This window comes from Phoenix dactylifera, chromosome 15, assembly GCF_051530095.1.
Source record: "Phoenix dactylifera cultivar Ajwa chromosome 15, Ajwa_hap1_PhDact_Kaust_v1.1, whole genome shotgun sequence".
Lineage (NCBI taxonomy): Eukaryota > Viridiplantae > Streptophyta > Magnoliopsida > Arecales > Arecaceae > Phoenix > Phoenix dactylifera.
In genome coordinates this window covers 6,948,845-7,093,023 of record NC_143204.1, presented here as the reverse complement: position 1 = coordinate 7,093,023, position 144,179 = coordinate 6,948,845, and the positions used below count along the sequence as shown (strand labels likewise).

Below are 144,179 nucleotides of genomic sequence, written 5' to 3'. Positions count from 1 at the left end.
CTACTGGGTAGCCACTACATGCTGCTAGGTGTCACTGGTGGATGGTGGGACTCATAGGGATTATCTTGATGATCAATAAACCCTAATGAGTTGAGTTGGAATCGTTCCAACCCATTGAAAGGAGTTTTCAATGATATTGTGATAGAGATCATAATATATCTCACTACCAGTCAGAGTAGAACCTATGGGGTCACACACACTAGAAGTATTGACGGATCCGATGGTTGAAATCGTGATTAGGAATCACAAGTAATCAATTTGATTGATAAGAAGTTGAAGAAGGAAAGGGAATTAATTAATTGGACTTGAAACAAGAATCCTACTTCGGGTAGGATTCCTAGAGTCCTAATTGGATTAGGACTAGGAATCCTAGTTGGAGTAGGACAGGGATTCCTACTTGGAATAGGATTCCTACAATCCTAATAAGATTAGGAATTTTGAATTAAAATTGGATTCCTACTTGGAGTAGGATTCCTAGAAATCCTAATTGGATTAGGACTTCGGATTCAAACAGAGTCCTAATTGGATTAGGACTAAAATTAAATACATCCTAATTGGATTAGTATTCCTTAAGTCTAAATTAATTATTAATCCAATGAATCAACCTGACTCCTAATTGGATTAGGATTGAAGAGTTCAATTGAGTCATGGTTCATTCAAGTCCTAGTTGGATTAGGACTAGCATAGATTGAACCCAATTTGGCCAATCCTAATTAGATTAGGATTAAACCATGAGAGAGGCACCTAATCCTCTTTGGAAGAGGATTAGGTTAACCAAGTAAGAGGGGCATGAGCCCCTCTCATCTTGGATGGTGCGGATTGAAGAAGAAGGGGGCCGGCGCCCCCCCCCCCCTCTTTGGAAAGTCATCTAGGGCTCCTACTTTGGAGGAGCCCTTGATGGCTATAAGAGAGGCACTAGGGCCGGCGCCCTAGATGTATCTTGAACTCCTCTTCAAGCCGTGGCCTCCCCTCTCAACTCCTCTTGGTTCAGCCGCCATCAGCAAGGAAAAAAAGAAGAGGAGGCGTCTCCCTCCTCTTGGTCTTCTTCCTTGGCTTCAGCGCGTGTGAAGAGAAGAAGGCTGCGAAGGGATTTGATCTTCTTCTTCTTCTTCAAGATCCTTCTTCTTCCTCCTCTCTAGTGCAATCAAGAGTTGATTGAAAGAGAGGACATCAGCCATCAAAGCTATCTTTGCAAGGGAGCTAGCACCCCGGTGAGATAGAGAGCTTGGATCGGATCCTGCTTCGTGTGGATACCCGTAGAGGCCGGACGTTTGAACGGCTTCAAGCGAACCCTCTTCCAAAACCACGAATTCAGATTTGCGGTGATCATCTACCCACGCAAGGTGAAGATTTGATCTTTCTAATAGTTTTAAAAGTTTTAATTCTTACCTAATTACGAAAGGTCTCGAAACAACGTTCATGCGATGAACGTCGAACCCGTGCATGCCGATTCCGCTGCCATCTGAAAAATTTTTGAAATATCAGCGGCATGGGCGGGTTCCCAACAGTGGTATCAGAGCCTGGTTTCGTAGATTAAGGTAAGAATTAAATATCTAAAGGCTTATTAGATCTGAAAATTGAATGATCATGCATGCTGAAAAATTCTGCATGCAGATTTTTCAGGGGTGCTGATTTTTTACATGCTGATTTTTATGTGATAAAAAGATGATTCTAATTGCATTGTTAATGGGATTACAAAGTTTAGAATCATGATTAGCATGATCAGCGACCTATGTCATGATATAATCAGTTAGTTTTCAGATCTGAAAATTATAATTGTTGCATACGGTGATGATCATAGGATTCAAACCCTTTTGGTATCAAATGTAATGACCTGCGATGTGATCTGCGATGTCATGTAATTTTTCAGATGCTTGCATGCATCTTATTTGATATTTTGAGAGGCCTGCGTGCCTCCTAAAAGGAGATGTAATTTATTTTTATTTTTATTTTACATCTGGTTGTATTTCTGTGATGTGATGTACATCAACGATCAAGCTGAATCAAAGGCATGAGATGAAAGGTGATCTAAGCGGTTGATGGCGATGGGATCAAGAGTTGATCAAGGATCGAATCAAGGAGGCTTGGAACCAATTCAAGAGTTGAAGACCACTTGATCGATTGATGTGCATGTGCTTGTAATACGACCTAATTAGAATCCATGATCATCACCTAGTTAAAGTTTAGCTTTAATTTGATGCTGCGATTATAACTGCCTGTGATGTGCCGTTTGCATGTGATGTAAATGCGAGTCGGGTAGATAGGTTTACATGTGATGTAGCAAACCCAATTGAGACCTAAATCAAAACCTCCTCAATCAAGTCGAGAGTGAACCGACATGAGCAAGTCATATTAGATTAATTGATCTAATTGGTGTCTAGGAAAGCATGAAAGGTGGTTACTTAATTAGGACCTTACTCTCTGAGTAAGGGGAGCCTCCCACCTGCTTACCTGGCCAATTGTTCGATTACCTCTTATGAAGGGCTCAAGTTGCAAACACTAAGACCTGATTAACCAATATTAAGTCAATAGGTCTTCCACTGTAGTAGAGCTGCTAAGGCCTTTCTGATGTTGATTTGTCTCGGCTGGACACAGTGGTCAAGTTGCATCGAGGGGCTGGACCTCTCTATAGACATGAGATGTTGTAGGGTAAAGGTGGGGTTGGGCACCAATAACTGTTAGGTGAGGACCCAATGACGACTTTATTCCTACGGTTATACGGTGGGTCTGACTTAACTAAGAAATGGGACCAATAACTGTTAGGTGAGGTCTTCATGGCTTAGAGACCAAGTTACACTGCAACATGCTTGAGAAGCATTGTACAAGAGTTGTACACTCATCCATCTATGTGTCACCAATAACTGTTAGGTGAGGTGGCATGTAAATCGGTGGGACCGCAGTACCCACTAAAAATCCTAGTCGTGTGGGATTTCCGTTTTCCTACCAGGGGAGTGTGAGGAATTCGAGAAAATAGTGGGAGTTACATTTGTTCTAAAAGACCTTAGAACAGATTAGGATCAAGTACAAAAGTCTAACTAGAATCTCTACTCTCTGCAGATACAATGTCAGCTTCAAACCCTTTGACCCGTATTCTTGAGACCAACCGACTGACCGGAACCAATTACAAAGACTGGCTTAGAAATCTCAAAATAGTTTTAGACCGTGAGAAAATAGGCTACATACTCGATTCAGATATCCCCACACTACCAACACGTCCTACTGATGTTCAGCGTGAGATGCATAAAAAGTGGTTGGATGATGACATTAGAGTAAAATGCTATATGATGGCATCCATGTCTAATGAACTCCAATGCCAGCATGAAAATATAAAGACTGCTAGGGACATACTGGCACACCTGCAAGAGTTGTATGGTGAGCAGAGTCGCACAGCTCGTTTTGAAGTGTCCAAGAGGCTTTTCAAAACGAAGATGCGCGAGGGGCAGTCTGTCTATGATCACGGTCTGACCATGATCAAGGACCTAGAGGAGCTTGAGAAGCTCGGTATGGACATGCACAAGGAATTACAAGTGAATTTGATCCTACAGTCACTTCCTGATTCATTTGGTCAGTTTATAGTAAACTACCACATGTATAAGATTGAATGCACTAAGACTGAACTAATCAACATGTTGGTAACTGCTGAGGGAGCCTTGAAAGGTTCAAGGGGCAATGTTCTTGCTGCTGAGTTGACTTCTGGTTCCAAGAGAAAGTCTACTTGGAAGAAAAAGAAGCCTGCTAAGAAGCAAAAGAAAGACAAGAAGCCAAAGAAGGAAGTTCAAAAGAAAAGTGCTAACGACAAAGGAAAATGTTTCCACTGCAATGTCGAAGGCCACTGGAAGAGAAACTGTCCTTCATACCTCGAGAGCCTGAAGAACAAGAAAGGTGACACACCTTCAGAAGGTATAGTCTTGCTCATAATTGAAACTAATCTAACGGTTTCTTCTACTTCTAGTTGGGTTATAGATTCTGGTTCTAGTGCTCATCTGTGCACTACCATGCAGGGTCTAAAGGAAAGTAGAAGGCTGGCGGAAGGTGCGGTAACCCTTAGGGTTGGCAACGGGGCAAAAGTTGCTGCTGTGGCTGTGGGCACCTACCATCTGCGACTACCGTCTGGATTTAGTTTAATACTTAGAGACTGCTATTATGTACCTGTTGCTAGCAGAAATTTGATTTCTGTTTCATGTCTAGCACAGGAAGGTCATGTTTTTACATTTGACAAAGACTGCTGTTCTATTTATTTAAGAAATAAAATAGTCGCACGTGGTTTCATGATCGACAGTCTCTATCATTTACATATGGATGTATCTGTGAATGTTACCGAGCAAGATATGAGTGCCAAAGGATCCAAAAGATCCAGAGATGAGATAAACCAAAGATATTTGTGGCACCTCAGACTTGGCCATATTGGAGAGGATAGGATGAACAAAATGGATAAAGATGGGCTTCTCGGCTCATTGACTTCCGAGTCATATCCAGTTTACGAGTCCTGTCTTCAAGGAAAAATGGCTAGACTGCCCTTTGTAGGACATGGGGAGAGGACCACTGAAATACTTACCCTAATACATACAGATGTATGTGGCCCATTCGATGTGCTAGCCAGGGGACGTTATTCTTACTTCATTACCTTTACCAATGATTATTCACGATATGGATATGTGTATCTTATGAGACACAAGTCTGAATCCTTTGAAAAGTTCAAAGAGTTCAAGAATGAAGTAGAAAAACAAATTGGAAAACCTCTTAAGGCTCTTCGATCAGATCGAGGAGGAGAATACCTTAGTGGGGAATTCCGGAACTATCTCAAAGAAAACGGCATAGTCTCACAATGGACACCTCCGGGTACACCTCAACTCAACGGGGTGTCAGAAAGGAGGAATCGGACCCTGTTGGACATGGTCAGGTCCATGATGAGCTTCACTGATTTACCTATGTTCCTTTGGGGAGATGCCTTACTCACAGCGATTTATTTATTGAATAGAGTTCCCTCTAAATCCGTTCCTACCACACCGTATGAAATATGGCATGGTAAGAAACCAAGTCTGGGTCATCTCAAGATTTGGGGATGTCCGGCCCATGTCAAGAGACTACAGGCGGACAAGTTAGAGGCTAGGACCATAAATGCTCGTTTTATAGGATATCCTAAAGAGCCATTAGGATACAATTTTTTCGTCTCAGAGGATCACAATGTGTTTGTGAGCCGTCATGCCATCTTCTTGGAAAATCAGTTTATCCTTGATAGAGGCAGTGGGAGAAAAATTGAGCTTGAAGAGAAAGTCTCTGAAAAGCAACGAGTCATGGATCCTATTGAACCCATTCATACAGAGCCAGTACACGATGTCTCTCGACCACCTCGTAGATCTAGTAGGGGCTCCCATCCTCCCGATAGATACTTAGGTATACTAGAAGAGGATACCGAGGAAATGTTCCTGGTGGGAGATAGGGATCACATACAGGATTCCAAAACCTACAACGAGGCGATATCTGATGTCGATTCCGAGAAATGGCTGGAAGCTATGAAGTCAGAGTTAGACTCCATGCGTTCCAACCAAGTCTGGACCTTAGTAGATCCACCAGAAGGTATTGTACCTATTGGATGCAAATGGATCTACAAAAGGAAGATAGGTTCGGATGGAGAGGTAGAGACCTATAAGGCAAGGCTTGTGGCGAAAGGGTATAGTCAGCGCGAAGGCATTGACTATCAGGAGACCTTTTCACCTGTAGCCATGCTAAAATCCATCCGAACATTGCTTGCCATTGCAGCATTTCATGATTATGAAATCTGGCAGATGGATGTGAAAACTGCTTTCCTGAATGGACATCTTGATGAAGATATCTATATGGAACAGCCTTTGGGTTTCACTTCCAGTGATGGAGATCACAAGGTCTGCAAGCTGCAAAGGTCCATCTATGGACTAAAGCAAGCCTCTCGGAGTTGGAACACTCGTTTCGATGATGCAATCAAAACATTTGATTTCATCAAAAACGAAGAGGAACCATGTGTTTACAAAAAGGTTAGTGGAAGTGCTGTAGTTTTTCTCGTACTGTACGTAGATGACATTCTCCTGATTGGGAATGATATTCCCATGCTAACCTCGGTCAAGGTCTGGTTGTCAAAAAGAATTCTCCATGAAAGACCTTGGGGAAGCATCCTATATTTTGGAAATAAAGGTCTATAGAGATAGATCTAAAAGAATGCTTGGCCTTTCACAGAAGATGTACATAGAGGAGGTGCTGAAGAGATTCAACACATGAGCAAGATTCCCTATGCATCGGCAATGGGAAGCCTCATGTATGCCATGCTGTGTACACAACCTGATATAGCTCTTGCTGTGAGTGTCACAAGCAGATATCAGTCGGATCCAGGCAAAAAAGCACTGGATAGCTGTGAAAGAACAGTCTTAAGTACTTGAGAAGAACTAAGAACATGTTCTTGGTCTTTGGGAGAAGATCAGAGTTGAAGGTAGAAGGATGCACACATATTGATGATAGAAAGTCTACATCAGAATATGTGCAATTGTGGTTCAGTAAATTGGAAGAGTTCCAAACAACCGATCATTATAGATTCTACCTTAGAAGCTGAATGTTAAGCCGTATCTAAGGGTGCAGTGGAAACCTTCTGATTAAAAGTTAATTGCAGAGTTAGGTGTAATATCATTAGATGCCATAACACTTTACTGCGATCACATTGGCACCATAGCACAAGCTATGGAGCCATGGTCTCATCAGAAATCCAAGCACATAGAGCGGCGCTTCCATTTCATACGCGACTATGATGTAGAGGTGCAGAGAGTAGACTCCGCGGATAACGTGGCAGACCCATTCACTAAGCAGCTGAGTCAGCAAAAGACTGAAGCCCACCTTGAGAAGATGGGCCTAAGATATATGACAAATTGGCTTTAGTGCAAGTTGGAGATTGTTAGATGTATGCCCTAGAAGCCAATTTGGCTGACACATTGTTGATTCTAGGGACATAATTTTGTACTTGACTATTTATTATTGAATAAATAAAAGGCATCTTTTCATTCATATTGTTTATGTGTCTATGAATCGTCCAAGAAATTAATAAGATGATGATACATATTCTCAAGAGTTGAGAATTTGAGCCATGTATCATTGGTGATTAATTTCTAAATGCTCCTGATCAATGGATCATCACGAGGACGGTGATCGATCCGATCAGTGCACAGATCACTTTCCTTCTGGATGGACGAGACTTGAGTCCACAGTGTAGGGACACTGAAGTGATAGTGCAGGTGCTTGTTAGAGAACAAGGGTACTGAGCGTGACCAAGACAAGAAGTCACTTGGATGTCTATCCACTCGTCAGTGACTTGCTTGATGTTGCAGTAGTGTGACTGGTCCTTTGACCTGCGGTGCTTCGGCTACTCACAGTGAGGTTATTGTAGTTTGACTGCACACATACATGGTCTCTAGCCATATGGGTCCATGCAGTGTAGATTGGCTGCAGTAGGTTCACTGTAGGAGTAGGGTATGCACCTATAAGGAATCTATCGACCTTGATAGAAAAGGAGTGATCCTATGTGATTTGTTAGACTGAGTTCTAAGACCTTGGCCAGGGCAGTAATATAAAGTGAAAAAGAGTTTTCCACTATCGAACTCAAGTCGAACAAATCTTGACATATGACAGACGATGGGGTTTGACGAGTTGTCCATGACCTCCGTCCTGTAGGGATCCACGATAGTAGGACTGTATCACATGTTAACTGCACCTAGAGGTTCATCTTTCTATTCTACTGGGTAGCCACTACATGCTGCTAGGTGTCACTGGTGGATGGTGGGACTCATAGGGATTATCTTGATGATCAATAAACCCTAATGAGTTGAGTTGGAATCGTTCCAACCCATTGAAAGGAGTTTTCAATGATATTGTGATAGAGATCATAATATATCTCACTACCAGTCAGAGTAGAACCTATGGGGTCACACACACTAGAAGTATTGACCGATCCGATGGTTGAAATCGTGATTAGGAATCACAAGTAATCAATTTGATTGATAAGAAGTTGAAGAAGGAAAGGGAATTAATTAATTGGACTTGAAACAAGAATCCTACTTCGGGTAGGATTCCTAGAGTCCTAATTGGATTAGGACTAGGAATCCTAGTTGGAGTAGGACAGGGATTCCTACTTGGAATAGGATTCCTACAATCCTAATAAGATTAGGAATTTTGAATTAAAATTGGATTCCTACTTGGAGTAGGATTCCTAGAAATCCTAATTGGATTAGGACTTCGGATTCAAACAGAGTCCTAATTGGATTAGGACTAAAATTAAATACATCCTAATTGGATTAGGATTCCTTAAGTCTAAATTAATTATTAATCCAATGAATCAACCTGACTCCTAATTGGATTAGGATTGAAGAGTTCAATTGAGTCATGGTTCATTCAAGTCCTAGTTGGATTAGGACTAGCATAGATTGAACCCAATTTGGCCAATCCTAATTAGATTAGGATTAAACCATGAGAGAGGCACCTAATCCTCTTTGGAAGAGGATTAGGTTAACCAAGTAAGAGGGGCATGAGCCCCTCTCATCTTGGATGGTGCGGATTGAAGAAGAAAGGGGCCGGCGCCCCCCCCCTCTTTGGAAAGTCATCTAGGGCTCCTACTTTGGAGGAGCCCTTGATGGCTATAAGAGAGGCACTAGGGCCGGCGCCCTAGATGTATCTTGAACTCCTCTTCAAGCCGTGGCCTCCCCTCTCAACTCCTCTTGGTTCAGCCGCCATCAGCAAGGAAAAAAAGAAGAGGAGGCGTCTCCCTCCTCTTGGTCTTCTTCCTTGGCTTCAGCGCGTGTGAAGAGAAGAAGGCTGCGAAGGGATTTGATCTTCTTCTTCTTCTTCAAGATCCTTCTTCTTCCTCCTCTCTAGTGCAATCAAGAGTTGATTGAAAGAGAGGACATCAGCCATCAAAGCTATCTTTGCAAGGGAGCTAGCACCCCGGTGAGATAGAGAGCTTGGATCGGATCCTGTTTCGTGTGGATACCCGTAGAGGCCGGACGTTTGAACGGCTTCAAGCGAACCCTCTTCCAAAACCACGAATTCAGATTTGCGGTGATCATCTACCCACGCAAGGTGAAGATTTGATCTTCCTAATAGTTTTAAAAGTTTTAATTCTTACCTAATTACGAAAGGTCTCGAAACAACGTTCATGCGATTAACGTCGAACCCGTGCATGCCGATTCCGCTGCCATCTGAAAAATTTTTGAAATATCAGCGGCATGGGCGGGTTCCCAACAGGAGTCGACTCGGCTAAATTGGGGGTCGACTCTGGAACACTTGGAGTCGACTTGTTCACAGGATCTCCAGAACTGAATCTTTGTCTTTCAGACTATTTTCCTCTGGGAGTCGACTCAGACAAACTGGGAGTCGACTCGGCTGATGTAGGAGACGACTCGAAGTCTTCGCGAGTCGGCTTGCTGACAGGGTCTCAAAAACTAATGTTCTATCTTTTTGTCAGCTTTTCCATGGAGTCGACTCGGGACCATCTGGAGTCGACTCGCCAAGCATTGGAGTCGACTCACAATCTTTTGGAGTTGACTAGCTAACAGGGTCTAAAATTTAACGTTCTGTCCTTCTGTCTATTCTCAGTCGGAGTCAACTCGAAGAGTCCTGGAGTCGACTCGAGCTTGTGCCAAAAACTTCAAGTGTTAGGAGTGTTGCCCAAGGTGACAAGCCAAGAGGAGGGGGGGTGAATTGGTTTCTCTTAATTTTAACTATCTTACTTATGTTAATTGATGAGTTAGTAGAATTAAACAAATCACAATACAAACAACAAGAAGTATAGTGGTTCGGTGCTCTCCTAAGCACCTACGTCCACTCCCCGAGCGACCCCTTGGGAATTCACTATAATCCCGCGGATTACAGTTGGATTGTTTTCCGGGCTCACAATCCAAAAACCTTTACACTTTGGTTTTCCGGGTTTACCAAAAACCTATGTTGGTTTTACGGGCTTACCAACGAACCTATGTTGGTTTTCTGAGCTCACCAACGAACCTTTACAATTGGTTTTACGGGTTCACCAATCAACCTACACCGTTGGTTTTGCGGGCTTACCAACTAACCTTTACAAGAAGTTTAATAAACGAAGTAAGAAGATTTAAGCTCCTAGATGAGCAAATATAACAATATAATCTACAAAGAAGAGTTTAGAGAATAGTTATCGCTTGATGTGACTTCTCTCTTCTTTGTCAAGGATGCTTCACTCTTCAAGGGTGGATGGAGCTCTTAATGACTCTTGGAATCTGCTCAACCACTTTCTTTTGACTCTTGAATGAAGCACTTGAATGAAGAAGATTAGGGCACTTTGTCTTTCTTGTGTACTCTTTGATATTTTGCAAAAAGATGTTCTCTCTGATGAATAGTGCCCCTTTAAATAGTTTTCTTCATCCATTGGACAAGCCCCAATGGTTAGAATTCAAAAACTAGCCGTTACTCACTGTTGGAAGGACAAAAAGTACTTCTGCAGAACTAGTCGTTATGCTTCTGCCCGTGCTTGGGTCGACTCAACTTTCACTTGGGTCGACTCAACTTTTCCTTGGGTCGACCCTCTCAGAACCACAGAAACTTATAATTCAGCCTTCCTTCACTTGGGTCGACTCAACATTTCTTTGGGTCGACTCAAGGTTCAGTTGGGTCGACTCAACTTTCACTTAGGTCGACCCTCTCAGGATTTCCAGAGAACCTATTCTATCAATGTATTCTGTCACTGCCTTTGGGTCGACCCTCTCAGTGTTTGGGTCGACTCAAGCTTGGGTCGACTCAACTTCCTCTTGGGTCGACCCTCTCAGTGTTTCCAGAGAACTGTTTTCTTGAGGCTTGAGAAGCTTGAGGTTTGAGTCGACTCATGCTTTCCTTGGGTCGACCCAACTACTATTCATCCGTGCCATTTTTGCAGAAGTGTGCCAGATGCTTTCTTGATGTGCCGGGGTCGACCCAATCAACCTTGGGGTCGACTCAATCCACACTTTGCTGCAACTCAAGGTTAGATTCATCCATATAAACAATAAAATGCATCTTTATCTTATTATACGAATATACTGAGAGTAACAGACTTATAAATGAAGTATCGAATTAACTTGTAACATACTTTTGATTATTGTATTAATCATCAAAATACCACTATCATCCTCAATCTCCCCCTTTTTGATGATTACAAAATATAGAGTATGAGCCTATTGATACTTATCTTAAAATTAGTTTTAAAAAGGGCTCAAGTTGCTGAATTTCAGCTTTTCAAATTTGAGAGTAAAGTCTCCCCCTATTTCATCCAAATGTTTTCAATTTGACTTTTTGAATTGCTCCCCCTTTCATTTATATTTCATTAAAGATGAAACTTCAAAAATTTGAGATAAAGCATGAGTTTCAGATTATGTATCGAGGTGTGAAAGGTATGTGCCAAATTCTGAAATTCTATGTGCCAAATTCTGAAATTCAATAGAAATTTTAGATTTGATCATTTTCATTGTTACAAATTGCTCCCTCTTAAATGTATATGCTTTTCTATTATAATTTTCAACTTGTTTGACAACTTATTTCTCTTTCTTACACAACTTATTTGTCTTTCCTTACTTCTCCCCCTTTTTGTTATCATCAAATAGGTGCATGGGAATATGCACAATAATTAACAAACATTTAAACTTCATTGATCAAAATAGGAACATTTTAGTACAATTAATGCCAAAAACAAAAACAAATACAATGTTCCTCAATCAAAGTTCAAAGTACATGATCAACACAAAATACATATGAGAACTAGATACATATCCTAGGCTCTAATCATAATGCTAATATCAGCGTAGGGAGTATCTAATGGCTGTGATCTAGTCCTCATCCTTCTAGTATAAGTGGCGAGGGGAGGTCGAGCCTGATGAGACTGAGTCTGGCGTGGAGCACGGTGAGCTGGATAACTCTGTGCCGAAATCTCTGACTCAGCTGCCTGTGGCACAGATGGTCCATGAGTCTCTCTCTCGCCGTAGAGCTCCTATCTGCTCTCTCAGATCACTGATCTCAGCCGACATGATATCTAGTCTGCTCGTCAGCCCATCAGTGATAGTCCTCGCCTGAGCTGACATAAGCTCAGTCATCCTACTCCAGAACTCATCTGTGTCTCCCGCAGGAACAGATGACGATGGTCCAGCCTCTGAAGGTGCAGTAGGATGATCCGTATGCTCCTCATCCTCAGGGATAGGGTCTCCAAAATCTGGTGCATCACCCTCTGGTGCATCACCCTGAATCCCTGCTCCAGTACGTACCCACTGCCCGTTCACCTTCTCATAACCCATGCGAATAAGGGATCGTGCAGTGTACGTGTCAGTATGGAGTAGATGCCTGGAGATCTCTCCCTCTACTGATATGTCATGCTGTCGAAAGATCAAGGTGAGTATCATACCATAAGGCAGGGATACTCTGGAGTTGCAGATCACCTTCCTCATCTGCCTCAGTATCATGGCCGGGAGATTCAGGGGAATACTCTGAATAATATGCTCCATCACAACTAGATCTCGCTCCGAAATGAGATCAAATCTCCCGCTCTTCGGAAATAGAATCCTATCAATGATGTTGTGCAACAACCTCATCTCTGCAGAAAGAGAGCTCGCTATAACCTGCTCCGAGAAGTCGAAGTCTTCATTCTCAAGAATTAACTGCAGGGCTCTCAACTTGTTTTCTGGCTTTTCTGGAGTTGCTCCTTCGCAGGGGAGATGAAGCAACTCACTCAAACTCTCTTCGAAAACTCGAACCCTAACTCCTCGAACTTCCAATATGAGCCCTCCCATCCCAGTTTTGAGGAAGGCATAGAACTCCCGGACTAGTCCCAGGTATATCACCACATCTAGGGAGCAGAGATACTCCCATCCTTGCCTTCGGATCCATCCCCCCAAATGGAACCCTTCTTGATCCAAGAACTCGAAATGGATCCTTCTCCCCGTTGTAACCGGTCTCCCTGTAAACTTTGCAAGTTGTACTGAAGGGGAGGGAGGAGGAGGTGGCTCTACACGTGTCTCACCTTGTGGAGACACTGTAGATGGCTCCGTAGCTTCTCTTTCCGCACGTTGGATCCGTGAGACCCTTCCGGATCGCTTGGCTACGGCTCTTTTGGGTCCCATTTCTCCAAGATTGTGAAGTAATCTACTGTTTGGAGATGATTGGAGGAGATTGGAGAGTGGGGAATAGGGTTTTCGGAAGAGGACAAAGTGTAAACAGTGCCCTAGATAGCTCACGGGTCTCCCTTTTAACAGTGGGGTCCCGACGTTGGGTCGACCCTATTTTGGGTTGGGTCGACCCAAGTTCAGAAATTTTTCCTTTCTCTTCCTTTTTGCTTCTAAAAATTTTTCTCGCTTCCAATCCTTACAAATTCTTTCTGGGACAATGATACATGAGTAATGAATCTATAGATGACAAGTTTGACTCATGTTTCATGGGTTTTTAGAAATGGGAGGAATGTATCATGAGACTGCTTGCTCCCTTTTATATCTCTTCAATAAAAAGGATCACATATGCCTAATTCCCTCCTTAGCGTGCAGAATCTATCTTCACTCAAGGGTTTTGTGAATATGTCAGCTAATTATTTTTCAGTGCATATATGCTCAATACATATGTTTCCATTTTGCACATGATCCCTAATAAAATGATATCTTATTTCTATGTGTTTGGCTTTAAAATGCTGAACCGGATTTTTAGTGAGGTTGATGGCACTAGTATTATCACACTTAATAGGAATGTTATCTAGCTTAACTCCATAGTCCTCTAGTTGTTGCTTAAGCCATAGTACTTGAGCACAACAACTGCCAGCAGCTATATATTCAGCTTCAGCTATTGACAGTGCCACTGAATTCTGCTTTTTGCTAAACCATGATACTAAGTTGTTTCCTAAGAATTGACATATTCCACTAGTGCTCTTTCTATCTAATTTGCATCCAGCAAAATCAGCATCTGAGTATGCAAGCAAATCTAGACAGGAGTCTCTTGAGTACCATAATCCTATGTTCGTAGTTCCTCTTAAATATCTAAGAATTCTTTTAACAGCACTTAAATGTGACTCCTTAGGATCTGATTGGTATCTAGCACATATTCCTACACTAAACACGATGTCTGGTCTACTAACAGTAAGGTAGAGCAAGGATCCAATTAGTCCTCTATAAAGCTTAATATCAATACTCTTTCCTTTCTCATCTTTGTCAAGCTTACTAGTAGGATTCATTGGAGTGCCTACTCCCTTATGATTTTTATTCCCAAACTTTTTTAGTATTTCCTTTGTATACTTAGTTTGATTAATGAAGATACCTTCTTTAGTTTGTTTGATTTGTAATCCTAGAAAGAAACTTAGTTCTCCCATCAAACTCATTTCGAATTTTCCGTGCATTAAATCAGCAAATTCTTTGCAAAGAGTATCATTTGTGGCACCAAAGATTATGTCATCTACATATATTTGTACCACTAATAGATTTTCATCCTTTCTTTTGAGAAACAGTGTTTTATCTACATTTCCTCTACTAAAGTCATTATTTAGTAGAAATTTGCTTAATCGATCATACCAAGCCCTAGGTGCTTGCTTCAATCCATATAAAGCCTTATGTAGTCTAAACACATGATTTGGCAATTCATGATTCTCAAAACCAGGAGGTTGCTCCACATATACTTCTTCCTCTATAAAACCATTTAAGAATGCACTTTTTACATCCATTTGATACAATTTGAAATCCATGAAACATGCAAAAGCTAGAAGTAATCTAATAGCCTCTAATCTAGCTACAGGAGCAAATATTTCATCAAAATCTATTCCTTCTTCTTGATTGTATCCCTTAGCTACAAGTCTAGCTTTATTTCTTATAACTGACCCATTTTCATCTAATTTATTTCTAAAGATCCATTTTGTTCCAATTATAGAGTTATGCTTTGGTCTTTCAGTTAATGTCCATACATTACTTCTTTTGAATTGATTTAATTCTTCTTACATAGCATTTATCCAATTGGTATCTTTTTCAGCTTCTTCATAAGTCTTAGGTTCTAACTGTGAAACAAAAGCAAGATAATCATTTAAATTTTTAAGAGAGGATCGAGTTCTTACCCCTTGAGATGGATCACCAATGATTAAGTCTTTAGGGTGTCCATATGCATACCTCCATTCCTTTGGCAAGTTTTGAGATTGTGGTGGCACGCAATCATCTCCCTTATCTTGAATTGGCACGTCATCAATATTCAACTTTTCAAAGTTAATAATTCCTGTATCATCATCAAGAATATTTTCTTTCCTAGCAGACTCACTATCAGACTCATCAAATATGATATTAACTGACTCTTCGACTACAAGAGTTCTTTTATTGAATACTCTGTATGCCCTGCTAGATGTGGAGTATCCTAAGAAGATACCTTCATCTGACTTGGCATCAAATTTACTTAGATCCTCCTTGCCATTGTTTAAAATGAAACATCTACATCCAAATACTCTAAGATATTTAGCGGTTGGTTTCTTATTCTTCCAAAGTTCATAAGGAGTTTTCTTGGTTATTGGTCGTATTAAAACTCAATTTAGAATATGGCAAGCAGTGCTTATAGCTTCAGCCCAAAAGTACTTTGGAAGATTTGACTCGCACAACATCGTGCGTGCCATTTCTGCCAATGTCCTGTTTTTCCTTTCAACAACCCCATTTTGTTGAGGCGTTCTAGGTGCTGAAAATTGATGTGAGATACCATTTTTATTACAAAATTCTTCAAAGTGTTGATTTTCAAATTCAGTACCATGATCACTTCGAATTGCTACTAAGGTGAGCTTCTTTTTATTTATGATATTATTATAAAGTTTCAAGAATTCTGAAAATGCTTCATTCTTATGTGCCAAAAATGAAACCCATGTATATCTTGAAAGATCATCTACAATAACTAGTCCATACTTTTTTCCTCCTAGACTCGCAGTTCTAGTGGGTCCAAATAGATCCATATGTATGAGTTCAAAAGGCCTAGTTGTTGATACTATATTCTTTGATTTGAAGGATGATTTAGTTTGTTTTCCTAATGAGCATGGTCCATAGATTTTGTCCTTTTCAAAAATCAATTTTGGCACATCTTTTATTAATTCCTTCTTGACTAGTTTTGATATTAATTCCATACTAGCATATCCTAGTCTACGATGCCAAAGCCAACTTGTTTCATTTTTCTTTTCTTCATTAGTAATTAAGCATAATCCATTTTTCTTGCCTAAATCATGAAGATCTACCATATAAATATTTCTTTGCCTTTGTCCTACAAGTACAATGCTATTATCTTTAGGATTTGTGATTATGCATACTGATGCTTCAAATGTGACTCTAAACCCTTTATCACAAAATTGACTTATGCTAAGTAGGTTATGTTTCAAACCCTTAACTAATAAGACATTTTCTATGAAAGTAGATGGAGTAATGAAAATTTTATCCTTTCCAATGATATACCCTTTTCCATTGTCTCCATAGGTTACTACTCCACCCTTCTTAGATTCCAAGGTGACAAATTGATCTACGTCACCGGTCATGTGTCTTGAACAGCCGCTATCTAGATACCATCGTTTTTCCACTTTATTAGCTGCAAGACACCCCTGCAATAAAGATCAAGAAAGAGCTTTAGGTACCCAAACTATGTTGGGTCCTTTAGGGTTAGTACTTGATGTTCCTTTTGGAACCCAAACTTTCTTGAATTTAAGCTTATGATTATTACTCAATTTGTTTTGACTGGACTTTCTATAGTTACATTCATATGCTTTATGTCCTAATTTATTGCAGCAATGACAAGTAATATTTTCATTTTTAGCTTTTACAAAAATGTTCTTTAAGTATTTTTGTTTCCTGTTTGTTTTATATCCTAATCCAGCCTTATCATATACAGCTTTTTGACTATCAAGAATCATATTTAATTTGGTAGAACTAAGTGTAAACTTATCTACTAAGGATTTATATTTTTCAGCATCTTCTTTTAACTTGACATTTTCAGCAATTAGATTCTTGGTTTCATTTGTGAGTTTCCTACTTAATGTTTCATAGTTATGAGATAGTTTTAACTTATCTTTGATAAGAGATTGATTTTCTTCTTTTAGAACTTTATTTTTATTGATTAGTTTTTTATGTTCTTCCATGAGTTCTAAAAATGCATCATGTAATTCATCAACAGTAAAATCACATTCAAGTTCAGAATCTACCTAATCGTCATTGGCCATATGACATATTTGAGCCGTCTCTTGATGATCTTCCTCTTCCGAACTTGACTCCTCACTTTCACTCCATTCAGCCATGAAGTTCTTCTTTTTCAGTTTTCTTGCCATCCACTTTAATTCCGGGCAATCTATCTTATAATGTCCGGGCTTGTTACACTCATAACAAATAGGTGATTCTTTTTCCTTTTCTTTGTCCTTACCCTTTTCTTTGCTTGAGCTACCTTTGAAGAAGGGTTTCTTTTTATGAAATCTATTCTTACCTCTCATAAATTTTCTAAATTTTCTTCCAAGCATAGCCATTCCTTCTTCATCAAATTCATCATCATCATCTGAATCTTCCGACTCAGTTTATTGTTTTGGAGTGGTTGACTTTAGGGCAATGGTCTTTCTTCTCTTGACCTCGTCTTCTGAATTTTGCCTCATGGTCAACTCATGGGTCATGAGTGATCCTAGAAGTTCCTTTAATTGTAGTGTATTAAGGTCCTTAGCTTCCTGAATTGCAGTTACCTTGGCCTCCCAAACTCTTGGTAGAGACCTGAGAATTTTTCGCACCAATTCAGAGTTAGTATAAGACTTTCCTAAACTTTTTAGCCCATTTATAATTTCAGTAAAACGAGTAAATATATCAGTTATGGACTCAGTGGATTTCATTTTAAACAATTCATACTTATGTACTAATATGTTTATTTTTGACTCCTTAACTTGATTAGTTCCTTCATGTGTGACCTCAAGTTTGTCCCAAATTTCTTTTGCAGAGATGCATGTAGATATTCTATTGAATTCACTTACATCTAATGAACAGTAAAGTACATTAATTGCTTTTGCATTTAATTGTACTAATCTTCTATCACTTTCATTCCAATCCATTTTTGGTTTGGGTATGATAGTGCCCTCTATACTAATTGTGGGTGTGTGAGGTCCTCTAGTAATAATATACCACAATTCATAGTCTAAAGCTTGAATGAATATCCTCATCCTAGCTTTCCAGTATGTGTAATTTGTGCCATTAAATAGAGGAGGTCTATTTGTGGATTGCCCCTCACTCATAGAACATCCCACTTGGGTTGTCATGATCTTTAACTCTTGATTGTGAGATCAATAAGTACTATTGGACAACCTGGCTCTGATACCACTTGTTGCCCAAGGTGACAAGCCAAGAGGGGGGGTGAATTGGTTTCTCTTAATTTTAACTATCTTACTTATGTTAATTGATGAGTTAGTGGAATTAAACAAATCACAATACAAACAACAAGAAGTATAGTGGTTCGGTGCTCTCCTAAGTACCTACGTCCACTCCCCAAGCGATCCCTTGGGAATTTACTATAATCCCGCGGATTACAGTTAGATTGTTTTCCGGGCTCACAATTCAAAAACCTTTACACTTTGATTTTCCGGGTTTACCAAAAACCTATGTTGGTTTTACGGGCTTACCAACGAACCTATGTTGGTTTTCTGAGCTCACCAACGAACCTTTACAATTGGTTTTACGGGTTCACCAATCAACCTACACCGTTGGTTTTGCGGGCTTACCAACTAACCTTTACAAGAAGTTTAATAAACGAAGTAAGAAGATTTAAGCTCCTAGATGAGCAAATATAACAATATAATCTACAAAGAAGAGTTTAGAGAATAGTTATCGCTTGATGTGACTTCTCTCTTCTTTGTCAAGGATGCTTCACTCTTCAAGGGTGGATGGAGCTCTTAATGACTCTTGGAATCTGCTCAACCACTTTCTTTTGACTCTTGAATGAAGCACTTGAATGAAGAAGATTAGGGCACTTTGTCTTTCTTGTGTACTCTTTGATATTTTGCAAAAAGATGTTCTCTCTGATGAATAGTGCCCCTTTAAATAGTTTTCTTCATCCATTGGACAAGCCCCAATGGTTAGAATTCAAAAACTAGCCGTTACTCACTGTTGGAAGGACAAAAAGTACTTCTGCAGAACTAGCCGTTATGCTTCTGCCCGTGCTTGGGTCGACTCAACTTTCACTTGGGTCGACTCAACCTTTCCTTGGGTCGACCCTCTCAGAACCACAGAAACTTATAATTCAGCCTTCCTTCACTTGGGTCGACTCAACATTTCTTTGGGTCGACTCAAGGTTCAGTTGGGTCGACTCAACTTTCACTTGGGTCGACCCTCTCAGGGTTTCCAGAGAACCTATTCTGTCAATGTATTCTGTCACTGTCTTTGGGTCGACCCTCTCAGTGTTTGGGTCGACTCAAGCTTGGGTCGACTCAACTTCCTCTTGGGTCGACCCTCTCAGTGTTTCCAGAGAACTGTTTTCTTGAGGCTTGAGAGGCTTGAGGTTTGGGTCGACTCATGCTTTTCTTGGGTCGACCCAACTACTGTTCATCCGTGCCATTTTTGCAGAAGTGTGCCAGATGCTTTCTTGATGTGCCGGGGTCGACCCAATCAACCTTGGGGTCGACTCAATCCACACTTTGCTGCAACTCAAGGTTAGATTCATCCATATAAACAATGAAATGCATCTTTATCTTATTATACGAATATACTGAGAGTAACAGACTTATAAATGAAGTATCGAATTAACTTGTAACATACTCTTGATTATTGTATTAATCATCAAAATACCACTATCATCCTCAAGGAGTCGACACATAAGTTCAGGAGTCAACTCGTGATGCAGACTTTGGTTCAAATAGAGTTCAATACTTAACCAAAATGCTCTGAACCAAATCTCAAGGCACTTAGACAGAAATTCATAAAGATTTACCTGAAATACTAGATTGAATTCATTAGAACAACATAAGGCATACTCAAATGCTTTAAGCTCATCAAAATCAATTAGGGAGTACTCAATCACTCCACAATCTCCTCCTTTTTTATGCTGACAAAACATTGAGTATTAATAAAGTGAATTACTCATTCAAGAAATGATTCAAGATAAAGTTTTGAAATGAATTCAAATGTCTAGTCATTTAGTGTATCCAAAATTGAAAGGTATGAGTTAGTAAACTCTGAAATTAAAGCTCCCTCTTTCATTTGAAATTATATAAGCCTTCAAATTATATAATCAATTATTTGGCTTATATATCTTTAATAAATTTGTTTTCTTAGAATTCCAGATTCTCCCCCTCAACATGTGCATTCAATTTTGTTTGAACTTTGTTCAAGTCTTCTGAAATTACTTTTAGTGTTTTAAACTTGAACTTAAGTTCTAAATTATAGAAGAAAAAATCTGAGGATTTGTTCTTGACTATGATCCAACTAATCTCCGAATATTCCTTGAATAGACTCTGGAGATTACTCCTTGAGGAGCCCCAACGGAGGAATAATGAACCTCGAGGAATCGAATCCACTAAAAATAAATCACATTTTGCTTAACAGTTTTCTTGTTTAGTGATTCCCTTTACTTACAATATATCATATGTTTTCCCCCTTTTTGTCATCGTAGCAAAAAGGTGAAGTATCAAGGAGTCAAAACATACAAGAAGCATAGTTAATGAGACAAAAAGATATGCTTTTCATTCACTGTAAGCTTGAATACATAAAAGATGTTCAGAAAGTACATAGTACTCAAAACACAAAAAGCATACAAACACCACAAAATACATAAGTTCTTAGATAAAGACAAGACTTTTCAATTCATTGTAAGTATTACAAAATTGAATACAATGATTGAAAGTCTAAAAGGACTTCAAATGATTTTCAAAAAAATACAAGTTTAGGGAGGTGGACGTCTAGAAGAAGATGAAGCTCCCAAATTTCGTCGCTGACACTCCATAAGCAAACGAACTGCCTCAAAGATATTTTTCAGTTGCTGAATAATTTCTGAAGTAGTCCTATTGTGGGTTTGGGTCAACTGGTTTACACTGTCAATGTTCGCGTCAAGCTTATTGATAACAGCGTTTGCTACTCTTTCAGCTCCTTCATTTAGCCTTAGCAGCTCTAATCTTACTAAATCTTGCATCTGCTTCGTGTCTTCCTTAACATTTAAGAATCTCATGTATTGACCCTGAATAAGACTTCTCAGATTGGATAATTCCTTCTTGACTTCAGCAATCATCACTGACACTACCATAGTTGAGGGGGTCAGATCAGTAGAGGGTGTACTAGTTGTACTCCGTAGTTCTCTTAAAATATCATCCCTCAGTGCTCTGAGCTGCTCACCACTAAGCCTAACCTCAAGGGGCTGCTGAGATGGTGGCACAGTGGATGAAGGACCAGCAGTGGATGGGAAGGTGGAAGGATCTGCGGAGGTATCCGGTTCATGTTCAGAAGTGGAAGAGTGAGGAGCAGTGGGGTCAGATGGTATGGCAGAAGAATTTTTTCTAACCCAAGTACCCTCAACCTTGTGGAATCCCATTCGGTGGAGAGTCCCCTCGTTCATATAGTCAGTGTAACGAAGTGAACGAGAGGGTTCCCCCTCAGGGATAGGAACCTCTAACTCCTTAAGGATCAAGGTGAAGAGCATACCATAAGGAAGACTCAGTCTAGGTTTTTCTAAAGGTTCACAAATATAACTGTAAATAAGTCTAGGAAAGTTGAGAGGGACGTCATGTAGGATGTTGAACATGATAGCTAGGTTTTTCTCAGAAATAAAGTCAAACCTACCCGTTTTAGGGAAGAGAGTGCGAGAAATAATACTAAGTAGGAGGTGCATCTCAGTGGAGAGTTGATTTGTGAAGACCTCCTCAATGGGGGACTAGGGTACTCTCCCTAGAATGGCCATAAGGGCCTCGAATCTATCAGAGGGGTGAGTGGGAGCTATACCCTCATGAGATAGATGGAGTATTCGTGCAATGAGATCCTCTGAGATGCAGATAGGGACATTGGCTACCCTCCCTTGAAGACCGCCGCCACCGCGTGTGACGGTGCCATAGAATTTTTTGGACTAACCCAGGGTATGTGGGAAGATCAAGGGAACAAAAGTAATCTAAACCTTGAGCCCTAAGACGATGCCCTACCGTGAACCCTTCTCGGGAGAGGAAGTCAAAATCGACTTTACTTCCGGCAGAGACAACTCTTCCGACGCACGAGCGCGAGGGAACCGACTGAGGCGAAGAGGGAACCGGAGGAGGTGGTCTCATGGGTTCGTTCCTCGCCTTGGATCGTCTCTCGGCACCGTTCGCAACGAGAGGTCTCTTCCGGCGAGATACAGTGGCTAGGCATCCCGACCTACCCAAGGAGGGAGAAACATGAAATGGAAGAAAATAGGAAGAAAAATGAAGGGAGGAGGCGGAGACGACCGTGGGACACGACTCGAGAATTTTGGAATAGTGATAGCCGAAAAGAAAGATTTGAAAATAGTCATTTCGTTTAGGGTTAAAAGACGAATTTCCGACCTCGAGTCGACTTCTAAAAATTCGCGAGTCGACTCGCCCACGAGTCGACTCTCAGAATCATCCGAGTCAACTCGAACTCTGGCACAGACCAAAAACTCAGTTACTTAGAACCGTGCCAAAAGAGAGAAAAATGGTAATCTTTAGAGCTTAAGGAATGATTTGATGATCATAGACGTGGAATATTATATAAAACATAAATTAATGATCAAAATCAATGAATGAGAGAAAAGAATCAAAGAAATGGATCAATCACTCCTAACCCTCTTCTAAGAATACAAAATCGATTTTCACTCAAGAATTTTGTGAAGATATCAGCAAGTTGATCATCAGTACAAACATATTCAAGCACCACATCACCATTTAACACATGATCTCTTACGAAGTGATGTCTTATCTCAATGTGTTTAGTTCTTGAGTACCGAATTGGATTTTTAGTTAGATTTATGGCACTGGTATTATCACAGTTTATGAAAATCTTATCTTGCTTAATTCCATAATCTTCAAGTTGTTGCTTGATCTATAAAATTTGAGCACAACAACTTTCTGCAACAATATATTCGGCTTCCGCCGTAGATAGTGCAACCGAGTTTTGTTTCTTGCTAAACCATGAAATTAAGTTCTCTCCTAAGAATTGACATGACCCGCTGGTACTTTTTCTATCAAGTTTACAACTAGTGAAGTCAGAATCAGTGTACCCTATTAATTCTATTCTAGATTCTTTAGAGTACCATAACCCTATATCTTTTGTTCCTATTAGATACTTAAAAATTCTTTTAACTGCAATTAGGTGTGATTCCTTAGGATTAGATTGATACCTAGCACACATGCATACACTAAACATGATATCGGGTCTACTTGCTGTAAGATATAATAATGAACCGATCATATCTCTATATAGCTTTTGATCTACTGACTTACCTGATTCATCTTTGTCTAGTTTGCATGATGAGCTCATGGGGGTGCCAATTGACTTGTTTCCATCCATATCAAATTTCTTTAGCATCTTCTTGATGTACTTAGCTTGATTGATGAAAATTTCTTCCTTAGATTGTTTAATTTGAATTCCGAGAAAATAGTTTAACTCTCTCATCATGCTCATTTCAAATTCACTCTGCATTAATTCAGCAAACTCTTCACAAAGACGATTGTTAGTAGCACCGAAAATAATATCATCTACATAAATTTGCACTATTAACATATCTTTGCTTTTCTTTTTCAAAAACAAGGTTGTATCAACATTTTCTCTAAAAAATTCATGATCTATAAAAATTTGCTAAGTCTTTCATACCATGCTCTAGGAACTTGTTTTAGACCATAAAGTGCTTTATTTAATTTGTAAACATAGTTAGGGTATTGATGATTTTCAAAATCAGGAGGTTGTTCAACATAAACCTCCTCATTAATATACCCATTTAAGAAAGCACTTTTTACATCCATTTGAAATAATTTGAAATTTTTAAAATATGCAAATGCTAGTAACAATCTAATTGCCTCGAGTTTAGCCATAGGAGCAAAGGTCTTATCAAAATCTATACCTTCTTCTTGATTATAGTCCTTTGCTATTAGTCTAGCCTTGTTCCTAACCACAACTCCATTTTCATCAAGCTTATTTTTGTACACCTATTTAGTTCTAATTATTGAGTATTCAGAGGGTCTTTCAACTAAGTTCCATACGTTGTTTCTTGTAAATTGGTTAAGTTCCTCCTGCATAGCGTTTATCTAATTTACATCATTTTTAGCTTCTTCAATGTTTTTAGGTTCTAAATGTTATACAAATGCAAGATGATTATTTAAGTTCCTAAGAGAGGCTCTAGTTCTAACAGGTTGAGATGGATCATCTAAGATTAACTCTTTAGGGTGACCGTAAGCATACCTCCAAGCCTTTGTAAGCCCATGATCAGCAATTACCTCTTGGCTTGTTGAAGTCTCTTCAATTTGCTTTGGTTCATCCTCTTGCAAGGTCACGTCATTCATCTTTTCTTCAAGTATCCCTGCATCATCATCAAAAGCTACTTCCTTGCTAGAGGAAGCAGTCTCATCAAAAATAACATGAATAGATTCTTCAACAACAAGAGTTCTTTTGTTGAAAACTCTATATGCCCTACTTGATGTAGAGTATCCCAAAAGATACCTTCATCAGATTTAGAATCAAATTTACCTAAGTTATCTTTATCATTATTATGAATGAAACACACACAACCAAAAATATGAAAGTAGTTTACTTTGAATTTTCTATCTCTCTAAAGTTTGTAAGATGTTTTCGTTATAATTGGTCTCAATAAAACTCTATATAGAATATAACATGATGTGTTAATTGCTTCAGCCCAAAAGTACTTTGGGAGATCACTTTCACACAACATGGTCCTAGCCATTTCTTCTAGGGTTCTATTCTTTCTTTCTACCACTCCATTTTGTTATGGAGTCCTAAGTGCAAAAAAGTTATGAGTTATGCCCTTTTTACTACAAAATTTTTCAAAAAGATGATTTTCAAATTCTGTTCCATGATCACTCCTAATAGCTATAACTGAAGTATTTTTTACATTAGTTACTTTCTTATGGAATTTCTTAAATGCTGAAAAAGCTTCATCTTTATGAGCCAAGAATATTACCCATGTGTATTTAGAAAAATCATCTACTATCACAAGTCTATACTTCTTTCCACCAAGGCTTGTGGTCCTAGTTAGTCCAAAGAGGTCCATATGAAGTAGCTCAAGAGGTCTAGTAGTAGAAACACGGTTTATAGACTTAAAAGAACTTATAGATTGTTTGCCAAATTGAGATGCTCTATAAATTTTATTTTTCTCAAATTTCAGCTTTGGCAAACCAATCACAGAATCTCTTTTAATTAATTTAGACAGTGTATCCATGCTTGCATGACTTAATTTATGATGCCATAACCAACTTTTCTCATTGATCTTAGTATCATCAGCTACTAAGCAGCGGCTGTTTTTAGCAAGATCATCAAGATCTACTGCAAACACATTGCTACATCTTAGTCCTTTGAAAACTAGGCTATTGTCAATTAAATTGGTTATGATGCATGAGAATGGTTTAAACAAAATATCAAAATCTCTATCACACAATTGACTAACGCTAAGTAAATTATGCTTGAGACCATCTACAAACCGAACATTATCAACAAGGGTTGAAGGTGTGATTTGTATTTTACCGATACCAATTATGTGACCTTGGTTATTGTCTCCAAAAGTCACTACACCTCCTTTCTTAGATTCTAGGGTGAAGAATTGCTCCTTGTCACCCGTCATATGTCTTGAGCAGCCACTATCCAAGTACCAACAGTGTTTATTGAGCTTGGTCGCAAGACACTCCTATACACAAAGAAATCAAGCAGTCTTAGGTACCCAAGTTTTCTTAGGTACTTCTAGGTTAGCTATGTTAGTTTCTTTTGGAACCCAAACCTTTTTAATTTTTCTTTTAGCTTCTGTTTTTCTATAGTTGCACACATTAGCTTTATGTACTATTCTATCACAACAAAAATAGGTTACATCTTTAGCTTTACTTTTATCGACTTTTATAAATAAGTTTTTAAGAACTTTCTGTTTGTTCTTAGGCTTATATCCTAATCCGGCTCTATTAAACACAGCTTTTTGACTATTAAGAATCATTTCTAGTTTTTCATAGCTATAGGTAAACTTCTCAACAATAGGTTTATATTTTTCAAGTTCTTTAGTTAATTTCAAGTTTTCTTCATTCAATGATTTAACATTATTAATTGAATTATCTTTTAAAATATGATTACTATTTTTAAGTTCAGAAATTTTCTTAGTTAATCTTTCTTTATCTTTAGTTAAAGTATCAATTTTTTGAATTAGCAATTGATTGCTTGTTTTAAGTTCTAAATTTTCTTTGATAATAGAATCTTTATCCTTAATCAATTTATCAGTTTTATGAATGTAAGATTGATTAGTTAGCTTCAATTCTTTGTTTTTAAAGGTTATTGTCCTATACTCCTCCATTAGTTTATTAAAAGCATCATACAATTCTTCAAAGGTAAAATCTAAATGATTTTCAATACTTACGTCATCCTCATTGGCCATAAGACAATGTTGGCCTTCTCTTCTTATTCTTCTTCTAATATGAGTTGTCGGATTCTGTCCAAGTAGTGAAGAGGGCTTTCTTCTTGAATCTGCCCCTCTTTTTCAATGTGGGGCAGTCGACTCTGAAATGATCCGGCTTCTTGCACTCATAGCACCCGATTCCCTCACTTTCCTTCTCCTTACCCTTTTCCTTGTGGAAGGAGCTTGAAGGAAACCTTTTCTTGTGGAAGGTTTTCTTTCTATTGATAAACTTCCTGAATTTCCTCACAAGAAGTGCCTCTTCTTCATCCTCCTCATTGTCCTCTTCTTCACTACTACTACTGCAAGAAAGATCATTGTTAGAAGAAGTAGACTTGAGGGCAATTACCTTTTTCTTATGGGAGGATTCTTCTTCGCTGTGTTGTTTCATCATGAGCTCATGCGTCATTAGAGATCCAAGAAGCTCCTCAAGTGGCAACGTGTTTAAGTCTTTTGCTTCTAGAATTGCCATAACCTTGGCTTCCTATGACCTTGGTAGATAGCAAAGAATCTTCCTGACAAGATCACTGTTAGTATAACTTTTGCCAAGGCTTTTTAGGCCGTTGACAATATCAGTAAATCTGGTAAACATGCAAGTAATAGATTCATTAGATTCCATTTTAAATAGCTCATATTTATGAACTAGCATGTTGATTTTGGATTCTTTGACCTGATTTGTGCCCTCGTGGGTCACTTCAAGTCTATCTCATATCTCTTTTGCAGAAATACAAGTAGAGATTCTATTGAATTCATTTGGGTCTAAGGCACAATATAGTATATTCATTGCCTTAGCATTAAGTTGTACTTTTCTTCTATCAAATTCATCCCAATCTTTTTCAAGCTTGGGAATGGACACATTATCTATCGTGTGTGTTGGAATGTGTGGTCTATTTACTATGATGCTCCATACATCATAGTCTTGAGCTTGGATGAAGATTCTCATCCTAGCCTTTCAATAGGTATAATTTGTACCATTGAAAAATGATGGCCTATTGGTGGATTGCCCTTCACTAAGAAAAGTTCCAAATGAGGTTGTCATCTTAATCTTTTACTCTTTTAAAGATTGGAACACCAATCGATATGAGAGTACCTGCTCTGATACCACTAGTTGCCCAAGAAGACAACCCAAGAGGAAGGTGAATTGGGTTTTAATTAACTATTGATCAATTAAAAATAAGATGAGTGATTAACTAAATCTATTGTAAGTGAATTAGTTAGATCACTAGATACAATGAGTGAAGAGAGAGAAAGAGACAAGGTCCAATACAAACACAAAAAGGTTTATAATGGTTCAGACTCTTGCTTCTACATCCACTTCCCAAGCCGCACCTGGGAGTTTACTATAATCTCTAGGATTACAGCCGGTTGTTTTGCAAGCTCACAACCAAACTTGTTATTTTTGCGAGGTCACAACGAACTCGGTCAGTTTTGACAGGCTCACCGACTAGAACCACTCGATTGTTATCCATGGTTCACAATCAAATTCAGTTGGTTTTTTTCGGTTCACCAACCATAACCTTACACCGTTGGTTTTATCTTTGGCTCACCAACAAACCTTACAACCCTTGAATCAATCTCCTAATTGAATCAAGTACAAAAACAAGAGTTTAAAGTTCACAAGGAAAGCTTCTAAAAAGCAAATATGAAATAATGTAAACAAGATTGAGTTAGAAGCCCTCAAACAGACTTAAGATGAGGAAATAGGGGCTTCTCGATTTCTGAGTCTTCTCTTGAATGAGCTGAAGGATGTAAGACAGTAGGTAGAGCTTTGAATATGAAGGAATCCCTTTTGGTTTGAGTTGAATGCACTTTTTCCTTCTTTTGCTTGGATTCACTCTACGGAAGCTCTTGGTGGTTGAAAACCTTTTAATGCTCAAATGGAATAACTCTCTTGTTATCTACTACTGTTCACTCTAGCTATTTAAGTGATTTCCTTCGAAAAATAGCCGTTAGAGAGGAGATTAGAGCCATTCTGACCCGTCTGCACATTCTGACAGTGTATCCGTTGAGATCGGAGTCGGCTCGCGCGATCTGGAGTCGGCTCGCGCGATCTGGAGTCGACTGTTACTGGAGTCGACTGTTACTGGAGTCGACTCGCGCTTTATTAGAGACGACTCGGCCACTGTTCCAGATTTGAATTAAAGTGCATGCCTCGTCCTGGGGTCGACTCGGACCAAACTGGAGTCGAATCGCCAGAAGCTGGAGACGACTCGGGCACTTAGGGTTCGGCTCATTCTCATGGTTTCAGAAATCCAACTTTCTATTTTTCTTTCTTGAGTCGACTCGGGTTTTCTTGGAGTCGACTCGGTTGTCTTGAGAGGCGACTCGAGATCTTCGGGAGACGTCTCGCTCTCAGAGACCAAAAAATTGATTCTCTGTCTTTTGAACTGATCTACCTCGGAGTTGACTCGGGCCTTGTTGGAGTCGACTCGGCTAACTTGGGGGTCGACTCTGTATTGGTTTACCTCGCAGCGGCACGACGATCGTGGCGAAATCTGCATGCCGGGCCTGGTGCATCGCATATGCCGGAGCAGGATCGAATGGATTTCAAAAATTTTCTGAATCAGTGATTCAAAACCTTTTTAAAATTCAGATAGGGACTAAACTAAGATCTAACAATTAATTATGAATTGTTATACTACCAGCAAATCAGAAATCTAAAAATTCAAATGAAGATCTCATCTTCACCTTTGTGCGGGTAGAAGAACACCGCAACCGATGATCGTGGTTTGGTTCCTTGTAGCCGCACAAACGTCCGGCCTCTACAAGTATCCACACGAGGTTGCTGAAGATCAGAGATGGGGCTTCACCGGGGTGCTAGCTCCTTACAAAAGCCTCTCTTGGATGTCGAAGAAGAAGGAAGAAGAAATCACAAGGATCCCACCTTGTGCAGCCTTCAAAAGGAAGAAGAAAACCCTTCACTGTTTTGATTCTTTTCTCTCCCTTTTTGCTGATTTAAAATCCCCAAAAAAACATAACCTTGCTGCCCCACGCTTGGGAGAAGAAATCTGATTTTTCTTGGGGCATGGGGCTCCCTTTTTATAGGGTTCAAAACCCTATGCGCCAGGAAACCTATTCCTAATAGGTTTCAAGCTGCCTTTCTTTTATTGGCGGGCCCCTTGATTCCTTGAATCAAGGGGCGCCGGCTCCCAGCAAAGAAGGAGAGGGGGCCATGCCCCTCCTTGCCCTCTTGGCTGCCCACTCTTGTCTATTTTGACTCCTCAAAATAGGGCATCAAAAGGGAGGCAATATTTAGGAAAATGGCTGAATTAGGTTGGAATTTTAGGGACTCGATCTAGCCAACTCTTGACTAGGATTTGTGTCAAATTTCTTTGGGTCAGACCCAACATAATTTGACTCATTAATCAGCAATAAAATACTTAATTATAATCTAATTATAATTATTTAATTCTTCCATTTAAGTCACTAACTCTTAGTGGGTTATTTCGAACATCAATCTTATTGACAATTGACATTGTGATTCCAAATCACAATTCGACAATCCTAATAATCAGAACCTCTAATGTGTGTGACCTCATAGGTTCTAATCTGACTGGTAATGAGACATATTGAGATCTCCATCACAATATCACTGAAACACCTTTCAGTGGACTTAAACATTTTCACTTCTACTCGTCAGGGTTTACCGATCATCAGGTAAATTTACGTGAGTCCCAACATCCACAAGTGACACCTAGCAGTATGTAGTAGCAACCCAGTAGAATAGAATAATGAACATCTAGGTGCAGTTATCGTATGATACAGTCCTTCTATCGTGGATCCCTAAAGGATGGAGGTCATGGACAACTCGTCAAACCCCATACTGCCCCTGCCGAGGTCTTACAAACTCTTTTTCCACTGACATACTGCCCCCGCCGAGGTCTTACAAACTCAGTCTTATAAATCACATAGGATCTCTCCTTATTTATCAAGGTCGATAGATTTCATATAGGTACATACCCTACTCCTACAGTGAACTTACTGCAGCCAATCTACACTGCATGGACCCATATGTCTAGAGACCATGTATACGTACAGTCAAACTGCAGTAACCTCACTGTGGATAGCCGAAGCACCGCAGGTCAAAGGACCAGTCACACTACTGCAACATCAAGCAAGTCACTGACGAGTGGATAGACATCTAAGTGACTTCTTATCTTGGTCACGCTCAGTACCCTTATTCTCTAACAAGCACTTGCACTATTACTTTAGTGTCCCCACACCATGGACTCGAGTCTCGTCCATCCACAAGAAAAGTAATTTGTGCACTGATCTTATCAGATCGATCACCGTCCACGTGATGATCCATCGATCAAGTGCATTTAGAAATTAATCACCAATGATGCATGGCTCAAATTTTCAACTCTTGAGAATATGCATCATCATCTTATTAATTCCTTGGACGATTCATAGACACATTAACAATATGAATGAAAAAGATGCCTTTTATTTATTCAATAATAGTAAAGTCAAGTACAAAATTATGTCCTAGCATTAATAATGTGTCAGCCAGATTGGCTTCTAGGGCATACATCTAACACTCTGGAACACTTGGAGTCGACTCATTCATAGGATTTCCGGAACTGAATCTCTGCCTTTCAGACTGCTTTCCTCTGGGAGTCTACTCGGACAAACTGGGAGTCGACTCGGCTGATGTGGGAGACGACTCGAAGTCTTCGCGAGTCGGTTCGCTGACAGGGTCTCAAAAACTAATGTTCTGTATTTTTGTCAGCTTTTCCATGGAGTCGACTCGGGACCATCTGGAGTCGACTCGCCAAGCATCGAAGTTGACTCACAATCTTTTGGAGTCGACTCGCTAACAGGGTCTAAAATTCATCGTTTTGTCCTTCTGTCTGTTCTCAGTCGGAGTCGACTCGGAGAGTCCCAGAGTCGACTCGAGCTTGTTCCAGAAACTTCAAGTGTCCTGAAGTCGACTCGTAAATTTCAGGAGTCGACTCGTGATGCAGACTTTGGTTCAAATAGAGTTCAATACTTAACCAAAATGCTCTGAACCAAAGCTCAAGGCACTTAGACAGAACTTCATAAAGATTTACTTGAAATACTAAATTGAATTCATTAGAACAATATAAGGCATACTCAAATGCTTTGAGCTCATCAAAATCAATTAGGGAATATTCAATCACTCCACAGAAAGAAACCTAGTTTTCAAGAAAAATGCATCCTTCAACCACTATCTTCTCTTTCACAAAAAAGATCCACGAAATCAAGCAGGATGATGGATGCATTAGCAGAGGCACTGCTCACTGATCATTGAGAGAGGTGGTGGCGGCAGTCGCTAGTTGGTGATAGGCAATGGCGGAGGCTGCGATGGAGGAGGACAAGGAGGGGAGGGGTTTAGGATTAGGGTTAGGATTGGGTCTGAGGTTTGGGAAAAGGGAGGAGGAATCAACATTGGTTGAGGTGGCAGAAATGGATGGCATGGTGGTTAATCATTAGCCTGGTCTACCACTGAGTTGGCAAACCCGATGCAACTAATAAATTATGTATAGAAAGGACTTTTCACTTCCACGATGCCAATCTCCCATCCATAATTTCCAATATATATGAAGGAATCTAAGGTTTTTGGATGTCCAACAGAGATTCGGATGCCCAATCCTATCAAAGATTGCGATGCTCAATCCTGTCGAAGATTGGGATGCCAATCTCCTAATGTTTACATGATTATAACAAGATGCCCATTTCTGTAAATAACTTTACATGATTGTAACAAGATTACACAATGATGGCGAAAGGAAAGAAATCCATAAATCTTGCTCCAATGTGACCTTTTATTCTCGTTCAAATTTGAATTATATTAGAAATATAATTTTCCAAGATTTTAAGCATTTTTTTCAAAGAAACAATTCAGATTTTTAGGAAATAAATCCAACATATAAGGCCATTAGCCCATGAGACAAATATAGGGCTGCACTAAATTTATAGGGAATTTCTGGAGCCGAAGAATTAGTTAAGATCCACTTATTCATTGAGAGAATGGAAAGTGTAGAGAAGTAAAGAAAGAAAGAATAAAAGGAAAAAGAAGAAAAAAAGAGAAAAAGGAGCAAGACCAACAGAAGCCAAGTCAAGAAAGGTTAAGAACAAAGAAAGCCGCGGGTCGTCTGCTTGGGTTTTTTCAGAGGTTGACTTCATCCAACCTTGAGCAAAGAATTTGACGTTGCTAATTAAGCCGCCCATAGTATATTGGAGGCATTTCTTGCCAAACAAATGCTCCGACACAGTATAGCCACCTAGTTTCCTAGTCTGCATGCTTACATTGCCAAGCTGCGCTAGCAATCTAGTTTTCTAAGGACTTCTGTAAGAAATAATCTGAGTGTAAGACCCCGGAACTGGGCCCGATCCAAATGACCGGCCCAGTCCCAAAACCCCGGCCTCACGTGCGACGCACGTGAGGCGACGGGATGGACTGGTTCCATCCCGAAGAAGAAGGAAGCCCTGTTTTTAGGGCTTCCTCTCCTCTTTAAGGCCACCGAGGAGAGCCGCCACACCAAGAAGAGGGAGAAGGGGGGGATCCTTCTTCCTTGGGCTGCCGGCCGAGAGAGAGGGAGAGAGAGAGAGCCGAGCAGCCACAGCATGGACGACCCTTTCCTCCTCCGTTTGCCGCCGGAAAGGAGCCGTCGGATCTTCGCCGGGGCTGAGGTAAGGGTTTCTACCCTTCATTTCTTTGTATACCAATTGAAAACAAGAAAGAAAGAAAGAAAGAAAGAAAGAAAGAAGAGAGGGAAGAAGGAGAAGGCCGACCGTCGTGGGCTCTTCTTCTTCTCCCGTCCGCATGCCTCCTCCGCGGGAAGAAGGAGAGGGCCGGCCGTCGCGGGCGCCGCCGGCGCCGACTTGGCTTCTCCCGAGCTCGCGACCTCCCTTCGCGGGAGAAGAAAGAAGAAGAAAGAAAGGGGGGGAAGGAGAAGAAGTCGGGAGAAGAGGAGGAGGAGAAAGAAAAAGAAAGAAGAAAGAAAGAGGGGAAGGAAGAAAGAAGTCGGGAGAAGGTTCTGGAGAAGAGAAGAAAAGAAAAAAAAAAGAGAAAAAAAAAAGAAAAGGGAAGGGAAGGAAAGAAAGAAAAAGAAAAGAAAATAAAAAGAAAATAAAAGAAAAGAAAAGCAAGAAAAAGAAAAGAAAAAAAATAAATAAATAAATAAAGGGAAAGGGTGGTTTACGGGTATGAACCCGAATCCGAACCTGAACCTGGGGGGGCTAGACACTTCTGCAGGGTCGGCCCTGGAAGAATATTAAAATTTAAGTTTTATATATATTGTGATTAATTTTAAAAGAAAATATGATTTTTGGATATTAGGTTCTGCAAGGAATTTGTGAGATTAATTGGATTTGTTGTGGATTGCGTTCAATGTAAGTAATGAACTGCCTTCTCTAGACTCTTCATTTATATAATATTATTTTTGCATCGAATAAATTGTTAATGAATATTATATGTGATTTATGAATTTTACGAGATGATGCTTTGAATGAAAAATGGATATGTGAATTGGAATAATATTTTTCGGACTATTGTTATATTACTTTTTTTTTATCGTATATGCATATTTAGATCGAATTATGATATATCTATTATGTTACAAAAGAATTTTGATGTGCATCAGATTTAGAACTCTCAGCCTGGCTATATTCTGGACCCTGCCAATAGGGGGTTATGCATTGGCAATTCTGGCCCCACCACAGGGTATAAGTGTGGTATTCTGGCCCACTCCGCAGGGTATAAGTGCGGTATTCTGGCCCACTCCGCAGGGTATAAGTGCGGTTCTGTTTCTGGCCTAGCCACAGGGTATAAGTGTGGTCGTAGCTAAAGGCTGATGAGATGAATATGATTTGTTTCGAATCAGATTTATGATTATGTATATAGATATTTGAAAAATACGAATTTTAATGAATTTGTGCTTGAAAAGGAATTGATTATGTTATTATGTTGATTCATCGTAATTTGTATTTATATTTTATGTTATCATATGAATTGACTAGTTAACGTGTTTATTACTTACTGGGCTGTCTAGCTCATTATACAATTTCTTGTTGTTTTACAGATTATGAGAACTAACCTATCGGGGATTTAAAATGGGAGAGCGACTAGAAGAACTGAAGCACAAGTTATCCTAGATTAGGCTTTGTTTAAATTGATGTTTTATCTTTATTGTTCCGCTGCGTATTTAGACTTGTGAAACCCTATGACTTGAGTTAGTCAATGGAATAAGATTGCATTTATTTCAGCTGAATTATTTTAGTTATATATTGAGATATTTGGTTTAGATGCCTTGCATGCTTGTAGGGAGAGTTCCCTATGGGTGTGCGGCGGTTGGCGCGGACCCCTGGCTCGCGATCTCGGGCCGAGGGCGTGACAACTTTTATGGTATCAGAGCATGAATGGATAAATTCTAAGATAAAAAAAAAAACTCTGACATGACATGAGTGTAGGTGGGTAGACACTAGGGACATTGGAACGTTAGTTTATGATGATTGTAACAACCATTCTATGTACTTGTAATGAACTGGTAAGCTTATTATTGGTATGCTGCTATCTGATAGACATAGATCAGGATGCCTCCACGTCGGACGAGAAAGACTACTCGCAGAGCTACTAATAAGGCACCCAACCCGCAAAATGACAGTACACCCCAACAAGCTGGTAACACCCCTCAGCAGGAGGGAGTCGTCAATCTTGCTAGTGATACTCAGACAGGACAACAAGAGCCAGGCCTAGGCCAAGTTATGCAGACCATAGTGGGCCTTATGCAGATGCAACAGCAAGTGCAACAGCAGTTGCTCCAACAACAAGCACAGTTGCCCCAGACACAGCCACAGCAAGGACGAGGGGAACAGTGTGAACAACGCAGCAGTATAGCTGAATTTAAGAAGCTGGCTCCTCCAGCTTTCAAGGGGACTACAGAACCGTTGGAAGCAGATAATTGGCTTATAGAGATGAAAAAAGCATTTGCTGTCTTGAGATGCCAGAATGATGAAAAGATTTTGTTTGCATCATACATGATGCAAGGTGAGGCATTCAACTGGTGGCGGATGTTGGAACATAAATACGAGCAGGATAGGGAGCCACTCACTTGGGAAAGATTTCGAGGAGCATTTTATGATAAGTATTTTCCTCGGAGTGTAAGAACGCAGAAAGAGCAGGAGTTTATTCACCTAAAGCAAAGAAATATGACTGTTGCAGAATATGAAGCTAAATTTACCGAGCTAGCGAAATTTGTTCCAAAGTTAGTCGAAGATGAACTAGATCGAACGCATAAATTTGAGATGGGACTAAAGACTGAAATTAGAAAACAAGTGGTACCTTATGAATTGACTACCTATGCAGCTGTGGTAAATAAGGCTTTAATAATTGAAAGGGAAGTTATTGATGAACGGTTGGAAAGGGAAAGAAACCAAAAGAAGAGAAACAGGTCAAATGAATTTCAGGGGCAGAGCAATGAAAACGTCGAAAGTTCAAACAAGAAATCCACGAGTGACAACCTTAAGCAGATGAATATCAATAAATATTCCAGATGTGGTAAGGCTCATGCTGACAAGAATTGCCATTGGAACACCGGTGCCTGTTTTAGATGTGGTAAGATAGGTCATAAAATTGCAGACTGCCCACAAAGAAACGAGAATAGATCTACTCAGGCAATGGAAGGAAGCCAGGGGCCAAAGACTCAAGGAAGAGTATTTGCACTTACACAGCAAGATGCACAGGCTTCTGATGTGTTGACGACAGGTATTAATCTAGTCCCAATATTTATTTCTATTTATTGTTTTGCCATGCCCACTGCTCTTTGTTAGACAACTTATTATGCTGCTAGAAAAGATTAAATAGTTACATAACATTTGTTTGATTGATTGTCAAAAGAAGAATATAAACTTTTAACTTTCGAAAGTGTTCACACGGAATAAGACATAATAATGAATGTACCAACAAGCAAGTAATTCTAGAAAAAAAAAATCTAGACTTGACACGGGTATGTTGAGGTTTAAATCAGAGTGTGCAGAGAAAGTATGGTGAATAGAATTATTTGACATTGGTCAGACAAGACGACTTGGATTTGAAGAGTGTTATGACTTGATTTGGAAGAAGTATTCTAAACTTTTTAAAACTGCAGGTACGCAAATTTCGGGGACGAAATTTTTTTTTAGGAGGGTGGGATGTAAGACCCCGGAACTGGGCCCGATCCAAATGACCGGCCCAGTCCCAAAACCCCGGCCTCACATGCGATGCACGTGAGGCGACGGGATGGACTGGTTCCATCCCGAAGAAGAAGGAAGCCCTGTTTTTAGGGCTTCCTCTCCTCCTTAAGGCCACCGAGGAGAGCCGCCACACCAAGAAGAGGGAGAAGGGGGGGATCCTTCTTCCTTGGGCTGCCGGCCGAGAGAGAGGGAGAGAGAGAGAGCCGAGTAGCCACAGCATGGACGACCCTTTCCTCCTCCGTTTGCCGCCGGAAAGGAGCCGCCGGATCTTCGCCGGGGCTGAGGTAAGGGTTTCTACCCTTCATTTCTTTGTATACCAATTGAAAACAAGAAAGAAAGAAAGAAAGAAAGAAAGAAAGAAAGAAAGAAAGAAAGAAGAGAGGGAAGAAGGAGAAGGCCGACCGTCGTGGGCTCTTCTCCTTCTCCCGTCCGCATGCCTCCTCCGCGGGAAGAAGGAGAGGGCCGGCCGTCGCGGGCGCCGCCGGCCTCGACTTGGCTTCTCCCGAGCTCGCGACCTCCCTTCGCGGGAGAAGAAAGAAGAAGAAAGAAAGGGGGGGAAGGAGAAGAAGTCGGGAGAAGAGGAGGAGGAGAAAGAAAAAGAAAGAAGAAAGAAAGAGGGGAAGGAAGAAAGAAGTCGGGAGAAGGTTCTGGAGAAGAGAAGAAAAGAAAAAAAAAGGCCTTAGCAGCCCTACAACATCTCATGTCTATAGAGAGGTCCAGCCCCCCAATGCAACTTGACCACTGTATCCAGCCGAGACAAGTCAACATCAGAAAGGCCTTAGCAGCTCTACTACAGTGGAAGACCTATTGACTTAATATTGGTTAATCAGGTCTTAGTGTTTGCAACTTGAGCCTTTCATAAGAGGTAATCGAACAATTGGCCAGGTAAGCAGGTGGGAGGCTCCCCTTACTCAGAGAGTAAGGTCCTAATTAAGTAACCACCTTTCATGCTTTCCTAGACACCAATTAGATCAATTAATCTAATATGACTTGCTCATGTCGGTTCACTCTCGACTTGATTGAGGAGGTTTTGATTTAGGTCTCAATTGGGTTTGCTACATCACATGTAGACCTATCTACCCGACTCTCATTCACATCACATGCAAACGGTACATCACAAGCAGTTATAATCGCAGCATCAAATAAAGTTAAACTTTAAATAGGTGATGATCATGGATTCTAATTAGGTCGTATTACAAGCACATGCACATCAATCGATCAAGTGGTCTTCAACTCTTGAATTGGTTCCAAGCCTCCTTGATTCGATCCTTGATCAACTCTTGATCCCATCGCCATCAACCGCTTAGATCACCTTTCATCTCATGCCTTTGCTTCAACTTGATCGTTGATGTACATCACATCACAGAAATACAAGCAGATGTAAAATAAAAATAAAAATAAATTACATCTCCTTTTAGGAGGCACGCAGGCCTCTCAAAACATCAAATAAGATGCATGCAAGCATCTGAAAAATTACATGACATCGCAGATCACATCGCAGGTCATTACATTTGATACCAAAAGGGGTTGAATCCTATGATCATCACCGTATGCAACAATTATAATTTTCAGATCTGAAAACTAACTGATTGTATCATGACATAGGTCGCTGATCATACTAATCATGATTCTAAACTTTGTAATCCCATTAACAATGCATTTAGAATCATCTTTTTATCACATAAAAATCAGCATGCAAAAAATCAGCACCCCTGAAAAATCTGCATGCAGAATTTTTCAGCATGCATGATCATTCAATTTTCAGATCTAATATGCCTTTAGATATTTAATTCTTACCTTAATCTACGAAGCCTAGGCTCTGATACCACTGTTGGGAACCCGCCCATGCCGCTGATATTTCAAAAATTTTCAGATGGCAGCGGAATCGGCATGCACGGGTTCGACGTTCATCGCATGAACGCTTGTTTCGAGACCTTTCATAATTAGGTAAGAATTAAAACTTTTAGAACTAATAGGAAGATCAAATCTTTACCTTGCGCGGGTAGATGATCACCGCGAATCTGAATTCGTGGTTTTGGAAGAGGGTTCGTTTGAAGCCGTTCAAACGTCCGGCCTCTACGGGTATCCACACGAAGTAGAGAACCGATCAAAGCTTTCTTGTCTTCCCGGGGTGCTAGCTCCCTTGCAAAGACTCCTTTGATGGCTGATCTCTTCTCTTTCTTTCAACTCTTGAAAGTGCTTGAGAGGAGGAAGAAGAAGAAGGAACTCAAGGAAGAAGAACACAGCTTCTGCAGCCTTCTTTCTTTTCCCTGCGTTGGAAGAAGGATTGGAGGAAGAGGAAGACGCCAACGCTTGGACCTTGCTCTTCCTTTGCTTGCGGCTGAACCAAGAGAGGAGAGGGGAGGGTGGCGGCAGCAAGAGGAGGATGGCTCCAATACCTAGGGCGCCGGCCTCATGGTGCTTCTTATAGCCATCAAGGGCTCCTCCAAAGTAGGAGCCCTAGATGGTTTTCCAAAGAAAGAAAGGGGGGGTGCGCCGGCCCCTCTCTCTCCTTCAATCCGCACCATCCAAGATGAGAGGGGCTGATGCCCCTCTTACTTGGTTAACCTAATCCTCTTCCAAAGAGGATTAGGTGCCTCTCTCATGGTTTAATCCTAATCTAATTAGGATTGGCCAAATTGGGTTCAATCTATACTAGTCCTAATCCAATTAGGACTTGAATGAACCATGACTCAATTGAACTCTTCAATCCTAATCCAATTAGGAGTCATGTTGATTCATTAGATTAATAATTAATTTGGACTTAAGGAATCCTAATCCAATTAGGATTTGTTTAATTTTAGTCCTGATCCAATTAGGACTCTACTTGAATCCGAAGTCCTAATCCAATTAGGATTTCTAGAAATCCTACTCCAAGTAGGAATCCAATTTTTAATTCAAAACTCCTAATCTCATTAGGATTGAGGAATCCTATTCCAAGTAGGAATCCCAGTCCTAATCCAATTAGAACTCTAGTTATCCTACCCGAAGTAGGATTCTTGTTTCAAGTCCAATTAATTAATTCCTTTTTCCTTCTTCAACTTCTTATCAATCAAATTGATTTCTTGTGATTCCTAATCACGATTTCAACCATCGGATCGGTCAATACTTCTAGTGTGTGTGACCCCATAGGTTCTATTCTGACTGGTAGTGAGATATATTGTGATCTCTATCACTATATCATTGAAAACTCCTTTCAATGGGTTGGAACGATTCCAACTCAACTCATTAGGGTTTATCGATCATCAAGATAATCCCTATGAGTCCCACCATCCACCAGTGACACCTAGCAGCATGTAGTGGCTACCCAGCAGAATGGAATGATGAACCTCTAGGTGCAGTTAACATGTGATACAGTCCTACTATCGTGGATCCCTACAGGACGGAGGTCATGGACAACTCGTCAAACCCCATCGTCTGTCATATGTCAAGATTTATTCGACTCGAGTTCGATAGTGAAAAACTCTTTCTCCACTGTGCATACTGCCCCGGCCGAGGTCTTACGAACTCAGTCTTATAAATCACATAGGATCTCTCCTTATCTATCAAGGTCGATAGATTCCATATAGGTGCATACCCTACTCCTACAGTGAACTTACTGCAGCCAATCTACACTGCATGGACCCATATGGCTAGAGACCATGTATGTGTGCAGTCAAACTACAATAACCTCACTGTGAGTAGCCGAAGCGCCGCAGGTCAAAGGACCAGTCACACTACTGCAACATCAAGCAAGTCACTGACGAGTGGATAGACATCCAAGTGACTTCTTGTATTGGTCACGCTCAGTACCCTTGTTCTCTAACAAGCACCTGCACTATCACTTCAGTGTCCCTACACTGTGGACTCAAGTCTCGTCCATCCAAAAGGAGAGTGATCTGTGCACTGATCGGATCGATCACCGTCCTCGTGATGATCCTTTGATCAGGAGCATTTAGAAATTAATCACCAATGATACATGGCTCAAATTCTCAACTCTTGAGAATATGTATCATCATCTTATTAATTTCTTGGACGATTCATAGACACATAAACAATATGAATGAAAAAGATGCCTTTTATTTATTCAATAATAAATAGTCAAGTACAAAATTATGTCCCTAGAATCAACAATGTGTCAGCCAAATTGGCTTCTAGGGCATACATCTAACACCCCCGACTCGCAATCTCGGGCCGGGGGCGTGACACTGAGTTCCTTGGGAAATTGCTGCCTCGGAGGCAAGTGATCCGTAGCTTCCTGTGAAGAGCACGTATTGTATATGGAGGATCCAACCAAGTTAATCTTAAATTTATGCAATAAGAAGCATAGTATTTCTTATTTCTATTCTTAATATCTATGTTTTTCTTTTCCTTATATACTTTGTCTATCTATTATGTTTTGATTTTTTATATTTTAAGTATTTTTATTAATTCTATTTCTTATTTACTTTAATTTGTGTTAATATTTTTTGTGCACATTGTATGTGCAGCCAAATCACTAGTATCTGTGTTCCGTACATGAAGAGAGTACAATAAGATCAATTAAGAGCAAATCCGATCAATTGAGATTTTAAAGATGGACTTTCAAACATAAAAAAATTCTTAGATGTGGACCACAATTTCTAAAGTAACAATAAATCAAATAAATGTAAAAGTTTGAGAGGAAGGGGCTTTCCTCCTCCAGACGGTTAGTCTTTTTCAAATATTAGTTAGATTGAGGGTTTAGATTGTATCTTTCGTGTGAAAAAATTGTATATCTTCTTTCACGACATCAACCGTTGGATCACATCTTGCACAAATTTCAAAGTACTTCAAAAAAATTTCATCTATTTGCACAAATCTCAAAGCGGCTATTGCACAATCCGCCAATTGATGTTGCGAAAAAGGGGGAATCATTCTTTCGTGCAAAAGATACAACCTGAACCTTTAGATTGAAAGTGGGAAATGCAAGCATTGAATTAGGAATTTAGCTGCCATGAGGTAAAACCTTTCGTACTCTAGCCCTCAAAAATCTTTTCCATTTCACCTATATGAAGAGGTTGTTGGGTTTTCCAGTGCCCTAGGGCGCAGCGGAAGATACGGGATTATAAAATTTTCTTATAAAACCCATTATATGAAACCCTAATAAGCCAAGATCACCTTAATAGTATAACCAAATAATGTAGAAAATATAATCTTGGTATAGAAGAATACCTATCACACTATATCCAATATGTCTGAAGATGTCCTAAGGTGCCCAAATGTTCACCCTCCGATGTTGATCCACACAGGAATGGGTTCAAGACTCTAGCTCCACCAAAACTTGATTCTAATTGTTCAATCCTTCCAAAGGATTTAATTGGCTGATTTTCCTTCACTTCTTCCTTTCTACCTCTAAAACATTCACTAGCCTTTTTGTCCTAAAGAAGACCCTCTTGTCTTGGGTTAGGACAAAAGAGAGAGGCTTGTAAGAAAGAAGGGATAAGGGAGAGAGAAGGAGAGACTTTTTCTTTGATGATCCTTAGAACCCCAAGGCACCTCCTTATTTATAAGAGATGGAGGGATGCATCATAAAGGGATGCATCCCATCCACACACCTCATCATGATGAGGCATGTGCCAAGAGATGCATCCCATCATGATGGGGTGCTAAGGAGAAGGGTGTATCAACTTCTTTCTCACATCTCCCTCTTAAATCCTGATGATCCAAGGGCCCAAATGCAGTGAACCAAAGCCAATGGTCCAGATCTAGGCACCATCTAATGGTCCAGATCAGGACATCATCATCCAGGGTGCCATCCAATGGTCCAGAAGTAAGATGCCATCACCGATGGTCCAGATTCAGGCGCTGAGCAACGGTCCAGATCTTTCATCCAGAGAGCCATCCAGTGGTCCAGATTCAGGCGCTAACCAGTGGACCAGATCCTTCATCCAGGAAGCCATCCAATGGTCCAGATGAAGGCGCCAACCAGTGGACCAGATCCTTCATCCAGGAAGCGATCCAATGGTCCAGAAGTGAAGGCCCTATCAAACCCAATCCAATTGGGTTTAACCAACTTAAAAAAAACATTAAACCTAATCAAATCAGGTCTAATTAAAGCCAAATGGGTTTCAACTCTTGGCTAACCCATATTAGGTCATGATCTAATCATATTAGATCAACCTAATCTAAGAATCATATTCGAATTTAATTTGAATCAGGAGCTAGGGTTTGCAACACGTGCTAGCATGTTCATCTTGCAAACATGATCTAATCCAATTAGACCCTTGATCAATTCCCTTGTGTGTGACCCATTGGGTTCCTTATCTTAGCCAGCAGTAGGTGCAGGTGCAAGATGACCTAACCTGATTAGAATACCTCTAATCCAATTTAGGTTCAATTTAGTGCTAAACCTGACTTAGCAATCAGAACCTTTCTGATGCTTTGATCTAATCAAACTCTTTGATCCAATCAACCCACAAGACATGATTGACGTCTAGCAACGTATCATGTCTACCCGGAAGATGAGGAATGTATTGGACAAATCCAAACATACCCTTCAGTGGCAAGTTACTCTGCAATTCAATCCCTCAGTCATACTACATCCTGAATAAGTGCATGAGTATGGATCAATATCAAACTCAATCACTTATTCATGTCTCTCTCAATCTTTTATATGATAATTCAAACAATGAAATATTAGAAACTCTTTCTAATATTCATTTTGCTTTGATCAAAGGCTTCGTGAATCATCATAAGATTAGAGTAAGTAGGATGTTACCTTCTCTTACTAGAAGTGACTGATTCCTTGTTGACCTACTCACAACCTTCGTACAAAATCCACCATATCCAGAATACCCCGTACACAACGCAATGTCGTGAATGAGGGTAAACCAAAACATAGCTTCAAGTGCACAAGGTACCATGGTGATCTCAGGTCTAAGGATCACTTGCACAACTCCCACTATGAGAACCATCTTTTGATAATTAAGTAAGAATCCATAAGATGTTCTCATGGCTGGTCATTTCAGTGAACTCATTCCTCTAATGAGCACCCACATCTTTGTATTAGTGTCTCACACAAGTGATTATGAGATCAATCACCCTCTATATTGAGCATACATAAGATGTGCCAGTCTTTCTGATAATATTGATCCCCGACTCAATATACCAATTTGACTGGGAATATTCTAAATTAGGATTTTATGACTTTAGGTCTCACTGGTATGATCTCATCATAACCCTAAAACCAATGTCCTAATTTATGGGGTTTATCATCCAATAATAAAATAGATAAGCAGCAAATGATGAAACACAATGCCTTTATTGATATATATCGAGTGTCAAAGTACATGATTTGGAGGATTACAAAGAGAAACCCATCAAATGATTGGCTTATAGGGCATCTACTCTTTCAATCTCCCACTTGCACTAAAGCCAATCGCCCTTATATTTTAACCCCATACAATCGAGGTGACGATTGAATTGCTGCTGTGGTAGAGCTTTAGTAAATGGGTCTGCTATATTGTTCTTTGTGTCGACTCGTTCAATCTTGACGTCTTGTCTTTCGATTATCTCTCGAACAAGGTGGAAGCGTCTCAAAATGTGCTTAGATCTATGATGAGACCTTGGTTCCTTAGCCTGTGCAACAGCTCCAGTGTTATCGCAATAAACTGGGACTGGTCCGGCAATCTCAGGAACTACACCCAGCTCTGTGATGAACTTCTTCATCCAGACTGCTTCCTTAGCAGCTTCACTAACAGCTATGTATTCTGCCTCAGTAGTTGAGTCAGCTACAGTTTGCTGTTTGGAACTTTTCCAACTCACTGCTCCACCATTCAAAGTGAAGATATATCCAGAGATTGACTTGCTATCATCTGGATCAGATTGAAAGCTAGAATCTGAATAGCCTTCTAGTTTCAATTCTGATCCTCCATAAATTAGAAAAACATCTCTAGTCCTTCTCAAGTATTTGAGAATGCTTTTCACAATTTTCCAATGATCCTCCCCGGGATCTGCCTGAAATCTACTTACCATACCCAAGGCATAAGCTACATCAGGCCTGGTACATAACATAGCATACATGATCGACCCTACTGCCGAAGCATAGGGAATAGAACTCATTCTATTCCTCTCTTCAGTTGTCTTAGGAGACATCTTCCTAGAGAGTTGTATGCCATGTCCTATGGGTAAGAAACCTTTCTTACTTCCATCCATGCTGAACCTCTTCAGCACATTATCAATGTACCTAGACTGGGACAAACCTAGCATCCTTTTAGATCTATCTCTATAGATCCTTATACCAAGTATATAGGATGCTTCACCCAAGTCTTTCATGGAAAATTTCTTTGATAACCAAGTCTTGACCGATTGCATCATTGGAACATCATTTCCAATGACCAATATATCGTCCACATATAATATCAAGAAGACAATAGCACTCCCACTAGTCTTCTTGTACACACAAGGTTCATCTATATTTTTAATGAAGCCAAACTCTTTGACTATCATGTCAAAATGGATGTTCCAACTCCTAGATGCCTGCTTTAATCCATAAATGGATTTCTTAAGCCTACATACTTGATTTGCTCTCCCTCTTGAGACAAATCCCTCTGGCTGTGTCATATAAACCTCTTCCTCAAGGTGACCATTAAGGAAGGCGGTTTTGACATCCATCTGCCAGATCTCATAATCATAGTATGCAGCTATAGCAAGCATAATCCGAATAGATTTGAGCATAGCTACTGGCGAAAAAGTTTCATCATAATCAATGCCTTGTTTTTGCCTGAAACCTTTTGCCACTAGCCTGGCCTTGTAGGTTTCTACTTGGCTATCAGCTCCTATCTTCTTCTTGTATACCCATTTGCACCCTATTGGAATCACTCCCTCAGGTGCATCAACCAAAGTCCACACTTGGTTTGTATACATAGAATCTATCTCGGATTTCATGGCGTCTAGCCATCTGTCAGAGTCCCTACTCTTGACAGCTTCCGAATAGGTCAGAGGGTCATCGTTATCAATGATGTGGGCTTCATCATTCTCAATGATAAATCCATACCTCTCAGGTGCATTTCGCACTCTTTCTAACCTTCGGAGAGGAGTAGTGTGTAGTGGCTGTACCTCTTCCATGGGTACATCTGGTTGAGGATTATTATGTGTCTCACCTTGTAGGTCTTGAACTTCATCAAGTTCAATTCTTCTATCCTTGCCCATTTCTAAGAAAAACTCTTTTTCCAAGAAAGTGGCATGCCTAGCAACAAATACCTTTTGTTCGGTAGGATCATAGAAGATATATCCTAAACTGTCTTTAGGATAACCTACAAATATACATTTGTCCGATCTAGCACTTAGCTTATGTCCAAAATTTCTTTTGACATAAGCATGACAACCCCATATCTTAAGATACTTAAGATTAGGTTTCTTTCCTTTCCATATCTCATATGGAGTGCTAGATACAGACTTAGATGGTACTCTATTTAATACTAATGCAGCAGTTTCTAGGGCATGTCCCCAAAAGGAAATTGGAAGATTTGTGAAGCACATCATGGACCGTACCATATCTAATAAGGTACGATTTCTTCTTTCAGCTACACCATTTAATTGTGGCGTATATGGAGGTGTCCATTCAGAGAGTATACCCTTTAATTTAAGATAGTCTAAAAATTCACTAGAAAGGTATTCTCCTCCTCGATCAGATCGAAGGATTTTAATACACTTTCCAGTTTGTTTTTCGACCATACTTTGATACTCTTTAAATTTATCAAAGGCTTCGGATTTATGTTTCATTAGATACACAAAACCGAACCTTGATAAGTCATCAGTAAATGTGATAAAGTAAGAGTATCCATCTCTAGCTTGAGTTGACATAGGACCGCACACATCAGTGTGTACGAGTTCTAACAACTCACTTGCCCTTTCTCCATGTCCCGAGAATGGAGACTTGGTCATTTTACCCATAAGACAAGATTCACAAGTTCCTAATGATTCAAAATCATAAGGGTCAAAGAATTTATCTTTATACAACTTATGTAACCTTGTCTCACTAATATGACCTAATCGGTAATGCCAGAGGAGGGTATTATTAATATTTTCTCTTTTTCTTTTATTATCTTTGCCAATATGAAACATAACATTATTAAGACATAATACTAAAAGACCATTTTCCATAGTGCCATGACAATAATACTCATTAGATAAAGAAATAGAGCAACCATTGCTCTTTCCATTTATTTCGAATCCTTTCTTAAGCAACAAAGGAATTGAAATTACATTTCTAATGATTTTTGGCATAAAATAACAGTCTTCTAGCTTCAAGAACTTTCCGGAGGGTAGCTCCAGTATGTAGGTGCCAACAGCTTCAGCCTGGATGGATTCTCCTCCAGCGCCATATAGCTCGAAGTCACCTTTCTTCAGACTTCTAATTTTCTGCAGTCCATACAAAGATTTGCATATGTGAGAACCACAACCGGTATCCAATACCCATGAATTAGAATCAGAAGAACTTAATGTCATATTGGCATGTAATAAAAACATACCTTTTGATGCAACACTTGCATCAGGCTTCACACTTGCAAGAAAGCTCTTGCAGTTCCTTTTCCAATGCCCCGTCTTGCCACAGTGGAAACAGGTACCGGGTCCAGAGATTTTCTTTCCCTTCTTCTTTTTGATGCGACTCTTAGGGTTTAGTTTTTTCTTTGAACCCTTGTTGCCCGACTTCTTCTTTGAGCTCTCACCAACAAGAAGGATCGGACCCTTGTCCTTCTTGATGTGAGACTCTGCTGTTTTCAGCATATTTAGAAGCTCAGGCAGGAAGGAATTCAGTTTGTTCATGTGATAATTCACGACAAACTGCGAGAATGAGTCGGGTAGTGATTGCAGGATCAAATCCTGACTGAGCTCACTGTCCATAGCAAAACCAAGTTGACTTAATCGAGTGATTAAGTCTATAACCTTTAAACAGTGGTCTTGCACAGACGATCCCTCGATCATTCTAGCACGGAACAACTGTTTAGATATCTCATATCTAGCAGTTCTGCTCTGCTCACCATATAGCTCCTTTAAGTTAAGGAGTATGGAGTGAGTATCCATGCTATCATGCTGCCTCTGCAATTCATTATTCATAGAAGCAAGCATGATACATTTGACAGTCAAACTATCATTTTTCCACATACGATATGTGGCCAATTCCTCCTCAGTTGCATCTTCCCCTGCTGACCCTAGGTCAGAGGTTTCAAGAATGTAGGAAAGTTTTTCTTGTGTGAGAACAATCTTTAAATTTCTCAACCAATCCACATAGTTGGGACCAGTCAATTTGTTTGTATCTAAGATACCTCTAAGTGAGAGTGAAGATGCCATTTTTGCAGAATTAATCTATAATTACAAAGAACACTAATATAAGCAGACCAATCATGATGACATGTATTCAATCAGATAAGGACTTTTATCTAATTGTTACTCCCACTATTTTTATCGAATATCATAACCCTCAAGTATGATGAACGAGAAAATACTAATTTTCTTAGTGGGGTTGAGATCCAAATTCCTTATAAAAGACCTTGTGGGAATCACAACAAGCCCTTATAAGTTCAAAGGTAGGAAACTCTTTCCAATTACATCCCATGCAATTCCCAACTTTATTCTGTCCTCTAGCACACATATAGTCTTGTGGGAATCACAACAAACTATTGTATCTAGTTAAGTCAAACCCTTCATTTTTTATACAGTCATATTTGAATAATGCTGCCCTTGTGGGAATCACAACAAGGCAACATATTAAAATATGCCATATGCATTATATGCACCAAGATATTACAATATCAATCCCTAATACTAGCCTTGTGGGAATCACAACAAGCTAGCGTAGATATTGACATAATAATATCTAAGCATGAAGGAAGGACCTTTATAGTGTTATATCAGCAATTAGCTTTTCCATGGAGGTCAATCAAATAGTTGGCCAGGTAAGCAGATGGGAGGCTCTCCTTACTTAGTAAGGTCCTAATTAAATAACCACCTGTAGCCTCTTTCCTAGACACCAACTTAGTCAATTGATTCAGAATGGCTCAGCTTAAAGCAATTAACACTACGACTTAATTATGAATTTAGTGAGGGCTTTCAAATAGTAGTATCTTACTAACATTAAGCTCAACCATAAAGGACAATCAAATAATTGGCCAGGAAAGCAGGTGGGAGGCACCCCTCACTCAGAGAGTGAGGTCCTAATTAAGTAACCACCTGTGGCTTCCTTCCTAGACACCAACTGAGTCGATTGTTCCAGAATGGGTCAGCCCAAAGTTTTCATACTACTATATTGGTCTCATTGCACATTCTATAATTTAGTACTAGCAATTATACTGTGCTACAACATGAATATAACACTATCTCATAGCATAAACTAATCATGCATACAAACAACCTAGCTATCTCATAGCATCAAGATAATAGCATGTATTATCATTTGGTTAAATTGATTAAGGGTGGCTCTGATACCACTGTTGGGTTTTCCAGTGCCCTAGGGCGCAGCGGAAGATACGGGATTATAAAATTTTCTTATAAAACCCATTATATGAAACCCTAATAAGCCAAGATCACCTTAATAGTATAACCAAATAATGTAGAAAATATAATCTTGGTATAGAAGAATACCTATCACACTATATCCAATATGTCTGAAGATGTCCTAAGGTGCCCAAATGTTCACCCTCCGATGTTGATCCACACAGGAATGGGTTCAAGACTCTAGCTCCACCAAAACTTGATTCTAATTGTTCAATCCTTCCAAAGGATTTAATTGGCTGATTTTCCTTCACTTCTTCCTTTCTACCTCTAAAACATTCACTAGCCTTTTTGTCCTAAAGAAGACCCTCTTGTCTTGGGTTAGGACAAAAGAGAGAGGCTTGTAAGAAAGAAGGGATAAGGGAGAGAGAAGGAGAGACTTTTTCTTTGATGATCCTTAGAACCCCAAGGCACCTCCTTATTTATAAGAGATGGAGGGATGCATCATAAAGGGATGCATCCCATCCACACACCTCATCATGATGAGGCATGTGCCAAGAGATGCATCCCATCATGATGGGGTGCTAAGGAGAAGGGTGTATCAACTTCTTTCTCACATCTCCCTCTTAAATCCTGATGATCCAAGGGCCCAAATGCAGTGAACCAAAGCCAATGGTCCAGATCTAGGCACCATCTAATGGTCCAGATCAGGACATCATCATCCAGGGTGCCATCCAATGGTCCAGAAGTAAGATGCCATCACCGATGGTCCAGATTCAGGCGCTGAGCAACGGTCCAGATCTTTCATCCAGAGAGCCATCCAGTGGTCCAGATTCAGGCGCTAACCAGTGGACCAGATCCTTCATCCAGGAAGCCATCCAATGGTCCAGATGAAGGCGCCAACCAGTGGACCAGATCCTTCATCCAGGAAGCGATCCAATGGTCCAGAAGTGAAGGCCCTATCAAACCCAATCCAATTGGGTTTAACCAACTTAAAAAAAACATTAAACCTAATCAAATCAGGTCTAATTAAAGCCAAATGGGTTTCAACTCTTGGCTAACCCATATTAGGTCATGATCTAATCATATTAGATCAACCTAATCTAAGAATCATATTCGAATTTAATTTGAATCAGGAGCTAGGGTTTGCAACACGTGCTAGCATGTTCATCTTGCAAACATGATCTAATCCAATTAGACCCTTGATCAATTCCCTTGTGTGTGACCCATTGGGTTCCTTATCTTAGCCAGCAGTAGGTGCAGGTGCAAGATGACCTAACCTGATTAGAATACCTCTAATCCAATTTAGGTTCAATTTAGTGCTAAACCTGACTTAGCAATCAGAACCTTTCTGATGCTTTGATCTAATCAAACTCTTTGATCCAATCAACCCACAAGACATGATTGACGTCTAGCAACGTATCATGTCTACCCGGAAGATGAGGAATGTATTGGACAAATCCAAACATACCCTTCAGTGGCAAGTTACTCTGCAATTCAATCCCTCAGTCATACTACATCCTGAATAAGTGCATGAGTATGGATCAATATCAAACTCAATCACTTATTCATGTCTCTCTCAATCTTTTATATGATAATTCAAACAATGAAATATTAGAAACTCTTTCTAATATTCATTTTGCTTTGATCAAAGGCTTCGTGAATCATCATAAGATTAGAGTAAGTAGGATGTTACCTTCTCTTACTAGAAGTGACTGATTCCTTGTTGACCTACTCACAACCTTCGTACAAAATCCACCATATCCAGAATACCCCGTACACAACGCAATGTCGTGAATGAGGGTAAACCAAAACATAGCTTCAAGTGCACAAGGTACCATGGTGATCTCAGGTCTAAGGATCACTTGCACAACTCCCACTATGAGAACCATCTTTTGATAATTAAGTAAGAATCCATAAGATGTTCTCATGGCTGGTCATTTCAGTGAACTCATTCCTCTAATGAGCACCCACATCTTTGTATTAGTGTCTCACACAAGTGATTATGAGATCAATCACCCTCTATATTGAGCATACATAAGATGTGCCAGTCTTTCTGATAATATTGATCCCCGACTCAATATACCAATTTGACTGGGAATATTCTAAATTAGGATTTTATGACTTTAGGTCTCACTGGTATGATCTCATCATAACCCTAAAACCAATGTCCTAATTTATGGGGTTTATCATCCAATAATAAAATAGATAAGCAGCAAATGATGAAACACAATGCCTTTATTGATATATATCGAGTGTCAAAGTACATGATTTGGAGGATTACAAAGAGAAACCCATCAAATGATTGGCTTATAGGGCATCTACTCTTTCAGAGGTTATCCATGATCAATTCCAAAATCCCGGCTAAGCTGTTAATACAATTCCATTAAGCATCAACCACCTCCATTCGAGTGGTAAAATATCTGGTGCTTTTGTTACATTTCACACTCACATATCATTGATTTGACTCTGCATTCATAGTGATAATTATGCTCTAGCAAAACCTTGTAGATACAAATCCATTCAATCCAAGAGAGTGCTTTGTCGATAGAGCCACTATCTCCATCCTTCTTTTAGAGACTAAAATTACATCCTCCTGGAAGCAACAGTTTTGTTCGCTTAGGAGAAGAGGGCTACAAGCACCCAAGGAAAATCTGCTCTCAAACAAACCAAATTTTCCGATCCTCCTCTAATTCAGATGCGCTTTCCCGGAGCTGCTTATCGGATCTTGTGGCAGGATCTACCACCACCTCTGACAAGCAAAACTGATCCATTGAGGCAGTCCAAGACCATGTGTTGCTGCAATCCAGGTTCCTTTTACTTCCCTCTGAAGTTATTTTGTAGTACTATAGGCTCAATATTATGGCCGGAACATAGGAGAGTTGTTTCCGATATCCTGCAATGGCGAACGTCTTGGAAAATTGCTCTGTGGATTCTTCAAGCGGCAGACCAGGACATGCTTCTCTTTCTCCCTGTGAGAGTCCAGCATTCTCTGCTGCTGGTTTTTGATCCTTTGAAGATCATGGTTGCATTTCTCTGAACGTGTTCGAGAGGATGAAGTGGGGGGGTTGAAAAGCGCAGCCCTTGTTGATTGAAGCTTGATTTGGAGCTCAGACACCTGTTTCTGCAGCTCAGTTACCTTGTGCTCGGAGGCGTGTGCCTTTTGTTTCCACTCCAGCATCTGCAACACCAGAGTCTAATCCTCATAAACATTTACAAGCATAGAAAAGAAATTAGATCAGATGAACTCAAAAATCCAGTGACAACTGATCAGGCTGTGCTTGAATCAATTGTGCACACTCCTTGATTGACCAATGGTCCAATGGATGTTACCGATCCCCGAATTAGAATATATGATTATTGAATGAAATAAGTAAAATGATATGAAGCTCTAATACCATCAATCTTTCCGTGTTAACTTTATTTAGGTAAATGAGTTGACAGTCTTATGATGGTTGATGTCATGTTATGAACTAGTAATAAACTGCTGTGGACCATGAATGGGTTAGGCTTGCTATTTGAGGTGAAGAGTTGGAGTATGCTATATAACAAGGTATAAACGAGAACCATGATTTAATAACAGGTGTTTCAGACTAACTTTTTATTTTAATTCATCTTGTACTTCAAATGGTTTGAGACAAATATCCATGACCATGAGATGAAGGAAATGCTTACTTGAGTCTGAATGGAGCGGATATTTATTTTGGAAGTAATGGCGCGATGTCGCCAGAGGTCCTTGGATGACTGGAGTTCCTCCATTTCCACCCTAACTTGTTCCAACATGCCTTGCATCTCACTCCATTGCTGTGTCTCTGCCCTCACCTGCTCCATTATCCTCCCCACCGCCTTCTTGCAGTTGCAGCAGTTCTCCGACCCCATCACAGCCCATCCCTTCTCCTCCACCACCTGCAGCACATCAGAACACACTCCCAATTAATACAGATTATGTTCTAACAAAAAGTATGCTGTTTTGCTAAAAAAACAAAGAGCATGCTGTTCCTGGAGAAGAAAAGGCACAATATTTGAACAACATTGCTGCTGTTATCTCGCTCAGTTTATCATGTATTGTTGGGCTTTACTGTTTTCCCTGTAAACAGAAAATGTGTTCTTATAGACCATTAATGCATTTTGATTGCAAGTGAGGTACAAGTTATAGATTTCTCTGCCTTGGTCATACTATTCCTGATGATTAAAGACGTGAACCACTAAGATTAAATGCATAGCTCATGTTTGCAGTTCATAGAAAGACCTGATGTCATGCAGGTTGTTTTGGTGCAGCGAATCAAGAATTTTCTCAGGACACCTATTAAGCGACCTACCAAGCAATTATCATATACGAACAGGTCACATGCAGACAAAGGCACGACATCTGCAGTCTGTTTTTATCTCTAGCTATCCCCATGAATTGTAAAGCTGGGATTGATTGATGATAGAAAAAAGATAAAAACATGTCCTAGATTATAATGCCCTGCTCAAGTAGAAGACATTTAGATTGCTATCGATGAGTACTACAACATAAGATTGGACAGAGGATGGAGGCACAGAATGGATATCATAATCCTCCATACATGGTGCTTGTTGCATACTTCACCGACGGACAGTGATACACAGGCAGCATAGCATCTCATTCATTCATATACATACATACATGCATACATACATATATATATATATATATATATATGAATTATACTATTACTGTCCCTATTACATTTGGATCCCCATGATTTTTTCAGAAGATGGAGTGATGAAGTGGCAAGTGGATGCTGTGGGGAAGGCAAAGGCAAAACATGACAGCTTTTGTTTCAAACTCGTTCCTTGAAAACCAGTTGAGGCAGGCCCTTGGGCTTACAACGCATGGCAAGGGGTGCTGAAACTGTGCAAGCTAAGGCAAGGACACAATCCATGCCAAAAATTTAAAACGTAGTGAGAGCATTAAACGACCACATGTCTTGCATCCAAGGCTTTTCACACGAGAGGCAACATTTACTATGCTGGAGAGTGCATCATCTGAGGAATTATGAGCCTGAGCAATGGTAGGTTGGAAGTCACACAGAGGTGTCGGAGAGTATTGGTATAGTTGCTGACAACTGACAAAGACTGCCATAGCTGTTTGGGCCAAATAGAGGATCACTCTCATCTCATACGAAACTCGGCACTAAGCTTAACCTTGGCTCAATTCTTTTTGTCTTTTGATGGAAGATGTTGTCCGATTCCTGTTTACCTAAAAATACGCTAAACAGATCGTTGTCAGAACCGACAAACAAAGTTTAATTTAATTATACTCTTACCTTTTCTTCTCGAAGAATAGTGGTTGTAAGAGGTCGATCCACAGGGAGGCGATTGGAGTTGCATAAAAATTAAAACATTCACTCGGATTCAAAATCGATTTTTGAATAACAAAAGAAAAGCATTACGTCCGGGATGTTGAATTATTCTCTGGTCTACCAGAGAATGTTTTCTAATTAAAATTAACTAAAAGACAGGTACTTAGATTCGAAAAGAATTTATATATTTAATTAATCAAAGAAGTGTTGGGAACCCGCCCATGCCGCTGATATTTCAAAAATTAAATCAGGTGGCAGCGGAAGAGGCATGTGCGGGATCGACGTTCATTGCATGAACGTTGTTTCGAGACCTTTCGTAATTAGGTAAGAATTAAAACTTTTAAAACTATTAGAAAGATCAAATCTTCACCTTGCGCGGGTAGATGATCACCGCAAATCTGAATTCGTGGTTTTGGAAGAGGGTTCGCTTGAAGCCGTTCAAACGTCCGGCCTCTACGGGTATCCACACGAAGCAGGATCCGATCCAAGCTCTCTATCTCACCGGGGTGCTAGCTCCCTTGCAGAGATAGCTTTGATGGCTGATGTCCTCTCTTTCAATCAACTCTTGATTGTACTAGAGAGGAGGAAGAAGAAGGATTTTTGAAGAAGAACCAAAGCCTGACTGCAGCCCTTTTATTTTCCTTGCGCTGGAGGAAGAAAGCAAGGATGGAGGAGGGCCGCCAATCACCTTCTTTTGATTCCTTGCTTGCGGCTGAACCAAGAGGAGTTGAGAGAGGAGGCCACGGCTTGAAGAGGAGTTCAAGATTCATCTAGGGCGCCGGCCCTAGTGCCTCTCTTATAGCCATCAAGGGCTCCTCCAAAGTAGGAGCCCTAGATGACTTTCCAAAGAGGGGGGGGCGCCGGCCCCCTCTCTTGTGCCGCACCAACCAAGATGAGAGGGGCTTATGCCCCTCTTACTTGGTTAACCTAATCCTCTTCCAAAGAGGATTAGGTGCTTCTCTCATGGTTTAATCCTAATCTAATTAGGATTAGCCAAATTGGGTTCAATCTATGCTAGTCCTAATCCAACTAGGACTTGAATGAACCATGACTCAATTGAACTCTTCAATCCTAATCCAATTAGGAGTCATGTTGATTCATTAGATTAATAATTAATTAAGACTTAAGGAATCCTAATCCAATTAGGATGTATTTAATTTTAGTCCTAATCCAATTAGGACTCTATTTGAATCCGAAGTCCTAATCCAATTAGGATTTCTAGGAATCCTACTCCAAGTAGGAATCCGATTTTAATTCAAAGTTCCTAATCTCATTAGGATTATAGGAATCCTATTCCAAGTAGGAATCCCAGTCCTACTCCAACTAGGATTCCCAGTCCTAATCCAATTAGGACTCTAGGTATCCTACCTGAAGTAGGATTCTTGTTTCAAGTCTAATTAATTAATTCTCTTTCCTTCTTCAACTTCTTATCAATCGAATTGATTACTCGTGATTCATAATCACTTTTCAACCATCAGATCGGTCAATACTTCTAGTGTGTGTGACCCCATAGGTTCTATTCTGACTGGTAGTGAGATATATTGTGATCTCTATCACTATATCATTGAAAACTCCTTTCAATGGGTTGGAACGATTCCAACTCAACTCATTAGGGTTTATCGATCATCAAGATAATCCCTATGAGTCCCACCATCCACCAGTGACACCTAGCAGCATGTAGTGGCTACCCAGCAGAATGGAATGATGAACCTCTAGGTGCAGTTAACATGTGATACAGTCCTACTATCGTGGATCCCTACAGGACGGAGGTCATGGACAACTCGTCAAACCCCATCGTCTGTCATATGTCAAGATTTATTCGACTTGAGTTCGATAGTGGAAAACTCTTTTTCCACTTTATATTACTGCCCTGGCCAAGGTCTTAGAACTCAGTCTAACAAATCACATAGGATCACTCCTCTTCTATCAAGGTCGATAGATTCCTTATAGGTGCATACCCTACTCCTACAGTGAACCTACTGCAGCCAATCTACACTGCATGGACCCATATGGCTAGAGACCATGTATGTGTGCAGTCAAACTACAATAACCTCACTGTGAGTAGCCGAAGCACCGCAGGTCAAAGGACCAGTCACACTACTGCAACATCAAGCAAGTCACTGACGAGTGGATAGACATCCAAGTGACTTCTTGTCTTGGTCACGCTCAGTACCCTTGTTCTCTAACAAGCACCTGCACTATCACTTCAGTGTCCCTACACTGTGGACTCAAGTCTCGTCCATCCAGAAGGAAAGTGATCTGTGCACTGATCGGATCGATCACCGTCCTCGTGATGATCCATTGATCAGGAGCATTTAGAAATTAATCACCAATGATACATGGCTCAAATTCTCAACTCTTGAGAATATGTATCATCATCTTATTAATTTCTTGGACGATTCATAGACACATAAACAATATGAATGAAAAGATGCCTTTTATTTATTCAATAATAAATAGTCAAGTACAAAATTATGTCCCTAGAATCAACAATGTGTCAGCCAAATTGGCTTCTAGGGCATACATCTAACAATCTCCCACTTGCACTAAAGCCAATTGGTCATATATCTTAGGCCCATCTTCTTAAGGTGGGCTTCAGTCTTTTGCTGACTCAGCTGCTTAGTGAACGGGTCTGCCACGTTATCCGCGAAGTCTACTCTCTGCACCTCTACATATTTCTTCTCCACATAGTCGCGTATGAGGTGAAAGCGCCGCTCTATATGCTTAGACTTCTGATGAGACCTTGGCTCCTTAGCAAGGGCTATGGCGCCATTATTATCGCAGTAGAGTATTATGGCATCTGATGTCATCACATCCAACTCTGCAATGAATTTCTTGAACCAGAAGCCTTCCTTAGCAGCTTCAGAGGCGGCGATGTATTCAGCTTCCATAGTAGAATCAGCAATGATCGGTTGTTTAGAACTCTTCCAATTCACCGCACCACCATTGCACAAGAACACGTATCCAGATGTTGACTTCCTGTCATCGACATCAGTCATGAAGTCTGAATCTGTGTACCCTTCTACCTTTAACTCTGATGATCCTCCAAAAACCAAGAATAAATCTTTAGTTCTTCTCAAGTACTTAAGAATATTCTTCACAGCTGTCCAGTGTTCTTCACCTGGATTCGACTGATATCTGCTTGTGACACTCACAGCAAGAGCTATATCAGGTCGTGTACATAGCATGGCATACATGAGGCTTCCTATTGCCGATGCATAAGGAATCTTGCTCATGCGTTGAATCTCTTCAGATGTGTTGGGGCACATCTTCTTGGAGAGATGAATTCCATGCCTTAGGGGTAAGAGACCCCTCTTGGAGTTTTCCATGCTGAACCTCTTCAGCACCTTCTCTATGTACATTTTCTGTGACAGGCCAAGCATCCTTTTAGATCTATCTCTATAGACCTTTATTCCCAAAATATAGGATGCTTCCCCAAGGTCTTTCATGGAGAATTCTTTTTGACAACCAGACCTTGACCGAGGTTAGCATGGGAATATCATTTCCAATCAGGAGAATGTCATCTACGTACAGTACGAGAAAAACGACAGCACTCCCACTAACCTTTTTGAAAACACACGGTTCCTCTTCGTTTTTGATGAAATCAAACGTTTTGATTGCGTCATCGAAACGAGTGTTCCAACTCCGAGATGCTTGCTTTAGTCCATAGATGGACCTTTGCAGCTTGCAGACCTTGTGATCTCCATCACTGGAAGTGAAACCCAAAGGTTGTTCCATATAGATATCTTCATCAAGATATCCATTCAGGAAAGCAGTTTTCACATCCATCTGCCAGATTTCATAATCATGAAATGCTGCAATGGTAAGCAATGTTCGGATGGATTTTAGCATGGCTACAGGTGAAAAGGTCTCCTGATAGTCAATGCCTTCGCGCTGACTATACCCTTTCGCCACAAGCCTTGCCTTATAGGTCTCTACCTCTCCATCCGAACCTATCTTCCTTTTGTAGATCCATTTGCATCCAATAGGTACAATACCTTCTGGTGGATCTACTAAGGTCCAGACTTGGTTGGAACGCATGGAGTCTAACTCTGACTTCATAGCTTCCAGCCATTTCTCGGAATCGACATCAGATATCGCCTCGTTGTAGGTTTTGGGATCCTGTATGTGATCCCTATCTCCCATTAGGAACATTTCCTCGGTATCCTCTTCTAGTATACCTAAGTATCTATCGGGAGGATGGGAGACCCTACTAGATCTACGAGGTGGTCGAGGGATATCGTGTACTGGCTCTGTATGAATGGGTTCAATAGGATCCATGACTCGTTGCTTTTCAGAGACTTTCTCTTCAAGCTCAATTTTCCTTCCACTGCCTCTATCAAGGATAAACTGATTTTCCAAGAAGATGGCATGACGGCTCACAAACACATTGTGATCCTCTGAGACGTAAAAATTGTATCCTAATGACTCTTTAGGATATCCTATAAAACGAGCACTTATGGTCCTAGCCTCTAACTTGTCCGCCTATAGTCTCTTGACGTGGGCCGGACATCCCCAAATCTTGAGATGACCCAGACTTGGTTTCTTACCATGCCATATCTCATACGGTGTGGTAGGAACGGATTTAGAGGGAACTCTATTCAATAAATAAATCGCTGTGAGTAAGGCATCTCCCCAAAGGAACATAGGTAAATCAGTGAAGCTCATCATGGACCTGACCATGTCCAACAGGGTCCGATTCCTCCTCTCTGACACCCCGTTGAGTTGAGGTGTACCCGGAGGTGTCCATTGTGAGACTATGCCGTTTTCTTTGAGATAGTCCCGGAATTCCCCACTAAGGTATTCTCCTCCTCGATCTGATCGAAGAGCCTTAAGAGGTTTTCCAGTTTGTTTTTCTACTTCATTCTTGAACTCTTTGAACTTTTCAAAAGATTCAGACTTGTGTCTCATAAGATACACATACCCATACCGTGAATAATCATCGGTAAAGGTAATGAAGTAAGAATAACGTCCCCTGGCAAGCACATCGAATGGGCCACATACATCTGTATGTACTAGGGTAAGTATTTCAGTGGTCCTCTCTCCATGTCCTACAAAGGGCAGTCTAGCCATTTTTCCTTGAAGACAGGACTCACAAACTGGATATGACTCGGAAGTCAATGAGCCTAAAAGCCCATCTTTCTCCATTTTTGTTCATTCTGTCCTCTCCAATATGGCCAAGTCTGAGGTGCCACAAATATCTTTGGTTTATCTCATCTCTGGATCTTTTGGATCCTTTGGCACTCACATCTTGCTCGGTAACATTCACAAATACATCCATATGTAAATGATAGAGACTGTCAATCATGAAACCACGTGCGACTATTTTATTTCTCAAATAAATAGAACAGCAGTCTTTGTCAAATGTAAAAACATGACCTTCCTGTGCTAGACATGAAACAGAAATCAAATTTCTGCTAGCAACAGGTACATAATAGCAGTCTCTAAGTATTAAACTAAATCCAGACGGTAGTCGCAGATGGTAGGTGCCCACAACCACAGCAGCAACTTTTGCCCCGTTGCCACCCGAAGGGTTACCGCACCTTCCGCCAGCCTTCTACTTTCCTTTAGATCCTGCATGGTAGTGCACAAATGAGCACTAGAACCAGAATCTATAACCCAACTAGAAGTAGAAGAAACCGTTAGATTAGTTTCAATTATGAGCAAGTCTATACCTTCTGAAGGTGTGTCACCTTTCTTGTTCTTCAGGCTCTCGAGATATGAAGGACAGTTTCTCTTCCAGTGGCCTTCGACATTGCAGTGGAAACATTTTCCTTTGTCGTTAGCCTTTTTCTTTTGAACTTCCTTCTTTGGCTTCTTGTCTTTCTTCTGCTTCTTAGCAGGCTTCTTTTTCTTCCAAGTAGACTTTCTCTTGGAACCAGAAGTCAACTCAGCAGCAAGGATATTGCCCCTTGAACCTTTCAAGGCTCCCTCAGCAGTTACCAACATATTGATTAGTTCAGTCTTAGTGCATTCAATCTTATTCATGTGGTAGTTTACTATAAACTGACCAAATGAATCAGGAAGTGACTGTAGGATCAAATCCACTTGTAATTCCTTGTGCATGTCCATACCGAGCTTCTCAAGCTCCTCTAGGTCCTTGATCATGGTCAGACCGTGATCATGGACAGACTGCCCCTCGCGCATCTTCGTTTTGAAAAGCCTCTTGGACACTTCAAAACGAGCTGTGCGACTCTGCTCACCATACAACTCTTGCAGCTGTGCCAGTATTTCCCTAGCAGTCTTTATATTTTCATGCTGGCATTGGAGTTCATTAGACATGGATGCCATCATATAGCATTTTACTCTAATATCATCATCCAACCACTTTTTATGCATTTCACGCTGAACATCAGTAGGACGTGCTGGTAGTGTGGGGATATCTGAATCGAGTATGTAGCCTATCTTCTCACAGTCCAAAACTATTTTGAGATTTCTAAGCCAGTCTTTGTAATTGGTTCCGGTCAGTCGGTTGGTCTCAAGAATACGGGTCAAAGGGTTTGAAGCCGACATTGTATCTGCAGAGAGTAAAGATTCTAGTTAGACTTTTGTACTTGATCCTAATCTGTTCTAAGGTCTTTTAGAACAAATGTGACTCCCACTATTTTCTCGAATCCCTCACACTCCCCTGGTAGGAAAACGGAAATCCCACACGACTAGGGTTTCTAGTGGGTACTGCGGTCCCACCGATTTACATGCCACCTCACCTAACAGTTATTGGTGACACATAGATGGATGAGTGTACAACTCTTGTACAATGCTTCTCAAGCATGTTGCAGTGTAACTTGGTCTCTAAGCCATGAAGACCTCACCTAACAGTTATTGGTCCCATTTCTTAGTTAAGTCAGACCCACCGTATAACCGTAGGAATAAAGTCGTCATTGGGTCCTCACCTAACAGTTATTGGTGCCCAACCCCACCTTTACCCTACAACATCTCATGTCTATAGAGAGGTCCAGCCCCCCGATGCAACTTGACCACTGTGTCCAGCCGAGACAAATCAACATCAGAAAGGCCTTAGCAGCTCTACTACAGTGGAAGACCTATTGACTTAATATTGGTTAATCAGGTCTTAGTGTTTGCAACTTGAGCCCTTCATAAGAGGTAATCGAACAATTGGCCAGGTAAGCAGGTGGGAGGCTTCCCTTACTCAGAGAGTAAGGTCCTAATTAAGTAACCACCTTTCATGCTTTCCTAGACACCAATTAGATCAATTAATCTAATATGACTTGCTCATGTCGGTTCACTCTCGACTTGATTGAGGAGGTTTTGATTTAGGTCTCAATTGGGTTTGCTACATCACATGTAAACCTATCTACCCGACTCGCATTCACATCTCATGCAAACGGTACATCACAGGCAGTTATAATCGCAGCATCAAATAAAGTTAAACTTTAAATAGGTGATGATCATGGATTCTAATTAGGTCGTATTACAAGCACATGCACATCAATCGATCAAGTGGTCTTCAACTCTTGAATTGGTTCTAAGCCTCCTTGATTCGATCCTTGATCAACTCTTGATCCCATCGCCATCAACCGCTTAGATCACCTTTCATCTCATGCCTTTCCTTCAACTTGATCGTTGATGTACATCACATCACAGAAATACAAGCAGATGTAAAATAAAAATAAAAATAAATTACATCTCCTTTTAGGAGGCACGCAGGCCTCTCAAAACATCAAATAAGATGCATGCAAGCATCTGAAAAATTACATGACATCGCAGATCACATCGCAGGTCATTACATTTGATACCAAAAGGGTTTGAATCCTATGATCATCACCGTATGCAACAATTATAATTTTCAGATCTGAAAACTAACTGATTATATCATGACATAGGTCGCTGATCATGCTAATCATGATTCTAAACTTTGTAATCCCATTAACAATGCAATTAGAATCATCTTTTTATCACATAAAAATCAGCATGCAAAAATCAACACCCCTGAAAAATCTGCATGCAGAATTTTTCAGCATGCATGATCATTCAATTTTCAGATCTATTATGCCTTTAGATATTTAATTCTTACCTTAATCTACGAAGCCTAGGCTCTGATACCACTGTTGGGAACCCGCCCATGCCGCTGATATTTCAAAAATTAAATCAGGTGGCAGCGGAAGAGGCATGTGCGGGATCGACGTTCATCGCATGAACGTTGTTTCGAGACCTTTCGTAATTAGGTAAGAATTAAAACTTTTAAAACTATTAGGAAGATCAAATCTTCACCTTGCGCGGGTAGATGATCACCGCAAATCTGAATTCGTGGTTTTGGAAGAGGGTTCGCTTGAAGCCGTTCAAACGTCCGGCCTCTACAGGTATCCACACGAAGCAGGATCCGATCCAAGCTCTCTATCTCACCGGGGTGCTAGCTCCCTTGCAGAGATAGCTTTGATGGCTGATGTCCTCTCTTTCAATCAACTCTTGATTGCACTAGAGAGGAGGAAGAAGAAGGATCTTTGAAGAAGAACCAAAGCCTGACTGCAGCCCTTTTATTTTCCTTGCGCTGGAGGAAGAAAGCAAGGATGGAGGAGGGCCGCCAATCACCTTCTTTTGATTCCTTGCTTGCGGCTGAACCAAGAGGAGTTGAGAGAGGAGGCCACGGCTTGAAGAGGAGTTCAAGATTCATCTAGGGCGCCGGCCCTAGTGCCTCTCTTATAGCCATCAAGGGCTCCTCCAAAGTAGGAGCCCTAGATGACTTTCCAAAGAGGGGGGGGCGCCGGCCCCCTCTCTTGTGCCGCACCAACCAAGATGAGAGGGGCTTATGCCCCTCTTACTTGGTTAACCTAATCCTCTTCCAAAGAGGATTAGGTGCTTCTCTCATGGTTTAATCCTAATCTAATTAGGATTAGCCAAATTGGGTTCAATCTGTGCTAGTCCTAATCCAACTAGGACTTGAATGAACCATGACTCAATTGAACTCTTCAATCCTAATCCAATTAGGAGTCATGTTGATTCATTAGATTAATAATTAATTAAGACTTAAGGAATCCTAATCCAATTAGGATGTATTTAATTTTAGTCCTAATCCAATTAGGACTCTATTTGAATCCGAAGTCCTAATCCAATTAGGATTTCTAGGAATCCTACTCCAAGTAGGAATCCGATTTTAATTCAAAGTTCCTAATCTCATTAGGATTATAGGAATCCTATTCCAAGTAGGAATCCCAATCCTACTCCAACTAGGATTCCCAGTCCTAATCCAATTAGGACTCTAGGTATCCTACCTGAAGTAGGATTCTTGTTTCAAGTCTAATTAATTAATTCTCTTTCCTTCTTCAACTTCTTATCAATCGAATTGATTACTCGTGATTCATAATCACTTTTCAACCATCGGATCGGTCAATACTTCTAGTGTGTGTGACCCCATAGGTTCTATTCTGACTGGTAGTGAGATATATTGTGATCTCTATCACTATATCATTGAAAACTCCTTTCAATGGGTTGGAACGATTCCAACTCAACTCATTAGGGTTTATCGATCATCAAGATAATCCCTATGAGTCCCACCATCCACCAGTGACACCTAGCAGCATGTAGTGGCTACCCAGCAGAATGGAATGATGAACCTCTAGGTGCAGTTAACATGTGATACAGTCCTACTATCGTGGATCCCTACAGGACGGAGGTCATGGACAACTCGTCAAACCCCATCGTCTGTCATATGTCAAGATTTATTCGACTTGAGTTCGATAGTGGAAAACTCTTTTTCCACTTTATATTACTGCCCTGGCCAAGGTCTTAGAACTCAGTCTAACAAATCACATAGGATCACTCCTCTTCTATCAAGGTCGATAGATTCCTTATAGGTGCATACCCTACTCCTACAGTGAACCTACTGCAGCCAATCTATACTGCATGGACCCATATGGCTAGAGACCATGTATGTGTGCAGTCAAACTCCAATAACTTCACTGTGAGTAGCCGAAGCACCGCAGGTCAAAGGACCAGTCACACTACTGCAACATCAAGCAAGTCACTGACGAGTGGATAGACATCCAAGTGACTTCTTGTCTTGGTCACGCTCAGTACCCTTGTTCTCTAACAAGCACCTGCACTATCACTTCAGTGTCCCTACACTGTGGATTCAAGTCTCGTCCATCCAGAAGGAAAGTGATCTGTGCACTGATCGGATCGATCACCGTCCTCGTGATGATCCATTGATCAGGAGCATTTAGAAATTAATCACCAATGATACATAGCTCAAATTCTCAACTCTTGAGAATATGTATCATCATCTTATTAATTTCTTGGACGATTCATAGACACATAAACAATATGAATGAAAAGATGCCTTTTATTTATTCAATAATAAATAGTCAAGTACAAAATTATATCCCTAGAATCAACAATGTGTCAGCCAAATTGGCTTCTAGGGCATACATCTAACAAGAAGAGCTTTGGCATAAATTAAAATGGATGAAACTAAGAAGATTGAAGCATGGGACATAAATTGCATAAAAGAAAATTAAAAGATTGCATAAAAGTGGAAATTAAATTGAAGCTAGAACATAGATTGCATGAAAGAAAATTGCTTGATTTCATAAAAAGAAAACTAATTACAAAAATAAAAAAGGAAGATTGGAAACCTAATGCTTCTTTTCTTCTGCAAAGAAAGTAAAAAATAACAAGAAACTCCATCTTCTTTTCTTCTGCAAATGACAAGAAAATAAGAAAAGAAAATAGAGCATGGCTCCCCCTCGGTGGAACTCCCAAAACAAATAAAATAAAATACTCTCTTTTTTTTCTTTATTTCCTTCTTCTCGAAAAATAGAGGTTCCCCTTTTTTTTTTCTATTGAACCAGCCGACCACCTCCTCTGTATCTTGGCCCCAACCGAGAGCTCCCTTTCTCCTCCTCTCGTCCTCCCCTTCTTATAGATCGCCCAAGCCTTGAAGCCCTTGATTGCGCATGGAGAGGAGAAGAAACGGGCGCGGGATCTCGGGAGGTGGATCCGGATGAAGAGCGTTGCGGGTGCTTGGATGCGAAGGAGGCTGGCGTGGATCCGAGGAGGAAATTGATCACGGACGTGGTGGAGGCTGGATCGCAGGAAGATGGGATTTGATCCGGATGCGTCACGGATCTGGGGGAAGAATCACGGGCAGCCGATCGTGGAGAATGCTGAAACACGGACGGAAGGAAATAGCTGGATCACGGCTTGCATCACGACTGGGAGCGTGAAGAGGGTAGACGCGAGGAAGGAGAGGGCGGACGGGCACGGAATCTGGATGGTGGCCGCTGGGATTCCGGGAGGTTGACGTGTAGACGGAAGAAGATGAGATGGGAGGCTGAGACGGGCGGATTGATGCTGGGGATCTTCACTTGCGTGAAATTCGGAATGGTAGCTGTGAGGTGGCTCCTTGATGGCAAGAAACAGAGGAAATCCGAAAGCTTTGGAAGAGGAGGAGAACGTGGATCCGGGCGCTGGAGCTGGTCTGTAATGGAGCTAGGGTCTCCCGTGATCGCACGGACCGGCTGGACTTGAATGCTTGGGCTCACGCGATGGGGAAGGAAGCTAGGATTTTGATGCGGCTCAGACGCTGGAAAATTCTGGGAGCACGTTGGGATTGAAGGCTGAAGAACATTGATGACGGAAGAGATCTGGTTGCATCGTGGAGATCACTCGAAAAGGGAGGAGATGCAGACGGTTGGGATGTTGAAACGGAGAAGGAAATGAGCCTGCTTTGATGCGGAAGAGGCGGACGGCCTGGCATGGAAGCTGGCATGCGGCTGGCATGATCAAATTGGTGCTGAGACGGGATGAAGGGATCCGTTGTGTTGCAAAAACTCCTCACGGATGGCTTGGGATGTTGCATCTGGAAGCCACATGCATGGAACGAGTGCGTGGATGGAAGGTGATTCTGGAAAGCTAGCTGCATCACGGGCTGAGCTCCATCACGTGAAGATGCTGGCTTGACTTGAGCTCCGACTGCCGGACATTGGGCTCAAACCCAATGTTAATTGGTTTCTTGGATTACTTGCACTCAAGCACAAATACAACGTTAATTAGTTAATTTTATTATTAATGATTAGCTATAATACTAATTAAGATGGTATGATGATTGTACTTTTGTGCCCTCATCACACCCCCCAACCAGCTTATTGCTAGTCTCTAGCAATTTAGTGCGAAAATGAAAAAAATGAGAGTGCAAAAGTTTTATTTTTTTTTGTATTAATTATTATTATATAAATATATGAACTAAAATAAATACTCACTTTCGTAAAGCATTACGATTGCACTTAGCACGTGCAACAAGCCGTTAAACCTCTAGGTTACCCTAGTAGATGAGTGTTGTCTCGTGAGGGTTTGCAGTGAAGTTACCCACAAACTTCATTAGTCAGGGATTTCTAAGGTTTAACTCAAAATTTGAATAAGTATTATTGTATGAATCTAGAATTGCAAGAACAATAAAGACTTATTGCTATCATATTTAAGCAGATTTTAACTCAAGTTCCATTACTCTCCATCTATCTGCTAACAGTCAAGAATGTAGTGAGGTGAAAAATAGTATCATATAAATGAGTGGCTTTCACTTACTTTCAACATTATCACTCCAATTTTCAAGACTTTCTAGAGTTAAATGGTAATGAACACCCCAAATTTATTTATTTATTTATTTTTAATCAGACTGAATGCTAAGAAGAATGACTTGTGTAATATCTAGCCTTATTAAGCTTTCTAGCTATAACCCATGTAGCGAGTGTTAGGCCAATGACTCCCGAACCAGATGGCTCAGGGCACTAGGTGTAAAGACATCCTAATAGGCTTAATAACTCAAGTCAACTAGGCTCCAAGGCCGAATTAGTCACTCAAAGTTTAATCTTAGTCATCGTCACCTTTTTACGCGAACACTCGCTGCTTGCCAGGCAAGAGGCTCGGTTACTCAGTGAGAAGACTTAAAATAAACTCGTTTTATTTTCTTCCTTTTTTTATTTATATATATATTTTTTTAATAAGGTGTTCATCACACATATAACTTTAAATTATACAGAAGATTAAAAGTATTCATATTAGTCGCAAGTTTACATACCCCACTATTCATGTGCTTACGTGTAGGTGCTAAATCGTCTTCTATCATGTTAGCAGAAGATAGCTGGGATGAAAACTCAAGCTAGAACTACTATCATATTCCTTAACTCCAAGCTATTATCAAAGCAATTCCTAATTTATACAGCCAAAAAGATTAGATTTTGAGTTAAAAATTTGAAATCCCCCCCCCCTTTTTTTTTACACAAAAATCTTTTTAGGCAGAAAAATCAAAAATATTCTCACTCCCATACCTAAATCTAACATTGTCCTCAATGTTAAAGCAGTAATAGGATAGAGGAGAAGTTACCTGATATTGATAGATAAATTGACAATTAGGATAAAAACCCCCAAACCTGCATGTTAGTAAAAAAAATTTAATTATTTAATTATTTTTTTATTATTTTTTTATAATATTTATATGTTGGGTTGCCTCTGCTAAGTTTTATGTCTTCAGCCAGACAAAATGTAAATTTATTTTTTTTTCAACCATTATCTAAGAATGGTTTTAAAAGAGTCCGAGGAAAAATAGTCGGCTGATGACGATCTATACTCATAAGGGGAACAGATTTAGGGAGCGCATGCTCGACCCCTTCCTCGGAATGGGCAAGGTAAGCCTCTAAAGGGTTCTTACTATAAGTTTGTAAGAAAGTCTCCTGGACCAGACTTTCAATCATGTCAACTTCATTGATTTCTTTATCGTCTGGTGGTTGTTTACTTATGTTGAAGATATTAAGCTCAACTTTCATGTTGCCAAAAGATAACTTCAGCATGCCATTTCGACAATTTATCACAGCATTTGCTGTGGCTAAGAAAGGTCTACCTAAAATTATAGGTGTGTGACTGACTGGATGTATTACAGGTTCAGTCTCAAGGATAACGAAGTCCACAGGATAGTAAAACTCGTTTACCTTCACTATTATATCCTCTACAATCCCCTTGGGATACTTCACCGTCCTATCTGCTAAGGAAAGGGTAATATTTGTGGGCTTTAATTCCTCCAAACCTAACTTTTGGTACACATAGTAGGAAAGTAGGTTCACACTGGCTCCTAAATCTAATAGGGCTCTCTGGATGATCGTCTCTCCTATTTTTATTTCAATGGTGGGGCAACCAGGGTCTTTAAATTTTGGGGCAATCTGTTATTGAATGAGAGATGAGGCTTGTGCAGCCATAACAGCTTGCCTACGAATGCTGGTTTTTCTTTTGACCGTGGTGAGGTCTTTCAAGAATTTTGTATAGGAGGAAATTTGTCCGAGAAAAGGTATATTTATTTGAACAGTTTTAAAGACTTCCATTATTTCATCAAAGTTAGATTATTTCGGAGTCCTGAAGTCTACTGAAAAAGGGAACCTTAGGTTTGTATGTTTCTATGGGTTCTTCCTTTTTGTCATGTTCTTGATCTCTCTTTTGAATAGGGTTCTTATTGGATTCATTCTTATTTTCTTTTACGTGTTCAGGAAGTTGGACTTTATTGTCCACTTGCTTGCCAGACCTTAAAGTAGTAATTGCCTGGACTTCATAGATCGGATTTCCATTAGAATCGATTTGATACTAACCTCTCTGACCTTGATTTTGTTGTCTACTAGGGTTAGGCACTGGTTGACTAGGTAGTTCACCTTTCTTCCAATCCCCTAGAGAGTTTGCTATTTGGCTTAGACTAACCTCAAGTTTTGCAATTGCTTGCGTATGGAATTGGTTAGTCTGGGCTTGGGCTGTATTGGTCTGTTGTTGTTGCTTGATAAAATCTTTTTGTTGTTTCATCATATTAGCCATCATAGTTTCTAATGGTGAAGGTTGCTGTAGGATAGGGGCATTATAAGGAGGTACAGATGGGACCAAAAGTTGGTTCATTTGTGATGGATCTATCCTGGAGAAGTTATTCTGAAAACCTGGTAGACCTCCTTGATGCTGAATAGGTTTGTTCTGCTTGTATGAGAAATTTGGGTGGAACCTATTATCAGGATGGTAAACTGGGCTGAACGAGTTGGGAGTGGGCTTCTTAAAGGTACTATATGAATTTAGAGCATTTGCTTGCTCGACCTTTATGGTGGGCAGATTAGGGCAGTACTCCACTAGATGTTCTGAACTGTTACACAAGACACATAAATTATGTGACTCGTGATCCACTTTCATGATGGGATTTAACTCTTTACTCGAACTAGTGAAAACAGTGAAAGCATCAAACTTTTTACTTAAGTTGTTCATTTTAGTCACCAGATTGGACATGACATTTTTGAGATCTGGGTCTGCTTTCATTTCATAATTACTTGGTTTTCTAGACCCAAACTCATCTCTATTTACTTCCTCACTATAGCTACTCCAATTTTGGGCGTTCTTGGCTAAGTCAACAAGAATTTCATAGGCTTGATCCGAGGTTTGGTTCATGAACCTACCCTTGTGCATGGACTCAATCATGTTTCTATGTGCCGGAAGTAGTCCTTTATAAAAGAAGTGGACCAGATCAGCCTTATCAAGCCCATGGTGTGGGCATTTGACCAACAAGTCATGGAATCGTTCCCAAATTTGGAAAAATTCTTCTTTAGATTTCCCTCTGAAAGTTCTTATGGCATCCTTAATTTTTTTCTGTTTTAATCATGGGGTAAAATTTTGCCATGAACTTCCTAGATAGTTGTTCCCATGTGTTGATGGAATTTGGAGCTAGAGAATATAGCCATGCCGCGGCTCGATCCTCTAAGGTCATTGGGAACAATCTCAATTTTACACTTTCTTCATCTAAATTTTGATTTTTGAAAGTTTGACAAATTGTCATGAATTTATTTAGATGAATGTATGGTTGTTCACTTTCAAACCATGGAATTTGGGTAGCATATTTATTGTCGCAGCCCAAATTTCAAATTACGCTGCGTTATTTACATGTAGGTGGACTAGCGGATGCAGGAGCGAATAATTCATTCAAGGTTCTAATATGATCGCCCATTGTAGAGATTGGTGGTTGATCAATAATTCATCAGATGTGACGATAATTTTTTCCAACCTCTGGGTTAAATGGTGTTAAATTACTCCTTAATGATCTTCTACCATGCATACATTATCCACAACTAATTAGACTCGACTCCTAAACGAAATCCTAAAAGAGAAGAAGAAAGGCTAGACCAAGATGACCACAATCAACACCACATAATGGATTGGCTCTTTAATCTTGAGATTAAAGAAGGTTTAGTAGCTTGCACAGAGATTTATCAGGTTAAAAAGTTTCTGAAATTCTCTCCTAGATTAGACAGCTCCTAATCTCCCTTTCAGATTAAGCTTGAGCTTACCAGTTAAGCGATCCAGTAACCAGTGACCAGAAAAGTCCCGAGGTGTGTGGTGGTGCCAGAAGGGATACACTATTACCACATTACCCGTAACAGTTCTCGCTGTTGTAAAACTTTCCTAGACATCACAAATTACTAAATTCTCACTAGAGTGGCTTTCAGCCACTTCTTTCCAAGAGCCTAATTGAGCTCGAAAACCCTAAGACCAACATCTAATTGATTTTAATTTAATTTAGTTTAGGATATATATGCAAGGTGGTGATTTTTGGGCTAAGGATAGGTAATGACTTTCCAACCTTATCTTTTTAATGGGTTTTGCCCTTAAATTATTTTATGCAAATGCTTAATACTAAATGCAGCAAATATTCAATAAATTTTTTTAAAGTTTATGGAGTGTCATTAGGTTGTACTGATTAAATGAGCAAGCAAAAAAAAATTTAATTTTTTTTTATTTTTAATTTTATGTTTTCTTAATTTAAATTTTTAAATAGGAATAACTTGAATGTAAACTAAAAATTAATCCTTATGCGTCAGTCAATCTCCGAATGCTCGTTGAATAAGCTCTGGAGATTACTCCGTGAGGAGCCCCAATAGAGGTATGATAACCTCGGGGGATTGAGCCCTATCAATTACTAGCATTTTTTTTGAAAATTTCAAATTTCGAATTTCAGAATTCAAATTTTGAATTTAAATTTTTAAATTTTAGAATTTTAAAAAAAAATTAAAATTTTTATTTTTTTGATTTTTTTTAAAAAATTATTTTAAAATTTAAATTTCAAATTTCAAATTTCAAAATTTAATAACTACGAAATTATTAACTAAAAATAATAAAATTTCAAATTTCGATCCCCAGCAACGGTGCCAAAATTTTGTTGTCCGATTTTTGTTTACCTAAAAATACGCTAAACAGATTGTTGTTAGAACCGACAAACAAAATTTAATTTAATTATACTCTTACCTTTTCTTCTCGAAGAATAGTGGTCGTAAGAGATCGATCCACAGAGAGGCGATTGGAGTTGCATAAAAATTAAAACATTCACTCGGATTCAAAATCGATTTTTGAATAACAAAAGCAAAGCATTACGTCGGGGATGTTGAATTATTCTCTGGTCTACCAGAGAATGTTTTCTAATTGAAATTAACTAAAAGACAGGTACTTAGATTCGAAAAATATTTATATATTTAATTAATCAAAGAAGAGCTTTGGCATAAATTAAAATAGATGAAACTAAGAAGATTGAAGCGTGGAACATAAATTGCATAAAAGAAAATTAAAAGATTGCATAAAAAGTGAAAATTAAACTGAACCTAGAACATGGATTGCATGAAAGAAAATTGCTTGATTTCATAAAAAGAAAACTAATTACAAAAATAAAAAGGAAGATTGGAAGCTTATGCTTCTTTTCTTCTACAAAGAAAGTAAGAAATAACAAGAAACTCCCTCTTCTTTTCTTCTGCAAAATACAAGAAAATAAGAAAAGAAAGTATAGCATGGCTCCCCCTCGGTGGAACTCCCAAAACAAATAAAATAAAATACTCTTTTTTTTCTTTATTTCCTTTTTCTCGGAAAACAGAGGTTCCCTTATTTTTTTCTATTGAACTAGCCGCCCACCTCCTCTGTATCTTAGCCCCAACCAAGAGCTCCCTTTCTCCTCCTCTCGTTCTCCCCTTCTTATAGATCGCCCGTGCCTTGAAGCCCATGATTGCGCATGGAGAGGAGGAGAAACGGGCGCGGAATCTCGTGAGGTGGATCCGGATGAAGAGCACCATGGGTGCTTGGATGCGGAGGAGGCTGGCGTGTATTCAGGAAGGAAATTGATCACGGATGTGGTGGGGGCTGGATCGCAGGAAACTGGGATTTGATCCGGATGTGTCATGGATCTGGGGGAAGAATTACGGGCAGCCGATCATGGAGGATGCTGAAACACGGACGGAAGGAAATGGCTGGATCACGTCTTGCATCACAGCTGGGAGCGTGAAGAGGGTAGACGCGAGGAAGGAGAGGGCGGACGGGCACGAAATCCGGATGGTGGCCGCCGGGATTTCGGGAGGTTGACGTGCGGACGGAAGAAGATGAGATGGGAGGCTGAGATAGGCGGATTGATGCTGGGGATCTTCACTTGCGTGAAATCCGGAATGGCAGCTGTGAGGTGGCTCCTTGATGGCAAGAAACAAAGGAAATCTGGAAGCTTTGGAAGAGGAGGAGAACATGGATCCGGGCGCTGGAGCTGGTCTGGAATGGAGCTGGGGTCTCCCGTGATCGCACGGACCGGCTGGACTTGAATGCTTGGGCTCACGCGACGGGGAAGGAAGCTAGGATTTTGATGCGGCTCGGACATTGGAAAATTCTGGGAACACGTTGGGATTGAAGGCTGAAGAACGTTGATGACGAAAGAGATCCGGTTGCATCGTGGGGCCAAGGATGCGGAGATCACTCGGAAAGGGAGGAGATGCGGACGGTTAGGATGTTGAAACGGAGAAGGAAATGAGCCTGCTTTGACGCGGAAGAGGCGAACGGGTGGATTGCGCTGAAGACGCGGACGGCCTGGCATGGAAGCTGGCATGCGGCTGGCACGATCAAGTTGGTGCTGAGACGGGATGAAGGGATCCGTTGTGTTGGAAAGACTCCTCACGGATGGCTTGGGATGTTGCATCTAGAAGCCACATGCATGGAACGAGTGCGTGGATGGAAGGTGATTCTGGAAAGCTGGCTGCATCGCGGGCTGAGCTCCATCACGTGAAGATGCTGGCTTGACTTGAGCTCAGGCTGCCGGGCATTGGGCTCAAACCCAATGTTAATTGGTTTCTTGGATTACTTACACTCAAGCACAAATACAATGTTAATTAGTTAATTTTATTATTAATGATTAGCTATAATACTAATTAAGATGGTATGATGATTGGACTTTTGTGCTCTCATCAGAAGACTTGGATTCATTCAAGCAAGTGCAAACTCTATCAATAATCTCAGGAAAAAATAAGAATTAAATTCAAAGTTGCCAATCAAATAGTAAAGCAGAAGATATTGCTACATCATTGGGCACTGTGGAGTGATTGATTAAATTCCTAATTGATTTTGATGAGCTCAAAGCATTTGAGTATGTCTTATGTTGTTCTAATGAATTCAATCTAGTGTTTCAGAAAAATCTTTATTAAATTCTATCTAAGTGCCCTGAGTTTTGGTTCAGAGTATTTTGGTTAAGTATTGAACTCTATTTGAACCAAAGTCTGCATCACTAGTCGACTCCTGCACACTTGGAGTTTCTAGCACAAGCTCGAGTCGACTCCGGAACTCTTCGAGTCGACTTCGACTGAGAATAAACAGAAAGACAGAACGATGAATTTTGGACCCTATTAACGAGTCGACTCCAAAAGGTTGCGAGTCGACTCCGATACTTGGCGAGTCGACTCCAGATGGTCTCGAGTCAACTCCATGGCAAAGCTGACAAAAAGGCAGAATGTTAGTTTTTGAGACCCTGTCAGCGAGCCGACTCGTGAAGATTTCGAGTCATCTCCCATATTAGCTAAGTCGACTCCCAGTTTGTATGAGTTGACTCCCAGAGGAAAGCAGTCTAAAAGGCAGAGACCCAGTTTCGGAGACTCTGTGAACGAGTCGAGTCCAAGTGCTTCAGAGTCGACCTCCAAGTTAGCCGAGTCGACTCCAACAAGGCCCGAGTTAACTCCGAGGCAGAATAGTTCAAAAGACAGAGAATCAATTTTTCGATCTCTGAGAATGAGACGTCTTCCGAAGATTTCGAGTCGCCTCTCAAGTCAGCCGAGTCGACTCCAAGTAAACCCGAGTCGACTCGAGGAAGAAAACAGCAAGTTGGATTTCTGGAACCCTGAGAACGAGCCAACCCCTAAGTGCCCGAGTCGTCTCCAGCTGTTGGTGAGTCGACTCCAGTTTGGTCCGAGTCGACCCCAGGACGAGGCATGCACTTTAATTCAAATCTGAAATAGTGGAGGAGTCGTCTCCAATAAAGCGCGAGTCGACTCCAGTAACAGATGAGTCGACTCCAGATCGCATGAGTCGACTCCGATCCCAACGGATATATTGTCAGATTGTGCAGACGGATCAGAACGGCTCCAAATCACTCTCTAATGGCTATTTTTCGAAGAAAATCACTTAAATAGCTAGAGTGAACAGTAGTAGACAACAAGAGAGTTATTCCTTTTGAGCATTAAAGGTTTTCAACCACCAAGAGCTTCCGAAGAGTGAATCCAAGCAAAAGAAGGAAGAAGTGCATTCAACTCAAACCCAACAAGCTTCCTTCGCATTCAAGGTTCTACCTATTGTTCTCCATCCTTCGGCTCATTCAAGAGGAGACTCAGAAATCGAGAGCCCCACTTCCTCATCTCAAATCTGTTTGAGGGCTTCTAACTCAACCTTGCTTATATTGTTTCATATTTGCTTTTTTAGAAGCTTCTTCTTATGAACTTTAAACTCTTATTTTGCATACTTGATTCAATCAGGGAATTAAATCAAGGGTTGTAAGGTTTATTGGTGAGCCAAAGATATAACCAACGGTGTAAGGTTGTGGTTGGTGAACTAGGAAAAACCAACTGGGTTTGATTGTAAACCCGAAAAAACAATCGAGTGGCTCTAATCGGTGAGCCTATCAAAACCGACCGAGTTCATTGTGACCTCGAAAACAACAAGTTAGGTTGTAAGTTTGCAAAACAACCGGCTATAATCCTAGAGATTATAGTGAACTCCCAAGTGCAGCTTGGAAAGTGGACGTAGGAGCAAAAGTTGGCTCCGAACCACTATAAATATTTCTGTGTTTGTATTGGTTGTTATCTCTTTCTCTCTCTTCACTCATTGCATCTAGTGATCTAACTAATTCACTTGCAATAGATTTAGTTAGTCACTCAACTTATTTTTAATTGGTCAATATTTAATTAAAACCCAATTCATCCCCCTCTTGAGTTGTCTCCTTGGAAAACAAGTGGTACTAGAGCAGGTGCTCTCATATCGATTGGTGTTCCAATCTTTAAAAACAGTAAAAGATTAAGATGACAACCCCATTTGGATCGTCCCTTAGTGAAGGGCAATCCACCAATAGGCCATCATTTTTCAATGGTACAAATTATACCTATTGGAAGGTTAGGATGAGAATCTTCATCCAAGCCCAAGACTATGATGTATGGAGTATCATAGTAAATAGACCACACATTTCAACACATACGGTAGATAATGTGTCCATTCCTAAGCTTGAAAAAGATTGGGATGAATTTGATATAAGAATAGTACAACTTAATGCTAAGACAATGAACGTACTATATTGTGCCTTAGACCCAAATAAATTCAATAGAATCTCTACTTGTATTTCTGCAAAAGAGATATGGGATAGACTTGAAGTGACCCACGAGGGTACAAATCAAGTCAAAGAAACTAAAATCAACATGCTAGTTCATAAATATAAGCTATTTAAAATGAAATCTAATGAAACTATTACTTGCATATTCACCAGATTTACTGATATTGTCAACGGCCTAAAAAGCCTTGGCAAAAGTTATACTAACAGTGAACTTGTCAGAAAGATTCTTCGATGTCTACCAAGGTCATGGGAAGCTAAGGTCACGGTAATATAAGAAGCAAAAGACTTGAACACGCTGCTACTTGAGGAGTTTCTTGGATCTCTAATGACACATGAGCTCACGATGAAACAACACAGCGAAAAAGAATCCTCCCATAAGAAAAAGATAATTGCCCTCAAGTCTACTTCTTCTAACAAAGATCTTTCTTGCAGTAGTAGTAGTGAAGAAGAGGACAATGAGGAGGATAAAAAAGAGGCACTTCTTGTGAGGAATTTTAGGAAATTCATCAATAGAAAGAAAACCTTCCACAAGAAAAGGTTCCCTTCAAGCTCCTTCCACAAGGAAAAGGGTAAGGAGAAGGAAAGTGAGGAAATCGAGTGCTATGAGTGCAAGAAGCCGGGTCATTTCAGAGCCGACTGCCCCACATTGAAAAATAGGGGCAGATTCAAGAAGAAAACCTTCTTCACTACTTGGACAGAATCCGACAACTCATCATTAGAAGAAGAACAAGAAGAGAAGGCCAACATATGTCTTATAGCCAACGAGGATGACGTAAGTATTGAAAATCATTTAGATTTTACCTTTGAAGAATTGTATGATGCCTTTAATAAACTAATGGAGGAGTATAGGACAATAACCTTTAAAAATAAAGAATTGAAGCTAACTAATCAATCTTACATTCATAAAACTGATAAATTGATTAAGGATAAGGATTCTATTATCAAAGAAAATTTAGAACTTAAAACAAGCAACCAATTGCTAATTCAAAAAACTGATACTTTAACTAAAGATAAAGAAAGATTAACTAAAAAAATTCTGAACTTAAAAATAGTAATCATACTTTAAAAGATAATTTAATTAATAACGTTAAATCATTGAATGAAAAAAACTTGAAATTAACTAAAAAATTTGAAAATATAAACCTATTGTTGAGAAGTTTACCTATAGCTCTGAAAAACTAGAAATGATTCTTAATTGTCAAAGAGCTGTGTTTAATAGAACCGGGTTAGGGTATAAGCCTAAGAACAAAAAGAAATTTCTTAAAAACTTCTTTATAAAAGTCGGTGAAAGTAAAGCTAAAGATGTAATCTGTTTTTGTTGTTATATAATAGGACATAAAGCTAATGTATGCAACTATAGAAAAACAGAAGCTAAAAGAAAGATTAAAAAGGTTTGGGTTCCAAAATAAACTAACATAGCTAACCTAGAAGAATCCAAGAAAACTTGGGTACCTAAGACTGTTTGATTTCTTTGTGTATCGGAGTATCTTGCCGTCAAGCTCAATAAACACTGTTGGTACTTGGATAGTGGCTGCTCAAGACACATGATGGGTGACAAGGAGTAATTCTTCATCCTAGAATCTAAGAAAGGAGGTGTAGTGACTTTTGGAGACAATAACCAAGGTCACATCACTGGTATCGGTAAAATACAAATCACACCTTCAACCCTTGTTGATAATGTTCGGTTTGTAGATGGTCTCAAGCATAATTTACTTAGTATTAGTCAATTATGTGATAGAGATTTTAATATTTTGTTTAAGTCATCTTCATGCATCATAACCAATTCAATTGACAATAGCCTAGTTTTCAAAAGACTAAGATATGGCAATGTGTATGTAGTAGATTTTGATGATCTAACAGTCGCTGCTTAGTAGCTGATGATACTAAGCTAAATGAGAAAAGTTGGTTATGGCATCGTAAATTAGGTTATGCAAGCATAGATACACTGTCTAAATTAATTAAAAGAGATTCTGTGATTGGTTTGCCAAAGCTGAAATTTGAAAAAAAATAAAATTTGTAGAGCATGTCAATTTGACAAACAATGTAGAAGCTCTTTTAAGTCTATAACTGTGTTTCTACTACTAGACCCCTTGAGCTACTTCACATGGACCTCTTTGGACCAACTAGGACCACAAGCCTTGGTGGAAAGAAGTATGGTCTTAAGATTAAAATGATTTTTCTAGATACACATGGTCATATTTTTGGCTCATAAAGATGAAGCATTTTCAGCATTTAAGAAATTATATAAGGAAGTAACTAATGTAAAAAATACTTCAGTTATAGTTATTAGGAGTGATCATGGAACAGAATTTGAAAATCATCTCTTTAAAAAATTTTGTAGTAAAAAGGGCATAACTCATAATTTTTCTGCACCTAGGACTCCACAACAAAATGAAGTGGTAGAAAGAAAGAATAGAACTCTAGAAGAGATGGCTAGGACCATGTTGTGCGAAAATAATCTTCCAAAGTACTTTTGGGCTGAAACTATTAACACATCATGTTATATTCTAAATAAAGTTTTGTTTAGACTAATTATAAAGAAAACACTTTATGAACTTTGGAGAGATAGAAAACCCAAAGTAAACTACTTTCATGTTTTTAGTTGTAGGTGTTTCATTCATAATAATGGTAAAGATAATTTAGGCAAATTTGATTCCAAATCTGATTAAGGTATCTTTTTGGGATACTCTACATCAAGTAAGGCATATAGAGTCTTCAACAAAAGAACTCTTGTTGTTGAAGAATCTATTCATGTTATTTTTGATGAGACTAATGATGCTTCCTCTAGCAAAGAAGTAACTTTTGATGATGATGCAGGGATACTTGAAGAAAAGATAGATGACATGACCTTACAAGAGGATGAACCGAAGCAAATTGAAGAGACTTCAACAAGCCAAGAGGTAATTGCTAATCATGGGCTTACAAAGGTTTGGAGGTATGCTTACGGTCATCCTAAAAAGTTAATCTTAGATGATCTATCTCAACCTGTTAAAACTAGAGCCTCTCTTAGGAACTTAAATAATCATCTTACATTTGTATCACATTTAGAACCTAAAAACATTGAAAAAGCTGAAAATGATGTAAATTGAATAAACGCTATGCAAGAGGAACTTAACCAATTTATAAGAAACAATGTATGAAACTTAGTTCAAAGACCCTCCGAATACTTAATAATTGGAACTAAATGGATGTACAAAAATAAGCTTGATGAAAATGGAGTTGTGGTTAGGAATAAGGCTATACTAGTAGCAAAGGGCTATAATCAAGAAGAAGGTATAGATTTTGATGAGACCTTTGCTTCTGTGGCTAGACTCGAAGCAATTATACTGCTACTAGCATTTGCATGTTTTAAAGATTTCAAATTATTTCAAATGGATGTAAAGAGTGCTTTCTTAAATGGGTATATTAATGAGGAGGTTTATGTAGAACAAACTCCTGGTTTTGAAAATCATCAATACCCTAACCATATTTACAAATTAAATACAACACTTTATGGTCTAAAACAAGCTCCTAGAGCATGGTATGAATGATTTAGCAAATTTCTATTGGATCATGAATTTTCTAGAGGAAATATTGATACAACCTTATTTTTGAAAAAGAAAAACAAAGATATGTTAATAATGCAGATTTATGTAGATGATATTATTTTTGGTGCTACTAACAATCGTCTTTGCAAAGAGTTTGCTGAATTAATGCAGAGTGAATTTGAGATGAGCATGATGGGAGAGTTGAACTACTTTCTCGGACTTCAAATCAAACAATTTAAGAAAATAATTTTCATCAATCAAGCTAAATACATCAAGAAAATGCTAAAGAAATTTGATATAGATGGAAACAAGTCAATTGGCGCCCCCATAAGCTCATCATGCAAACTAGACAAAGATGAATTAGGTAAGTCAGTAGATCAAAAGCTGTATAAAGGTATGATCAGATCATTATTATATCTTACAGTAAGTAGACCTGATATCATGTTTAGTGTATGCATGTGTGCTAGATATCAATCTAATCCTAAGGAAACACACCTAATTGCAGTTAAAAAAAATTTTAAGTATCTAATAGGAACAAAAGATATAGGATTATGGTACTCTAAAGAATCAAGTATAGATTTAATAGGGCACACTGATTCTGACTTTGCTGGTTGTAAACTTGATAGAAAAAGCACCAGCAGGTCATGTCAATTCTTAGAAGAGTGAAGAGAGCACAAAAGTGCGATCTACACGCTGCCTAAATTAGTGTTACTGCTCACATATAATGATAAATTCACTGGATTAATATTATATTTGGGTTTGACACAGATTATCGTAAATTAGAGATAAAATGCACATTGAGTACAAATTGACTTCAGAAGGATCCCTTCCCAAGCCAAGCCGTCTATCTTCCACGAAGCATCCCTGATCCAGCATCCCGTGCGTCCATTTGAATGAGTTCATCACAACATTCTGGAGTCTTCCCACGTGCAGTCCATACACCCGTATATCCTACTTTCCATGGATCAGCAATTCAGCATCCACATCCTTCCATATCAACCTATCTCCCCCAACTGCAATCTCCAGCTTCATCCGTGCGAAAACAGGGGAGAAGGAATGATCCCACGCGTCCGCCACAGCGATCCCGAGCGATGCCATTCCATCGTCATCCTGTGGCTAAAGAAGGAAGTCCACGTCCCCAGCTCCTTCCATCCGTGATCAATCCCAGCCTGCATCACGCGTCCGTCTTCCTCTTCCGCGCCCAGCAGCCCGCGTTCTTCACGCGGTGAACGTCCTAGCACCCGGATCCAAGCCGTGACCGCCTCCTCCAGCGATCCCGCGCCCATCAAGCCATGATCGGCTCCTCAAGCGATCCCACGGCATCCTCCCGTCCATCCAGCAGCCAGCCAGTCTTCCAAGCCTCCCAAATCAAGCAAGCCGCATCTCATCCCGCCTCTGCATCCACCTCTTCCTCGTCAGAGGAGGAGCAACGGTCCCCACGGATCCACGTCCTCCGATCCCAGCCGGAATCCCAGCCTCCGACGCCGCGTCCAAGCTCCACGGATCATTGACCCCCTCCTCCGCAATCCGCCCAGCAATCCCGTGAACCAAGCAGCATCCCAGCCTCCACCGCGTCCGCCCTCTCCTTCCGCCTATAATCCAGCCATCCACGCTTGCTGGGGATCTATATAAGGGAGCCATCGGGAAGGGGGAGGGGAGAGCTCGGTTGGGGTTTGGGCCAAAGAACAGGGAAAACAGGGGAGCTCTGTTTTTCGAGAAGAAGGAAGAAAAAGAAAATATATTTTATTTTGAGAGTTCCACCGAGGGGGAGCCATGCTTTCTTTTCTTTTCTTATTTTCTTGTTATTTGTAGAAGAAAAGATGAGGGAGTTTAATGTTATTTCTTGCTTTCTTTGCAGAAGAAAAGAAGCATTAGGCTTCCAATCTTCCTTTTTATTTTTGTAATCATTTCTTTTTATGAAATCAATCAATTTTCTTTCATGCAATCCTTGTTCTAGGTTCAAGTTAATTTCTATTTTTTTATGCAATCTTTTAATTTTTTTTATGCAATATATTTAATTCTTCTTTTATGCAATTTATGTTCCAGGCTCCAATCTTCTTAGTTTTCATCCATTTTATGCCAAAGCTTTTCTTTGATTAGTTCAATATATAAATGCCTTTCAAATTTAAATACCTGTCTTTTTGTCAATTTCAAGTAGAAAACAATCTCTGGTAGCCCAGAGAATCTTTCAAACATCCCCGAAGTAATGTTTTTCTTTTGTTATTCAAAAATTGATTTCGAATCCGAGTGAACGTTTTGATTTTTATGCAACTCCAGTCGACTCCCTGTGGATCGACCTCTTACAACCACTTTTCTTCGAGTAGAACAGGTAAGAGTAAAATTAATTTAAACTTTATTTGTCGGTTCTAACAATGATCTGTTTAGCATATTTTTAGGTAAATAGGAATCGGACAATAGAGAGAACTTAATCTCATGGTTTAGCAAGAAACAAAACTCGGTTGCACTATCTACGGCGGAGGCCGAATATGTTGCTGCCGAGAATTGTTGTACTCAAATTTTGTGGATCAAGCAACAACTTGAAGATTATGGCATTAAGCAAGATAAGATTTTCATAAACTGTGATAATACAAATGCCATAAATCTAACTAAAAATCCAATTCAGCACTCAAGAACTAAATACATTGAGATAAGACATCACTTCATAAGAGATCATGTATTAAATGGTGATGTGATGCTTGAATTTGTTTGTACTGATGATCAACTTGCTGATATCTTTACAAAAATCTTAAGTGAAGATCGATTTTGTACTCTTAGAAGAGGGTTAAGAGTGATTAATCCATTTCTTTGATTCTTTTCTCTCATTCATTGATTTTGATCATTAATTTACGTTTGATATAGTATTCCACGTCTATTATCATCAAATCATTCCTTAAGCTCTAAAGATTATCATATCTCTCTCTTTTGGCACAGTACTAACTGAGATTTTGGTTATGTGATAGAGTTCGAGTCGACTCGGATGATTCTGAGAGTTGACTCGCGAATTTTCAGGAGTCGACTCGAGGTCGGAAATCCGATTTTTAACCCTAAACGAAATGACTTTTTTCATATCTTTATTTTTGGCCGCCACTGTTCCAAAACCCTTGAGTCGTCTCCCACGGTCGTCTCCACCTCCTCCCTTCATTTTTTCTCCAATTTTCCTCCCATTTCACATCTCTCCTTCCTTTAGTAGGTCGGGATGCTTAGGAAAGCCATTGTATCTCGCCAGAAGAGGCCTCTTGTTGCGAGCGGCACTAAGAGACGATCCAAGGTGAGGAATGAACCTGTGAGACCACCTCCTTCGGTTTCCTCCCCGCCTCGGTCGGTTCCCTCGCGCTCGTACGCCGGGAGAGTTGTCTCTACCGGAAGGAAAATCGATTTTGACTTCCTCTCTCGAGAAGGGTTCACGTGAGGGCATCATCTTAGGGCTCAAGGTCTAAATTACTTTTGTTCCCTTGATCTTCCCACATATCCTGGGTTAGTCTGAAAATTCTATGGCACCGTCACATGGGGTGGCGGCGGTATTCAAGGAAGGGTAGCCAATGTCCCTATTTCCATCTCGGAGGACTTCATTGCACAAGTCCTCCACTTCTCTCGTGAGGGTATAACTCCCACTCACCCCTCCGATAGATTTGAGGCCCTTACGACCATTCTAGGGAGAGCACCCCAGTCCCCCATTGAGGAGGTCTTCGCAAATCAGCTCTCCGCTGAGATGCGCCTCCTACTGAGTATTATTTCTCACACCCTCCTTCCTAAAATGGGTAGGTTTGACTTTATTTCTGAGAGAGACCTAGCTATCATGTTCAACATCCTACATGACGTCCCTCTCAACTTTTCTAGACTCATTTATAGTCATATCTGTGATCCCCTAGAAAATCCAAGATTGAGTCTTTCATATGGCATGCTCTTCACCCTGATCTTTAGGGAATTAGAGGTCCCTATTCCTGAGGGGGAACCCTCTCGTTCACTTCGCTACACTGACCATATGGGCGAGGGGACTCTCCACCGAATGGGTTTCCATAAGGTTGAGGGTACTTGGGTTAGAAAAACTTCTTCTATCATACCATCTGACCCTACTGCTCCTCACTCTCCCACTTATGAATATAAACCGGATACCTCCGTAGATCCCTCCACCTTCCCATCCACTGCTGGCCCTTCATCCACTATTGGGCCTTCATCCACAGTGCCACCATCTCAGCAGCCCCTTGAGGTTAGGCTTAGTGGTGAGCAGCTTAGAGCTCTGAGAGATGATATTTTGAGAGAACTATTTAAAATGGAGTTTAATGAAACCATTTCTTGCATGTTCACAAGATTTACTGATATTGTCAACGGCTTAAAAAATCTTGGCAAAAGTTATACTAACAGTGATCTTGTCAGAAAAATTCTTCGCTCTTTACCAAGGTCATGGGAAGCTAAGGTCACGGCAATCCAAGAAGCAAAAGACTTAAACAAGCTGCCACTCGAGGAGCTTCTTAGATCTCTAATGACGCATAAGCTCATAATGAAACAACAAAGTGAAGAAGAATCCTCCCATAAGAAAAAGGTAATTGCCCTCAAGTCTACTTCTTCTAACAAGGATGTTTCTTGCAGTAGCAGCAGTGAGAAGAAGACAATGAGGAAGATGAAGAAGAGGCTTTCTTTGTGCGAAAATTCAGAAGATTCATCAATCGGAAGAAGCCCTTCCATAAAAGGAGAGTTCCCTCGAGTTCCTTCAACAAGGACAAAAGTAAGAAAAGGAAAAGTGAGAAAATCGGATGCTATGAATGTAAGAAGCCGGATCATTTCAAAGCCGACTGTCCCTTACTGAGGAAGAGCAACAAGTACAAAAAAAAGAAAGCTCTTACACCACATAGACTGACTCTGATAAGTCATCATCATCATCGAAAGAAGAATAAGAGGAGAAAGCTAATTTCTGCCTTATGGCAAACGAAAAAGAGGTAATGTATGAAACTCATTTAGATTTTACTTTTGAAGAGTTGTATGATGCCTTTAATGAACTAATGGATGAATATAGGACAATAAACCTTAAAAACAAAGATAGATGATCCATCTCAACCTGTTAGAACTAGAGCCTCTCTTAGAAACTTAAATAATCATCTTGCATTTGTTTCACATTTAGAACCTAAAAATATTGAAGAAGCTGAAAGTGACGTAAATTGGATAAATGTTATGCAAGAGGAACTTAACCAATTTACAAGAAACAAAGTATGGACTTAGTTGAAAGACCCTCTGAATACTCAATAATTGGAACTAAATGGGTATACAAAAATAAACTTGATGAAAATGGAGTTGTGATTAGGAACAAGGCTAGACTAGTAGCAAAGGGCTATAATCAAGAAGGTATAGACTTTGATGAGACCTTTGCTCCTGTGGCTAGACTTGAGGCAATTAGATTGTTACTAGCATTTGCAGGTTTTAAAAATTTTAAATTATTTCAAATGGATGTAAAAAATGCTTTCTTGAATGGATATTTTAATGAGGAGGTTTATGTAGAACAACCTCCTGGTTTTGAAAATCATCAATACCTCAACCATGTTTACAAATTAAATAAAACACTTTATGGTCTAAAACAAGCCCCTAGAGCATGGTATTAAAGACTTAGCAAATTTCTATTAGACCATGAATTTTCTAGAGGGAATGTAGACAAAACCCTGTTTTTGAAAAAGAAAAACAAAGAGATGTTAGTAGTACAGATTTATGTAGATAATATTATTTTCGGTGCTACTAACAATCGTCTTTGCGAAGAATTTACTGAATTAATACAGAGTGAATTTGAGATGAGCATGATGGGAGAATTGAACTACTTTCTCGGACTTCAAATCAAACAATCTAAGGAAGGAATTTTCATTAATCAAGCTAAGTACATCAAAGAAATTATAAGAAATTTGATATAGATGGAAACAAGTCAATTGGCACTTCCATGAGCTCATCATGCAAACTAGACAAAGATGAATCAGGTAAGTCAGTAGATCAAAAGCTGTATAGAGGTATGATCGGATCATTATTATATCTTACAGCAAGTAGACCTGATATCATGTTTAGTGTATGCATGTGTGCTAGGTATCAATCTAATCCTAAGGAATCACACCTAACCGCAGTTAAGAGAATTTTAAATATCTAATAGGAACAAAAGATATAGGTTTATGGTGTTAGATGTATGCCCTAGAAGCCAATTTTGGCTGACACATTATTAATTTTAGGACATAATTTGTACTTGACTTTATTATTATTAAATAAATGAAAGGCATCTTTTTCATTCATATTATTATTGTGTCTATGAATCGTCCAAGGAATTAATAAGATGATGATGCATATTCTCAAGAGTTGAGAATTTAAGCCATGTATCATTAGTGATTAATTTCTGAACGCTCCTGATCGATGGATCATCACGAGGACGGTGATCGATCCGATGAGATCAGTGCACAGATTACTTTCCTTATGGATAGACGAGACTCGAGTCCATGGTGTGGCGACACTGAAGTAATAGTGCAGGTGCTTGTTAAGAACAAGGGTACTGAGCGTGACCAATACAAGAAGTCACTTGGATGTCTATCCACTCGTCAGTGACTTGCTTGATGTTGCAGTAGTGTGACTGGTCCTTTGACCTGCGGTGCTTCGGCTACTCACAGTGAGGTTATTGTAGTTTGACTGCACACATACATGGTCTCTAGCCATATGGGTCCATGCAGTGTAGATTGGCTGCAGTAAATTCACTGTAGGAATAGGGTATGCACCTATAAGGAATCTATCGACCTTGATAGATAAGGAGAGATCCTATGTGATTTATAAGACTGAGTTCGTAAGACCTCGGCCGGGGCAGTATGCACAGTGGAGAAAGAGTTTTTCACTCTCGAACTTAAGTCGAATAAATCTTCACATATGCCAGACGATGGGGTTTGACGAGTTGTCCATGACCTCCGTCCTGTAGGATCCATGATAGTAGGACTGTATCACATGATAACTGCACCTAGAGGTTCATCATTCTATTCTACTGGGTAGCCACTACATGCTGCTAGGTGTCACTGGTGGATGGTGGGACTCACAGGGATTATCTCGATGATCGATAAATCCTAATGAGTAGAGTTGGAATCGTTCCAATCCATTGAAAGGAGTTTTCAATGATATTATGATAGAGATCATAATATATCTCACTACCAGTCAGAGTAGAACCTATGGGGTCACACACACTAGAAGTATTGACTGATCCGATGGTTGAAAAGTGATTATGAATCACGAGTAATCAATTCGATTGATAAGAAGTTGAAGAAGGAATCGGAATTGATTAATTGGACTTAAATCACAAATCCTACTTGAAGTAGGATTCCTAGAGTTCTAATTGGATTAGGACTGGGAATCCTATTTGGAGTAGGACTGGGATTCCTACTTGGAGTGGGATTCCTACAATCCTAATTAGATTAGAATTTTGAATTCATCTTTGGATTCCTACTTAGAATAGGATTCCTAGAAATCCTAATTGGATTAGGACTTCGGATTCAAATAGAGTCCTAATTGGATTAGGACTAAAATTAAATATGTCCTAATTTGGATTAGGATTCCTTAAGTCCTAATTAATTATTAATCTAATGAATCAACATGACTCCTAATTGGATTAGGATTGAAGAGTTCAATTGAGTCATGGTTCATTCAAGTTCTAATTGGATTAGGACTAGCATAGCATAGAACCCGATTGATTCATGATTTGGTTAATCCTAATTAGATTAGGACTAAACCATGAAAAGGGCACCTAATCCTCTTTGGAAGAGGATTAGGTTAACCAAGTAAGAGGGGTATCAGCCCCTCTTCACTTGGTTGGTGCGACATGAAGGAAGAAGGGGGTCGGCGCCTCCTCTTAAGGAAGATAGTCTAGGGCTCCTAAATTGTAGGAGCCCTAGATAGTTTTTAAAGAGGATACAAGGGGGCTGACGCCCTAAGCTTGAAACTCCTCTCCTTCAGCCGTCATCTCCCTCTCCCCTCTCCTTGTTTCATCCGCAAGCAAAGAAGAGAAGAAAGAAGGCTTGGCGGCACTCTTCTTCCTCCAATCCTTCTTCCAAAGCAGGGAAAAGAAAGGCTGTGTTCTTCTTTCTTGAGTTCATCCTTCTTCTTCCTCCTCTCAAGCACAATCAAGGGTTGATTGATAGAGAGGAAATCAGCCATCAAAAGAAGTCTTTGCAAGGGAGCTAGCACCCCAGGAAGACTAGAGAGCTTTGATCGGATCTCTGCTTCGTGTGGATACCCGTAGAGGCCGGACACTTGAACGGCTTCAAGCGAACCCTCTTCCTAAACCACGAACTCAGATTTGCGGTGATAATCTACCCGCACAAGGTGAAGATCTGATCTTCTAATGTTCAAAAAGTTTTTTAATCCTTATCTATCTACGAACGGTTTTTGAATAATGTTCATGCGATGAACGGTTGATCCCGCGCATGCCTCTTCCGCTGCATCTGAATATTTTAAATTTCAGCGGCATGATCGGGGTTTTCTAACAGTGGTATCAGAGCCTAGGCATCATAGATTAAGGTAAGGATTAATTATTAATAGGCTTAATAGATCTGAAAATTGAATGATCATGCATGCTGAAAATTTTCTGCATGCAGATTTTTTCTAGGGTGCTGATTTTTACATGCTGATTTTTATGTGATAAAAAGATGATTCTAATTGCATTGTTAATGGGATTACAAAGTTTAGAATCATGATTAGCATGATCAGCAACCTATGTCAGGAGATAATCAGTTAGTTTTCAGATCTGAAAATTATAATTGCTGCATATGGTGATGATCATAGGATTTAAACCCTTTTGGTATCAAATGTAATGACCTGCGGTGTGATCTGTAATATCATGTAATTTTTCAGATGCTTGCATGCATCTTATTTGATGTTTTGAGAGGCCTACATGCTTCCTAAAAGAAGATGTAATTTATTATTATTTTTATTTTACATCTGGTTGTATTTCTATGATGTGATGTACGTCAACGATCAAGTTGAAGACAAGGCATGAGATGAACAGGGGTCTAAGCGGTTGATGGCGATTGGATCAAGAGTTGGTCAAGGATCGAATCAAGGAGGCTTGGAACCAATTCAAGAGTTGAAGACCAATTGATCGACTGACGTGCATGTGCTTGTAATACGACCTAATTAGAATCCATGATCATCACCCATTTAAAGTTTAGCTTTAATTATTGCTGCGATTATAACTGCCTGCAATGTGCCGTTTGCATGTGATGTGAATGAGAGTCGGGTAGATAGGTTTACATGTGATGTAGCAAACCCAATTGAGACCTAAATTAAAACCTCCTCAATCAAGTCGAGAGTGAACCGACATGAGCAAGTCATATTAGATTAATTGATCTAATTGGTGTCTAGGAAAGCATGAAAGGTGGTTACTTATTTAGGACCTTACTCTCAGAGTAAGGGGAGCCTCCCACCTGCTTACCTGGCCAATTGTTCGATTACCTCTTATGAAGAGCTCAAGTTGCAAGCACTAAGACTTGATTAACCAATATTAAGTCAATAGGTCTTCCACTGTAGTAGAGCTGCTAAGGTCTTTCTGATGTTGATTTGTCTCGGCTGGACACAGTGGGCAAGTTGCATCGGGGGGCTGGACCTCTCTATAGACATGAGATGTTGTAGGGTAAAGGTGGGGTTGGACACCAATAACTGTTAGGTGAGGACCCAATGACGACTTTATTCCTACGGTTATACGGTGGGTCTGACTTAACTAAGAAATGGGACCAATAACTGTTAGGTGAGGTCTTCATGGCTTAGAGACCAAGTTGCACTGCAACATGCTTGAGAAGCATTGTACAAGAGTTGTACACTCATCCATTCATGTGTCACCAATAACTGTTAGGTGAGGCAGCATGTAAATCGGTGGGACCGCAGTACCCACTAGAAACCCTAGTCGTGTGGGATTTCCGTTTTCCTACCAGGGGAGTGTGAGGAATTCGAAAAAATAGTGGGAGTTACATTTGTTCTAAAAGACCTTAGAACAGATTAGGATCAAGTACAAAAGTCTAACTAGAATCTTTACTCTCTGAGGATTATAAAGTCAGCTTCTAGACTCTTAACTCATATCCTATAGAACAACCGTTTGACCAAACTCAATTATAAAGATTGGCTCAGCAAATTTCAAAAATAGTTTTGAATTGTGAGAAATTCGGGTATATGCTAGACCATGGAATCCCCATGTTACCAATCCGTCCGATCACTGATCAGCGTAAGACGCTTGTTAAGTGGACGAACAATGACAATAAAGTTAGGTGCTGCACAATGGCATCCATGTCCAATGCATTACAATGCCAGCATGAGAACATGAAGACTGCCAGGGACATATTAAATCACTTGCAAGAGTTGTATGGTGATCAGAGTCACGCAGCTCGGTTTGAAGTGTCCAAGAGGCTCTTCAAAGCCAAGATGCACGATGGGCAGTCTGTCCATGATCATGGTTTGACCATGATAAAGGACTTAGAGAAGCTTGAGAAGCTTGGCATGACCATGCACAAGGAATTGCAAACGGATTTGATCCCGCAATCCCTTCCAGCTTCATATGAATAGTTTATAGTAAACTACCATATGAACAAGGTTGTATGCACTAAAATAGAATTATTAAATAAATTGGTAACTAACTTAGGGACCTTGAAGAAGTTCAAGGGGCATCGTTTTCACTGTCAAGTTGGTTTCTACTTTCAAGAGAGAGTCTATTTGGAAGAAGAAGCCTGCGAAGAAGTAGAAGACTAAGAAAACACCAAGTTAGGAAGTTCCAAGAAAAAGGCCAATTGCAAGAAAAAATGTTTCCATTGCATCATGGACGGCCATTGGAAGAGGAACTGTCTTACATACATGGGAAGCATAAAGAACATGAAGGGTGACAGACGTTCAGAAGGTATGTCAGATATGCTCAGGATACTTAGGGACTGTTACCTATTTTATTTAACACAGAATTAAAAATAAATTGATTCAACATGGTTTTATAATTGATAGTCTCTATCACATACATATGGATGTATCTGTGAATATATCTGAGCAAACAGTGAATACCATAAGATTTAATAGATCCAAAAATGAGATAAATCTAAAGTATTTATGGCACCTCAGGCTTGGCCATATAGAAGAAGACAGAATAAACAAATTGGAGAAACATGAGCTTTTGGGCTCATTGACTTTCGAGTCATATTTGATTTGTGAATTCTGCCTTCAAGGAAAAATGGCCAAATTATCCTTTGTAGGACACAGGGAGGTCCACTGAAATACTTATCCTAGTACACACTGATGTGTGTGGCCCATTCGATGTGCAGGCTAGGGGTTGTAATTTTTTACTTCATTTTACTGATGATTACTCACGGTATGGATATGTGTATGAGACACAAATATGAAACTTTTGAAAGGTTCAAAAAGCTTAGATATGAAGTAGAAAAATAAGCACAAAAACTCATTAAGGTTCTTCGATCAGATCGAGGAAGTGAATACCTTAATGGAGAGTTCCGTGATTATCTCAAGGAGAATGGTATAGTTTCATAATGGACTCCTCCTGGTACACCTCAGCTCAATGGAGTGTCAGAGAGGAGGAATCGGACCCTATTGGATATGGTCCAGTCCATGATGAGCTTCACTGATTTACCCTTGTTTCTTTAGATAGATGCCCTATTTTCAGCTATTTACTTGTTGAATAGAGTTCCCTCTAAAGTCCATTCCTACCGCACCATATGAGATATGACATGGTAAGAAACCAAGATTTGGGGATGTCCGGCCCACGTCAAGAGACTACAGGCAGACAAGTTAGAGGCTAGGACCATAAGTGCTCGTTTTATAGGATATCCTAAAGAGTCATTAGGATACAATTTTTACGTCTCAGAGGATCACAATGTCTTTGTGAGCCGTCATGCCATCTTCTTGGAAAAACCAGTTTATCCTTTATAGAGGCAGTGGGAGGAAAATTGAGCTTGAAGAGAAAGTCTCTGAAAAGCAACGAGTCATGGATCCTATCGAACCCATTAATACAGAGCCAGTACACGATGTCCCTCAACCACCTCGCAGATCAAGTAGGGTCTCCCATCCTCCCGATAGATACTTAGGTATACTAGAAGAGGATACCGAGGAAATGTTCCTAGTGGGAGATAGGGATCACACGAAGGATCCCAAAACCTATGACGAGGCGATATCTGATATCGATTCCGAGAAATGGTTGGAAGCTATGAAGTCAGAGTTAGACTCCATGCATTCCAACCAAGTCTGGACCTTAGTAGATCCACCAGAAGGTATTGTACCTATTGGATGAAAATGGATCTACAAAAGAAAGACAGGTTCGGATGGAGAGGTAGAGACCTATAAGACAAAGCTTGTGGCGAAAGGGTATAGTCAGCGCGAGGGCATTGACTATCAGGAGACCTTTTCACCTGTAGCCATGCTAAAATCCATCCGAACATTACTTGCCATTGCAGCATTTCATGATTATGAAATCTAGCAAATGGATGTGAAAACAGCTTTCCTGAATGGATATCTTGATGAAGACATCTATATGGAACAGCCTTTGAGTTTCACTTCCAGTGATGGAGATCACAAGGTCTGCAAGCTGCAAAGGTCCATCTATGGACTAAAGCAAGCATCTCGGAGTTGGAACACTCGTTTCGATGACGCAATCAAAACGTTTGATTTCATCAAAAACAAAGAGGAACCGTGTGTTTACAAAAAGTTTAGTGGGAGCGCTGTCGTATTTCTCGTACTGTACGTAGACGACATCCTACTAATAGGGAATGATATTCCCATGCTAATCTCGGTCAAGGTCTGGTTGTCAAAAGAATTCTTCATGAAAGACCTTGGGGAAGCATCCTATATTTTGGGAATAAAGGTCTATAGAGATAGATCTAAAAGGATGCTTGGCCTATCACAGAAAATGTATATAGAGGAAGTGCTGAAAAGGTTCAGCATGGAAAACTCTAAAAGGGGTCTTTTACCCCTTAGGCATGGAATTCATCTCTCCAAGAAGATGTGCCCCAACACATCTGAAGAGATTCAACGCATGAGCAAGATTCCCTATGCATTGGCAATAGGGAGCCTCATGTATGCCATGCTATGTACACGACCTGATATAGCTCTTGCTGTGAGTGTCACAAGCAGATATCAGTCAAATCCAGGTGAAGAACACTGGACAGCTGTGAAGAATATTCTTAAACACTTGAGAAGAACTAAAGATTTATTCTTAGTTTTTGGAGGATCATCAGAGTTGAAGGTAGAAGGATACACAGATTCAGACTTCATGACTGATGTCGATGATAGGAAGTCAACATCTGAATATGTGTTCTTGTGCAATGGTGGTACGGTAAATTGGAAAAGTTCCAAACAACCGATCATTGCTGATTCTACTATGGAAGCTGAATATATCGCCGCCTCTGAAGCTGCTAAGGAAGGCTTCTGATTCAAGAAATTTATTGCGGAATTGGATGTAATGTCATCAGATACCATAACACTCTACTGCGATAATAATGGCGCCATAGCTCTTGCTAAGGAGCCAAGGTCTCATCAGAAGTCCAAACATATAGAGCGGCGCTTCCATCTCATACGCGACTATGTTGAGAAGAAGTATGTCAAAGTGCAGAGAGTAGACTCCGCGGATAACGTAGTAGACCCGTTCACTAAACAGCTAAGTCAGCAAAAGACTGAAGCCCACCTTGAGAAGATGGGACTAAGATATATGACTGATTGGCTTTAGTGCAAGTGGGAGATTGTTAGATGTATGCCCTAGAAGCCAATTTTGGCTGACACATTATTAATTTTATGACATAATTTGTACTTGACTTTATTATTATTGAATAAATGAAAGGCATCTTTTTCATTCATATTATTATTGTGTCTATGAATCGTCCAAGAAATTAATAAGATGATGATGCATATTCTCAAGAGTTGAGAATTTGAGCCATGTATCATTAGTGATTAATTTCTGAACGCTCCTGATCGATGGATCATCACGAGGACGGTGATCGATCCGATGAGATCAGTGCACAGATTACTTTCCTTATGGATGGACGAGACTCGAGTCCACGGTGTGGCGACACTGAAGTAATAGTGCAGGTGCTTGTTAAGAACAAGGGTACTGAGCGTGACCAATACAAGAAGTCACTTGGATGTCTATCCACTCGTCAGTGACTTGCTTGATGTTGCAGTAGTGTGACTGGTCCTTTGACCTGCGGTGCTTCGGCTACTCACAGTGGGGTTATTGTAGTTTGACTGCACACATACATGGTCTCTAGCCATATGGGTCCATGCAGTGTAGATTGGCTGCAGTAAGTTCACTGTAGGAATAGGGTATCCACCTATAAGGAATCTATCGACCTTGATAGATAAGGAGAGATCCTATGTGATTTATAAGACTGAGTTCGTAAGACCTCGGCCGGGGCAGTATGCACAGTGGAGAAAGAGTTTTTTACTCTCGAACTTAAGTCGAATAAATCTTCACATATGACAGACGATGGGGTTTGACGAGTTGTCCATGACCTCCGTCCTGTAGGAATCTACGATAGTAGGACTGTATCACATGATAACTGCACCTAGAGGTTCATCATTCTATTCTACTGGGTAGCCACTACATGCAGCTAGGTGTCACTGGTGGATGGTGGGACTCACAGGGATTATCTCGATGATCGATAAATCCTAATGAGTAGAGTTGGAATCGTTCCAATCGATTGAAAGGAGTTTTCAATGATATTATGATAGAGATCATAATATATCTCACTACCAGTCAGAGTAGAACCTATGGGGTCACACACACTAGAAGTATTGACCGATCCGATGGTTGAAAAGTGATTATGAATCACGAGTAATCAATTCGATTGATAAGAAGTTGAAGAAGGAATGGGAATTGATTAATTGGACTTAAATCACAAATCCTACTTGAAGTAGGATTCCTAGAGTTCTAATTGGATTAGGACTGGGAATCCTATTTGGAGTAGGACTGGGATTCCTACTTGGAGTGGGATAACTACAATCCTAATTAGATTAGGATTTTGAATTCATCTTTGGATTCCTACTTAGAATAGGATTCCTAGAAATCCTAATTGGATTAGGACTTCGGATTCAAATAGAGTCCTAATTGGATTAGGACTAAAATTAAATATGTCCTAATTTGGATTAGGATTCTTTAAGTCCTAATTAATTATTAATCTAATGAATCAACATGACTCCTAATTGGATTAGGATTGAAGAGTTCAATTGAGTCATGGTTCATTCAAGTTCTAATTGGATTAGGACTAGCATAGCATAGAACCCGATTGATTCATGATTTGGTTAATCCTAATTAGATTAGGACTAAACCATGAAAAGGGCACCTAATCCTCTTTGGAAGAGGATTAGGTTAACCAAGTAAGAGGGGTATCAGCCCCTCTTCACTTGGTTGGTGCGACATGAAGGAAGAAGGGGGTCGGCGCCTCCTCTTAAGGAAGATAGTCTAGGGCTCCTAAATTGTAGGAGCCCTAGATAGTTTTTAAAGAGGATACAAGGGGGCTGACGCCCTAAGCTTGAAACTCCTCTCCTTCAGCCGTCATCACCCTCTCCCCTCTCCTTGTTTCATCCGCAAGCAAAGAAGAGAAGAAAGAAGGCTTGGCGGCACTCTTCTTCCTCCAATCTTTCTTCCAACGCAGGGAAAAGAAAGGCTGTGTTCTTCTTCCTTGAGTTCATCCTTCTTCTTCCTCCTCTCAAGCACAATCAAGGGTTGATTGATAGAGAGGAAATCAGCCATCAAAAGAAGTCTTTGCAAGGGAGCTAGCACCCCAGGAAGACTAGAGAGCTTTGATCGGATCTCTGCTTCGTGTGGATACCCGTAGAGGCCGGACACTTGAACGGCTTCAAGCGAACCCTCTTCCTAAACCACGAACTCAGATTTGCGGTGATCATCTACCCGCACAAGGTGAAAATCTGATCTTCTAATGTTCAAAAAGTTTTTTAATCCTTATCTATCTACGAACGGTTTTTGAATAACATTCATGCGATGAACGGTTGATCCCGCGCATGCCTCTTCCGCTGCATCTGAATATTTTAAATTTCAGCGGCATGATCGGGGTTTTCTAACATATGGTACTCTAAAGAATCAAGCATAAACTTAATAGGGCACACTAATTCTGACTTCGTTGGTTGTAAACTTGATAGAAAAAGCACCAGCGGGTCATGTCAATTTTTAGAAGAAAACTTAATTTCATGGTTTAGCAAGAAACAAAACTCGGTTGCACTATCTACGGCGGAAGCCGAATATGTTGCTGGCGGGTGTTGTTATGCTCAAATTTTATGGATCAAGCAACAACTTGAATATTATGGCATTAAACAAGATAAGATTCTCATAAATTGTGATAATACAAGTGCCATAAATCTAACTAAAAATCCAATTCTGCACTCAAGAACTAAACATATTGAGATAAGACATCACTTCATAAGAGATCATGTGTTAAATGGTGATGTGATGCTTGAATTTATTTGTATTGATGATCAACTTGCTGATATCTTCACAAAACCCTTGAGTGAAGATCGATTTTGTATTCTTAGAAGAGGGTTAGGAGTGAATGATCCATTTCTATGATACTCTTCTCTAATCTATTGATTTTGATGATTAGCTTATGTTGGATATAGGATTTCACGTCTGTGATCATCAAATCATTCCTTAAGTTCTAAAGATTTCCATATCTCTCTTCTTTGGTACGGAATTAACTGAGATTTTGGTTATGTGCCAGAGTTCGAGTCGACTCATGGGCTAGTCGACTCGCGTATATTTAGGAGTCGACTCGAGGTCGAGTCGACTCACGCTTTACTGGAGTCGACTCGAAGTCGGAGATCCGTCTTTTAACCCTAATCGAAATGACTTTTTCCAAACTTTCTTTTCGGCCGCCACTATTCAAAAATCCTAGAGTCGTCTCCGACCTCGTCTTCGACCCCTTTCTTCGTCCTTTACCTAGTGTTTTCTCCCTTTTTCTGTCTTTCCTTCCATGATTAGGTCAAAAATGCCTAGGAAAGCCGTCGTCCCGAGCCGTAAGAGACCTCTCACAGCGAGCGGCGCCAAGAGACGGTCTAAGGCGCGGAACAAATCCGTGAGGCCACCACCTTTGGTTCCTTCTCTGCCTAGATCGATTCCCTCGCGTCCGTGCGCCGGGAGGTTTGTCTCCACTGGGAGAAAGGTCAACTTCGACTTCCTCTCCCGGAAAGGGTTCACATTAGAGCATCACCTTAGAGCCCAAGGCCTAGATTACTTCTGTTCACTTGACCTCCCTACTTACCCAGAGCTAGTTAGAGAATTCTATGGGACCGTCACACGGGGTAGCGGTGGTATTCAAGGGACTGCAGCGAATGTCCCTATTTCTATTTCGGAGGATCTCATTGCTCGAGTCCTCCACCTCTCCCAAGAGGGGATTGCTTCCACACATTCCACTGATAGGACTGAGGCCCTTACGGCCATCCTAGGGAGACCACCTCAATCCCCCATAGAGGAGGTGTTTGCAAATCAGCTTTCAGCTGAAATGCGACTCCTCCTGAGTATCATTTCTAGGATTTTCTTCCGTAAGACCGACAGGTTTGATTTCATTTCTGAAAGAGACCTAGCCTTGATGTTCTACATTCTACATGACATTCCCCTCAACTTCCCTAAACTTATCTACAACTACATTGGTGAACCCCTAGACAAGCCTAGGGTGAGTCTCCCCTACAGCGTGCTCTTCACACTCATCTTTAGGGAGTTAGAAGTTCCTATCCCTGAGGAGAAACCCTCTCGCTCACTCAGATATACAGATTATATGAGTGAGGGGACTCTCCACCGGATGGGTTTCCACAAGGTGGAGGGTGCTTGGGTTAGGAAGTCATCCACATCTATACCATCTGACCCCACTACTCATCACTCACCTATCTCTGACCATGATAAGGACCACTCCACAGGTCCTTCCACCTTCCCATCCATAGCTGGTCTCTCATTCACTGCCGAGCCCTCGACCTCTGCTGGACCTTCCACAGTGCCACCACCTCAGCAGCCACTAGAGATCAGGATTAGTCCTGAGTAGCTCTGAGAGTTGAGGGATGACATAGTGAGGGAGCTCAGAGGTACCACCAGTGCACCCTCCACTGACCTCACCCCCTCCACAGTAGCAGTCTCCATGATGGTAGCCAAAGTTAAGGAGGAACTATCCAGCTTGAGGAATCTAGTTCAGGGTCAGTACATGAGCCTCACAGCTATTAAGGAAGACACGAAGCAAATGCAAGATACTATTAGATCAGAGCTGCTAAGGCAAAGTCAAGGTGCAGAAAGGCTTGCAAATGTACTAATAGATAAGCTTGATACAATTAATGAAAGTGTGACCCAACTGACCTAGACACAAGCTAGGACAACTTCAGAGATTATTACACAACTAGGGAATGTCTCTAAAGGAATGGGCTTGGTTTTGCAGGCTCATCGGCCGAGTATGGGTGCATCATCTTCTTCTACTAGACGTCCTTAGATTTATATTTTTATGTTATCATTTAAAGTCCTTTTGGACTTTCAATCAATGTACTCAAATTTTGTAATCAATGAACTGAAGTCATTTTCTGAAAAAATTGAGCATTGTGCCTTTTGTGTTATGACTTTGTGTGTTATGTGCCTCTACATTGACTCTTTGATACTTCACCTTTTTGCTATGATGACAAAAAGGGGGAGAAAATATGATATATTGAATGTAAAAGGAATCACTAAACAAGAAATTTTTTAAGCAAAATATGATTTATCTTTGTGGATTCGATAACTCGAGGCTCATTATCTCTCTGTTGGGGCTCCTCAAGGAGTAATCTCTAGAATCTATTCAAGAAATATTTTGAGATTAGTTGAATCATATTCAAGAACAAATCGTCATATTTTTTTCTTCTATAATTAAGAACTTCAAGTTTAAAACATTAACTAAAAATTCAGAAAATTCGAGCAAAATTTAAACAAAATTGAATGCACATGCTGAGGAGAAGAATCTGAAATTCTAAGAAAGCAAATTCATTAAAAACATATAAGCCAAATAATTGATTGTATGATTTGAAGGCTTATATAATTCCAAATGAAGGAGGAGCTTTAATTTCAAAGTATACTGACTCATACCTTTCAATTTTGGATACACTAAATGACTAGACATTTAAATTCATTTCGAAACTTTACAACAATTCACTTCTTGATTGAGCAATTCACTTTACAAATACTCAATGTTTTGTCATCATCAAAAAGGGAGAGATTGTGGAGTGATTGAGTAAACCCCTATTTAATTTTGATGAGCTCAAAGCATTTGAATATATTTTATATTTTACTAATGAATTCAATCTAGTGTTTCAGGCAAATATGTGTGAATTTTTAGTTAAGTGTCTTAAGCTCGGGTTCAAAGTAATTTGGATAAGTGTTGGACTCAATTTGAACCAAAGTCTGCATCCCGAGTCGACTCCGGAAGATTACGAGTCGACTCCGAGTGGTTTAAAGGTTCTGGCACAAGCTCGAGTCGACTCCGGTACTCTACAAGTCGACTCCGACTGAGAACAGACAGAAAGACAGAAAGAAGAGTTTCAGACCCTGTCAGCGAGTCGACTCCAAAAGATTTCGAGTCGACTCCGATGCTTGCCGAGTCGACTCCCGACGGTTCCGAGTCGACTTCAAAGGGTAACAGATAGAAAGATAGAACAATGGATTTTAAACCCTGTTATCGAATCGACTTCGGAAGGTTACAAGTCGACTCCGATGTTTGGCGAGTCGACTCCCTGAGGAAAGCAGTCTGAAAGGCAGAGAACCAATCTCGTAAACTCAGTGAACGAGTCGACTCCAAGAGTTTCAGAGTCGACCCTCAAGTCAGCCGAGTCGACTCCAACAAAGTGCGAGTCGACTCCGAGGCAGATCAGTTCAATAGATAGAGAATCGGTTTTTCGGACTCTGAGAACGAGTCATCTTCCGAAGATCTCGAGTCGCCTCTCAAGACAGCCGAGTTGACTCCAAGAATACCCGAGTCGACTCGAGGAAGAAAAACAGAAAGATGGATTTCTAGAATCCTGAGAACGAGCCGACTCCTAAGTGCCCGAGTCATCTCTAGATGTTGGCAAGTCGACTCGAGGTTTGGTCCGAGTCGACTCCAGGACGGGACAAGCACTTTAATTCAAATTCTGAACAACGGGCGAGTCATCTCCAGTAAAGCATGAGTTGACTCCAGCAACAGTCGAGTCGACTCCAGATCGCACGAGTCGACTCCGATCCCAATGGATGCATTGTCAGAATGTACAGACGGGACAGAACGGCTCTAAATCACTCTCTAACGGCTAGTTTTCAAATGTAACCACTTAAATAGCCAGAGTGAACAGTAGTAGACAACAAGAGAGCATTTCCATCTAAGCATTAAAGCATTTCAACCACCAAGAGCTTCCATTGAGTAAATCCAAGAAAAAGAAGGAAGAAGTGCATTCAACTCAAATCTAAAAGTGCTTCCTTCGCATTCAAGGCTCTACTACTATCCTTCATCATTCAGCATATTCAAGAGGAGACTCAGAAATTGAGAAGCCCCTACTTCCTCATCTAAAATCTGTTTGAGGGCTTCTAACTCTACTTTTCTTATATTGTTCTCACACTTGCTTTTTAGAAGCTTTCTTTGTGAACTTCCAAACTTTGTTTTTCTTACTTGATTCAATCAGGGGATTGAATCAAGAATTGTAAGGTTGGTTGGTGAGCCAAATATAAAACCAACGGTGTAAGGTTGTGGTTGGTGAACCGGAAAAAATCAACTGGGTTTGATTGTGAACCCGGAAAAACAATCGGATGGTTCTAGTCGGTGAGCCTGTGAAAACTGACCGAGTTCGTTGTAATCTCGTGAAAACAACAAGTTGGATTGTGAGCTTGTAAAACAACTGGCTGTAATCCTAGGAATTATAGTGAACTCCCGAGTGCAGCTTGGGGAGTGGACGTAGGAGCAAGAGTTGGCTCCGAACCACTATAAACTTTTCTGTGTTTGCACTGGTTGTTGTCTCTTTCTCTCTCTTCACTCACTGCATCTAGTAAACTAACTAATTTGCTTACAATAGATTTAGTTAATTACTCATTATATTTTTAATTAGTCAATATTTAATTAAAAACCAATTCACCCCTCCTCTTGGGTTGTCTCCTTGGGCAACTAGACAGAAAGACAAAACGATGAATTCTGGACCCTTTTAACGAGTCAACTCCAAAAGGTTGCGAGTCGACTCCGATACTTGGCGAGTCGACTTCAGATGGTCCCGAGTCGACTCCATGGCAAAGCTGATAAAAAGACAGAATATTGGTCTTTGAGACCCTGTCAGCGAGCCGACTCGCGAAGACTTCGAGTCGTCTCCCATATCAGCCGAGTCGACTCCCAGTTTGTATGAGTCGACTTCCAGAGGAAAGTAGTCTGAAAGGAAGAGACCCAATTTCGGAGACCCTGTGAACGAGTCGACTCCAAGTGCTTTAGAGTCGACCCCCAAGTTAGCCGAGTCGACTCCAATAAGGCCCGAGTCGACACCGAGGTAAATAGTTCAAAAGACAGAGAATCAATTTTCCGGTCTCTAAGAATGAGACGTCTTCCGAAGATCTCGAGTCGCCTCTCAAGTCAGCCGAGTCGACTCCAAGTAACCCCGAGTTGACTCGAGGAAGAAAAACAGAAAGTTGGATTTCTGGAACCCTGAGAACGAGCCGACCCCTAAGTGCCCAAGTCATCTCTAGCTGTTGGCAAGCAACTCCAGTTTGGTCCGAGTCGACCCCAGGACGAGACATGCATTTTAATTCAAATCTGGAATAGTGGGGGAGTCGTCTCCAGTAAAGCGCAAGTTGACTCCAGTAACAGACGAGTCGACTCCAGATTGCATGAGTCGACTCCGATCCCAATAGATACATTGTCAGATTATGCAGACGGATCAGAACGGCTCCAAATCACTCTCTAACGGCTATTTTTTGAAAGAAATCACTTAAATAGCTAGAGTGAACAGTAGTAGATAACAAGAGAGTTATTTCTTTTGAGCATTAAAGATTTTTGATGAGAGCACAAAAGTGCGACCTACATGTCACTAAAATTAGTGTTATTGCTAACAAATAATGATAAATTCACTGGATTAATATTATATTTGGATTTGACACAGATTATCATAAATTAAAGATAAAATGCACATTGAGTAGGATCCCTTCCCAGACCCGACCCGGTTGAAGATCGGGTTGGATCCGAGTCGGGTTCGGATCCGAATTGGGTCCATTTTGTTTGTGCTTTTGGGAAAGAATTTTGGGCAAATCTAATTTGGCCATATCATAACTATGAGGTGTTGGGTGACCCATGACTTGAAAGACTTGCAATTGACCTCCAATCAGAACAGATGACCCGTGACGAACTGAGTCCGTCCGTCTAAAAGCCAAATTTCATATCACACTATTTTTTTTATCTATATGACTGATTGGACGGAACTTGGTGTCTCCCAGCTCCCATCTCAGGAGGGCAAAGAAAATCCCAGCTCTTCCCGGGATCCATCGGTCTTCGGCGATCTATAAGAGGAGGACGGGAGGAGAAGAGGAGCGCTCGGTGGGAGGCCAAGGGCTAGGAGGGTGGGAGCTCGGTTGGTGTGGCCCAAGAAACAAGGGAAGAGCCCTGTTTTCCGAGAAGAAGAAGAAGAAAAAAAAATAATATTTTATTTGTTTTAGGGGTTCCACTAGGAGAGAGAAGCTTCTTGTTTTGTTTTCTTTATGTTATTTGCAAAAGAGAAGAAACATTAGGTTTCCAATCTCCATTTTTATTTGTAATCAATTTTCTTTTTATGAAATCTAGCAATTTTCTTTCATGCAATCCATGTTCTAGGTTCAAGTTAATTTCTATTTTTTTATGAAATTTTTTAATTTTTCTTTTTATGCAATACAATTAAATCTTCCTTCATGCAATTTGTGTTCGCTTCAATCTTCTTGTTTTCATCCATTTTAATTTATGCCAAAACTCTTTTTTGATTAATTAAATAAATGCTTTTCGAATCTGAGTACCTTTCTTTTAGTTAGTTTCAATTAGAAAATCATATCAACATCCCCGACATAATATTTTTCTTTTGTTATTCAAAAATCGCTTTTGAATCCGAGTGAATGTTTTTATTTTTAAGCAACTCCAATCGCCTCCCTGTAGATTGACCTCTTACAACCACTATTCTTCAAGTAGAAAAGGTAAAAGTAAAATTAAATTAAACTTTGTTTGTCGGTTCTAACAACGATCTGTTTAGCATATTTTTAGAAAAACAGGAATCGAACAACAGAATTTTGGCGCCGTTGCCGGGGAGGCGAATCGAGAAGCAAGAACGATCACGAAGATCAAATTGGATTTTGGATGCCCGGAGTGAACGCACTCCGGTAGTAAGTTTTTATTTTTCCTTATTTTGGTTATCTTTAGTCAATAATTTCGTAGTTATTAAATTCTGAAATTTGAAATTTAAAATTGAAAGTTTTTTTAAAAAAAAAGTAAAAAAATTAAAATTCAAAAAAAATAATTAAAAAAATGAAAAAATTTCTAAAATTCAAAAATTCAAAAATTTAAATTCAAAAGTTGAATTCTGAGATTCAAAATTTGAAATTTAAATTTAAAAAAAAAGTTAAAAAAATTAATTAATTAAATCAAAAAAAAAAAATTAAAAAAATATTATTTTTACTAGTAATTGATAAGGTGCAATCCCCTGGGGTTATCATATCTCTATTGGGGCTCCTTACGGAGTAATCTCCAAAGCTTATTCAACGGGCATTCGGAGATTGACTGACGCATAACGATTATGTTTAGTTTACATTCAAGTTATTGTTATATAAAAATTTAAATAAAAAAATTAATAAAAAAAAAAATAGTAAAAAAATAGTAAAAAAAATTTGCTTGCTCATTTAATCAGTACAACCTAATGACATTGCATAAACTTTAAAAAATCATTGATTATTTGCTACATTTAGTACTAAGCATTTGCATAAAACAATTTAAGGGCAAAACCCATTAAAAAGATAAGGTCGGAAAGTCATTACCTATCCTTAGCCCAAAAATCACCACCTTGCATACATATCCTAAGCCAAATTAAATTGAAATCAATTAGACGTTGGCCTTAGGATTTTCGAGCTCAATTAGGCTCTTGGAAAGAAGCGGCTGAAAGTCACTCCAGTGAGAACTTAGTAATTGGTAATGTCCAGGAAAGTTTTACAATAGTGAGAACTGTTACGGATATTGTGGTATCGGTGTATCCCTTCTGGCACCACCACACACCCCGGAACTTTTCTGGTCACTGGTTACTGGATTGCTTAACTGGTAAGCTCAAGCTTAATCTGGAAGGGAGATTAGGAGCTGTCTAATCTAGAGAGAATTTCAGGAACTTTTTAACCTGATAAAGCTCTGTGCAACTAGATTTAAGAAGCTACTAAACCTCACTTAATTCTAAGACTAATAGGGTCAAATTGTTGTGTGGTGTTGGTTATGGTCATCTGTGTCTAGCCCTTCTCTTCTCTTAGGATTTCGTTTATTTTAGGAGTCAAATCTAATGAATTGTTGATAATGTATGCATGGTAGAAGGTCATTAAGGGATAAATTAACCCCATTTGATCCTGAGATTGACAGAACTTTTCATCACAACCTGCGAACTGTAAACCAACCGTCGATCTCTACAATGGGTGAACATATTAGAACCCTGAATGAATTATTCGCACCCGCATCTGCTAGTCCCCCTACTTGCATAGTATTACCAATTAATAATGCAGCCCAATTCGAGATTCGGGCTGCAACAATAAACATGCTACCCAAGTTTCATGGGCTCGAGAGTGAACAACCCTACATTCATCTAAACAAATTTTGGACAATCTGTCAAACGTTTAGAAATCAAAACTTAGATGAAGAGGGTATTAAATTAAGGTTGTTTTCCATGACTTTAGAGGATCGTGCTGTTGCATGGCTGTATTCCCTTGCTTCAAATTCCATCACATCTGTTGGGAATTGTGTCCCAAAGCTAATTTTTTAGTTGTAAGAAATTGAATTATGTATATGTTTTATTAAAATGAATAAAAATTTATTCTGGCATTTTTTTCTATTCATCACAAGTGTTACATCTTCAAATTGAACTCTTGTGTATTGTGATGAAGTCCTTAGGACTAATTTAGTGGATAAAGGAGGTTTTATCATTGAGTCCTTAAATCAGTTCGCGACCAAATGATGAGCTGTCAATTGGACGATAGCTATGTCAAGTATAGGTCGTTGTGTGCCATTTAGTTGGTTGTCCTCTTAAACCAAAGAGTGTGGAGACACTATATGGCATACAGGTGAGATGTAGGAGTACATCGTCACTGAACAGTGACTCACCTGTGTAGCACTCCACTGTCGGGAGTTAGCTCGCAAAGCGTATGGGCATAAGTACCCCTTAGACCTGAGACTGCCATGGTGACTTGCAAGCAACTCACTGTACTTAGGCACTAGACGACCTGAATTTCTAATTCAGGGATCGGAAGGATGCTGGGTGCAGTCAAGTACTCACGAAGTCTGTGTATGAGTCAAGATGGGATTGACCACTCCAGATTTTAGGAGTTGATGTCTCGCTGTATTTCAATTCAGGAAAACCTTGGCTAGGGTAAACCAAGTGATAGGTCACTTGATTTGATTAATTGAAATACACTATGGATGACCGGACCCAGAGTTCGACAGTCCACTCTGAGGTCATCTTGAGCATCGATGGTCATAGGGATGAATTATGCAACAACCATACGTCTAGGTTCTTGAATGTTGCTTTGCATATTCGACCTATCCGGACGTCGGGTATCATTGCTAGATGGTCACCTCGATTAGTGCATGGAGTAGTCCATGTACTACCGGCTTAGTGTTCGAACATATCGGAGTAACGCACATTAGTCAAGCTAAGTAGGAAGGTCTTGACCCAATTTAATTAAGAATTAAATTGTGGGTCATTTGGAATTTGGTTCTGTCTATGTTCAGCTAGCACTGAACATGAGGTACATGCTAAATTTCATGGATGAACAACTAATTAAGTCTGTATTTCGGGTCAATCAAGTTTCAATTTGTGGAGTGATTGATCATAACCCTATTTGATTTTGATGAGCTCAAAGCATCTGAGTATATCTCTTGTTTACTAATGAATTCAATTGAGTGTTTCAGTGAAAATCTTATCTAAAGTGTTTCTAGACTTGGTTCATAATATTTTGGATAAGTTAAGAAGTCAGTTTGAACCAAAGTCTGAGACTCGAGTCGACTCCAGAGTATTACGAGTCGACTCCAAGCGTATCAGAATCACTGGCACGGGCTCGAGTCGACTCCGGACCATTACGAGTCGACTCCGACTGAGAACAGACAGACGAACAGAAGGGCACAACTTAAAACCTGTCAGCGAGTCGACTCCTGAAGTGCGCGAGTCGACTCCGATGTTTACCGAGTCGACTCCAGAGTAGTATGAGTCGACTCCAAGGAGTTACAGACAGAAAAGTCAGAGAGCGAATTTCGACCCTGAGATTCGAGTCGACTCCTGTGGAACGCGAGTCGACTCCGATGGTTGGTAGGTCGACTCCAAAGAAAGCGAGAGTCGACTCTCAGTGGTTAGCAAAAGTCAGAGAGCAGTTTTCGGACTCTGAGATTCGAGTCGACTCCCGCAATGCGCGAGTCGACTCCGAGACAGTGCGACCCCAAAAAGACAGAAGACCGATTTAATGTCTTTGAGAGCCGAGTCGACTCCCAGACAGCTCGAGTCGACTCCAAGGCAGCGCTACACCAAAAAGGCAGAAGGCTATGTTTCGGAAACTGAGAGCCGAGTCGACTCCGGGGAAGTTCGAGTCGACTCCAAGACTGGACGAGCCAAAAGACAGAAGATCGGGAGTTCGGGCTCTGAGCGCCGAGTCGACTCCCAGGATTGTCGAGTCGACTCGAGTGGGCCAAGTTGAAAATTAGCTCCATGGATTTCATGAGATGAGCCGACTCCGAAAATGCCAAGTCAGCTCCAGAAGTTGGCGAGTCGACTCCGGGTCAAGACGAGTCGACTCCCAGTCGAAGAGGCTACTTTAATTCAAATCCGGAACAGTTGCCGAGTCGACTCCAGAAAAGCATGAGTCGACTCCCGCTACAGCCGAGTCGACTCCTGATCGCGCGAGTCGACTCCGACCCCCAACGGACATATTGTCAGGTTGTGCAGAGTGTGCAGAACGGGCAGAAAAAGGTGTCTAACGGCTAGTTTCCGTGGGGGATGGCTTAAATAGCCACAGAGGACTGTAGCAAGGCAGAGAGGCACCATTCCATTCAAAGAAATCAAGCATTCATTCTCTGCATACTTGTCTTCAACGAAAAGAAGGAAGAGCGCCATTAACTCCATCCAACTTCCTCTTCCCAGCATTTTAAAGAAGCCTCCTCCTGCATTCAAGTCGACCAGACATTCCAGAGGAGGCTCAAAGTTCAAGAAGCCCTACTCTACTCCAACTCAAAAGTGTTTGAGGGCTCTTAACTTCTCTCTAGTTTATATTGTAGCAAATCTGCTTTTTAAGAAGCTCAGTTTTTCTGTTTGTTTCTTATTCTTTCCATATTGTCTTTGCTTGGTTCAATCGGGGGATTGAATCAAGGGTGTAGAGGTTGGTTGGTGAGCCGAGTGTAAAACCAACGTGTAAGGGTTCGATTGTGATCCCGGGAAAACAATCGGGGTGGTTCTAGTCGGTGAGCCAGGGAAAACCGACCGAGTTCGTTGTGAGCTCGTAAAACAACAAGTTTGGTTGTGAGCTTGTAAAACAACCGGCTGTAATCCGAGGGGTTATAGTGAATTCCCAAGTGAGACTTGGGGAGTGGACGTAGGAGCAAGGGTTAGCTCCGAACCACTATAAAAGCCTTGTGTTTGTGATTGTGTGTCTCTTTCTTTTACTCTCATTTCATTCACAGCACATAGCAATTAATTAATCATCTTGGTAAAGCATTAATTAGTCATCCACTACGTTTTAATTGCAAAATTATTTTAAAACCCAATTCACCCCCCCTCTTGGGTTGTCTATCTGGGCAACAAGTGGTATCAGAGCCTAAACTCTTCTACCCTAAGAGTAAAAGATCAAAATGACAACCCCATTTGGATCTTCCCACATTGAGGGTCAGTCCACCCAAAGACCCCCATTCTTTAATGGATCCGACTACTCATATTGGAAGGCTAGGATGAGAATATTCATCCAAGCCCAAGACTATGAGATGTGGACCATTGTAGTAAATGGACCATACATCCCATCCATCTATGTAGAGGGTGTCACTGTACCTAAACTAGAAAAGGATTGGGATGAACATGACATGAGAAAGGCACAACTCAATTCTAAAGCAATGAATGTGCTTTACTGTGCATTAGATAGGAATGAATTCAATAGAGTCTCTACTTGCAATTCTGCAAAAGAGATTTGGGACAGACTTGAAGTGACCCATGAGGGCACGAATCAAGTCAAAGAATCTAAAATAAATATATTAGTTCATAAGTATGAACTATTTAAGATGGATTCTAATGAGACAATCACTAGCATGTTCACTAGGTTTACTGACATTGTCAATGGCCTAAAAAGCCTTGGCAAAAACTATACTAACAGTGATCTTGTCAGAAAAATTCTTCGCTGTCTACCAAGGTCATGGGAAGCCAAGGTGACGGCAATCCAAGAAGCTAAGAACTTGAACAAGCTTCCACTTGAAGAGCTCCTTGGATCCCTAATGACTCACGAGCTAACAATGAAGCAGCACAGCGAAGAAGAGTCCCCCCATAAGAAAAAGGTAATAGCTCTCAAATCTACATCATCTAACAAAGATTTGTCTTGCAGTAGCAGCAGTGAAGAAGAAGATCATGAGGGAGATGATGATGAGGCTCTTCTTGTGCGCAAGTTCAGAAAATTCATCAACCACAAGAAGTCCTATCATCAAAGGAGAGGCCCCTCAAATTCCTATCGCAAGGATAAAGGTAAGGAAAGGGAAAATGAGGGAATTGGGTGTTATGAGTGCAAGAAGCCGGGCAGATCAGAGCTGAGTGTCCCTTACTAAAGAAGGGCAGCAAGTACAAGAAGAAGAAAGCCCTTGTCACCACCTTATCGGACTCCGACGCATCATCTTCATCATCGGATGAGGAACAAGAAGAAAAGGCCAATTTCTGTTTCATGGCCAATAAAAATGAGGTAACATCCAACACGCATCTCGATTTTACCTTTGATGAATTGTATGATGCATTTAATGAATTAATGATTGAATATAAGGCCATAAATCTTAAGAATAAAGAACTAAAAATAGCTAATCAATCTTACCTACATAAATACGATAAGTTAGTTAAGGATAAGGATTATATCACCAAAGAAAATGCAGAACTTAAAACAAGCAACCAAATCTTGATACAAAAGAATAATACCTTAACTAAAGAAAATGAAAGGCTAAACAAAGAAACATTAGAACCCAAAAACTATAAACATATAAATGAGAGTATCACAAAAGAACTAAATGATCTAAAAGCAGAAAAACAGACACTAACTAAAGAACTTGAGAAATACAAACCCTTGGTTGAAAAATTTACATATAGTTCTGAAAAATTAAATATGATACTTAATAGTCAACGAGTTGTATTCAATAGAGCAGGTCTAGGATACAAACCTAAAAACAAGCAAAAACTTCTTAGTAACTTCTTTGTTAAAGCAGGAGAAAGTAAAATTAAGAAAATAACCTGTTTTTGTTGTGGAACTGTAGGACATAAAGCAAATGTATGTGACTATAGGAAAGGGAAAACTAAAAAAAAATTAAAAGGGTATGGGTTCCAAAAGGAACCAATATGACTAACCATGAAGGACCCAAGAAAACTTGGGTACCTAAGATTATATGATCTGCTTGTGTAGGAGTGTCTTGCAGCCAAGGTCAACAAAAATTGCTGGTACTTGGATAGTGGCTGCTCAAGACACATGACGGGTGACAAGGATCAATTCTTCACCCTTGAAGCTAAGAAGGGAGGTGCTGTGACTTTTGGAGATAATAACCAGGGTCACATCATTGGTATAGGTAAAGTTCAAATTACCCCTTCTACTTTTATTGATAATGTTCGCTATGTTGATGGTCTTAAGCATAATTTATTAAGCATTAGTCAATTATGTGATAGAGGTTATAATGTTATGTTTAAACCATCACTATGCATCATAACAAACCCAAATGACAATAGTTTAGTTTTTAAAGGAATAAGACATGGAAATGTGTATGTTGTAGACCTTGAGGATCTTGCCAAACACAATCCATGTTTAATTGTTAATGAAACTAAGGACAATGATGCTAGTTGGTTATGGCACCGTAAGTTAGGTCATGCAAGCATGGACACAATATCTAAACTAGTTAAAAGAGATTCGGTGATAGGTTTGCCAAAATTAAAGTTTGAAAAGAATAAAATATGTAAAGCATGTCAATTTGACAAACAATCAAAGAACTCCTTTAAATCTATAAATTGTGTCTCAACCTCTAGACCTCTAGAACTACTACACATGGACCTATTCGGACCAACTAGAACCACAAGCCTAGGTGGAAATAAATATGGTCTAGTTATTGTAGATGATTATTCTAGATACACTTGGGTCATGTTCTTAGCTCATAAGGATCAAGCTTTTTCAGTTTTCAAGAAATTTCATAAAGAAGTAACCAATGCTAGAGATACTTCAGTAATAGCTATTAGAAGTGACCATGGTACCGAATTCGAAAATCATTTATTTGATGAGTTTTGTAGTAAAAAGGGGATAACACACAATTTTTCTGCACCTAGGACACCACAACAAAATGGAGTTGTAGAGAGGAAAAACAGAACTCTAGAGAAAATGGCTAGAACTATGTTATGTGAAAGTAACCTCCCTAAGTACTTTTGGGGAGAAGCCATTAATACTTCTTGTCATATATTAAATAGAGTTTTATTAAGACCTATTATAAAGAAAACACCTTATGAACTTTGGAAAAACAGAAAACCAAAGGTAAACTATTTTCATATCTTTGGATGTAGGTGTTTTGTTCATAATAATGGAAAAGATAATCTAGAAAAATTTGATTCTAAATCTGATGAGGGCATATTCTTAGGGTACTCTACAACTAGTAAAGCATATAGAGTCTTTAATAAAAGAACCCTAGTTATAGAAGAATCCATACATGTTGTCTTCGATGATTCTAGTGATATCTCTTCTAGTAAAAAAGTTAATTTTGATGATGATACGGAAATTCTTGAAGAAAAGATTGACGAGATGACATTACAAGATAACAGTCAAAAATTAATTGAAGATGCATCATCAAGCCAAGAGACTATAGTAGATCATGGGCTAACTAAAGCTTGGAGGTATGCTCACGGGCATCCTAAGGAATTAATTCTAGATGATCCGTCTCAACCTATTAGGACTAGAGCATCCCTTAGGAACTTAAACAATCATCTAGCTTTCGTTTCACATTTTGAGCCTAAACGCATAGAAGAAGCTGAAAAAGATGTAAATTGGATAAATGCAATGCAAGAAGAATTAAACCAATTTACTAGAAACAAAGTATGGAATCTAGTTGAAAGACCTTCTGAATATCCAATTATAGGTACCAAATGGATTTATAAAAATAAACTTGATGAAAATAGAATTGTCATAAGGAATAAGGCTAGACTAGTAGCAAAGGGCTATAATCAAGAAGAAGGTATAGATTTTGATGAAACCTTTGCTCCTGTAGCTAGACTTGAGGCTATTAGATTATTATTAGCATATGCATGCTCTAAGGACTTCAAACTATTTCAAATGGATGTAAAAAGTGCATTTTTAAATGGGTATATTAATGAGGAGGTATATGTAGAACAACCTCCTGGTTTTGAAAATCATCAATACCCTAATCATGTATATAAATTGAACAAAGCACTTTATGGTTTGAAACAAGCACCTAGAGCATGGTATGAGAGGCTTAGCAAATTCCTATTAGAACATGAGTTCTCTAGGGGTAATGTAGATACAACACTATTTCTGAAAAAGCAAAACAAAGATATGTTATTAGTGCAGATTTACGTTGATGATATTATTTTCGGTGCTACTAACAATCGCCTCTGCGAAGAATTTGCTGATTTGATGCAGAGTGAATTTGAGATGAGCATGATGGGAGAGCTGAACTACTTCCTCGGGCTTCAAATCAAACAGTCTGAAGGAGGCATCTTCATCAATCAAGCCAAATATATCAAGGAGATGCTTAAAAAGTTTGATATGGAGGAGAACAAGTCAATCAGCACCCCCATGAGCTCATCATGCAAATTAGACCAAGATGAATCAGGTAAATCTGTAGATCAGAAACTATATAGAGGTATGATAGGATCTTTATTGTATCTTACTGCAAGTAGACCTGATATCATGTTTAGTGTTTGCATGTGTGCTAGATATCAGTCTAATCCTAAGGAATCACATCTAATTGCAGTTAAGAGAATCTTTAAATACCTAATAGGAACTAAGAATATAGGTTTATGGTATTCTAAAGAATCTAGCCTAAAATTAATAGGATACACAGATTCAGACTTTGCTGGATGTAAACTTGATAGAAAAAGTACCAGCGGGTCTTGTCAATTTCTAGGAGAAAACTTAATCTCATGGTTTAGCAAGAAACAAAACTCGGTTGCATTATCTACTGCTGAAGCTGAATATGTTGCAGCCGGGAGTTGTTGTGCTCAAATCTTATGGATCAAACAACAATTAGAAGATTATGGCATTAAACAAGATAAAATACCCATTAATTATGATAATACAAGTGCCATTAATCTAACTAAGAATCCAATTCAGCATTCAAGAACTAAACATATTGAGATAAGACATCACTTCATAAGAGATCATGTACTGAATGGTGATATGACACTACAATTTGTTTGTACTGATGATCAATTAGCTGACATTTTTACAAAACCCCTAAGTGAAGAGAGATTTAGTGTGCTTAGGAGGGGATTAGGAGTGATTGATCTATGCTAGTGGTGTTTTCCACTAGTTCATTGATTTTGATGATTAGATTGTGATTAATATAGAGTTTCGTTTCAATGATCATAATTTAGTGATTTTCCCTCATTCGGCACGAACATAGCATGATTTTTTGGTGCGTGCCAGAGTTTGAGACGACTCGAGCAAGTTTCAGAGTCGGCTCGTAAGGGGGAGTCGACTCGCGCATTTGCGGGAGTCAACTCGAGATCGATGGCAGCAGAGGGGGAGTCGACTCGCATACAGACGGGAGTCGACTCGAGGTTAACAGGCACATAAGGAGAGTCGACTCGCGCCTATTTTGGAGTCGACTCGAGGTCGAGTCGACTCGCGACTCAGAGGAGTCGACTCGCAGTCGGGATCCGACTTTTTAACCCTAACTCCATCGTTTAGAAAATACTTATTTTCACCGCCGCCACTGTTCAAAACCCTAGAGCCGAATCCTAGATCGTCTCCGGCCGTCCCTAAGCTTTTTTCCGTCGACCTTTCACCGTCCATTAGCGTTTTACTCCATTCTAGGTCGACCATGCCTCGTAAAACCGTTGTCCCAAGCCGGAAGAGGCCCCAACCCGCAACCGGCACCGAGCGACGTTCCAAGGCTCGGAACGATCCCGCGAGGCCACAACCTCCGGCTCGTTCCCCGCCGAGGGCGGTTCCCTCGAGGCCGTGCGCCGGAAAGGCGGTCTCCACTGGGAGATACGTCGATTTCGACTATCTCTCCCGGGAGGGCTTTACGATAGGAGAGAGACTTAGGGCCCAGAGCTTAGAGTATTTCCTCACCTTAGATCTCCCCACATATCCTGGACTAGTTAGGGAGTTCTACGGTACCGTCCATAGGGGCGATGGGGGTATAGAGGGCACGGTAGCCGGTGTCCCATTATTCATTTCGGAGGATATCATTGCTCAGGTCCTCCATCTTCCCCAAGTTGGGGTGGCACCCGCACACCCTGAGGATAGGACTGAGGCCCTTACGGCCATTCTAGGGCATCCACCCCAGTCCCCCTTGGATGAGGTATCCGCTAGCTCACTTCCAGTTGAGGTGCGGATCCTCCTGAGCATCCTGTCTAGGTCCCTCTTCCCGAAGACTGGGCGCTTCGACTTTGTTTCTGAGAGGGACCTCGCCCTTATGTTCTATATTCTCCAGGACACCCCAGTCAACTTTCCAAAACTTATTTATAGATATCTATGTGAGCCACTAGATAGACCTAGGCTCACCCTCCCCTACGGCATGATGTTCACCCTTTTGTTTAGGGAGGCCGAGATTCCCATTCCTGAGGGGGAACCCTCTCGCGCATTGCGATGGACAGATCGCATGCGTCCGGGGACCCTACACAGGATGGGGTTTCGGAAGGTAGAGGGGACCTGGGTTAGGAAGTCTTCCACCTCCACACATACCACCAGACATTCCCCTAGTCCTGAGCCAGACTCAGATTATCCTGACTTTCCCTCCACTTCTGCTCCTACCACCTCAGCCGGACCCTCCTCCTCAGCTCCTCAGGTCATGGAGGTCCGGATCGCTCCTGAGCAGCTCTGGGAGTTGCGGCAGGAGATTGTCCGAGATCTGCGAGATGATCTACTTCGGGAGCTCCGGGGTTCAGTGCCTGCTCCCACTCCTGCACCTTCGTCAACGTTGGTCCCTTCCTTGACAGCCGTGACTGAGATGACGGCCCATGTGCGGGAAGAGATTTACAACGTCCGGAGCCTGATCCAGGCTCAATTCTCCAGTATGAGTGAGGTCACGGGCATCACTCGGAAGATGCGCGATGACATCCGGAAGGACATGAGCACCACTACTCAGGGGGCCGAGCGCTTGTCGAACGTGCTCATCGACAAGCTGGACGCACTTCAGAAGTCGGTGACCGAGCTCTCCACTACACATAGCAGGGCCACTTCGTCCATTATCTCTCAGCTCGGGCATGTTACAGATGCGGTCACCCTCCTCATGGAGCAGAACAGATTGAGAGGAGGAGCCACATCCTCGAGGAGACCTTAGCTGCTTTTTGCTTTATTTTGACATGTATTCCTTTTTTTTTGCTTTACTTATTGTATTCTCAAATGTATTTACATACACAACAATAAAATGAGTAGACATATTCTCTTCAATTGTGTGCAATTTGATCTCTAAGTGATTGTTTGTTCTGCTTACCTCCTTTTTGATATGATGACAAAAAGGGGGAGAAATACTTAATAGATATGTAAATGGAATCAACATAAAAGGAATCAAAATGAGAATTAAAACATAATTTGTTCTTAGTGGATTTGGTACCTCGAGGCTCATTATCTCTCTGTTGGGGCTCCTAATGGAGTAATCTCCAGAATCTATTCAAGGGATATTCGGAGATTAGTTGAATCCAACTCAAGAACAAATTATCAGATTTTCTCTCTAAAAACCAAAAATTTCAGTTCAAAAACTTCAATGCATTAAAAGGAAATTCAGAGAATCAAAACAAAGTAGAATGTTGAGGGGAAGAATCTGAATTTTTAAGAAAGATAAATCATTAAATATATATAAGCCAAACAATTGATTGCATGATATAAAGGCTTATATAATTCCAAATGAAAGGGGGAGCTTTAACTCCAAAATTTATTGTTTCACACCTTTTTCTAGATTTCCTTTCTTCCAAGGGTCCTTTTGCAAAAGATTGTTTTGCACGAGTAAAGACATCATCCAACCTTCTTGCGAAGCTTGACGTGCGTGCGAAGTAGAGGGCTTGCAGATCCAGGCCTTGTAGAGCTACCTTCAGGGATCTAGATCCAGATTCAGATTCAAATTACCTCGACCAACATCCGCTACGGACTTGAGGTAATTTTACATAAAAGTTAAATTTAATATTTATAATTATTATAAATAAAATAAAAAAAATTTAAAACTAATTTTTCATGCCTGGCGTTCGATTTTATCGGACAACTCGGAAAATTTTTCCTTCAACTGGTATCAGAGCCAGGTTGGCCGATGGAATTGGCCTATAACATCTAGAATTATGCATGATTTAATTTTTAAATTTAGATTAGATCTAGATTTATTGATAAAATATCAATCTTGTGCTGAATTATAAGGTTGTCCTGCTATAAGGTTAATCCCTTATAGTAAAAAGGTTGTCCTAGCACAAAATTGAGATTAATTTGTATCATAAAATAGTTTATTTTTGTGAAATTATGCATAATTGATGTTTATGAAATTTAAGTTTTAAATTTAATATGACCACAAAGTTTAAATATAAATTGTTTATATTTGGAATAAATTGACACCTTGAATCCATGATCATAATACATTTAATAAAGAATTAAATGTTGAATTTAAAATTTAAAATTTGAATTTCAAATAAAGATTTAAAATTCAAAAATTTGAAATTCAAATTAAAATTTAAATTTGAACATGAGATTTGGGGCATGGGTTAGCACAATCAGATTAGTTGACTAGGTTAGGCCTAATCATGAAATCAAATTGAAATGGACTAACTTAAGAAACATGATTTAATCTAATCAATAGTTGAACTAGACTAAATCAAGGTTTATAAAATGATCAAACTCAATAGTTGTAGTTTATCATATCCAAACATTTCAATTGGATATGATTGTGGCTCAGTGGTCGAGCCCGAGTTCCTAAGGATAACCTAAATCAACTTGATAAACCAATTGGTGTCTAAGGTAAGTCGGCATTTGATCATGGTTTTTAATTGGGGCTACCTCTTACCTGGCCAACATAGTTGGTGTCTAGGAAAGAGGTTAATGGCGTAACCCTCCCATGATCTCTCTTACCTGGCCAATTTGGTCGATCAAGTTTTGATTAAGGTACCTTAAGACTTGGCACTCACCCATGCCATTAAGAAAATCAGTGTGACTGATTTAGGTGTCTAATAGACCAATAAGAGCTAGTCCTCTATATGATTTGGTGAAGTCAGTGGGAGGATTTAGTATTATCAGTCAGTGTCACATATCAATTAAAATCCTCTAAATTATTAGGTCCTTAAAATGATAAAGTTATATAGATAACTAGATCATAGCCTCCCATTAAGGTGAATGATAATGGGTCCAATATTACAATTGAACATGCAGGACGCTTCCGTCTGGTGTTCCTCTGAATACTGGAATTATCCTTCATTATATGATAGCTTTTTGAGCTATCTAACTGTGATTAGGTTGGCCGAGCCTTCCTCGGGCCTGATCATACATTAGGTAGTATCATCGAGTTAGTTCATTAATGGTTGGACCTAACCAGGATTTTCAGTGGAGGCCTCCGCCTATTGATTACCACTTGGGGCAAAATTGATTGCTAGAAATTGTTTAGAGAAATAATTGGTAATGTACCTACCCTTAGATGCATATGGGTTGGCCGAGCCTTTCTTGGGCCCATATGCAGTCTATGCGGATTCTAGTACCCACTAGGGAATTAAAGTAATTCCTCGAATTAAAGGTAGAGGCTATTAATTCGATTAAAATAGTGGGAGAAAACTTTAGACTAAAGTCCAAGTCTTTAGGATTAAATAAATCATATACTGATTAGTTGGGTTTTTCCTTTATTTTTCAGATATGGCTAACTCATTGTCCCTTCGAACACTATTAGACAATGATAAGCTTAATGGACCTAACTTCGATAGCTAGTATCGAAAGATGAAAATAGTATTAGAGCATGAGCGGATCCTGTATGTGATATCGGATCCTGCACCTGAGGAACCTGCAGCCAATGCACCACGTGCAATCAGAGACGCTTATCAGAAGTGGCTCAACGATCGCACTACAGTGCGTTGCATCATGAGGGCCTCGATGAATGATGAGTTTAGTCGTAAATTCGAGGAAGCACAGCCAGTGGAAATCCTTCAAATGTTGAAGGAGTCTTTCGCACACCTGATGATGTTGAACGACATAAGACCTCCTGCGCTATATTCAATGCCCGTATGAGGGAAGGGGCATTGGTCACCGATCATGTATTGTACATGGTCGAACAAATCGATCGCCTAAGTAAACTTGGCTTTACTTTGCACGAGCAATTGGGCAAGGACGCCATTTTAAACTCACTTCCCAAGTCCTACCTGACCTTCCTTAGTCATTATAGAATGACTAAACCTGAAGTATCCTATCATGGTTTGTTAGGTTTACTGCAGACCTATGAGAAGGATCACCAACTCAAAAAGGAGTCGGTGAATGTGGTAGGTGGGACTTCTGCAGGACTTTCTTCCTTTAAGAAAGGAAAGAAGAAGAAGGTGCAGAAAGCTCGTGCTGGGGTCTTTAAGCCCAGCCAGATTAAGAAGCGTAAAGCCGATAAGAGCAAGGCAGAGTGCTTCTTCTGTAAGAAGATGGGTCATTGGAAGCGGAACTGTCCGGCTTACATAGCGTCCCTTGATCCAAACAGGCCTAAGAAGAAAAAGCAGCAAACAGTTGCTGCACAAGGTAATTATATGATAACACCTTGTAATTTTTCAATTTATGATTCTACCACTTGGGTATTGGATACCGGAAGTCCAATTAATATTTGCAATTCCTTGCAGGGACTTCAAGTTAGTAGAAGATTCAAGAATGATGAGAGATTCCTGAACGTTGGAGATGGAAGATCAGTTCCAGTCCTAGCTTTAGGAGTCATTCAGCTTGTTTTTGAATCTAGAGTAGTCATATTAGATGATTGTCATTATTGTCCAACATTTTTAATGAATGTCATCTCTGTAGGCCTTTTGGCCAAAAATGGTTATTGTTTATCAATAAAAGAAAATTTTTGTGATATCATTTTGAATGGTATTAAAATTTTTCGTGGACAATTGAAATATGGCATTTATACTCTATCACTGCCTGTGAATGTAATGTACACTTCTAATAAACGCCCTAAGATAGATAATGTCAATGAAGCCTATTTATGGCATTGCCGGCTAGGTCATATAAATAAAAATAGGATAAACAGGTTAGCCCAACAAGGCATTTTAGAAATCAATGATTGTGAATCATTGCCAACTTGTGAATCCTGTCTTCTGGGTAAAATGACCAAGTCACCTTTTTCTAGAAAAGGTGAACGAGCCAGCGATGTTCTTGGCCTCATACATACTGATGTATGTGGACCTATGAACGTAAGTGCCAAAGGTGGTTATGCCTACTTCATAACCTTCACAGATAACCTATCCAGGTATGGGTATGTCTATCTAATGAAGCATAAGTCGGAATCATTTGAAATGTTCAAACGATTTCATAGTGAAGTAGAAAAACAGACTGGAAAGAGTATTAAGATCCTTCGGTCAGACCGAGGAGGAGAATACCTTTCCGGTGATTTCTTGACTTATCTAGAGGAGAATGGGATTCTCTCACAATGGACCCCTCCAGGAACACCTCAGCACAATGGTGCATCCGAAAGGAGGAATCGAACTCTGTTAGACATGGTTCGATCCATGTTGGGGTTTACTAGTCTGCCTATATCTTTTTGGGGTTATGCTTTAGAGTCTGCATGTATAATACTAAATAAGGTTCCAAGTAAGTCTGTTGAGAAGACTCCATATGAGATATGGACTGGGCGTAAGCCGACACTTTCATACCTTAGGGTTTGGGGATGTCCGGCTTATGTTAAACGTTCTCAAACTGACAAACTTGGTCCTAGATCCGATAAGTGTTATTTTGTAGGGTACCCCAAGGAAACTAGGGATTATTACTTCTACCTTCCTAATGAACAAAAGGTGTTTGTAGGACTTAAGGCAACCTTTTTGGAAAAGGAATTCCTTAGTGAAGGAATTGTTGCCTCTAAGGTTGAACTTAGTGAAGCTCAGCAGATGGAAGATTTAACACAAACTACTGAACCCACAGAACCGAATTCGATTAGATCAAACCCGGAGCCCAATGTAGAAGCACCATTAAGGCGATCAGGTAGAGTACCGCGTCAAGTGGACAGATACTATGGTTTCTTGGTCCAAGACGCAGATCCCATTGAGCTTGATGAGAACAATGAGGATCCGATTACCAATATGGATGCTATGCAGAGGTCCGACTCTGAGTTATGGCTTAATGCCATGAGATCCGAAATGGAATCCATGGAAATCAATAGTGTATGGACACTAGTTGATCCACCCGAAGGGATAAAACCCATAGGGTGCAAATGGATCTTCAAAAGAAAGAGAGGCGCAGATGGAAAGGTGGAGACCTATAAAGCCCGTCTGGTTGCCAAGGGGTATCGTCAACGCTATGGTATCGACTATGACGAGACTTTTTCCCCTGTGGCAATGCTAAAATCTATTCGGATCATGCTTGCTATAGCAGCATATATGGATTATGAAATCTGGCAAATGGATGTGAAAACAGCTTTTCTAAATGGAGAGCTGGAAGAAGAGGTGTATATGATACAACCTGAGGGTTTCACATCCACAGACGAGTCCAAAGTATGCAAGCTACAAAAGTCCATTTATGGACTTAAGCAAGCTTATCGAAGTTGGAACATACGTTTCGATAAAACTATTAAAACATATGGCTTCGTTTAAGAACGAAGAAGAACCTTGTGTCTACAAGTGGGTTAACGGTTCAGTGATCACATTTCTTGTGTTGTATGTGGATGACATTTTCTTAATTGGGAATGACATTCCTGCATTACAAAATGTGAAACTCTGGCTGTCATCACAGTTCTCCATGAAGGATCTGGGAGAAGCATCCTACATCCTAGGGATGAAGATCTATAGAGATAGATCTAAGAGGTTGCTTGGATTGTCCCAATCCACGTACATCGATACTATGTTGAAGCGGTTCAACATGGAGAATTCCAAGAAGGGCTATCTTCCGATAGGCCAAGGAATTTCTCTCTCTAAGAAAGATTGTCCGACAACTTCCGAGGAGAGAGAGCGTATGAGTAGAATCCCATATGCTTCTGCAGTAGGTTCTATCATGTACGCCATGACATGTACAAGACCGGATGTTGCTTACTCACTAGCAGTAGCGAGTAGGTATCAGTCAGATCCGGGTGAGAACCATTGGAAGGTGGTGAAAACCATCCTTAAGTATTTAAGAAATACTAAGGACCAATGGTTAATCTATGGAGAATCTGACTTAAAACTTGTGGGGTTTACAGACTCTAGTTTTCAGTCAGACCATGATGACAGTAAGAGTATGTCAGAATTTGTGTTTACCCTGAATGGAGGAGCAGTCTGCTGGAAAAGTTCCAAGCAGCATTCAGTAGCCGATTCCGTATGCGAAGCAGAGTATGTTGCTGCATCAGATGCGGCAAAGGAAGCTGTTTGGATCAAGAAGTTTGTAAATCAACTTGGTGTTGCTCCCTCAATCAACGGTTCAGTTCTTTTGTATTGTGACAATACTGGAGCCATTGCACAAGCAAAGGAGCCAAAGTCCCACCATAGAACCAAGCACATTCTGCGTCGCTACCACCTTGTACGAGAGATCGTGGAACGAGGTGATGTCAATCTTCAAAAGATCGATGGAAAGGAGAACCTAGCTGACCCATTCACTAAAGCCCTTTCTGTAAAGGAGTTCGATTATCATAAATCAAAGATGGGTATAAGATATTGTACAAATTGGCTTTAGTCCAAGTGGGAGTTGTTGGAAATTGTGTCCCAAAGCTAATTTTTTAGTTGTAAGAAATTGAATTATGTATATGTTTTATTAAAATAAATAAAAATTTATTCTGGCATTTTTTTCTATTCATCATAAGTGTTACATCTTCAAATTGAACTCTTGTGTATTGTGATGAAGTCCTTAGGACTAATTTAGTGGATAAAGGAGGTTTTATCATTTAGTCCTTAAATCAGTTCGCGACGAAATGATGAGCTGTCAATTGGACGATAGCTATGTCAAGTATAGGTCGTTGTGTGCCATTTAGTTGATTGTCCTCTTAAACCAAAGAGTGTGGAGACACTATATGGCATACAGGTGAGATGTAGGAGTACATCGTCACTGAACAGTGACTCACCTGCGTAGCACTCCACTGTCGGGAGTTAGCTCGCAAAGCGTATGGGCATAAGTACCCCTTAGACCTGAGACTGTCACGGTGACTTGCAAGCAACTCACTGTACTTAGGCACTAGACGACCTGAATTTCTAATTCAGGGATCGGAAGGATGCTGGGTGCAGTCAAGTACTCACGAAGTCTGTGTATGAGTCAAGATGGGATTGACCACTCCAGATTTTAGGAGTTGATGTCTCGCTGTATTTCAATTCAGTAAAACCTTAGCTAGGGTAAACCAAGTGATAGGTCACTTGATTTGATTAATTGAAATACACTATGGATGATCGGACCCAGAATTCGACAGTCCACTCTGAGGTCATCTTGAGCATCGATGGTCATAGGGATGAATTATGCAACAACCATATGTCTAGGTTCTTGAATGTTGCTTTGCATATTCGACCTATCCGGACGTCGGATATCATTGCTAGATGGTCACCTCGATTAGTGCATGGAGTAGTCCATGTACTACCGGCTTAGTGTTCGAACCTATCGGAGTCACGCACATTAGTCAAGCTAAGTAGGAAGGTCTTGACCCAATTTAATTAAGAATTAAATTGTGGGTCATTTGGAATTTGGTTTTGTCTATGTTCAGCTAGCACTGAACATGAGGTACATGCTAAATTTCATGGATGAACAACTAATTAAGTCTGTATTTCGGGTCAATCAAGTTTCAATTAGTGTAATTGAACTTGATCAGGACTCAATTGTTGAGAATGGGTTTGATTGGGTCTCAATTAGTGTAATTGGGCTCGATCACGATTTAATTGGGATTTAATTTCGTATTTGTTCTGATCTAAGTCGGATTTGGATCGAGCCGAAACTGGACCCAATTGAATTCCTCATGAGTCGGACTCATGTGGAATTTTTTCCGAGTCAAAAATCATTTAAATCGGCTGTCAATTTGGATTAGAACCAAATAGGCTTGCTTTATTACAAAATGGGCTAACCCATTTTCTATTTGGCTAAACCCATTTCAATGGTTAACGGCTGACTTGGTTTTTAAATCCCATGGACCCGTGGACCACTTTCCCTCATGGACCCTTAACACTTTTCTTTGTGAGCCGCGATGGAGAAATGCTGGGAGGAGAAAACAGAGCCTTCTTCCTCCCAGCTTCGTCTCCACAAAGCGCCACCGTCTAGCCTCCGTTCGGCTTGCCGTCTGGACCGGAATGTTCGGTTTTGAACTGGCTACATTCCGGTTCATTTAGATTTTTGAAATCTGGCACGTTTTCATGGATTCACTAGTTTTTTCCCACCGTTTGTTTTGAAACAAGCGTTATGAAATTCATCCATAAATGAATTCTTTAATGCTCGGTCAATAACGCCTCTTAACTCCTCTTAGCGTTGGCCTATTTGAGGCCACCGTATCATCTTGAAGAAGAGAGGATGAGAATTTTCTTGAGAAGAAAATTGACAGACAGAAGGGGAGATTTGCTTCTGTGAAGAAGAAGAAGAGAGAGAGGGAGTCCTTTCTCCTCCCTTCCATTCCCTCTGGTGGTTTGGAGTACGGTCTAGGGCCGGTGTCCTCTCCTTCCTTCCATTCCCTCTGTGATCAAGATCAAGAGACGGGCATCAGTTCGGCTCAGGCGTATTGTGAAGAAACGGGAGGAAAGAAACCGAAGACAGAAAGAAAGAGAAGAAAGAAAGAAATAGGAAGGTCCTTTTTCTAGATTTCCTTTCTTCCAAGGGTCCTTTTGCAAAAGATTGTTTTGCACGAGTAAAGACATCATCCAACCTTCTTGCGAAGCTTGACGTGCGTGCGAAGTAGAGGGCTTGCAGATCTAGGCCTTGTAGAGCTACCTTCAGGAATCTAGATCCAGATCCAGATTCAAATTACCTCGACCAACTTTCGCTACGGGCTTGAGGCAATTTTACATAAAAGTTAAATTTAATATTTATAATTGTTATAAATAAAATAAAAAAAATTTAAAACTGATTTTTCATGCCTGGCGTTCGATTTTATCGGACAACTCGGAAAATTTTTTCTTCAACATCATGGGAACAACTATCTAGGAAGTTCATGGCTAAGTTCTATCCCATTGTAAAAACTGAAAAAATTAAGGATGCCATCAGAACTTTTAGAGAAAAATCTGAGGAGGAATTTTTCCAACTTTGGAAAAGATTCCATGATCTTTTGGTCAAGTGCCCGCACCATGGGCTTGATAAGGCTGATCTGGTCCACTTCTTTTATAAAGGATTAACTCCAACACATAGAAACATGATTGAGTCCATGCACAAGGGTAGGTTCATGAACCAAACCCCAGATCAAGCCTATGAATTTCTTGTTGAATTAGCTGAAAATGCCCAAAATTGGAGTAGCTATGGTGAGAAAGTAAATAGAGATGAGTTCGGATCTAGAAAACCAGGTAATTATGAAATAAAAATAGACCCAGAACTCAAAAATGTCATGTCCAATCTAGTGAATGGGATGAACAATTTAAGTAAAAAGTTTGATGCTTTCACTGTTTTCACTAGTTCGAGTTCATACAAAAAGTCAAATCCCATCATGAAAGTGGAACACGAGCCACAGGGCTTATGTATCTTGTGTAACAGTTCTGAGCATCTAGTGGAGTGCTGCCCTAATCTGCCCACCATAAAAGCCGAGCAAGCAAATGCTCTAAATTCATATAGTGCCTTTAAGAAGCCCACTCCCAACTCGTTCAGCCCAGTTTACCACCCTGATAATAGGTTCCATCCAAATTTCTCATACAAGCAGAATGAACCTATTCAGCATCAAGGTGGTCCACCAGGTTTTCAGAACAACTTCCCTAGGATAGGTCCATCACAAATGAACCAACCATTGGTTCCATCTGTACCTCCTTATAATGCCCCTATCCCACAGCAACCTCACAATTAGAAACCATGATGGCTAATATGATAAAACAACAACAAGACTTTATCAAGCAATAACAACAGACCAATACAGCCCAAGCCCAGACTAACCAATTTCATGCGCAAGCAATTGCAAAACTTGAGGTTAGTCTAAGCCAAATAGCAAACTCTCTAGGGGATAGGAAGAAAGGTGAACTACCTAGTCAACCAGTGCCTAACCCTAGTAGACAACAAAATCAAGGTCAGAGAGGTCAGTATCAAATCGATTCTAATGGAAATCCGACCTATGAAGTCCAGGCAATTACCACTTTAAGGTCTGACAAGCAACTGGACAATAAAGTCCAACTTCCTGAACATGAAAAAGAAAATAAAAATGAATCCGATAAGAACCCTATTCAGAAGAGAGGTCAAGAACAGGATAAATCAGAAAAAAAAGGAAGAACCCATAGAAACATACAAATCTAAGGTTTCCTTTTCCAGTAGACTTCAGGACTCCAAGAAACAATCTAACTTTGATGAAATAATGGAAGTCTTTAAAACTGTTCAAATAAATATACCTTTCCTCGATGCCATACGACAAATTTCCTTCTATACAAAATTCTTGAAAGACCTCACTACGGTCAAAAGAAAAACTAGCATTCCTAGGCAAGCTGTTATGGCTGCACAAGCCTCATCTCTCATTCAACAACAGATTGCCCCAAAATTCAAAGACCCTAGTTGCCCAACCATTGAAATAAAAATAGGAGAGACGATCATCCAGAGAGCCCTATTAGATTTAGGAGCCAGTGTGAACTTACTTCCCTACTATGTGTACCAAAAGTTAGGTTTGGGGAAATTAAAACCCACAAATCTAACCCTTTTCTTAGCAGATAGGACGATGGAGTACCCCAAGGGGATTGTAGAAGATGTAATAGTGAAGGTAAACGAGTTTTACTATCCTGTGGACTTCGTTATCCTTGAGACCGAACCTGTAATACATCCAGACATTCACACACCTATAATTTTAAGGAGACCTTTCTTAGCCACAGCAAATATTGTGATCAATTGTCGAAATGGGATGCTGAAGTTATCTTTTGGCAACATGAAAGTCGAGCTTAATGTCTTTAACATAAGTAAACAACCACCAGACGATGAAGAAATCAATGAAGTTGACACGATTGAAAGTTTGGTTCATGAGACTTTCTTTTAAACTTATAGTAAGGACCCTTTCGAAGCTTACCTTGCCCATTCCGATGAAGGGGTCGAGCATGCGCTCCCTAATTCTGTTCCCCTCATGACCATAAATTGTTATCAGCCAACTGTTCTTCCTCGGACTCTTCCAAAACTATTCTTAGATAATGGTTGGGAAAAAAAAAGGATCTACATTTTGTCTGCCTGAAGACATTAAACTTAGCGCTCTTGGGAGGCAACCTAACATGTAAATATTATTAAAAAATAACAATAATAATAATTAAATTAAAAAAAATTCAATAAATTACTAGCATGTAGGTTTGGGGGTTTTTGCCCCAATTGTCACTTTACCCACCCATATCAGGTAATTTCTCCTCTGTCCTATTACTGCTTTAAATTTTCTTTAACATTGAGGATAATGTTAGATTTAGGTATGGAGGTGAGAATATTTTTGATTTTTTATGCAATTAAAAAAATTTAAAATTAAAAAAAAAAGAATTTCAAATTTTTAACTCAAACTCTAATCTTTTTGGCTGTACAAAATAGAAATTGCTTTGACAATAGCTTTGAGTTAAGAAATATGATAGCAGTTCTAATTTGAGTTTTCGTCCTACCTATCTTTTGCAAACATGATACAAGATGATTTAGCACCTATAGTTAAGCACATGAATAGTGGGGTATGTAAACTTACAACCAATATGAATACTTTTAATCTTCTGGATAATTTAAAGTTATATGTGTGATGAACACCCGATTATTATTAAAAAAAAAGAAGAGAAGAAAATAAAACGACTTCCCGAATGACCGTACCGGGGAATTCTACCGTACTCCGTGCAGCTATGGTTGTTGATCCTGCGGAGCCTACCCAAAGGTTCAGGCCGGATTGATTGAAGTGGGTGATACGTTTTTGTATTTCTATGAGAAGCTCAGAAACGACAATAAATCTCGTCGTTAAATTAGAATTTTTGATGTATGCGTTCTAGTCTCAATCCAAGAAAGAAGAAGAGATACTATACTAATAAAATAAAAGACCAAGAAATGCCCCTTTTTAGTAAATTTGTTGGAATATTAGACACTGACGTCTGCTTTCGTCTCTCGTCCTTCGCCGGGCTGTGAATATTTATACGTCGGGGTCGTGTTTGGGCCTGTCAAGTGGAGCCCCCGCCTCCCTAAATAAGGTAAAGGCGTCGACTTGAATTCCCCAATCGGCATTCACACACAGAACAGAGAGCTAAGATAACTAGATTGATTTACGCTTTCCTCTTTCTTTTTTATCATATCTCTATAGAATTGGAACGATTTTCTTGCCAGTGATCAAACCTGAGTCGAACTTTGCTGACAATTATAGATTTTTGTCTGGTCGGAAGAGTCCTTCTAATATTCTGGTCTTATATCAGTTTCGATGTTTTTGAGTCCTTCTAAACTCAACTCAGAGTTTATTTTAAGTCTTCTCACTGAATAACCGGGCCTCTTGCCTGGCAAGCAGCGAGTGTTCGCGTAAAAAAGTGAGGATGGCTGAGATTAAACTCTGAGTGACTAATTTGGCCTTGGAGCCTAGTTGACTTGAGTTATTAAACCTATTAGGGTGTCTTTACACCTAGTGCCCTGAGCCATCTGGATCAGAAGTCATTGGCCTAACACTCGCTACATGGGTTAGCTAGAAAGCTTAATAAGGATAGATATTGCACAAGTCATTCTTTTTAGCATTCAAAAAAATAATAATAATGAAATAAAATAAATAAATAAATAAATCAATCAATCTGGGGTGTTCATTACCATTTAACTCTAGAAAATCTTGAAAATTGGAGTGATCATGTTGGAAGTAAGTGAAAGCCACTCATTTATATGATACTATCTTACACCTCACTACATTCTTGACTTGTTAGCAGATAGATGGGAAGTAATGGAACTTGAGTTAGAGTCTGCTTAAATATGATAGCAATAAGTCTTTATTGTCCTTGCAATTCTAAGTTCATACAATAATATTTGTTCAAATTTTGAGTTAAACATTAGAAATCCCTGACTAATGAAGTTTGTGGGTAACTTTACTGCAAACTCTCACGAGACAACACTCGTCCACTAGGGTAACCTAGGAGTTTAAAGGCTTGTTGCACGTGCTAAGTGCAATCGTGACTCCCTACGAAAATGGGTACATATCTTAGTTTGTGTATTTAGCTTCAATAAAAAAAAAAGAAAAAAAAAAGTCATAAGTTAGACTACATATTTTTGTGCCCTCATTTTATCGTTTGCTTGTTAATTGCTAGAGACTAGCAATAAGCTAGTTGGGGGGTGTGATGAGAGCACAAAAGTGCGACCTACATGTCACTAAAATTAGTGTTATTGCTAACTGATAATGATAAATTCACTGGATTATTATTATATTTGGGTTTGACACAGATTATCATAAATTAAAGATAAAATGCACATTGAGTAGGATCCCTTCCTAGACCCGGCCCAGTTGAAGATTGGGTCGGGTCCGAATCGGGTCCATTTTGTTTGTGCTTTTGGGAAAGAATTTTGGGCAAATCTAATTTGGCCATATCATAACTATGAGGTGCTGGGTGACCCATGACTTGAAAGACTTGCAATTGACCTCCAGTCAGAACAGATGACCCGTGACGAACTGAGTCCGTCCATCTACAAGCCAAATTTCATATCACACTATTTTTTTATCTATATGACTGATTGCATGGAACTTGGTGTCTCCCAGCTCCCATCTCAGGAGGGCAAAGAAAATCCCAGCTCTTCCCGGGATCCATCGGTCTTCGGCGATCTATAAGAGGAGGACGGGAGGAGAAGAGAAGGAGTGCTCGGTGGGAGGCCAAGGGCTAGGAGGGTGGGAGCTCGGTTGGTGTGGCCCAAGAAACAGGGGAAGAGCCTTGTTTTCCAAGAAGAAGAAGAAGAAGAAGAAAAAAATAATATTTTATTTGTTTTAGGGGTTCCACCAGGAGAGAGAAGCTTCTTGTTTTGTTTTCTTTATGTTATTGGCAAAAGAGAAGAAACATTATGCTTCCAATCTCCATTTTTATTTGTAATCAATTTTCTTTTTATGAAATCTAGCAATTTTCTTTCATGCAATCCCTGTTCTAGGTTCAAGTTAATTTCTGTTTTTTATGAAATCTTTTAATTTTTCTTTTTATGCAATACAATTAAATCTTCCTTCATGCAATTTATGTTCGCTTCAATCTTCTTGTTTTCATCCATTTTAATTTATGCCAAAACTCTTCTTTGATTAATTAAATAAATGCTTTTCGAATCTGAGTACATTTCTTTTAGTTAGTTTCAATTAGAAAATCATATCAACATCCTCGACATAATGTTTTTCTTTTGTTATTCAAAAATCGCTTTTGAATCCGAGTGAACGTTTTTATTTTTAAGCAACTCCAATCGCCTCCCTGTGGATCGACCTCTTACAACTACTATTCTTCAAGTAGAAAAGGTAAGAGTAAAATTAAATTAAACTTTCTTTGTCGGTTCTAACAACGATCTGTTTAGCATATTTTTAGGTAAATAGGAATCGGACAACAGAATTTTGACCACCAAAAGCTTCCGAAGAGTGAATCCAAGCAAAAGAAGGAAGAAGTGCATTCAACTCAAACCCAACAGGCTTCCTTCGCATTCAAGGCTCTACCTACTGTTCTCCATCCTTCGGCTCATTCAAGAGGAGACTCAGAAATCGAGAAGCCCCACTTCCTCATCTCAAATCTATTTGAGGGCTTCTAACTCAACCTTGCTTATATTATTTCATATTTGCTTTTTTAGAAGCTTCTTCTTGTGAACTTTAAACTCTTATTTTGTATACTTGATTCAATCAGAGGATTGAATGGTTGTAAGGTTTGTTGGTGAGCCAAAGATAAAACCAACGGTATAAGGTTGTGGTTGGTGAACCGGAAAAAACCAACTGGGTTTGATTGTAAATCCGGAAAAACAATCGAGTGGTTCTAGTCGGTGAGCCTGTCAAAACCGACCGAGTTTGTTGTGACCTCGTAAAAACAACAAGTTAGGTTGTGAGCTTGCAAAACAACCGGCTGTAATCTTAGAGATTATAGTGAACTCCCTAGTGCGGCTTGGGAGTGGACGTAGGCGCAAGAGTTGGCTCCGAACCACTATAAACCTTTCTGTGTTTCTATTGGTTGTTGTCTCTTTCTCTCTCTCTTCAGTCATTGCATTTAGGATCTAACTAATTTACTTGCAATAGATTTAGTTAATCACTCATCTTATTTTTAATTGGTTAATATTTAATTAAAACCCAATTCACCCTTCCCTCTTGGGTTGTCTCCTTGGGCAACAGGCACAAACAAAATGGTGGAACTAATTATATGCTGATGCAGGTTGGCGTGCCATCACCTAGCCAACCCTGTATATGTCTCGTGCTACCTTGGACATACCATGCCGTGCCAAAATTATAGAAATAAAAAAAATATATTTTGTTAAAAATATTTTTAAAATTAAATGGTGATAGGCCCATATATTTATAGATTTGAGAAGAGCCTAGTTGCACCTTCTTGCCCCACTTTAAATTTCGACTGTTCTTTGGGTATTGGTTTGTAGCTTCATTGCCCATCTTATATATAACTAAGATGTATATGTATGCACACCTAATATATCAAAGACGTAGTAGAGGTACAGCACTACCTCAAGGTCATTTGTGGCCCATTAGGCTGAGCTAAGATGGGTCTGGTTTATACCTTTCATGCAAACAAATGATGGATCTTCTTTCACAACATCGACGTTTAGATCACATCCTGCACAAATCTTAAAGCACTCCAAACACTTCATTCATCTATCTATACAGATCTCAAAGCGACCATTGCACGATCTAATGACAGATTCGTGTGAAGGTGAATCTTTCTTTTGCACAAAACAACCTCTGTCCAAGCTAAGACCACATACCAACATGTTAAGCGTTGGTGTATGGACCAATGTAAGCTTGGAACAGATGTGTACTAACATGCATGGATTCTGAGACCATCTTCGGTCCAGCAATCTGCCCCAAGCCTGACGGGCACAAATAAATAATTTCAGACCATGGTCCAATCAAAATCCTGACACACAATTATGAGCTTTTCTAGAGTAATCACAAGCCAATAATATTTCGAAGCCCAATTGCTATTCCCAATCATCTGAATCCCAAAAGTCAAATTCAAAACCCTTTGGCCTCTGTTTAGTTATAGGTTCCCCAATATTTGCCCTTATTGGACTCATTGATTGGACTGGTAATCATAACAAGACCAGGAAAACTTTGATGATGGCGTTCATACCATTGAGGCCTGATATGTTTTCACTTTTACAAGCTTATATATATATATATATATATATATATATATATATATATATATATATATATATATATATATATATATATATATATATATATATATATTCGCAATCCACTTGTGATTAGCTAAATCCCCATGCCGTAGTTTTTTTTGATCACATGGGATCCACTAAGAACGCAGGGCCTGAGCTCATGTTACAGAACAACTGTGGCGGAGGACCAGTCCCAAAAAAAAGACTCCTGCCATTCCCATATCCCATTGAAAACCAAGCCTAAAAACCCACAGCCACCAATCTCTAAGGCGCAGGAGAAGGAGCGGAGTCTAGGCTTTAGTTGTCAATGAATCCTGAGGCCCAGCCCATTAGCAAATATGTGGAAAAGTTTTTTTTTGGTAAATATGGCAAAGACGCTTAGAGAACAGCGTCTCAACTTTTTTTAACCAACACAACGAACAAATCTTCCCAAATTTAAAACAAAAGGAAGTATATAATTAGACAAAAAAATTAAATAGTTTTGAATTGCACCTGCTGAGGCTGGCAGCGGTCGTGCGATTTCCTGCTGCCACATCTCATCTTGCTTTCGCTGCGACTGATGGTCGTCGAATGAGAGTTGGCAGAGAGCAGGCCGCCGTACTCCTCCATCCTCTCCAACATCCCTTTCGACAACCCTTCCATCCACCTCCTAAGCATCTCGACCTTTTATTCCCAAAACAAAAAGAAAGAGAGAAAAAAACGAAAAAATTTAAAATAAGAATGGTTACCACCTAAATTGTTCGATCACAACATAATCATAAATAGAAATTTATAGACAAATAACCCCCCAAAAAAAATCCCGAACTGCAGAGTAGCATTACATCGGAAAACCGGCGAGGATGATCGGATTGGAGAGGAGAGTTTTCCTTATCATCTTTCTCCTCGGCAGCGATCTCTCGGACTTCCCTGACGCTGGTCTCGTCCGCCGTCTTCTCAAGCCGCCGCCGGAGCACCGAACCTTGCCGGTCGAAGTTACGCCCGCAGCTCCTCACATTCACCCTCCTCGTACCACTCTTTTCCAGCTGCAACTCCTCCAGCTTCTCCTCCAGCTCCTCGATCTCCTCCTTCAACGCCGTCCCCATGCTCTCACTCCCATCAATCTTCTTACTCCCCTAATTTGAAAGCAACAACAAGATTTCAAATAACAAAGAATGGAAGAGATCAGAACCCAAGATTATAGGCTGAAATGACCTACTGAAATGAGAGTTTCCACGGCGGATCTCAAGGCGGCCTCCATCTGAGCCCGATTCCTCTCCAACTTCCGCAGCGCCACTTCCCTCTCTATGCGTAGAAAATTGGACTCCGCTCGGAGGATCTCCGCCTGAAACCTCCACCTCTCCTCCCCGGAATCCCCGGCGCTATCGCCGGACGACGTCGCTGCCTCCACCCTCGCCCTCCTTTCCGAACCTCCGCCGGCGAACCACCTCTCCTCGTCAAAGAGAGCCCCCAGATTCCTGCTGGACCCCGCCTGCAACCTCGTCGGCCGCGCCTTCGCCGCCGCCAGAGCCGCCTTCGCGGACCGGGACAGCCTGGACCGCCGTGGGAGATGGATAATCCTTGGAGTCGGCGCCGGCTGCGGATGCCAATTCCCTCGTCTCGCCGCCATCGCTTTCCCCGAATGGAAATAACGGAAGCGACCTTTTGCTAGGTGGCTTTCAGGAAAGTAGGTGGCACTTGAAAGAGGGGAAAAAATTAAGACACGGAGGCGAGAGCAGGAGGGGAAAATGACCAGAGACAGACAGGGAGGGGGTTGGGAGCCTTGTGACTGTTTTCTTGGAAAAGACGACATTTTTTAAAAAGGATACGAAACCCACCTCCCATAATGACCAGAATACCACTATTTGCAATCATAGCCATACATCGGCGATCCAGTGATTGACACGTCTAATCACTCAGCCTATCAAATTTCTATGCCCAGGGATGTTTGTAGGAGTTCTCAGTCCGAGAAAGCAAACGTGTCCAGTTAACCCGAACCGACCCTGCCAGATCGACTTCAAAATTAGATTCGTTGCACACATGATCCCAACCCGATCTAAATGACCCATTGTTTCTAAATTACTTTGTTTGTACCTGACTTGATCATATGCTAAATTGGATCGAGTCTAATATTAAAATCTATACATGAAATCAAGTCAGATCTAAACCAAGCATGTCTTGGTCTAACCCAATCTAACCTATTGCAACTTTAGTGCTCGCACTTTTTTTGGTAAATCAAATGAATTGAGTATAGATACATTCATGAGAATAGTGGTAGTTGAAGAATTCTTTGACATGGACCCACTACGGTTAGCCATGCAAGACACCATTCATTTAGATGCACTAATCTTCTTTATAAATATGTGCAATCTCAATAAAGAGCAACTTGCCTATCATCCCGCCAACAATTCTGTAAAAAAGAATGAAGTCTGGCATCGACAGAAGATGGATAAAGTCTAATAACTATCAAAGAGTCTTTCTCCAACTAAGCATGAAAAGTTCTTAATGCCAATGCAGCACAAGTCAGCCTCTCTCATACCGTGCGCAGTTTCATTATTGAAATGGTGGTATCAAAAAGTTTGACGCCACATGCAACCGATGGAGCTGGTAATTTTTTTTTTTTTGGTAAAGTCTACTCCATCGCAAGCATCTCTTTTCTGTGTACCACCGTTAACGTTAACATTGAAGCAGTAGATGGGGACTCTCAACAAAAATGAATAGCATATGATGTAGATATTATGGAAAGAGCCGCAAGTTGCTCCGGGTATCAACGGTCCCCTCAATCACTTGACTGGAGATACTCATTAGCAAAATCGAGAGTTGAGGATTGGTATAGGGGTAGAGTGGGAAGGCAAAAGGTTGATTGTCGTCCTCGTAATCCCACGCAAGGAGGGGGCTGCGGTCTGGGAGACGTACAGAGCTGATTCAGTTCAAGGGGTAGGGATTCGTGGCGGGCAGCCATCAGGTGCGGACTATTAATGCCATCCGTGCCATTGAAGACTGTTCGTTAATTAAATATTTATTTCAAACTGAAAGAAAGGTATTAGTGTTCTCTCGATTGGCACGAGATGCTTGTGTCAGTCCCGGTAAGCCAACGGCAGCTTTAATTAAAAATGGGAGAGCAAGCAAAATAGTAGGAGGAGAGCTGATGCTGGTATAATTGCTTAGGGTATATTAAAATTTAAACAAAAAATTGGTTAATACCTAGGAGAGTTCGAAAGAAAAGTATACTACACTAGCTAAAAAAATACTTTTGATATTATAAATATTTATAAACCTAACCCCGGTATAAATTGCAGCATCGAATCTCAGCATTGTCCAAAGAAATTTCACCTCAGTGATGGCCGAATGTCACTCAAGTCCAACTGAGCAATAGAAAAATGATACATATCTTATTGAAGACCGTGTGAGGACAAGTATTCCTTTGTGTACTTATCTTGGTTGATGAAGATTCCTTCCTTAGTTTGCTTGATTTGAAGTCCAAAAAAAAAGTTGAGTTCTCCCATCATGCTTATCTCGAACTCATCCTGCATCAACTTAGCAAATTCTTTGCAAAGAGAATCATCAGGAGCACCACATATAATGTCATTTACGTATATTTGTACTACTAGAAGATTTTTATTCTTCTTCTTTAAGAACAATGTTTTATCAACATTTTCTCTATTAAAATTATTATCCAGTAAAAATTTACTTAACCAATCATACCAAGCTCTAGCTGCTTGTTTTAAACCATACAATACCTTATTTAATTTAAAAATATGATCTGAAAATTTATGACTTTCAAAACTAGAAGGTTGCTTTATGTATACTTGCTCTTCTATATAGCCATTTAGAAAAGCACTTTTTACATCTATTTGATATAATTTGAAATCCATATGGCATACAAATGTAAGCAATAGTTTAATAGCCTCAAACCTAGCAATAGGAGCAAAGATTTTCTCAAAATCAATCCCTTCTTCCTGATTGTAGCCTTTAGCTACTAGCCTAGCTTTGTTCCTTATTACTATTCTATTTTTATCTACTTTATTTCTAAAGACCCATTTAGTTTCAATAACTGAATTATTTTTAGGTCTTTTAGTTAATGTTCATACTTCATTTCTTTCAAATTGATTTAACTCTTCTTGTATTGCATTAATCCAATTTTCATCATGTTCTGCTTCTACAAAAGTTTTAGGTTCTATTTGAGATACAAAAGCAAGATAATTATTGATGTTCTTTAAGGAGGATCGAGTTCTTACCTCTTGCGATGGATCACCTATAATCAAATTCTTAGGGTGTCCATGTCCATACCTCCATTCTTTAGGTAGGTCCTGGTATTGTGGTTGACTCTGATCATCTTTCTTTTCTTCTTCAGCTTTCTTTGATGCATCTTCTTGTTCTTGAGCTGGTGCATCCTGGATAATTAGCTTTTCAAGCTCCAATGTACCTGCATCATCATTAAAAACATCTTCTTTCCTAGAAGATTTGCTATCAGACTCATCAAAAACAACATTCACTAATTCTTCAACAACGAGAGGCCTCTTGTTGAAGACTCTATATGACCTGCTAGAAATAGAGTATCCTAAATATTGGGAACCCTAGTATTCGCATGCATATATTTTTAAAGATTTTACAGCGAATGAATTAAACTATTTAATTTCTATGCATGCTAGAGATCATATCTCTACAACAAAAATAGATCTAAAACTTTAAACATTTAATCTAAACAAGTATGCATGATTCTATGTCTAACATGCAGTCATGCAGAATTTCAGCAACCTAGTTGATTTCTAATTTTAATTTCTAATAAGATCAGATCTCATACCTTTTTGCTTTGAGAACTTTGATGATTCTTTGATCACCTTGTGTAGCCGCATACGCGTCCGGCCTCTAAGGATAGTACATGCGAAGCTCTGAAAAGATTCACAACTGCAGGAGAGCTAGCTTGTGCAGAGGTGTTGCAGTGGCTGAATTTTTCTTTCTCGAAGCACTCAACTTTTGATTCTTCTTTGAGAGAATGAAGAATGGAGATGAAGGAGAAGGAGGAGGAGAGAGGGCGGCTGGCTCTCAGAATTTTTTTAGAATTTAGAACCCTTTCTAAAGACCATCTCATGCAAACCCTAGGCATGGGAATCTTTTTATAGCCAAAAGACCCCCCATGCCTCACACCTCTTTTGGCCAATAAATTTGGCTGATAAAATTTCCAAAAAATTCTGATGAATCGGCAGCTAAGAGATGAACAAATTCTCTTTTAATATTATGCCATGAATCCCTAAAAATCAGGATGTCATTGCACCCCAAACTTCAGTCGCATGCCACCCTGCTTGATGCGCCATGCAGTCCCTACAAATTAGGGATTGGATTTCTATCTTTTTACGAAGATTTGAGGCGCCATATTTTTTTGCAAAATAGTCTCCCGCCTCCTCTTTCCTTACACCAAAAATTGGCCAAAAATAAAGAGGATAGGCACTACTACTTTTAGGGATAAGGATGAGGTGTCTTTCTTCTCTAAGAAAGAAAACTAGGGTCCTAAAATTTAGGGATTCTTCTTCTTATCAATTTCTAAATTTTTGAACTTAGAATCCTTATTAAATAAGAACTTTTAATAGGCTTAGATAAGCCCAATCCAATTGGGTCAAGTCCGATTAATTGGATCGAGCCTAATCAACTCGGATCGAACCCAATCCAATTAGGTCAAACCCTGATATTGCCCAAATTGAATTTTATTCAATTTGGCTTAACCTAAGCTCAATCATTCAATCAATTGAGTTCATTAGCAATCTAATTACTTATTAATCCTTTAATAATTCAATAATTATTTTACTGCAACTTTTGCTTATGGTAATTTGTCAATCGAATTGACCGATGTACCCCTGGACGATTCTTAATCGTCGATCAGCCATTTGATCAGCCTACAAACTTCTATGCTTGTAACCCCATAAGTTCGAACCTAAGCCAGTAGCATGAGAACGACTTTCTGTACTAATCGAAGTGACCATCTAACAATGGTATCCGATGTCCAAATAGGCCGAATAATTGCAAAGCAATATTCTAAAACCCTTGGACTATGGATGCCGTATAATTCATTTCTATGACACCAAATGCCTAGGATGACTTCAGAGTTCTGTCAACTCGTTAATGAGTGCATCTAAAAATGTGTTTCAACTTTACTAATCCTACGACTCCTCACGAGGATTACTCTGGCCAAGGTTTTGCTAAATTGACACAAGGATATTATCTACTATCACCAGAAGGGGTCAATTCCATCTTGACTCACACACCGACTTTGCAAGTACTTGACTGCACCTAGTAACCTTCCGTCACTGAATTAGAAACTTAGAAGTCCGGTACCAAAGTACAGTGAGTTGCTTTCTAGTCACCATGGTGATCTCAGGTCGGAGGGACACACATACCCATATCCACTCGGAACATCTCTTGACAGTAGAGTATTCCGAAACTAGCACATTCAGTGAAGTGTACTCCTATACTTCATCTGTGTGGCATATCAGTGTCTCTACACTCCTTGGTTAAGAGAACAACCAATGATATGACACACAACGACTTATTCTTGATAATGCTATTGTCCTACTAATAGCACATCGTTTGGTCACGAGCAAGTTTAAGGACTCATAGATAAATTCTCTTTTATCTTTTAAAGAGTCCTAAAGACTTCATCACATTACAAGAGTTCAAGAAGATGTACAAAATATATGCGATGAATAATGCCAAATAATCTTTTATTAATTCATTAATTTATATACAATTCAATCATCAACAGGCTAACGATTGACTTTTAGGACATAATTCTCAATACTAAAAAGATACCTTCATCTAACTTGGCATCAAATTTACTTAATTTCTTCTTGCCATTATTTAGAATAAAACATCGACAACCGAAAACTCAAAAATATTTCACAATTAGAGTCTTATCTTTCCAAAGTTCATAGGAAGTTTTCTTTGTAATTGTGTGGATCAAAACATGGTTTAAAATATAACAAGCAGTGTTCACAGCATCAGCCCAAAAGTACTTCAAAAAATCTGACTCACAAAGCATATTGTGAGCCATTTCTATCAAGATTCTATTCTTTCTTTGAACAACCCTATTTTTTTGAGGTGTTCTAGGAGTGGAGAAATTGTGAGAAATACCATTTTCATTACAAAATTCTTCAAAGTGCTAATTTTCAAATTCAGTTCCATGATCACTACGAATAGAAACCAAAGTAGTATTCTTTTTGGTCAAAACATTTTTGTAATACTTTAAAAATGCTGAAAATGCTTCATTTTTATGTGCATGGAATGAAACCCAAGTGTACCTTGAGAAGTCATCCACAATCACTAGACCATACTTTTTTCCTCCTAAGCTTTCAGTCCTAGTAAGTCCAAATAGATCCATGTGGATGAGTTCTAAGGGCCTAGAAGTTGAAACAATATTCTATGATTTAAAAGATGTTCTTGTTTGCTTACCTAACTGACATGCATCACAAATCTTATCTTTTTCAAAAGTTAATTTTAGCAAGCCTTTGCTAACCCCTTTTTAACTAATTTTGAAATCAAATTCATACTTGCATGTCCTAATCTTCCATGCTATAACCAACTAGTCTCATTTACTTTGGCCTCCCTAGCAACTAGGCATTGACCATTCTTCATGGCTAGATCATCAAAATCAATCATGTAGATATTTTCATGCCTATATCCTATGAGTACAATATTATTATCCTTGGAACTAGTAATTATGTACACCGATAACTTAAAAGAGACTTTAAAAGCTTTATTGCAAAACTGACTAATACTAAGTAAATTATGTTTTAGATCATTAACTAACAAAACATTATCTATAAAAATAGATAGAGTGATACTAATTTTACCCTTTCCAATAATGTAACCTTTACCATTATCACCAAATGTCACTACTCCACTATCTTTGGATTTCAGGATGATGAATTGGTCTTTATCACCTGTCATGTGTCTTGAACAGCTATTATCAAGATACCATAGCCGATTCTTCTCATTAGCTGCAAGACACACCTACAAACCAGATCAAGTATCTAATTTAGGTACCCAAGCTATCTTGGGTCCTCTAGGGTTAGTAACCATGGTTCCTTTTGGAACCTAAATCTTTTTGATTTTATGTATGCCATTATATTTGATTTGTTGTTAAGTTTTCTGAAATCACACTCATAAGCTTTATGCCCTACCTTGTTACAACAATAACAGATTATATTTTTATTCTTAGATTTTACAAAAAAAATCTATAGATATTTTTGTTTTCTTTTTGTTCATCTCCTAATCCTACTTTATCATAAACAGCTTTTTGACTATCTAGAAGTATATTTAATTTATTTGAGCTAAGAGTGAATCTATCTACTAAAAATTTATATTTCTCCATTTTTTTCTTTCGTTCAGTATTTTCTTTAATCAAGATTTCAGTTTCATTAGTTAATTTTTTACTTAACATTTCAAAATCATTAGATAGTTTTAGTTTTTCACCAATTAGGGTTTGATTTTCATTTTTCTAGTTTTTGTTCTTGTGAATAAGTTTTTTATGTTCATCCATAAGATCTAAGAAGGCATTATGCAATTCATCAACAGTGAAATCACAATTGAGTTCAGAATTTACCTAATCGTTGTCATGAGCCATGAAGCAGATCTGAGCTATATGCTGCTGCTCCTCCTCATTTGAACTTGACTCCTTGCTTTCACTCCAGCCATGAAGGCTTTCTTCTTTAACTTCTTTGAGGCCTTCTTCAACAATGGACAATCAATCTTGAAATGTCCGAGCTTCTTAGATTCGTAACAGATGAGCTGATCTTTTTCTTTTTCCTTCTCCTTCTCCTTTTCTTTGCTAAAGTTACCCTTGGAGAAGGGCTTCTTCTTGTAAAAGCCTTTCTTCTTCCTCATGAACTTTCTGAATTTTCTTGCAAGCATCGCCATTTCTTCTTCATTGTGTTCTTCTTCCTCATCAAAGTCATCTGTCTCATTGCTTTCTTCAGCAACAATAGACTTTAGGGCAATGGTCTTTTTTTTCTTAATCTCTTTTTTAGAATTTTGTTTCATTGTCAACTCATGAGTCATGAGTGATCCTAGAAGCTCTTCCAACTAGAAAGTATTGAGGTCCTTCGCCTCCTGAATTGCCGTCACTTTGGCCTCGCACATCCGAGGTAGAGACCTGAGAATTTTACAGACTAATTCAGAGTTAGAATAAGATTTACCTAGACTTTTAAGACCATTTTTTGTAGGTGTAAATCTAGTAAATATTTCATTTATAGATTCAGTGGGTTCTATCTTAAACAGTTTATATTTGTGTACAAGCATATTTATTTTAGATTTGTTAACTTGATTGGTATCCTCATGAGTAACCTTTAATCGATCCCAAATTTTTTTAGCTGAAATGTATGTTGAAATTCTGTTAAATTTATTTGCATCAAGTAAGCAGTAAAGAACATTCATAGCCTTGGCATTGAGCTGGGCTATCCTTTTGTCATTGTCATCCCAATCTTTTACGGGCTTAGGGACAACCATGCCATCTATGCTAATTGTGGGCGTGTGTGGTCCTTTGATTATGATGCTCCATAGATCATAATCTAGTGCTTGGATAAATATCCTTATCCGTGCTTTCCAATATATGTAATTTATACCACTAAATAGGGATAGTCTATTAGTTGACTGTCCCTCAGCTAGAGAACTACCGACTTGGGCTGCCATGACTTTTGACTCTTGATCGTTAGATCAATAATTAATACTAGAACACGAGGTTTTGATACCACTTATTGCCCAATGTGACAACCCAAGGGGGAGAGGTGAATTGGGTTTTGTAAAATTTATGATCCTAATTATCTTATAGATATGTGCACAATTTAACCTATGTGAAAGCTGTAAATGCAGTGGAAGCGAATTAATATAAATGAGCAAGTAATTAAACTAGAGTAACTACACAATACAAGAAGGTAAGTAAAGGAAGGTGTGAAAAGAACACAATCCAGACACCAACAAATATAGTAGTTCGGTGCACTCCAAGGCACCTACATTCATTCCTCAAGAATCTTCTTGAGAATTTACAGTAGATTACAGCTGGATTGTTTTATCGAGCTCACAATCCAAAAATCTACACCGTTGGTTTTCTAGGCTCGCCAACAAAATTCTAACCGTTGGTTTTCCGGGCTCACCAACAAAACCTATAACTTCGTTGGTTTTGAGGCTCACCAACAACCCTTACAAAGAGAGTAAACAGTTCAGAATTTTAAAGCTCCTTAAATGAGCAAATAAAACTATTATGATCTAAAGAGGAAGGAAAAGAATGATGTCGCTTGAAAGCACTTTGCTTTTTTTCCTTGCTGAGATTGTTTCACGCTTTAATAGGATAGTTGAGCTCTTGAATGTACTTGAAATCTCTACTCAACACTCTTCTTTTTGGCCTTAATTGAAGCAACGAATAAACTCTTGGGTTTTAAGCTCTTTTTTTTGAATGCACACTTGATATTCCAGAAAGATTCTTCTTTCATATGAACAATAGCTTTTAAATACCTCTCCAACTTCTAAATAGCTGTTACTAGCTGTTGGATTGAAGAAAATAACCGTTTATAGCCATTAGAGCCTTCAAAAAAGCTTCTGTGCAAACAGCCATTAGGCTATCAGATGAGCTATGGTCGACTCGAGCAGATCTGGGGTTGGCTCGATCAGTGGTGCGGAAGAACAATCTTTCTATTATGATTGGTCGGGTCGACTCGAACAGTGGTTGCAGAAAAACAAGTTTTCTGTTATGACTGGTGGGGTTGACTCGAACTTTTGGTAGGTTGACTTGAATCCGTGCCAATGTTCAGGGCGTGCCGGGGTCGGCTCCAAACTTTCTGGGATCGGCTCGAAACCTTTTGTTGAGTTCTTGCAAGTTTTTTTAATTGAGTAGCAAAGCTTATCAAGAGCATTTGAATTCTTTCTTCTTAAACACTTATATACTAAATCATCTGAAACATTTAATTTAAAAGCATTAGTACAACAAGATGACCTCAATGGCTTTGTAAACATCAAAATCACACTAGGATCAACAGAGAGCTAGTTAAGATGTATTATTAAAAATTAGGCATATAATAGCTAAGGACAATGAGGTCCATCACTAGCATATCCAAAAACTATGCCTTATGTAACGAACATTTGGCACATGCAGTGTGCGCGAACAATGATATATAATACCTACAAGAAAAGGGGGTTAAGGGACAATAGATCGAGGAACTTGCCCAACTGAGACTCTCCAAAGAAGATGGTGATAAGTGGAAGTAATTCGGAGGGATACCAAGTGGTACATAGGGCACTCATAAAGAGAATATATATGTGCGTATGTATGTGCGTGTGTGTGTATATATATATATATGAAAATTTGTGACTTCACGCTTGACTAGACTCAATCCTTTGCAATTATATATAGTGTATAGATATTTATGCACAAAAGAAGAAACATAAATGAATATAATCCCTCAATGGATCTTATGTAAAAAGGCTCAAGAAATTGGCAGTATAATAGAAAAATTAAATAAAATCTCCTCGGTGGTGTTCTAATTATATATATATATATATAATGGAAGGAAAATGATCTGAAGGAGATCAGGACTGCCATTGATATAAGAATTCTTATTTTCCAGTATAACTAATTTCTCTCTTAAGATGATTCACCTTATCCTTGGAATCTAGAATTAGCCGTGTCATCACCTTCCCCGATTTCTGGAAACACTCCCTTCCGCCATAAATTTAAATGCCCTGCCATGATGAACTTATCATGTTGATATATGATCTTCCGATGTCCAAAGAAAGCTTAAAAGTCGATAATAATCATTATTAGAACTGTAATAAACTCAATTTTGAAATGTCTTTCAATTATTAAAAGTAAAACTAAACTCATAACGAAATGGAAAAAAGAATGCTGTTATTTGTAAGGAAGTAAACACGTACTACTTAATCCTACAAGCATTCTCTCGTGAGAATAATAGAATAGAAACTTTGTGTATGAGTCTCTTCTTCCTGCCCGACTCCATGAACTATATATATTTTGGAGCTTGGGATTACTAGCTCTGTAATGGTCCAATATTACTAACGAGAAAAAAATGACTAATCAAATATCAAATGATAAAAAAATTAATAATCAGCCAATATGTCAGAGTAGAACTTTAACCCACAATCTAAGATACAAACTTGAGCCGGGAACTAGCTTGGCTCATTCCAAAACAGAGTTTTTAAAAGTTATAAAATCTTCATAAAATTTAAAATAAAACAAAGGAAACAAAGAACGTTCGAAATATGTTGCGAATGGATCGGAGTCCTCTCTACAGAACTAGAGATTTCCGGATTTTGAACATGAGCTATCCAACTACTACTCAGATGTTCCTAGATCAAGTGGATTCCTCATCTTACACAGGAAGTTGTGATTGCAATACACCGCTTTCCTCTCAATCGAAGATTTTAAAAGTGTTACTAAAAACCAATGTTCACTATACAATATTGAACTGCTCATGCATGCTTGGCCATACTGTGGGTGAACCTACAGGGTCCTGCCTCTCAGTTCGAAAAATTAGATGAGGAAGAAGGAGGAGGAGAAGGAGAAGGAGAAGGAGAAAGAAAGGGAGACAGCAAGAAAGAGAGAGAGAAAAAAAAAAGAGAAAAGGGGGAGAGAGAGGGGGGGATTGAAGGCTCTTACAGAGGCGTGCTTAAAAGCTCTCCTTATTTCATTTTCAAATAGAGAATTCTATTTATTTTTTACTCTTTTGTTACAATAAAAGTGGCAAATCATTTTCCAATTTTAGTTCAATTTTTTTTTAAAAAATAGTAGTATATTCTGAAATGTTACCATATGAATCTATACTATACCATATTGATCGATATGAATTTCGATATCGGTCCAGTTCAATTTACTTAAAATCATATTTAGAAATTAAGCATCCTTAGTTTTCCGGCGAACTTGAGAGACCCTGGCATGTGAACTCCACCCTATGCCTCTTAAATGATGGGTCTTATTATGTACAACCAGGCATTGACCTGTGTGAGAGAGGGAGGCATGGACCTCCGTGTGTGAGCGAGAGGGCTGCAGCCCATCATACGCTCTCTAAAAGACAAAAAGAAGTGAGTAGTAATATTATATTAACAAAGGGTAAAGGGATGGTTTTAAGCCAGGGAGGTGGCCCACTATTTGGCAGGGACAGTGAATATTAAAGAACCCCCTGCATCTACTTCGATTTAATTTCCTGTCCACTTGGTTAAACTTGATAACCTGCTCATGGATTCCGATTCTGTACCATATATTAATTAAGATGTCTGGCCGCAGCTGGGGAGGGGGACCTCCGGAGCAGAGTGTTCATGGTTGCAGCATCCTCCTCACCTGCACCTCGGTAACTCCCTTGTCA

General features: G+C 39.8%; 1 protein-coding gene across 1 annotated transcript; it reads right to left on the bottom strand.

Annotated features, from left to right (window-relative positions):
- Window positions 1–51,574: 51,574 nt before the first annotated feature.
- Window positions 51,575–132,604, bottom strand: LOC103697785 (uncharacterized). The gene is made up of 5 exons (XM_008779709.6): window positions 132,038–132,604; window positions 131,664–131,954; window positions 131,335–131,505; window positions 52,885–53,115; window positions 51,575–52,390 (listed from the first exon to the last, which is right to left on the bottom strand). The coding sequence occupies exons 1-5, from the start codon at window positions 132,446–132,448 to the stop codon at window positions 52,070–52,072; spliced, it is 1,425 nt and encodes a 474-aa protein (XP_008777931.4). The 5' UTR covers window positions 132,449–132,604; the 3' UTR covers window positions 51,575–52,069.
- Window positions 132,605–144,179: the final 11,575 nt, after the last annotated feature.

Excerpts from the sequence above, each read along its gene's own strand:
- LOC103697785 (XM_008779709.6), bottom strand. The coding sequence starts at position 132,448 with ATGGCGGCGAGACGAGGGAATTGGCATCCGCAGCCGGCGCCGACTCCA. Across the intron at positions 131,506-131,663 it reads ATCCTCGCCGGTTTTCCGAT|GTCGAGATGCTTAGGAGGTG; the intron begins GTAATGCTACTC and ends TGGGAATAAAAG. Across the intron at positions 52,391-52,884 it reads TCCGCTCCATTCAGACTCAA|ATGCTGGAGTGGAAACAAAA; the intron begins GTAAGCATTTCC and ends CTGGTGTTGCAG.